At 34.3% G+C, this 144,179-nt stretch overlaps 3 protein-coding genes and 1 non-coding gene across 7 annotated transcripts; all 4 read left to right on the top strand.

The window, feature by feature from the left end:
- Positions 1-49,183: 49,183 nt before the first annotated feature.
- LOC120273857 (beta-galactosidase-like) lies at positions 49,184-71,890 on the top strand. The gene is made up of 18 exons (XM_039280593.1): positions 49,184-49,431; positions 49,611-49,782; positions 50,868-51,107; positions 54,924-55,070; positions 56,208-56,286; positions 57,873-58,056; positions 58,956-59,021; positions 64,567-64,812; positions 65,479-65,685; positions 65,794-66,097; positions 66,164-66,323; positions 66,445-66,553; positions 69,446-69,581; positions 69,709-69,764; positions 69,842-70,141; positions 70,210-70,335; positions 70,664-71,374; positions 71,457-71,890. The coding sequence occupies exons 2-18, from the start codon at positions 49,650-49,652 to the stop codon at positions 71,625-71,627; spliced, it is 3,375 nt and encodes a 1,124-aa protein (XP_039136527.1). The 5' UTR covers positions 49,184-49,431; positions 49,611-49,649; the 3' UTR covers positions 71,628-71,890.
- A 3,285-nt stretch (positions 71,891-75,175) lies between these two features.
- LOC120273822 (beta-galactosidase-like) lies at positions 75,176-120,615 on the top strand. Of its 3 annotated transcripts, XM_039280533.1 has the most exons (17): positions 75,176-75,405; positions 76,442-76,681; positions 81,202-81,348; positions 82,587-82,665; positions 89,323-89,506; positions 92,806-92,871; positions 113,484-113,729; positions 114,391-114,597; positions 114,747-115,050; positions 115,125-115,284; positions 115,404-115,512; positions 118,176-118,311; positions 118,437-118,492; positions 118,570-118,869; positions 118,941-119,063; positions 119,393-120,103; positions 120,196-120,615. In XM_039280533.1, the coding sequence occupies exons 1-17, from the start codon at positions 75,273-75,275 to the stop codon at positions 120,364-120,366; spliced, it is 3,372 nt and encodes a 1,123-aa protein (XP_039136467.1). In that variant the 5' UTR covers positions 75,176-75,272; the 3' UTR covers positions 120,367-120,615. The 3 variants fall into 3 exon arrangements, with proteins under 3 accessions (XP_039136467.1, XP_039136468.1, XP_039136470.1); XM_039280534.1 differs by lacking the exon at positions 113,484-113,729 and having other exon boundaries at positions 75,177-75,405; XM_039280536.1 differs by lacking the exon at positions 75,176-75,405 and having other exon boundaries at positions 76,471-76,685.
- Positions 108,626-112,282, top strand: LOC120273823 (uncharacterized mitochondrial protein AtMg00810-like). Of its 2 annotated transcripts, none has more exons than XM_039280537.1 (3): positions 108,626-108,667; positions 108,977-109,022; positions 111,137-112,282. In XM_039280537.1, exons 1-3 carry the CDS (start codon positions 108,626-108,628, stop codon positions 111,874-111,876), a joined length of 828 nt encoding a protein of 275 aa, XP_039136471.1. In that variant the 3' UTR covers positions 111,877-112,282. The 2 variants fall into 2 exon arrangements, with proteins under 2 accessions (XP_039136471.1, XP_039136472.1); XM_039280538.1 differs by lacking the exon at positions 108,626-108,667 and adding an exon at positions 108,779-108,833.
- Positions 120,616-124,245: 3,630 nt separating the features above from the next.
- LOC120274252 lies at positions 124,246-124,351 on the top strand. The gene has a single exon (XR_005540783.1). It is a non-coding gene; the product is annotated as a small nucleolar RNA R71 (small nucleolar RNA).
- The last annotated feature ends 19,828 nt before the right edge of the window (positions 124,352-144,179 follow it).

Raw genomic sequence — 144,179 nt, 5'->3', positions numbered from 1 at the left:
AGCACTTTCTTTGCTTCATTTTTCTCAAATCTCTTTCGCACACCTTGATTGCATAAAAGAACACAAAATACATGATATTAGTGAAAATATCTGAATAAAGTCATGCACAATGTACATAAACGATGTGTTATGGTATGTATAAACATGACTTATCAAACTCCTCCATATTTAAGCGTTTGCTTGTCCTAAAAAAAACTAGTCAATGCACACAAAAGAAAAGAAAGAAGTGCTTGGTCTCTGGTTCTTGAGAGAATACAAAGTTGAAATTTTAAAATCTAGGAGAGGTCTATTTAACAGCAATTAACACCATAAAATCCGAGAAAATAGGTGATTCAACAAAATGAAATCTAAGACTGTGTTTGTGTGAAAAAACTCTACTCATGTCAACCGTTCTTCCACTACTTTAGGTTTATATTGCAAGAGACTTATTTCTAAACTAATTACAAAGAATCATGAAAAACATAGTTTGTAACTGCACACGTCTTCTAAGTTAGCCATTTCCTTAGTAGCTACTCAAGGGGGTTTTCATGCTTCAAAGGCGGTAGCTCTTTCTACCAGAAATTCTAAAGCGGTGGCTTTTACATGTCCTATAAGATAGTTCTTTCTTTCAGTTGGGCATAATTAGTATTTGACTTTATGAGAGTAGTTACATACTTCACGAGAGGTAGCTCTTTCCGTCTCCTAAACATAGATTTTTTTTTTTCTATCTGAGTTTCTTTTCACTAAACAAGAGTGTCAGAGGGGCCTAATAAGTAAGTGAAGTGCACAAATAGTAATTGGATAAAAAAATTTAAAAATCAATAAAAACTAGAGTAAATATGGCTTCTAGTGTTTGAAGTTCTCCTAAGATAAAGAATTTCACTCTTAACCATAAAGAGAACCATCATAGGCTATTGAGCATGTACAAGAAGGCACATGAAAAATACATGTATGAGTGAGCCCTAATTAAGAACAAGGTTTGTCTACTCACATCTTACAAGAACCCTTTCTAAGAAATTTATGGAAGCTTTAAATGGTCTAGTCAGAGAAGTTTGGGTGCAAACTGATTTACGGAGGCCCATTGAAGGTGATGAACATGTATCACAAGGTGGGAAATCTATCATTCAAATTTAAATTTTGTGATAATTGGAGAAGGGAACTTTCAAGGGTGTAACATAGTTAGCATGAATCAAATTAAGAATTATTTATCATTTTGGTCTTGAAGAGAATTAGCTTTAGAAAGATGTTTGTTATTTTGTTCCTTATTTGGTTTGAATTAGTTTAGGGATTGCATGACTTATATGCCGAAGTAGCATTTTCCTTATTTGCTTTGATTAATTTAGGAGAATAAAGTCTTGTGTTCCGAATTAGTATTTTCCTTATTTGGTTTGGATTTAATTTAGAGATTTCATTTGCTGAAAAGTCATTGACTTTTGTATTTAAGAAGGTTATTTTTACCCGAAATAAGGGAGACCACATTTTACGAGAAAAATTCTGAGATTTTTTAATTCTCTTTGGTTCTTTGAAAACTAATCAAGCTTATTGGAGTTCCGGTAGTACTCAACCATTGACTTATCGAACAGCCTTCCACAACTATTCATGGCGTCTTCTTATACCGAGGTTCTTGCTTTGACATAAGCAACAAATCTATACCTTTAGCAAACAATCAGGGTTAGTTATGTTGTAGGTTTAATCACAAGTTAGTCGTGTTTATATGAATACCTTTATAACTCACACACCAATCATTAGAATTCATGAATCACTAAGGATTAATTCACCATCAGGATAAAAATTATTACTTGCTATTAAAATTTTCTTTGGCCCATAAGCAGCTGCAAGAATTCCCTTTTTTTTTCCTTTCTGATGTAGCACACATGTCTTATTTTTTACTTTTCTCTTTATTCCCTTGTGTATTTTTGCCACTAAAGACAATATTATTAGTTGTGTTCTACATAACCACAATAATTATGTTTATGATCACTAAATTCACAAGGAATAAAGATGTAATTGAGATACAAGGTGTAAGACACTTACTTTATTAACATATTAGGCACCTCTTCTTGTTATGATCTTCAACATGGCAAATTCCACGCATGAGCACTCCACCTTCCCTTGATAGTTTTGTGCTGCTTTTGTTTTGACCTTCCAAGGTTTCTCTCCTCCTTTTTTTTTGTCAGTTGACCAGGTATCCTCTTAGTTATAGGTGCCAATAAGGGGCATTATTCACTTGTTGACCAAAACATCCTACCTTTCATTGAACTAATATTGAACTAGTATACCCTCAACTATGTCTCCTTCTTAATCTATTTAGATATGTAAGTGGATCTGCCCTATGAAATGCAATTGTGGCCATTATGTGATGATAAGGGATGTCACTGTTGTCCTACTTCCCTCAAGAGCACCTATTGTTTGCCAAACTAACAACATAGGTCTCCCTCACTAGCAGAGTATGTTATTCTAGTATACTTCATGTTTTGCAATCCCATTCCAGTCAACTTGCCATTTTACACTTTTACTCCTCTCAATTTCAAGTTTGGAAATAATGTTGGGTTCAAAATCAACCTTTCACTTCCTAACATAGTTTCTTTACACAACAATCTTCTACATCACATATTTTCTTATTTCTTTAAGAATTGTCATAAGGGTTTTACTTCAAGCTTCCAGTATGACTCTATTGAATGTTTCATAGATGTTGTTGTCAATAACATGACACTTGACAACATCATCAAAATATGCTCCACACTATCCACAAAAAGGACATCTCTCTAATAACTCTTCCACATCCCTACCTTATCCCTTCACCTCTCTCATTTTTTGTAAATGTTTCTGCATCTCAAGTTCACTTCTATAACTTGCAGTATTCCTAAATAGAATTTGAAGCTCTGTTCTCATATGTCATTTTCCCCATCTTTTACAAATACACATTGCGCACATCTTGTGCTCAATTAGTGGAAAAAAGAGCATAACTACATGGCTAACATCCTACAAGAAAGAAAAAGAGCATAATCAAAGAAACTCTACTTAGTGTTATTTGTTGCATAGTTTTTGCATGTTGCTAACTATGACCATCAATGGCCATCTTTAATGCCAAGATCTAATTTTACTTGTTGAAAAAGCCATGTCCAACTTTCAGTTGTTCCCTTCTCTATAATTGCTCAAAATATAGGAAACAGTTGATTATTCCCATGCTTCTCAACTACCACCTTTAGATGTCCTTTTGTTAACCCTTTCAAAAAAACATCCATAGGTCATATGAGCCTCCAACAACTGACAATGAAGCCTTCTCTTCTGGAAAATTGGTAATGCATTTGGACTTTACCTTTGAGCTACAACAACCACATTACTGCTAGGATTTTTTGCCATTGAGTCTAGTAAATAATTATTGAGTACCTTCAAATCTTCCATAAATTGTTGCTCAATTTTCTTTAAAACCAAACACCTAGTACTTTTACAAACCTTATTTGTAATAAACACACCTTGCTCTTTCGTAACATATGTGTTTAATCAAATTTTTCCATAACCACATGCGCTAACACTCTTCTATACCTTAAACCCCCAAAAAGACATGAATGTTCTGCCACATAGTGTTTGACCACATATAGCTTCTTTGCATTGCACCATGAAGCTAGAATCAACCAAGTGCAACCTTCTGCAAGCCTCAAATCTTTTCTTGGTAGAAAATTCAACAAGTACATTCCTGAATAATTCCAAATTTGGAAACCTAAGATCTAGGAAAAATTCTTCCAAAGAAACGTTGGGGGTCATAGTTCTTCCTATTTGACTGTGTCCTTGTGCATTATTTACATTAAACCCACTACTAATATCAATACAATTCACGGGGTCTGATGAGCCAATGTAGTCACTCTCACAACCACCAACTTTCTCACCTTCACCCTCAATAGGTGCCCTTTGATTTTTAGTAGGATAGTCTACACTATCAATATGCTCTCTTCCTTTATCTTCTTTGTCACTTTCATCTCTTTCACCCTCATTCCCTTGTATTTTCTTTTTCAACTGGACTTATTTTCTACCTTTAACCCTTTTCTTCTTCCTTGCTTCATTTGTATCTAAGCTATAATTTATTGGGACATCTATCATCCTCTTTTATCATCTACACTCAAATCATTATCATTGACAATCTCTTCAGTTTTTCTTGCATCCAACCCACATCAATTTCAAAACATCCAATAAAGCTTGTGGAATGCTTTTGTCATGCTTAACCCCTAAAAATTGTACATAAATATCTACTATCTAGTGTTTTTGTACTTATTCAACTAAACCTCTAATACCCTCATCATCAGAAATCTGCACCAATGTTCCCCTATCATCTATAAAAAATAAAATTAAAGAATTTGTAATGTCATACACTAACTCCTTTAGATTTCCTCACAAAGCATACTAAAAAAATTTTATCAAGATCAATAATAAATTCAACCGTCGACCCATTGACATATTTAATATCTCCTTCCCTTAGTAATGTCTCCTCATGATGATATTTAACAAAGTACACATCGTAGGATCAAAGAATTTAAAGATTTATTTTAAAAAATAACTATAAGAATAATGTAATATTAGTGTAGAGCCATAATAGTTGAAGGTATATAAACAAAAAGATAAAAACATAACCATACAAACATGATTCTAATACATTGACTCCACAAGAGAAAAAATAAATAAATAAAAAGAGCTCTGATGAACACATATGCATCACCATTACTTATAAACATGTGAGTTATATAACATGTGTTACTAAATATTTAAAAAAAAACACAAACTACTAGCTACAAAGGAAATTAATAAACATGCATTCACTTCCATGCCAATCTAAGAAACCAAACAAATGCAAGAATTTAACTCTTATGCAATCAAGAGTCTCAATCATATCAGAGCATAAGTAGGCATAGCTCAAGCAAAAACATTAAATTAGTGATCATAGCTGGAACATACATTGCCATCACTTGCAAATATGTGTGATTCTAAAATAAGTTACTATCTAAATAAAATTACAAACAATAAAGACAGAGTGATAAATATGCTTTTACTTCCATTCCAATCAAGAGTTCAACTTTTATGCAATCAAGACCCTTGATCATGTTAGAGCAGAAGTAGGCATAGCTCAAGTAAAACCGGTAAATTATTGGTCTTAACAAGAGCAAACATTGCCATCACTTTCAAACATGTGGGATTCTAACCTATGCTACTAAAATTACAAACCATTAAGATAGAGTGGTAAACATGATTTTACTTCCATATCAATTGAAGAAGCCAAACACACAAGCAAGAGCTCAACTATTATGTAATCAAGGTCTCACAAGTAGGCATAGCTCAATAAAGCCATATAACTTTTAATCATATCATTGACATAGATCGTTCCACCCAAAACAAAACATCAAAAAAATCCAACCTCCAAACACAAGATAATAAGCTCAAAAACATGTAAAAAGAGATCAAAACGATGACAACAAGCATCATAGGGTTCATATTACAAAGGAAAATACACACACTAAAAGGCGCGTCACACAGAGGACTAGGATTTTCAAATTTGAAAGAAATATAGGGACTCAAAGGGCCCCTAAAAAAATAATAAAAGGTATCAAAGGAGCCAAAAATATACTAGTTTAGGCATTAAAAGGGTAATTATACAGCATGAAACTTAGAGAGTTAATACTTTATACTGATCACAAGAAATGTATGATTTATTTTGGGCATGTGCTACTGAAGTTCTTGTCCCAAAAACAAAGAAACTATAAATTTTGGAGGAGTTATTTGTGAATTAAGATGCTAAGATATATCATATAAAAAGTGAACAAGATCTTGACAAGAAAGCTTAATGATAAAACTTTTATAGGATGCTTGGGTGGTGGGATTAGGGTGGATTAAACTCCATATTTCTCTTTAAATCTCAAATTTTTGTGGACCTCACCCTTATTAGATCCTTGCATTGATTTTCCCTTTGACCAAACTTTTCTTCATATCTTTTTCAGCAATTGTAAGCCTAGGATTTCAACAACCTCTTACCCGTGATAATTTTATTTTATTATTTTTTAAGAAAACTAAAAAAAATCTCTTAGCCTTCCTCTCCATCCTACCCATAGTAGTATTGGTGGCAAGGATGAGAAGCTCTCTTTGAGCTCTGCTCCCAAGGGAGAACTCAAGTAAGTGTCTTTTAGGTGCATGATTAGTCTATAATCCAAGGTTTTGGTGTGTGGCCCTTTCTTGTGTATCTTTGATTGGTTTTTGTTTGGAAATTCATATTAGAGGCTCTTTGCAAGTTAAGACTTAAAAAGTAACTGGGATGCTTTGATGTTATTGTTTGTTTGATCAAATGGTAGCAAATTATCATGGTTTCGGTTTGGGTATATCTTCACTTCATTTTGTAATGCTTACTTGGTTGAATTAATATTAAATGCATGGAAATTTTTTATTCTTACCTGTTGACATTCTACACTTATTGATAAAGTCCCCACTCATTATCTTTGTTAGCAGAACTAAGAATCTTAATGGTACAAGTTACTTATGTTTTGCATAGCATGCAGCTCATTCATAATCTTTTTACCTTCATGTTAGTCCCACTCTTCAAATAATTCTTATCATGGAATTGTTTGATCATGTATGTATATATAGCTTTTGGACTTAATTTTCTTTTGGGGCATGATTACTTGGATTAATTGTAATATACTGTAGTTGTTTGTAAAAATAGCTTAGAATTAATACATTGAAGTAGGAAATTGTTTGTCTATGATTGATGCAATTTTGGCTATAGAAAATTGCTCGAGATAAAATCTTGCTTTTGATCTATGTATAACCTTTAGATTCCTTGAGCTTTGTGCTTGGATAATAATTTGAATTGTTGAAACTTCACTCTAGAGTTGTTTAGCTTTTGCATCATTTGGGGTGTCCACATGCTTTGGAATGACCTTAATTCTAGCTTAGCAAGTTAAGTTTATGCATGGAAAGTACAGTTGTAAATGGATATTAAATTCAAGAGTTTCATATTTTCTTTTGGTGCTAACTATAATGGTTATTTACTCTCATGTCGTTATAAACTTCTTTAATATGTTAGCCATTTACTGTTGATGCTTACCAAAATCCACATTTAGTGTCACCCTATTGATTATTAACCTTGTTATTTAAGTTGACAATAAATATATTTTGTTGCCCTAGTTGTTTTTGGAAAAAAGGATAAATAAATACTAGAGTCTTTCCTTGATCCTTAGCTCTATATGGTATGTGTTATAAGTCTTTGTAGATGTGATCTTGTTTACATCTCTCTAATTAGGTGATAGCGATATGTCTTAATAGAATGTTAGTAGGATGTGTGTTTTACATGTAACAGGATTTCTACCTAGATATAGGAAATACCATAGAAGTTTGACTTGCTATAGGATTTTGGTGTATGTTAGGTGTTAATCAGGTATGCAAATCCACATATAAATTCCAATGTAAATAAAATTATTATTTTTTGGCACTTTTGAATTTATTTATTATTTGATTATTCTTATTTATTTGTGTGTTTAATTATTTATTTATTAACTTGCTAGTTATTGTTAATTTATTCATTTTAGGTTTATACTTGTTAAATTATTGAATTATTTGCCTATTAGTTACTTTGCTTATAATGATTAATTTTCATTGAAAAATGGAATCATGCAAATGCTAGTTTTTTACTCCAATGAAATTCTATACATTTTTAATTATAATTCTAGTATATAACTCGATTTTCTTAAAAGAAATCATTTCAATAGTAAGGCAATTTTTGCATAAATAACTTTAGTCTCAAAATTAACTAAGAATTAACCTTGTTAATCAGGTCAAACAATGACCATGTTGACATTAAAATTCTGAAAACTAGACTATAGTTAGCACCATTCCATCGATGAACAATAACGACTTTTGAAATTTCTACTCAGGTCACTGATTATAAATAAATGACTTTTGAATTTTTGACTCAGGTCACCAAGTATAAATAAGTGACCTCTAATATTTTGATGGGAACGTAGTTTGGGAGACATGTAATTTTGATAATATGCTAAGTTATGGATAGTTTTTTTTTATTTAGTCACTTTACTATTAAGAATGTATTTTTGATAAATGATGTCCTTTGGTATATGTTATATTCTAAATCTAAATTTCTTGGACTCAATATGATCCCAAATATTTTGTAGTAGTTTACTTACTGGTTGTCAAGTTCATAAGTTTGTTCTTATTTGTTTCAGATCAGGAATAAAGTAGACTGATGGATAGCTTAGTTATGAAATAAAACAAACTACTGGCTCCTTGATTTATAATTCTCTGTTCCTCTTCTGGACCTTGAACTTTGTTATCTTTGACACCTTTTGTACCTCAAACTTTGTGGTACTAATGTATTTGAAGTTTATGGATTTATTAGATTATATAAATTGTTCTACTACAGGTTCTAGGCTTGCCATGCCTACTAGGTTCTGCTTTGTTGGTATGCGGCTTTTTGTCATTGTGCTGGTTTTGAGGCATGACAAAGTTTAGTGGTATCAAAGCTTAAGTCAAATTTTGATGGGTTTATTAAACAAGTTGTTCTCTTATTTTTTTTTTTATAGATTTGATTTCCAAATTAAAATATTTTGTAAACAAGCTTGTGTCCTCATTGTTAGATATGTATATTCGCAGTACATACTTTTATCTCTTATGGTTTATCTCTAAAATTTGTCTCGTATTATGAACTATATAATGTCTTGTTATTTATGACATCCTCCATGAGGATTTATTGAAAGTGGGCGACTTGTTTACTATTGTTTGTGAAATATGGAGTGATGCATTGAAAGAAACATATACCTCATCATTAGTTTTATATGAATTGATAAAAAATATATTTATGAGTAATGCTATTTGTCCCGAGAAAGCTACCTGATTTCATCACCTGAACCACGTGGATGCTTCACGTGATTTTATTTTCTCTCTCCTACTCACTCAATGTAAAAAAAGAAAAGAAAACATTCACCCGTTCAAAGCCCTACCCCATCTTCATCTCCTTACTCACCTTGTCTTTTCCTCCGCTTCGACAAACAAACCTCCATTTTGATGAAGACCACGAAGAAGAAGAAGAAGAAGAAGAAGAAGATGATGATGATGATGATGATGATGATGATGATGATGATGATGATGATGATGAAGGGTAGTATGATCAAGATCGCTCCAGCGAGGCCCACTTCTCTTCCATGGATGGCGCTGACGCCATGGCCGCATCCTTGGCTCAGATTCTCAGCAGGAAGTTAAGCAACACCATGACCCTTGCATCCAAAATACTGCCTAATCATACGCCATCGCCGCATTCTCCACCATCTCAAAGGTCCCCAACCAGACGCTCACACCATTCCTTGCCGGATCCTAATCTCCGCTTCGAATTTCCCCCATGGTCTTTGTCTCACTCCTCCATAGTGTTTCCCCTTCATCAGTATCGATGCCGCTGGCAACACCTCCTCCACCACCGGTTCCAACTCTAACTGCTTGATCTTGACCTCCGACACCACAACACCATCAGGGTCCCATTTATTGCTGAACTCATCATGGAGGAACCCAAGGATAACCATGTGATTGGAGTAGTCGGCATGGAACGGGAGCTCACCCCAATGCTCTCTGATGATGCTACTAAGGCTCGCCGTCTAGTTATAGTCATTCGAGGGAGAGAAATCGAAGGAAGAAGATAGTGAGAATAATAGAGAGATGGGCTTGGTTCTCATCAAGACAATGGTTTTGTTTTCGAGGATCAGTGGTGTAAACTTCTTTTTTTACATTAAGTTAGTAGGAGAGAGAAAATAAGATGACGTAGAGCACCCACGTCATTCGGGCGATGAAATCGCAAAACTTTCTTTGGACGAATAGCATTACTCAATATTAATGGGAAATAAATTTTATAAGGATCCCCAATGGCTAATAAAATCCATTTAGGTGGCATTTGGTTTAAAACAACTATAAATGTACTGGATTTTCAGTTACATTGTAACTATAAATACTTGGATTTAAAATTCAGTAGAGTCAAATCTGGTGATTGGTTAAATGTAAGGCCTATTTTCCTATATAGGCCTCATTTTTATATTGTCACAATGGCCCTAGGGCCATTATTTTTGTCAAAATGGCCCTAGGGCCATCAAATCATGTCCTACTCAGCACCCATTGCTGACTGGGTTGCTGACTAGGCATTTTAGAAATTTGAAAACTGTGATTTTTTGCATTTTGACCCTTTATTTTTAAGATTATTAAAATAGCTTATTTGTGGTTTTTTTAACCAATTTTTTTAAAAAATTATTGATTATTCTAAAATTTATTATCTTTTAAAAACTATTTTGTAAATAATAATAAATTATTAATAAAAACAAAATAGCAAGAATTATTTGAAAAGTAAGGCTATTTCATGTGATTTTTTTTAAAAAATTTCGCTACCACCTTATAACCATGATTTTGCTAGTATGCACAATAAATATTTTAAAATTAAATTAATTATTATTGATCTTATTTTATAAATTGTAAATAGATTAGTTTATTATTATTTTCAATAATTTTTTTATTTTATTTAAATATTTTTATTTGCAAAACTTGCTTGTAGTTTAAAAATAATATAAAACCATGGAGCATAAGTTTAGCTATAAGGGCATATAGCCTACTAAAGAGGGGAGAACACATTTAAATTAAGCATGCTCATTGCATTTACACCACATTATTGAAAATAATAATAATAAACTAATCTATTTACAATTTATAAAATATTATTAAATATTTATGTGTGCATACCAACAAAATTATGGTTATAAGGTGGTAGAGAAATTTAAAAACAAAAAATCACATGAAATAGAAATACTTTTCAAATAATGTTTGCTATTTTAATTTTATTAATAATATATTATTATTTTAAAAAATAGTTTTCAAAAAATAATAAATTTTAGAATAATCAATAAAAAAATTTTAAAAAAAATCAGTTAAAAAAACCACAACTGAGATATTTTAATAATTATAAAAAAATAAATGGTAAAAATTGCAAAAAAAAAAAAAAAGTCACCATTTTTTTATTTTAAAAGTACCTAATTAGTAGCATTGTCAGCACATGGGTGCTCACTAGACCATGATGTGATGGCCACTAGGATTATTTTGACAAATATAATAGCCCTAAGTCATTGTGCCAATAATATAAAAAATGGGGCCTATATAGGGAAATAGCCTTTAAATGTAACTTGGGATCCTATAATATTACATGAGTTTGTGTTTGGTTGAAAGGATTTTCGGTTAATGTATTTGGAGAAATTCACAATTTTTTTATGCAACAAATTTTTTGTTTTCTTATTATATTAATAAATATTATTTTTCTAATTAAAATTATTGTATTAATCAAATTAACTATTAATTTTATTATTAAATGAATAATAGTAATAATTATACTATCTCTTCAAATCTAGTAACACTAAGAACACATATTAATAATAAATTTAATGCTATAGTGTTGAGGACATAAATGCAAGATCATTAGAGTTAAATGATTTAAAAATGAGATAAAAAATAAAGTCCACCACTGTGAACTACAAACATAAATAAATACAATAAACAATGGCAAAGAGACAATAAAAAGCATTGATTGTGATTGTCACGGATCCAAGCAAACCAAGAGAAATATCTGTAGGACAGGTTCTTCATCTCCTTTGTTGTTGTGGCTATGTTGTCAAACCCACCATAAACAAAGTAAACAATGGCCTCCGCTCTAAAAAATCATCTGAATATAGACGAGCAAGTTGAGCAAACCTTTCTTTATCAAAAGCTGAAAATGAGTCCATTGGACTCAAGCATGCAACACAAATAAGTAGCTTGGTGGATACTTCATTAAAATAGTTATTGAGCCCTTAAAGTTGTAAATCTATAATAAAATAAAATATATATCAATCCGATAATTATGCATATTTGTCATCTTTTCTGCATTGCGTCGAGATCGCCTATGAGCAATATATTCACCATCCATGTTGATAACATTTATATCATGTTTTACACAAAATAAGGAGACCTCATTTAACAAAGAACTCCATCCATCTTCTCGTATAAACTGTAATCAATTTTTAGTTATTTTAACCTAATTCATTGCATTCACAATATCTTGATCTTTTCTTTATAGTGCTAGTGATAAATCATCAGTGATTCCCAATATGTTCTTTATCAAAATAACACAAAATACCATATCAAATGATTATATTGAATCTAGCAAACGACTTGCTTCACCTCTTTTTTTCAAAATATGGATTCTCTATGATTACATCAAGTACTTCACAATAGAGGAAAACATTTTCACCAAGCTAATTAAGGTATTATAATGAGAATTCCAACGTGTCGCTAGGTTGTTTGAGAGCACTTTCTTGATTTAGGCCACTACACTCAAAAGCTCACCAGTTTCAAGTATTTCGAAAACTTTGATAGCCTAAGAAAGACTTAAGTTATGCTTGAAAAGCAGGTCTTCAATTACTGCTTTTAGTGACAAAGCGGCAGTATCAGTAACATGAATAATGCCCAAAATACGTTAATCACAAGGCCATCATTGTTCACATACCGTAATACTACACAAATTTGCTCTTTAGTTAACACATCTCATGCCTCATCAACTAAAATTGAAGAAAGAGAATCTTTAAGATTCTGAACAATAATCTTAGTGAGCTCAATTGCACATGCATGAACAATATCCTTTTGGATATCTGATGAAGTCAACTTGAGAATTCTAGGACATTTATCCAATACAACCCTTCTAATATCTTCATTTTGATCATGAAGAAATTTTAAAATTTCCAAGAAGCTCCATTGATTTTTTTGATTCTTCAGATTCATCATGACAATGAACAGCCGAGCTTGTTGTAAAAGAAATCGAATACAATCAATGAAGGCAAGGTAGTCACTTTGAGCTTGATTATTTTACTTGTTCATAATTGTTTGAATGTGTTGTTATTGATTCATCAAGACTTGATGATTATTCAAAGCATTATTGTGTGTACTTTCATGACCACCTATATGCTCTCGCAATTTTTCCTTTTTCTTCAAATCAGTGAAGCCTTCCGTAACAAAAGTATTTTAGCTTCCGACATGTCTCTTGCTATCCATTTTAAATAAATAACGACACAAGCAAGATGATGGTTCTTTAACAATAATATACTCCAACAATGTAGGAAATTCATCAAACCATGAGGGATTAAATCGCCGTATCACATTGATTTGCATGGTTTGCTTAAAACTATGGTTTCGAGGTTGACATGGCCCTTTTTACAAATATGATCTTCGAACTTGATCCCTTATATTAGGATCATATTCAAAAATAGGTTTTTGCAATCAAGGATCTAAAGGAAGATTATCTAAATCTAACTCCATATAAATCCTCTTTGAGTCATGACATTCATGATCCATCGTATTGTCTTCCTTTTATTTTGCTTGAGGCATGTTTACTTTTATTGTTGTTATTTTTTTTCTTTTGGAAATACGTCTCCATCAAATTTCTACGTAAAGATAAAAATCAAGATTAAAAATTACCATATTAATATACCTCTACATAAAGTCCTACACTTTAAATATAACACCATAAATCAACTAATCAAGAGTAGATGAACAACATCAAATATATAATTCCAAATAAGAAGATTTAAAGATTCAATAAAAATTATAACAAAAACCTAAATTTTGAACAAAATTTAGGTAAATGACAACCTTACCCAAATCCAACACAAAATTAAAAAAAAAAAAATAGAAGTGTGCAAAAGAAACAAATCATAAGAATCCTAGTTGATGGTGAAAATACTAATTGACTAATTATAAATTTAATTGGAGAATTGGATATGAAGATGAGAAAGATGGGTACCAAATCTTGGATCTTGTTGATGATCGTGACGGTAAATAATCAGGGGATTTTTAAAAAATAAATAATAAAACCTAAAGAGTATAGGGGTTAATTATCAAATTGATAGGGGGCAATTAGCATGTATTGACTAAATAAAATATGTTAAAACAATAAAATGGAAAGGATAAGGGGGCAATTACCCTCCTTAATCCTTATCTCAAACGTGGCTCCACCACTGCACTTGAGGTGATGAAGGAAAGAACAATAAATTTAGTTTTACAATATTTCATTTTATGCCAATTTAAGCGTAAAACCAACAACACACAAAGAAGGGTTTTCACTTTCATCAGGTTTACAAATACATCTAAACAAACAAAAGATTTCCTAAAACAATTTTAGCTGCAAGTATATTCAAATACTCCGAAACAAACACTACCTTAAACAACCGTAGTTGGGTTTGAAATTTTAAATTGAAACTCAAGCAAGTTTAGAACTAGTTTGGGATTTGATTTGGGTACCTAAGGCCCAATCCCATATAGGCATACAATGTAAAACTTGTAAAGCATGAAACCCGAATAATTTAATTATGTTTATTTATATAGGAATATACATGGAATATTTAATTAATAAATATTATTAATTAAAACTACATAGCCATGTTTTCTGATTTATTTTATTCCCCTTATTTTTATGTTGTTATTTGAAGATCAATTTATTAAAATTTAATTCAAAGAAGTTGGAAACTGAAGATTGTTATAAAAACTAAATGTAAAATTTAAATATGTAATATTAGCCCACTGTAAGGATTCTATCTTACACGTTCGGCAGATGATGGTGCCTTGCCAAGGGAGGATAGCCAATAAAGCGAAGGTTGGCCAAAATCTAAGTCCAAGTGTATATAGTCTGTCTGATCATCCGATACGTGCATTGAAACTGCACATGATTAAGGATTCTAGCTGGGAGTGCCAAGCAAGTGGTATGTAGGTGTGGTGCTGTGAGTTACCAAGGACTTGCCGAGCAGTGAGCGGGGTGTGATACGTGTGGCCGAGGGATCTCAATCAGTTTACTTGGTGATCCTGTGATCATAGGTCATGGGATCAAAAATTGGCTAAGTATGGTTAGTTGTGTCAACATAAGCATAGGTAGTATGGTCGATCATGGACTTGTAAGGTTGGTCAGCTTGATCAGGTAGGCAGAGCAGGGGCTCTTGCTTAGCTGTGAGCCGAGATAGCATGGGAGCACTTGGGTACTACTGAGAGTTATTGAGCAGCTTTACCGAGAGATTAGCAGTGATGGATAATGGACTGGACTGAGAGGGAGCGACCAGGCATAAGGCTGGCGCATTATAGGTGATCAGCACTGTACCAGTGAGTGGTATGTACTGTTCCATGGGATATGGATGAGTACTGTTGAGCAATGTAGCATGGAGAGTGATGGTGTGTATTCTTGGATATGACTATTGACTTAGTGGGAGCCCTTGGATTACGCTAATCCTGGCCATACATGGTATTTGGATGGACTATAAATATCCCTTGTATCCCTTAGTGTCCATCAGGTTAGACTAAGCTCTTGGAGAGTGTTTAGTTCCTCTTCATCCTTAGAGTTGGATGAAGGTCTTAGCTTTGTTATTTAGGCTCATGGTGTAATCTTGACATCATTTATAGAGAGTTTATCTTTTCTCTCTTATTTCTTTGTCTTGTATGTGTGATTGATTATATCTTGCTTGTGTGTTGCCGGTTGTGTTTGGTTCTTGGACCTAGACTAGGTTGGTGCACGTGGACGTAGCCAATCACCGCACGGTGTGACCAAGGGGTTACTTGGAGTGTGACTCCTACCATAGTGGCCAATAATCCACATTCTAATATACTATTAAACATAATCTCTACACTCAATTATTAATTGTACTATGCACAAAACTATAATAAAATTCTCTAGAAAAAAGTTCCAGTGCGTTTAATTAAGAGATAATGATAAATTAGTGATTTATAAAGATTTGTATGAATTTTTTAGAAATTAGTTTCACATATAATACCATTATTATACATTTACGTACCTTATGCTTTAAGAAGAAATCATTCAAAGGACAATGAAAGATGGAATAAAGCTCTAAAGTTAAAGAGAGTGATAAATACCCACTAAAATAAGGTAATTTTGGCAATGGAAGTTTAAAAGTTCAAAAAGGAAAAAAAAATTCATGAAGGCTAATAAATATAGTTATTTGTCTATCGATGAAATGCAACTCACACCCCAAACCCAATAATGGGCTTGAGTACAAGACAAATATCTTGTACTTATAGGGTATACCACATAAGTATATAGGCACAATATCTTGTATAAATCCTTATAGAAACTATGAAACTTTAAATATATACATTCAAGATAAATTCATCCAGAACCTTAGATGACTGTATAATTAATCAAAAATAAAATCCTCATGGTCCTTATAACTTTATTGATAGCGAAACGAAGGTTATTCAACATGCCCATAAAAACTACAAATTTATTAAAAAAAATAGTCAATTGGACAATTAACCTTTCTTACATTCTAATTGTCATTCTTGAACTCCTCTATAATCTCAAGCCTTCATCTAAAATTGATAGTATATGGGATGAGCTACATTAGCTCAGTAAATAACTATCAACATATCTAGTTAGATTAAAGAAGTTTTCAAAATATTTTGATATTCTCATTCAAAGAAGTTCATTTTAAAATCAACCAAAATGACATTTTTAATTTCAAAGAATCAACATGATTTTCAAACTTGCCATTTAACAGACAATGTATGTATACATGTTTTTTGGATCATATGCTAATTCTTGATATATGCATGAAGCAACAAAATTGCCAATCATTTCACAGCCAAATAATCATACACAGTACTCACTAAAATCCTAGTGATGCTAAGTCCACACTATATCTATGTGATAACAAATGATATGCTACATATGCCGATTCACTCAGTGTCGATTCTAATACATAACGCCATTAATGGGGTACCATTTACTAATTATCCCATTAACAAGGTATGAATCATAGCTTGAATATTTGAAAATCACTCAAAATCGATACAACCACAATCAATGGTTTTGGAGGTTAAGAAACCGTTTACTATCTAATCAACACTCTATGCAAGTTATAAGCGAAATTAATGTCAGTAATAAAACACAAAAAATCATCTAAATAATGCAAATTTCAAAATATATATTCATGGTCTAAGGTTTTGTACAAACATAATATAACTTTAGTAAATACCAAAAGGCTTTACGGGATCCATATCTCAATAATTGGTTGTACACCTTGTCACTTCTCTCCCTTTAAATATATTTGAAAGGTACACTGTACAAAAATAGATTAAATCACAATCACAAGTCAGATAACTTTTTGAATATAGTCTCTAATTTAGTAGAAAAAAAAAAGAACAAAAACAAAAACAAAAATAAAAACAAAAACAAAACAAAGCAAAAACAAAAACCTAGAATCTCCAAACTCATATTTCTATTCCAAGAGAAATCAATCCCTCCAAACACTATCAATCCTTACATTACCAATAGATTCTCAAACAACATCATTAAAAGCAAATAAGAACAACACAAGTAGTACAACATAATATATGTAGTTATGGTACAATACAAATGCTTAAATGATCTATGTTTGATACTCAATAGATAATACAACATTTTTTGTGTTGTTCTTCATTATTGCAAAAGTACTAGATAAAAATTGTAAAAATTATTGTGTTACCCCTTGTACTATCTTACGTTTGTTTTGCAATAAAGAATTTCACATAACAATATATTTTGAAGTTTTCTCCTCAGTTTTAGTATTAACCACTTAATTTTTAATAATTAATAAAATTATTAGTACATAATAACATTTTTAATTTTCAAAAGACATTAATTAATAATTACTTACAATAAATATATCATAAATTCCATTAACATGTTCATTAAAAACAATATTGAATTTTGTTGGTCCAATTTTCATCATGGAAAACAAATTCCATACTAGAACATTTCCATATATATATATAAGTCATTTCGAATTTCAGTAATTTTTGTAATTTTTACAAGAATTAGCTTAAGTGAGAATAAACCAAATCCAACAAACAATACATTCATGTTACAAATTAATATCGATAAATTGAAATCACAGCATATGTACACATATAGTTTGTCAACAACTACAAAATATAGGCATTAATCCAACCTAATGATTTAAAACAACTACAACATAAAACATTAAAATTTAGCATGAAATGAAAGCTTTGAATATGCACATCATCTTACAAAATATACACCTATTGATACAAAAAACATCAACCTCACAAAAATTGTAGACCTCTCATACAGTCCAAGTGTTATGGTTACCCCATTCTTTTTTTCACAAAAGTTATCTTTTGGACGCCATTCATCTCCTGAAAGTATTTCTCATACTCAAGCTTATGAGAAAACTTGATTTTTTTAATAAATATCCTCATCATCACTCAAGTCGAGCTTCTTTACCTGTTCACTTAGGTTTTTTACCATATGAGCATCTTACATTTTCATCACAATTAGTGGTACATCAGATCTTACTGCAAACATATTACTTTCCATATAGTCAATGAACTTGTTTGTAACATTGACACACCCCTTTCTTGTCCACAATTACATGGGTAATCTCATAATAAAGTGTACCCAGAGGATTGGTGATAAGTAAATATTTGTGTATCATTTAATATTATTTTCTACACTTATTCAACGTGTATTAGAGTACTCTTGTGGAAGATGATGCTAAACATTGTGAAAATCATATTCACAAATACCGGACAATGCTTAAGGAGGAGAGAGAAAGAGAGCTAAAAGAAACAATTAAGAGCCAAAACAAAGAATATGGAGCTCTCTCGACATCAACAACTAAAGAAGAAGCCAGATAAAACTCCTTACGAGCACCTTACGGTGGTAAGCCTCAGGCAAAGTACCTTGTTGGAATGCTTTTGCCTATAAGGGGAGCATAAGGATCAAACAAATTGACTTACAGGCGGGACTTATGCCTGTAAGCCAGACCGTAAGGTATGTCCAAAGGAACTTATAGGGAGCAACATATGCCTATAAGGGTGGTCGTAAGAGCTATCCAGAAAAAATTATGGCCCAGCGCTTACAGCCATAAGCTGGGTCATAACATTAAGACAGAAGATCTTAAAGATGGAATTTACGATCATAAGTCATCTAGTAAGGCATGCGACCCACCATCTCCAGCTCCTTACGGCCTCATTCTTGTTCATGTAAGCTACCTGTAAGTGGCTAGGTATAAAAGAATCTGACGAGGGTTTGAAGTAATCTTTTGATTGCCAAGCTTTGGGAAAAAAGAGAGTAGAGTTTTCTTCAGATTTCTAAGGGTGATTCATCATGGAGAGGAGGTTCACCCACCTTCAAGGAAGAGGATTGAATCCATCGAGGAGCACCTTGGTGGCTTTCATGGAAGGAAAGGGGGAAGTTCTTCGGAAATCTTAACAGGCATAATAGAAAAGGGGGTTTATGCTTTCAATTATGCTTATTATCTCTTGTGAATTGTTTAATTGTTCTCTCTTGATGGAGAACTAATTTTGTAGGTGTTTGGGTATAGAAGAACTTTAGGGTTAACTTTTAACTGACTTTGGTTGTGGATCTTTCATACTATTACATTGATTTTCAATTGCAATCCTTTTCTTTTGAATTCAATTGCATGTTTCTATTATATTGAATGGTAGTTATAAGTTGAGAGGCCCACCTATCATAGTCGAGCCATGATTGAAGGGGAATCGTGAGTACACCTAGAGATAGGGTACTTTGGAGTCGAGAGTTCTCCTCCCACAAGCCTTCTAAGTGAATTGACAAGTAATTTTGTCATCTATGCAATCGTAGGGAGTAGTTTCCGAGAGATCTCATTTCTACTTTGTACAGGATTAGAGACAATTACTTTGAGAGAAGAATTGACTATATTTTGAATTATTGTCGACTCTTGTCAAGAGTTCATAGAGTGCAATGCAATTATAGGATTGTCTGTATCAGCACCATATTGGATCAATTTACCTTGAGAAAGGGTAGTATACCTTAGGAATTTTCTCTGTTCAATTATAATTGCTATACTTTTACAACCCCAGTCCTGCACTTATAAAACTCTAGAGGGAGTCTATGCCTGAGTACCCTGTTCCCTTGCTTGTTTAGCTAAATTTTATTTAGTGCTTTTGAATTTTGTTTTCTTCTTAGTTGTTTCACATCATACCACTTGATTAGGTTAGTTTTCAAATTAAGGATTAGTACTAGTAGGCTCTATTTTTCCTTTGGATTGATACATTGCTTCTCAACACACTCTATTACAAGATCGGCACGTACACTTGTATCCCAATCAGTCAGGTAGTAGAATCCACAGGGAACAAAAGTACTAGTAATAACGAAGAACCTTGTTATCTAACCTCAAGTAAGAAGTGAGATGATCAATCACACAAGTAAGTAAATAAGAAAAAACAAGCAAGAAACTCGAGTAATAAGAGGAAAATCAATCAAGATGATTGGGTACCCGTACAATGCTCCCCCTAGAATCTTGTGATAAGTGCTAGACTAATATAATGCTTCCTAACTGAGTATAGTTGAGTCATGCGAAATCCAAAGACACACCAGTATCTATCTCTAGCCAACCGTCACTAGTCCCCTACAAGGTCCCGGTAGAGAATTCTCTCGATGCCTCAAACCACATATGACTACTTGGAGTTTTAGACATCCCAAGTAATTAACCAGATTCCTAAGAGTAGATCAAATCCTATATCTAGGCAAAAAATCACTAATCCTATATGAGGTCCAGGTGGAGAGTTCACTTAACGCCTCACACCACATATGATTATATAAAGCTCATGGAATACAAAGATTGGGAAAATCAAATTGAAAGGGAAAGAGGAAACTTTGTTACCTCACGGCTCACTCTCTTAAACCTTATCAATCTTAGTAAATCTAACTCTAGTGGTGATCTCTCTTGTCACTAGAGTGATTAGAACATACAACCAAGCTAGAAATTGATAATAACGATTGCATGGCAATGAAAAAACAAGATTGAACCTCAATATAAAACTCAATTAAAGGAGGCAAAATAAAAGTCTATACAAGATTAGATTCTAAGGTTCACTTTCCCCAATACACAATAGGGGTTTAGCTCTCCATGGAGCAATAAAAAATCCAATCAATGAATAAATAAGAACAAGTGAAATCCATAAAGAAACCTCCTTTTAAGTTTCTGATGATAGCCTTAATGAATAGTTCCAATGTCTTCAAGAATCCCTCTAACGAAGATAGATGCATCATCGTCGGACAAGTCTTTGACAACTCTCTTAATAACTATAATGATGGTGGAACTAATGAAAGTTGTTGATGGAATGCTCCCTTCAATGCAAAGACCTCCTCTCTAAACCCTAGTTGCCCTGTCGTCTCAAACTTATGGAAAACAATATTTAAAAATCATGAAAGTGGCCTTGTAAAAACAAAAATTGGGGGTTCACACGCGTGCGATTTGCCCATGTACACATCTATAGTAACTTTACTACATTGTGCTAGGTGAGACTATCCTAGTGAGGCCACATGGCCATGTGATAGGGTGTGTGGCTTCATGACTCTTGAAATTGCTGAAATCTCTTCTGAAAAGCATACACGAGCTGGTACACTGATGTGTGATTGCCCCAGTTCCCTTCTGGCATGTGAAAATGGCTCTGAAACTTCAAAAAGTTGGCACACACACACACACCCATATGGATATCCTGGTCATGTGTGTTTGTCCCTGTAAGCCATAGAAAAGCTTTTAAAGTGCTCCACAACCCTATCTTTTCTTCATTTCTTTTTGAATCACCTTCACATACCTTGATCGCACAAAAAACACAAAACACACGATATGATGGAAAATACCTGATAAAAATCATGCTTAATGTACATAAAATGATGTGACAAAATATGTATAAATAAGCACTAATCAAGCATCCAATATTTTTTGACCCTTTAGTGGAGATCTAGAAAAATTAGGTCCATTAGACATGATTTTCCATAGGTATAATGGAAGTATGCTCCTTATCAAGATCTAAATCAGCATCGAAAGGCATTACTAGGGCCATTTTTCAATCCTTCCATAACATTTGTAGCTATCTCAGTTCCTTGCCCATTTGCACGATTTTTAAGAAAATTCCTTCCAACCTTTCAAACTTTTTAAATTCCTTGTTTGCATGATTTCCCACCTTTGGATGCTTATAAATCTTTCAAGATAATTATGAATTAGATTATTAGTTGATAAAGAAACATATAAACATTAGCTATTACATAGTAAACACATACTAAGAATAACATAAACAATAATATATTTAATTGTTGATATTCAGTCAAAACTTGCTCATTGTCAACTATGACACACTTTCTTACATCATCCTAACCAGGCCCACTTGTATTTATTGTGTCCATTATTTCATTTAGCTTTATCGACATCTTTTTATTTTGTTAACTACTTCATTAACAATAGTAGTAATGTCAGGGATGCTAGGCTAAATTCTTTTTATGACCTCTTCTTGTATGCCATTCTTGAATGTCCCATTATCTTCCTTGTAGCCAGCTAACACTAATTCTTCCAAAATAGACAACAAGAAATTCTCCTTATTCTCTATCCAATGTTGTTTGCATTTCTTTGATGCATTGTTCAGCTCACTATTACCGATTTCTTCATTCTCCATTTCTGATTATCCTAAAAAATTAATAACTCTTTAAATGAATTTAAAGTAATAAAGATTTTATGACCACATCACAAAACAAAAAATGAATTATTATAAATCAACATAGTTGTGCAATGCCCCAAATCCTAATTACTTCTTTGAACGTCAATATTGGGTGATTATGTTGTTATAGAACATGAGAAAAGAGAAGCATGAAAGTGGAAGAGACCTAGAGAGGAAAGTGATGAATTATTACAAAAATGGACAAACAAACAATGCCCTTGGACTAACCCAAAAAAAGGTCTTTTCTTGAGACTTCCACATGAGAAAATTATATAGTTCACAAGAAATAGGAGGACATCATAATGAACATAAAATTTGACCAATGATGTTTGAGTGATAGTGAATTATTAATTATGTAATTGATAAAATTATCATTAATATTTACTACAAAACTTCCCAACAGATGATGAATAATCAATAACAGTAAACACAACATTCAATTTAATAATAAACATGGAAAATAGTTGACTAGAACTCCATATTATGTAATGAATAAAAATTAAAAAAAAAAAAGCAAGATTATGGATATTGCCAAACAAGTGCAGCTTAAACACATAAAAATGTAGTAACAATTAAGCGACATACAAAGTTATGACATAACAAAAGTGACAATTAATAGCCCACTAATCTCCCACATTATTGTCTACATTCCATATATCTTGAGTAAGGTTATCGCTCTTTTCAATCCAAACATTATATGGCTCAATAATCCGAAATAATGGTTCCTGTCCTATTGGCATCTTGTCTGCAAAGTAGAGCATATTCCTTACAATCTACCACCAAGTTAATACAATTATAGTTGTGTAACAAACATGATAAGCACTTGCTGATTCATATTATTGACATTAATTATCGAAGCATTTTGTTTGATCCTTGATGTTTTTGGTATAGTTTGGTACGTAATTCATTTGTATTTCTTGATCAGATATTCCATTATCAATTTGAAAGTAAATGAAGAGTATTTTAGCAAGTTTCAAGGTGTCTTATTGAAGAATTGAAGATGTTAGAGTAACCACACCTTGAAACCATAACTATGTTTTAAACCACAACCTAATCCAGAGTGATAGTGAGCTTAGAGTGTAACTATGGTGGTGGTCATGGAAACTATGCCCTTGGTTTGTCTTGTAGCCGCCGTGGTATAGAGCCAAGTTTTACTACTAAAGTGATTTTTTAGAGAACTTTCTAGGGATTTGATGACAAACTTGAGAAGCAATTCAAGGTTAGATATTGAGCCTTGAAGTTCTAGATCAAGGGGGAATCAAGCCAGATTCTAGGAGGAAAGCCATTTTCTCAACTTTGTCTTCAAGATTTGAGCAAGTTTTTCATGTTTTCTTTAATCTTACATTGTTTGATTAGATCTTGTATAGATTTTATGACCCTGATTAGCTAAGCATCCTTTGGTGCCTGAATTTAATAAATTTTGGGTAGTAATTTGATTTCTTGACCTTTATTTTCATTCATCTAATTTGATTTGATGTTGAAATTCAATTACAGTAATGCTAATTCAATGAATTTAATTAGCCAATGCCTGAAATAATGTGTATAGTTTTAGTTAGTGAGAGCTCGAGTCTGTGATTGATTATATGAGATTTATTATAATTGAAAGAGCTTGAACTCATTCCTCGTAGATAGAGTGATAAGATCTCCCCAAATTAAGGTCACCAAATAGAGTGGTTCACAAAACACAATGCACTCATAGAGAAAATGTAGGAAATACTTCCCTACTTTATTTATGTGTCATTCACTTAGAAATAAGGGCTAGCATAAGGGCCGTCCATGGTCCAATATTCAAAAGGGTTAGATTCAAGAACCTTATTTCCCCTAATTATTGCATCATGCAATACCCTAGAATCAAAAGCCAATCCTTTCCATTTTGCTGGTACATAGATAAAGAGTATATCTCTAGGATAAACTTCTAAGACATTTGTTGCAAGTCCACCATTCCTTGTTTGATACCTTAGTCTATTAGTTGCATTTGGTGTTATTGCTATATAGATACATATTGTGACAAATAACCAAACTAGCTACACTAGTAATCCGAACTATGTCGTTCCAATATTACTCAAGTATATATTCTATACATGCCTTTAGGGGCATAATAGGATATATCTATAGTATGCATGCTATCAATAGAGTGGATAACCATATCAACCTTATAATTAGCATAAATTATCACCAACAAGATATGTTTTTTATACATTTAATAAATTGTTGAAATAAGCAAGCATATTTTTAGCAATAAGGAAAACTCATCATCTACTCTATATTCTCCAACTTTTTGTTCATAAATTTATTTATTGACAAAAAGTATCACTACTTTATTTCATAATATGCATACATAAAAGTGACTAAAAAAGATCAAGATTATATATTGATTTGATTGAAGAAATTAGACAAGTACCTAAAAGTAATTAAAAAAAAACTCAACAAAATATAGTCTTTATTCAATTTTTTTTTAAGATTGTTTTATCCTAGTTCCTTTTTATCTTCTAAATAAAATCTGCTAAACTTCAAGCAAAGCCAAAAGAACAGCATCAGAGAATGTATGGAAAATCTGGTTAAGAACTTTTCAATAAAAGCTGCTAATAAGTCGAGGGGAAAAGATGGTCATGAAAAAGAACTAGCAAAGATATAATATTAATGATATCATCAACGAAAAAGCTACAAGTGAATCAAAAGAGCTAATGGCTACCTGCCTCAAGTACACCGGTCATCAAGTAATATTTTGTACGTGAACACAAAGATCATATTACGCAGGGTTAAGGATCTACTATTACTACTTCCTCACTGCCTATTATCTAACCTAACTATCTAAAGATGATTCAAGACTGAGCTAAACTAAGAAAACTAGAGATGAAAGCTAAAGGCAGGAACAAGAAACTTAGGATGAAATCAATGAGAGAATATGGCCATGAATATGGATCCCTTTGGGACTATTAATGTCATGAGGATGACAAATTAAAGTCTCCATGGTGGTTTGGACAGAGAGGTTTTTAAAGTAGATTAACCACCAAATCTCTTGATGATTAATTCCTAATCCCATACAAGTGTTGATCAGAATCCCTTCCAAATCAACTAGTTCTATGATTACAATGCACTTAAGGAAACCTCTATATAGGATAATCTAGGTGTAAACCTAAAAGTTGGAGGGCTACCAATACATGAATCCCTCGGCATATTGACACAACCCATTCAGTCTATGTATGATCTAGTACAAGTGAGCATCCTGCATCTTCAAGTATAATTTATAAATCAACTATGAAGGTCTTCATATGTAATTCAAGGTGTCCCAAAGTTCACCAACATCTAGTAGACTTGGGAATTTAGCTCGGCATGAAAGTAAAATCAAGGGGAAACACATAAAAGACCACAAATAAAGCATGATTGACTCTCTTGGTGAATGATGATGACGGGTTATGAAGGATCTCCTCCATAGATTCTTGATGTTTTTGTGCTAGACAACCCTAGATGCAGCTTCTCTTGAATGTGCCCAAGCTTTCAAAGGTTGCCGAGTGATTCTAGCAAAATATCCCCTAAGTCTAGTGTCTCTCTCTTAAGATTAAAGGCCTCGAAATCCTTGAAAACATAGATTTCACCCTAGCCTCATGCTACCATCCAAGGTCTATCCAAAAGTCCCCTTATTTCCCCTAACTTTGGCTATCTATATTTACCTAGGACAAAAGTTCCACATGCGGGATTCATGGAGCATGTGATGGATGTTATAAAGTTTTATCTTAGCCATATTGGCTGCTTACGCACTGTATGGAACTCATAAGGCATTCCACCAAGTTCATGTGGGTTGTATGCTGACCCATGGCTTTCTGGCAACTCCATCACGGAAATATGCAGGTTCCATATTGTGCTACATTATTGCTACAGTTACAAAGGACAAAATAAACATTTAGACAATTACTAAGAACATGATATAAAGAATGCTATAACAATCATCGTGCTCATACCAGAACAATGTGTAATACATACTACTACACTTTAAAAAGGGATCGTAAGGATATTCCTCAAGAAAGTAATTGAACATATTACCCAATGTCAGTGTCGACAAAAGATAAATAACACAAAACACAACTACTAAGGCAATAAGGTTTTCTAGTTCCCATTTACCTATCAAATTATAGGCATGAATTATATCAATAATTCAAAAAAGGATCAATAAAGAAGACATTTCAAGAAACTCATGTAAAAATAAACCCAGTATAGACAACAGATGTACAGCACAAAAAAACAACCACAAGGACACTAGGATTTGCATATTTCCATTGTCCTATAAAACTGCAAACATAAATTATTACCTAGATATAATAATTGTTATTTAATAGAGCATGTTACAACCATTTTTGAATCTAAATTTGGCTCAAAATAAATGAATAAAGATAGGGAAAAAAAGGATTAATTTTGTAAGTAATTAGAAGTTGTTCTCTGACTTAGGTCAATAGAATTCAAGCAAAACCTCATTCTTCCATTATTTGGTTCAATAGCCTCCATTGCATAGAAATCAAACACTAATTTAGAGGAAATGCATCTCTTTCGCATTAAGAGAAATAAGATATTGATTAAATTGAAATGAAAGCACAAAGGAACATTAGGAAAATTGCAAACATAGCAATAGAGTTCTAAATCAGTTGTAAACCTAATTAAATTCTCCAATTATTTAGTAATTGAAAGAACTAGATTGCTAAAAAGCCCTTAATTCTAAGAATTATACTTCTTTTGTGCACATGACCCCTGACCTAGCATCGATATTGGAGTCCTTGGAACCTAGAAATCTTGGTGATGTAAGACCCAAGCATACACGCCGATCAAGTAGTAAAGTGTGTACAAAGACAGGGTATCAATCCACAAGGAAAATCAAGAATAGTAGTACTAATCCTAACTCCAAAAACTAGCCTAACCAATAGTTGTGATGTGTGCAAATATCAAAAGAAGGAAGAGAATAAAACGCAAGAATATGAAAACGAAATTCATCGAGAATCAAGGGAAAATGGGATGCTCAGGTGTAGAATCCCTCTAGGGTTTATTAAGTCTAGGACAAAGGTTGTATAAGTTTAGCAATCCTATTTGAAATGAGAGAAATTCTAAAATATACTAAACCCCTCTTGTAATGGTAAATGGTAACTAATCCAATATAGTGGTGATACAGACACCCCACGATTGCATTGCACTCTATGAAATCTCAAAGTGAATTAATGAGAATTCTGAAAGTAGGTAATCCTTCTTGCAAAGCGATTGCCCCTAATCCCTAATAGAATAGAAATGTGATTCCTCCTAAAAATATATACCCTATGATTGCAAAGAGCATGAAATTACTTGCTAATTCACTCGGGAGGATAGTGGGAGGAGAACTCTCAACTCCAAAGTACCTCATTATTAGGCTAACTCACACCCCCTCCCCACCCCCAATTACGACATGCCTATGCTGTGTGAGTCTTTCGACTCATCTCAAAGCACATCATACAAGAAACTAAGGGTTTTCACCTAGATATCATTTAAGACATTAAAAACATGCAATTAGATTTAAATATTGCGAATTGCAATTAAGGAACAATTAAAGCATAAAGACCCACAATCAATGTCAAAATAAATCAAACCCTAGAGTTCATCTACACCCAAGCATCTACAAAAGTAGCTCTCCATTAAAGGAGAGTAATCATTTAAATAACAAGACGCAACAAGAAACAAAGAAAACATGAAACCCTTCTCAATTGCACCAGAGATGATTGATGCAGAATGCCAAGGACCTTCCACAAACACCGACAAGACAATCCTTAACGTCTCCGATCTCTCTAATCCAAGCTAGGTAGGCTGATTCTCCCTCTTGATTCACTTCCAAAGCCCTAGAAATTGACCCCCTTTTTCTTTCCCCAAGCCTTACCATTTAATAAAGCAAAGGATGTCCTCAAAATCCTCATCAAAAATATTTATACATAGCCACTTACAGGCTGCTTACGAGCGTAAGAACGCGGCCATAAGGAGCTTGGGAAGATGGGTCATAAGTCTTACGAATCACTTACCATCTTAAGTCCCATCCATAAATTCTTTTGTTTAGTGTTACGATCCAGTTTACGGCCGTAAGCATTAGACCGTAAGCTTCTCTGGATAGTCTTAGTGACCACCCTTATAGGAGTATGTTCTACTCATAAGCTCCTCTGGATGGCCATTACGGTATGATTTATGGGCTTAAGCCTAAGCCCTTTTATTTGACCTTATGCCCCCCTTTATGAGCATAAGCATGCCCGTAAGGTCCTCTGGAAGAGGCTTATGGCTATAAGCACAGTCATAAGATGCCCGTAAGTGAGTCCGCCTAACCTGTTCTTCACTAATTAATGCTGAGGAGCTCCACCTTCATCATTTTAGCTCTTTCTCTCTCTCTCTCTCTCTCTCTCTCTCTCTCTCTCTCTCTCTCTCTCTCTTCCTTAAGCATTATCTGAAGCTTGAGAATACAAACTACACCATGTTTAACATCAAATTCAAAAGTATTACTCTAATACACGCTTAATTAGTGTACAAAATGACATTAAATAATGTATAATTGTACACTAATCAAGGGGGGATAAGGCAAGAAGGAGAAAGGAAGGACAAAAGGAGGAGAGTGATTTAAAGAGGGAAAAAAAGGTGGCATGGTAGGGGAAGGCTGCACGACTTTGGGTTGAGGATTTGAGTGTTGGAAGGTGATCTAGCATAGATGTAATGTTTAATTTCAACTGAATATAATCACATATTATGGGTGTTCTATAAATTAATGAAACTTTTGTACTACGGAATTGGTGGTAAAAAAAATTATCAATTTGTATTGTACTCAAACACACTCTTAATCTATTTACAAATCAAATAAAAGACAAAAAAAATTGTGTTGTTCAAAAACTTAAAATTTGATGTATCAAACGGACCTTTCAAATTACCCAGAGATAACAAAATCCCAATGTCTAAAATTCTATTAAATTCTAATAAACATAATTGTTTTGATATTTTTTTTTTCAAAATTTGAAGTTGTCACAAAATGTTAGCAATTTTTGAAATTTCAGAAATTAACTGATTTAAAGAAAATTTAAGACTTAGGAATTTCATTAAATTAGAAATTTCAAATTTTTCTAATTTATATTTTTAATGACTTTCCAATTTACAAATTCATATAAATTCATAATCAAATCTAAAATTTATCTATAGATTTATGATATAAGTCTAGTATTTCTAGTGTTTAGTGTTTCAAATGATTAAAAAATCCATTAATATAAACAATTACCTTTTAACAAAACCCTAGTATAATTCCCAGTGCATAATATATATCATTGGTCACAACTTAGAGTGAAAACAATAAATTAGATGTGCTAAAATCTGTAGAATAATCAATCCTTGTGGTCAATAGTTTTGCTTTTGGTCCCCTCTCTAACTCGTCTCACTAATAAATAACTGCTAAAAGGAAATCATGAGGTATTAACGAAACTTATAGATAGAAATTTCATTAAACCCCTCTAAGAAACCAATAAAATAATGAGGTTCTAAAGTGTAAAAGTTTTAAGAAGGACTAAGGATTGATTTGTAAACAATAAAAATAATTTGATCCTCATTGAGATGTAGTACTACCTTCCCATCTTACACGTTAATCAAAGCTCTTGTGGTCTAAAGATTATTAAAGCTCCCAAAGCCATCTCCATGCCCAACACAATGAATTCTATGAGAAAAAAGAACTTGTTAACCTTTACCAAAACATATTCTACTATACCATTTTGCTTCTTTCAATATTGATCCACAAATTGTAGATAAATATTGGTTTCATTTACTTATCTAAGTTAAATTTCCTCAAAATAGACAAAGGCATCAAGTTAAGGATTGCACCAAGATCATGCAATGTCTTATCAAATTGTAAATTGCCAAGAATACAAGAAATAATAAAACTTTCAAAATCATCCAATTTTTGAGTTATTTATTTTGTATTGTTATACTAAATCTTTCCGTCAATCTTACTTTTGTTAGACAAAATTTGTTTGAGAAATTTAGCATAGCTACGCATTTATTACAAGAATTCAGCAAAAGGTAGTTAATATGTAATTGCTTATAAATTTCCAAAAGTTTACCAAATTGTTGATCCAACCTTTTATTCTCGAACCTTTCAAGATAAGGAAGTTAAGATGCATACTTTTCATTTGTTTGAATCTTTACATGAAATTTTGTTCCTTTATAATAACAATTTTCCTTTGTTATGTTTATTTCCTTCAAGGATGGGACCTTCTTTCAACTTTTCATTGCCTTCTTTCTCCTTTGACTATTCTATTATCATATCACTCTTGAATACAACCACTTGAACTTGTTCTTTTGGATTCACTTTTATGTAGCTTAATAAAGAACCATGATTTCTATTTGATAACATAGTTTTAATTTGCCCAATTTGTACCTCAACATTCTTTCTTGAACCCACTTGGTTCTTTACAAAGGCTCATGATTCTTCACTGTGGCCTCATGGTTTTGAAACCTATTCTTGGTATAGAGGCCATGTCTTCCAAATTTAGCTTCTTCTCACGAGTTGAAATTCTAGGAAAGGATAGTCTTGAAGCATTATTTTCATACCATGAAAAATTTGGGTGATTTCTTGATAAGTTCTCCTTTAAACATATTTTATTATGGTATTTTATGTACATCAAGCATGGTTTTTATCATATATGTGAGGTCATATTATGTGTATTTCATTCTTTTGTGCAGCTAGGGTTTGTGAAGGCCATTTTAGAAGAAAGAAAACAAAGGCAGAGGTGTGAAGCACTTTTGGAATTTTTCTACAAGCCACAGGGCATTCACTTGGGCTCAGGAGATTCACATGGGCATGTGTGCCAACTTATGGGAATTTCAAAGGAATTTTCAGTTAATAGAAGGGCATAGGGGCAATTACACATCTGTGTATAAACCCGTGTAAATTTTTCTGAAGAAAAGTCCAAGATTTTATTATTTAGTATCTTTTAGTGCAAGTTAAGAGTCAAGAAGGCTGCTAGGGTTTAGATAGAGGGTCTTTGCATTGAAAGAGAGGTTACTACATCAATCTTTATCAATTCCATCCTCGTCAAGGTCATCAAGGGAGTTGCTCGGACTAGATTTGAGGTGGCATACCTCTTGAGGGTGAGCTAATCCTTTCAAGCTTGAGGAGGTATTCATCGAGCCAATCACTCGTAGATTTTTGAGAGAGTTTCTTCTATGTATTTTGATTGCATTCATTCATTACTTTGCTTAACATTGTTTTGCTCCATGAAAAGGTAAAACTTTTCCAATACTCGTGCATGTGAACCCTAGGATTTATTCTATGTATGATTTAACTTTTGTTTTCCTTAATTTAAGATTTATGTTGTGTTTCAATGTTATGCAATCAATATTAGCGAAAGCTCGATTGTGTATTTTAATCACACTAGTAACCTATTGAGAGACCCACTAGGGTTAGATTCACAAAGGTTGAGAGAGTCAAGAGAATGAGCTTGGAAGTAGAAGAGTGTCCCATTTCCCTTCCGAATTGATTTTCTCTACCTCAATATTCCATTGAGTGCAATGCAATCATATGAATCTACTGAAGAGTGAGATTACCGTTAGGATTTGTATAGGATTAGGGATTAATTACTTTGAGAAAGGGATTAATTTAATCTAATGAATTGGGTTAATCTATTTAGAATTCCTAGAGCTCCATGCGGTCGTATGTGGTTTAGGCAAAGAGAGAGACCACCTCGGGACCCAACAACTGCCTCGGCAACCTGAGGAGGAATACTCCACCACTCAACCCTCAAGTCACCGCAAGACTAACAAAACCTGAATTCTCACAATCTTGAACAAAAAATTCAGGAATATCCAAAGCTATTGAGTACAAATATACACAGAGGAAACTACACACTCAACAACAAAATAAAAGGAATGTAAAACTTAAATAAGGCATTATATGACCAAGTTTTCCTATAAAGTAGAACATGCAACAATAGTACTGATGGATCTATAAATGTTATACAATGCAAACATGCCCAAAGATACAATTAAATGAGACTATAGAAATGAAAGATGCATAATAGTAGCCATGCCCAGCACTCCACCATGCCGCACCACTTCTAGAACCTGAAATCTAAAATGGGGGAAAGAGCGAGGGCGAACAAGCTAAGTTACTCAATGAGTGGTTTAGCACAATACTAAGAGAATGTACAAAAGTAATCGATAACAACTAACAAGCTAGGCTTTTTCCATAAAAATAAAACATGAGAACATAATGACATACAACAATATACCTAAGCATAATACAACCATAGATAGCATCAAAGAAACCTTTTTCTCAAAAGAATATTTCATCACTCAAAATGCTTGAATAATAATAATACCTGAGTTTCAAACCATAAAACATGATACTCGTCAACAAATCAAATTTTCAAGGAATAAAATTTTGTGAGAGACTGCAACCCTCCAGAGCGATAGCTAGGCTTCGTTCCCTTGTGAGAGACTACCCTCTAAAGAAAGACAGCTAGGCTTGGCCCCCTCATCATAATCCAAGATAACAAGAATCTTTTACAACAAAAAGTTGATTTACATCCCATCAATCAATCAATGGTCTCAAAAACTCTCTAAACTCTAGCCATTGCCACAACTAAGTTCAGAACCGTCAAGGTTCTCATGCCCTTGACATTGACCCATCAGTCCACCTGGTGGTGGCTCCGGCTTCCCATGAACATCCAATAAAGGCTTTTATACTCTCACCTGAACTAGACCAATAACTAATCTGGTCTTCACGCCACCTCAACAGGCTGGCCATGAAGACCGCCTACTGCAACAGGATTTCACCAACAAAAACAATGCAATACATGAGTCCATAAGTAGGACAACATTCAAATAACAAGAATTCAAACCATTCCATAATTACCCATACCAAAAGAATAATAAGATAACCAAAACCCCATATATCAATCCAACAAATACAAAGATACTCATAAACTCTTTCATTCAAATATGAAGATTTTCAGATATGATTGAATAATAAAGAAAATTCATTTCAAAGCCAATCAAAGCATCAATCCAATATGATAAAACCATGGACAACTTTTAACTTAAGTAATATATATATATATATATATATGTAACATTCTAATAGAATTATGCATCTCAAAGCCCACTCACAACTTAGGCGGATTAATTCCCGGACGCGCTACTCCGCCTCGGACTCTTTGCCTCAAGCCAAGCTCTTAACACCTAACCAACCAACACACCCACCCACACAACAACAACAAAAAGAAATTAAACAAAGAAAACACAAGAATAAAACCCTAGGTTTAAGCATGCCATGCAACCCTTATTCGATCCTAGGGTTGGCCCAACTCTAGGTTTCAAGATCACCAATGAATTCCTAGAGGTTAGGGCTTCACTCTAAACCAAAGAACCAAAAGAATTAACCAAGTTTGCCAGATCGAAGGAATACAATGCAACCCGAACACTCCCCTCAAGTTCAAACCACAATAAACAAGAATAATAACAAGAATCAAGCTCCATATCAAACCTACAAAGAAACCCTAGCCCCATTCATCTCCTATGAAGTAGGAAGGAGGGGAAAGAGAGCTTACCTTGAGCAAGGATGGATAGATCAACAAGCACTACAAGCAAGGCCAAAAGATTGACTAAAACAATCCTTTAATCTCCAAAGAATGGCAAGGGATGAGAGGAAGAAAGGATGGGGAAGTTAGGGAAAAGAAACCCAAGAAAATTCATTAAAGCGAGCTTAAAAAGGCACTTTACGTGCATGTGCGGCCTGGTGTGCGGCCTGCACACCTCCCACCCTGGAATGTGCGGCATGGTGTGCAGGCCCGCACACCATGCTGCACAAACCCCAAGTGGGGCTATGCGCCCTATGCACAACCCACACACACTTTATGTAGCCTGTGCACAACCCACACACCTCTAAAACTCTAGAAAACATGCTCTACACACTTTGAAAACTCAATAAACCACATCAAGGTAAAGACGAAAAGAACTCAACTAAAACATTGAGTTACACAGAAGAAAAGGTTGAAATTTTGCACTCTACATAAGAGAGAAAACCGAAATACCACAGTATAGGACTAGTCATTGGTTGTCTTAAGAAAGTGATCGATGTGTTTTAGGATACCCATGACTTAACTTATCTTAATTAGGAAGCACTATCCCCTCCCCGATCCTAAGAAAACAATTGTTAAAAAGTCTGAAAACTGTTGTCTTCTAGTTTAGGATCAACCTAAGCCTTTTGTTGTTGAGTAATCTGGGATACAAAGCTTTCACCATCTAGCATCTTCTTCATCTATATAGATGGTTAACCTTTCTTGTATCTACACAGCCTTATCTACATCTCATTGAACAACACCATGAAGGAGTCATCTTAAAACAGTTTAGAAGCAACAGCAAGATGTGAACTCCATGATCAAAACTATTTTGATTAGCATGTCTTTCAAGGGTAATTTCCACCCCTACCGCTTTAATTTTGTGAGTCCGCTTATCTTCCTCCTTTTATCTTTCTTTAGCCTTTACTTACACTGGGGATAATGTAAATATTAAGCATGAGTGAGTATTTTGCATTTGGATTGCATGTTATCTTGCGTATATGAGCATTACATTGCATTGCACTTTCATTTACCTTTATTGATATCGCATTGTGCATAGCATTTGCATTTCTACATCTGTGGCAAAAAAAAAAAAATCCTTTGCATGATACCTAGAGATATTCCAAGATAGAATAGTTGCTCACACTCTTTAATGATTAGGCTATATACTTGCATTCACAATAGTGTGTCTATGCTAACTCCATTGTTCCTAGTTATGTGTTTCTTAAGTTTTTATATATACACTAAGTGAAATTTTCTGAAATTTCTGACTCTTAGCTAAACCCTTACTTTTATTGAAATACATTTTACATGCGAACAAATGGTAGAGAAATAATATATGCAACGTAGTAGATTAAAAAAAATTAACTTAAAATTGTGTTTTAGGACACACTTATACTGCTATGTGTGGCTGAGTAGCTCAGGGTTCTGGCTCCTAATAAGAGTGTTCTTCTTGCAGAAAATCTACACTTGAGCATGAGCATACAGTTAGGCTCGTAACTAGCATAGCAGTTGGGTGCTCTGGTGCCTAAAATGCATGTGTATCCCTTAGAAAGACGATTTAAAACCTATATTGCCCTAATAAAAAGAAAAGAAAAGTAAAGAAAAAATTGAATAAATGACCTATTGATCTCTCGAATTAGTTTGCTATAGGGTTTGTATTTTTGTATAAAGTCCCAAGAGCTCTTAAGAGTTTATCGATTGGATATATACTAATTTAAGAGTGATGACTGTAGCATGTGGTGGGAATGGGTCACCTTGAGTAGTGTTTATGTATGACTATTCGTTTTGGCATGTTCCATTATTCTATAAATCCTTGTGGATTGTACTTGAGATTGTCTCTTTGTTGTTCATGCCATATTTTTTCTATCACTTGAATTATACCTGAGAAAGGACTCATGCATAAGTATTTTTCATTGCATTGCATATCATAGTTGTTTTGCTTGAGGATAAGCAAATATTCAAGCAAGGGTGAGTTTGTTAAGTGAAAAAACTGATAACATTTTAACATGGGTAGGTTTCATTCATTGATTAATCATGCATCTTGTAAGATATTTTTGGTCGCATAATACCTTTTTGGTTCAAATTACCACTTTGGCATTTTATATGCAAATTGTTGGAATTTGTCATCAATTATGTAACTATTTGAAGCGTTCTAGAAGAAAAGAAACGAAGAGAAGTTGTGGAGATAAAAGAGTGTAAAGCAAAAAAATACATCAAGGAACATGAACCACCAATGTTAGCCACCATAGGCATGGAGCACAATGCAGGATCTTAACTTAGAGAGGTCCATGACCATCCCCTGGTGCACATCACACCCATAGCGCATGGCAGCCAAAGAAAACATTAACTTATTTCATCCTATTTAAGAACATAGAGGGTTTTGAAAAGGTGATCTTTGGATGTTTTGGTTAGAGTTCAAGGTTTAGAAGCATCAAAAGACTGAAGCAAACATCAAAAGACGAAGGAGATCAAGAATTAATTGAAGATCTATTGACTTTCAAGTGTGGAACTCATTGATGAAAATGATTTTTTTAATTTCTTTTTAATTTTATCTATTGATGCTTAGCTTGAACATCATGGGTAGTAATTTGAACATGAGTGAGTAGATCTATCTTTATAGGGTTGGGGATTAGACCCTTCATGAACAGGGATTTTTTTTTTTGTATTGACTTTTCTTTCTACTTCAATGTTTAAATTCGATTTGATTTAATCTTTTGATACTTAATGCTTGCGGTAGTGATGGATCCCATATTTGCATGACATTAGACGCTAAAGGAAGAATTGAAAGATGAACTACGATGTTAAAACCCTAGGATTAAGCCTAAAACCCTATATTTGGATTTCTAGAGGATTAATGGTAGTCACAAAACTTAAAAGATCCAATTACATTCAATTATCATGAAAGTAGTAGTTAATCTAAGTTAATTACCTCTCACTATATTCTAAAAAAAAAGTGATTATTTATGATAACCCACCTTCAAATAATTAAGCATAGTAGAGAAAAAGTCAATACATGATCTCTTGTTCATCATTGCAGTGAAACCCTAACCTAGAAAACTTTGAATTCTGAAGTCTTCCCTCCTTGCCACTAGCCATAGTTTAATAGTTTTAGTTTCAATTACAATTAGTTCTATTCATGTTATTTATTCATATTTGGATTTGTCTAGATAACCCCTAGTTGCAAGAATTATTAATCGACATCACAGTCTTCATATAAATGATAACTTACTACTACATGACTACCCATGCACTTGCGGTTCATATCAGAACTTTCTTGGAGCTTGAAGGAGGTTTTTAGAGCAACTTTCAAGGGAGAATAAGAGGAAGAAATTGGAGATCAAGCAAGCATTGGATGGAGAGTATCAAGCTTGAAGACATTATAGTAAGGGAAACATTCATGAAACTCTTTAGTTTTTGTATTTTGATCATGTATTGCATGATATTTTCATCTATGAGTAGCTAAACATTCTTTTTGGTGCATGGATTTGATAAAACATGGTTGAAATTTTATTTTATTTTATTTTATTTTATTTTTTGCTTCTTCTTCTACTTATCAATCTTGTTTTGATATTGAGATTCAATTATGATAACACTTCATACATAGGTTAAGTTAGCGAGCATAGGTTAAGTTAGCAAGAGCTCAAGTGTATGATTAATTGTATACTAATTTAGCAAGAGCTCGAGTGTGTGAATGATCTTCCATAACTAAAAGAGTTCGAACTCATTTCTTATAGATCGAATGATAAGAACTTTCCAAACTAGGATGACCTAGTAGAGAGGATCACTAATTGAAATGTATTTGTGGAGTGAACATGAGAAATACCTGTCTCGTCAAAACAAATATATTTCCACTTAAAAAGGAAAAATAAAAATTAAACCACAAAATAATTGATTTAAGGTTGCCAAATAAAATAAATTTTTTAAAAAGAATTGACAATATAATTTGAAAAAATAAGGGTGGCAGGTAATTCCACTAATTTTCAGAAATTGTGGACTAAAATAATTTAAAAGCTATTTGGACAGAGGAATAAATGATAATTGATGTTAATTCTTATGATTGTTTATTGATCAATTTTTTTTTCAGACACCCAAAAGTTGGGTAGTTTTTTTATTAGTCACTAAATTATGATCTATTTTTAATTTGGTGCCCAAACTTCAATTAGAATCAAAATAATCACTCACCTTTAATTTGGTTACACTGGTAAGTCAAGCAAGGATTTCCAGCCCTCTTTGATGATGTGGTTACTGGAGAAGCCCACTTAGCACCTTCCTTTGCGGATCTGGTGTGTCCAACTCATTCACTTCCGTCTATGGTTGACAAAGTCCTCCACGTAAATGGAATACATTCCATGTCAATGGTCTTCATCCTTCTTTATTTCAAAGAGACAATAACCATAGAAGAACATGGGATCTCCATGCCATGGCAAGAAAGATCACCAGTGCGAGAGAAGACAAAGTGTTCAGGTATCTAGCACGAGATTACTATAGGGAGGAAGAGTGGTAAGTCCTCAATGGAAGCCTTAACCCTGGCTGGCCTGCGTCAGGTGTTTCGTCCTTTTTTACCCCTTTGGTGGCCTGTATGACTTAAGGAAGGTTGGGTTTCAATAGCTTTAGCTTATGTAAGATAATATGTACTTTTGATTTATGCAAATTTACTTCTTATTTGGGAATTATGTCTTGGTATGATTAAACAAAGTAAGACAAGAAAATTGGTGAAATTTGTTTATTAGATAGCTTTGAGTGTGGCCTACACCTAGTGTTTATTGGAGGATAACTCAATTAAGGTGAACAAATGCAATGCACACCAAAAATAAAGTTATTGAGGCACAACTACATTTTTTATTTCTGCAGACAATAATTTGAAAACAAGTTGTGCCATTTCTAAAAAACTCATAACACAAGTTGGTAAACCATTGATATATACATTCCAATTATAAACTGCATACAATTAATAACCAAGGATTACAAAATTAAGAAAATAGACGAAGGGCAAAAAAAATTGCTCACACACAAGATCAACATATGTACATGACTTACGTCAACATTTGGGAACAGAAAGAGTGTAAGTAAACAAAACAACTACATCTTAATTCAGAACTAGTGAATGTAACAAATACAACATAGCACAGCGCCCTTTTGAAGCCCCAATTCTAGGAAGCTCAACTTACCATAAATACAAAAAATAGTGAATATCAATAAACTTCTTTTTTACACATCTGCAAATAATTACAGAATTTTTGTAACAAAAAAAAAATAGATTCGGCTAAATTGAAAAATTTTCTATGACAAAGCCACATTCAATCCTTCAAGACGGCCTTCCACAAGTGCCACTCATACCAATAGCTCCTATAATTCCTGGATGGACCATCCCTTCCTTTCCTTTGTAGCATACCCATCTTTGATCTTGTCTTCAACTTCTTTATCCTTTCCCTGAGGCTTCTGCACTAGAGGCCTTGCAACATATGGAGCTAATTTTGTTGTCAAATCCTTAACAGGTTGGTTCATATGTGGAGCATTTTTTGTAGCCTTTGAAGCTATGCCTTTGCCTACTTGGATATAAATTTTGGCCTTCTCATTCTAATACCATATCCAAGAGTTGTATGGATGGATTTTTCCTGCTCAGGTGCATTTATAACCTATGGTGTTAATAGTAAAAATAAAATAACAATTAGTTTAAATGAATATGTTTGTATTGTACAAATTTAATTTACCAATAGCTCACCTGTGATGTGGCTACTTCAAAGTTATGAGATTGTAATGTGGATAAGTCATGTTGGTCACCTCTGACCAAGGAATTACCTTTCAATTTCTTGCAACAGAACACAAGTGAGCTTCACATATAATAATTTGACAACTGGTGGGGCTTTTACAAAATCAATCAAGAAACATACCAATATGAAATGCTCTTATAGAACTTGAGAGTTAATGTTAGCCATGGGATTTTCTTGAGTTGCATCAATTGCCTTTCCATGTTGCTATCCATCTTTAGTTTCCCTGTTCCCCCAATATGCACACATGATACATATTTAAAAATTAACCTGTAGTCATGATACACCTATAATTGATGGCACATGACAAATAACATTAATAAAAATTAATTATAAGTGCTTAAGTAGACATATTTTTCTATATGTTTTACATGCATTGAGCATTATTTTTACCATGGTTTATGTCTCATATTGTATATTTAGTGTTCTTTTGTGCAATTAGATTGTGAATGCCTTGAAGAGTCAAAAGGAAGCAAAAATAGGCTATAAAGACACAATGTTGGGAGTTCTTGTTCAATTCATAGACCAGGATACGCGAGGAGTTCATGAACATGGGGATGTGTGCCAACTTCCTAGAAGATTCAAGCCAATTTACTAGTTGGAAGGGCACAAAGGTAGTCACATCTGCATGTTCCTTCTCCTTGTGAAGATTGCAAGACCTTTCAAGGAAGCGTCAATGAAGAAAATTCTTATAGCCTACCATATGGACGTGTGCCCGGCCATGTGGCCTCAAGAGAAGAGTATTTGAATTGCGGTTATGAAGAGCATTGTAGTAAAGTACTATAGCAAAATACTGTAGCATTTTACATACTGTAGCAGAATTACTGTTCACTCGACGAGTGGAAATTCCTGTAGCCCACGCAGGCGCGTGAAGGTACATGGCAACCGCTTTTTGGGACTATAAATTGGTCATTTGCCCTATTCTTTGGAGACTTTTTGCGAGCCTTTTTGAGAGCACTTAGAGGGCAAGGTGGCTAGAGGTCTTTGGCAATATTGGGGGGCCGTTCTTCACCAACTTTGATCAATCTTCTCTCCGTTATAGCAACGAGGGGGCCTTCGGCAACCTATCTTCGGAGGAGGACTCTTCAAGACGTTGACCGACCCATCAAGGCCATCATCACGAATTCAAGGGAGGTTTTCTCTATGGTTTACATTGCTATTCATTGTATTAATCATTGTTTTGTAACTTGGCCCATGGAGGGCTAAACCCTAGTAGGTTTTTGGGTATGTGAACCCTAGGATCTATTCTTTTGTATTGATTTGCTTTATGTTTCAATTAAATCCGAGTTGATTTGAGTTTTAAACTTGTGTTTTCATGGCTTGCATGTTTTATTGATCTTTGTGTTTGATTTATTATGCATGATTTGTTACTTTGATGAGAGAGGTCTCCATTAGAGTTAGAACTTCAAGGTTAAAGAGGGTTGAGAGGGTGAGTCATGAGATAGTGGAGTGTCCCCTTTCTCTTCGGATGAGTGTTTTCTATCTCCGTATTCCCTATACTCTATGCACCCATATTAGGTGTGAGCTGTGAGATTGATAGATTTCTCCACCGAGACCTTGTAGGAGGTAGGGATCTTTCACCCAGAAATAGGGCTAGATCTATCTTTAGGAATCGGTTTCACTCTTAAGTTTCCCTAGAGCTTATTGCGGTCATATGGGGTGTGAGGTGTTGAGATTGAGCGATTTCTCTACTGGAACCTTGTAGGGGACTAGTACCGGTGGCTTGGAGGCAAGGGCCGGTTATTCATGGATTACCTCGACTCATTAGACTCGGTTTAGAAGCATTTAGCAAATCTTGAGCTTCATGTTAGATCTTAGGGGAAGCATTGCCCGGGTACCTCACTTTTATTGATTGAGATCTCCTTTACTTTCTATCATGCACATTTGCTTGCTTATTAATATTCTTGCAATTAGTCCATTTCATCACATTCATTGATTCGACTGGATAACTGAAAATTGGTTACTACTAATACTTCCGTTCCCTATGGATTCGACTACCTACTCACGGGATAATTATTATTTCGACACCTGTACACTTGTAGTTCACACGCAATTCGAATTGTGTCAATTAACATAGGACATTACACAATTACATGCATCCTTCCATGGTATCTCTTGTTATGTCCTGCAGTGCCACAAATATTGTAGGTCATTGTCACTCCTTTTTTTCTAACTTTTCCATTGGTGTAGCCCCTACTTTCTTCACCCAATTCCCTTCTTATGAGCAAGGTTTTTTCGCCCCTTCTCGTATTAACTAGTTCAGGTGGGATCATGGACCCTTGATCACTCTTAGGCCAAGAATTCTTGTTGTGTGTGGGGTTCAAGGTGTCTATAGGTGTCTAGGTAGGTGCTCACCTTGCAACAGTCATCTAGACAGTATTTAGGTTTGCCTTTGTTATAGTAAATAACTGAAATGGCATGACTACATGGAGCTCCAATCAATTTCCACCACCTACATGAACAATTGCCTCCATCTTTGTCAACTATACCTATAAACAAGCAGTCTTATCATCTATAACTCTTCATCACCATATGAAAGCCCTGCATTAGACAAAGACACATAGACAAAAATAAAGTAAAATAAATCAGACAATTGTATCGCACATTAAAACCTAACAATATTTTCACAAACAATCATTGAAATGGATAACTCACCTTAATGCAGTGCACTTAGCCCTACGTGCTTTCAGTCTACTTATGCCAACCTCTTGATTGGTCTTCACTACTTGAATAATACCTGCTATCTTCCATGCAAGGCCTACCCTGAACTGCTCCAAATTAGCTTTTGTTACCTAGTCTAAATTACTATGTCTATTGTTGTGGTCCATTGTGCATTCATGATTTAATTATCCTGATTTTATTTTTTGCTATGCTCCCATCTTTGACCATGGGTGAAGCCCATAGATAAAAAGGACAATATTTCTTACAAATGCTTTGCACCTTTCTTGGAGTTTGGTTTGAAGTTCATCACATATCTGTTTTTAATTGCATAATTTTTTACTACCTCATTGAATTGTTTAAAGCTTCTAAACTTTATTCCAAATTTAAACTAAGGGTTCTTCATGTCACATTCTTCATTAAATTTAGAATACTTGGGTTTATTAGGTATTAATTCGTCCTCATTAGTTGAAGAACATGAGTTCAAATCATTAGATCCTGTATAGTCTGACTCAATTTCAGCACCATTAATACCTACTTTTGTCAAACACAACTACAACAACCCTAGGGATTTCAGCAATGTCTCTACCTTCTTCTTCTAAATCTTGGCGAAAGTTATAATCAAAGTTATGGAAGTCACTATCTTCTTCTCCCTTTTTCTTTTTGTTATGCTTCCCATTCCAAATCATTATCTTCTTCTTGTATTTCTCCTACTTCATCTTCTTCCACCTGTTCATGTTCTACTTTGTCAGTCTTTATTTCACTAACACCCTGATCACTACCATCACCTATATCACCAAATCCACTCCCATGATTAGATTCATAATTGGGAATCTTAACACACACACACACACACACACACACACATAGACCTCCCTATTAGAATCTACATTTTCTACCATTGTCAAAGCATCTAGGTCATTCTTTAATTCTCTCAGACCCTTGCTTTCATTGCTCACATCTAACCACCAAATGCTACAACCATCAACCTCTAGTTTAACCTAACCATACTTTTCAATTTAAGCCTTGACATATGAATTGCACAACACTAATCCACATATCTTGCTAATAATCCTTCTGCACCATCAACTGTATAATGCATCTTTATTGTGAATGAATCAGTAGTGGATGCTATAATGAAAACCAATCTAAAGTTATTATTAAGTCTAGAGGCCAACCACAACCACCTAAAATATCTAGTAAATCAAGGATGAACAATAAATAGATAAATGAATAGATAATGAATAGAGTAGGAAATAAATAACTAAGGCTTGAACACTTTGTAGATCTTCAATGAAACACTAAATGAACAAAATTGCATGCAACCATAAACATTTAAAGTAACAAACATAAGACAAAAGAGGAATGGATAACAATAAGGTCAAAACAAAGGAAGATAAATAAACAAATAAATACAAGATGTTTTTTTAGGCTTCCATTCGGAAAAAAGCCTAAAATCTGCACTTATTTGCCAAATTCACAATTATTGACCAAGTTACATCTAAGTGCATAGCTGTTTATAACAAGGAAAGATAAATGAAGAAGCTTACACAATCTTGAAAATATAAAAGGAGATATCACAAATAAAAAAAAAAGGTCACAGTACACTACAACATCAAATTTTCTAACGGCATGCAATCTAATGGCCTTAATGTAATAACCAACATGCAATTGTCTTTTAATTCCAACATGCAATCTAATGGCCTTAAAAAATCTAATGGCCTTAATGTAATAATCAACATGAACTTAGCTTTTTTAATTACTTTAGTTCAAAACTGAAACAATCATGTAAGTAAATTATTCTAATTTTACTTTCTATGTATGAACTTCGACAGACTATAGTAACGATCAAAGACAAGAACAAATAAACAGTTAGCAACTCAAAATATCGATATAGCATCAAACTTGAGTAGCAAACAATACAAAAAAGGGTAAAAAAAAAAAATATACATCTCAGGTTTTCTTTGTGTAAAAGCATATGTTATCTAATATTTTTTTTGCCTTTTAATTTTTTAAAGTAAAACTAAAACAATCATCAAGGTAATTAATTTATATTCGCTCTCTATTGTCACCTACAGCAACCTAAACTAACAATCAAATTCAACAAGTACATTGTTAGGATAAAGAAACCCATGCATCACCATGTATCACCAAATTATTTAGATTATAAAGAAATTGATTGATTTATAGTGTCAAACTTAATTAACAACAAATACCAAAAAGGGTAAAAAAAAAAATACATCTCAGAATTTCTTTGTGTAGAATCATATGTTATCTAATATTTTTTTGTCTTTTAATTTTTTAAAGTAAAACTGAGATAATCATGCAGGTAATTACTTTGAATTTGCTCTCTTGTCACCAACAACAACCTAAACTAATAATCAAATTCAACAAGTACAATGTCAAGATAAAGAAACCCATGCATCACCATATATCACCAAACTATTTAGATTATAAAGAAATTGATTGTTTATATCATCAAATGTCATCAAACTGGGCAAATAAATCCCTTATGCAACATATTGATCAAGTAAGATGTTCTGGGTAGATGTCATTCACAAATGATTTATTTTTCACATAAAATTTGAACAATCATGCAAACAAATGATTAATGTTTCTCTAAATGTGTCAACTATACCAACCATGTTGTAACAATCAACTTAAATATGTAGTAAACAATCAAAAGGGTAAATGAATCCATGTATCATCAAACTAGAATAACACTGAACATATAAGTACTAGAGGAATGTTTGAAAAGTGTCTTTTTTTCTACATCTCATTTTGCATTAATCCTGCTTGTATTACAAACAATTATGTAAAACCTCCTATTAACTATGGGACAAGTAATTCTAACTAGAAATGTCAAATATTATGCATGCTTGTCTATCATACCCAATCTTAGACTCTAGAAATAATGAGAATAAAAGATGGGAATAAATGTTTCCAAATGACATGACAAACAAAATGGAGTCTAGATTGTGTCATGATGTCTTGATGATTCAATCAAGCCTCAATTTCAAACAAAATATGTGTTTAGTTTTGTAGTCTTCTAGTCACCAAATTACAACTACCAACAAAGTTAAGAGTAAATAAAATTATCATATTGCACATTTTCTAAGTCTACTTTGTAGGGGACCACAATAAAGAAGAACTCCTTTGTGAGAACATGGTAAAAACTAACAATGTACCAGAATCATTATAAAACCAAACAATAAAATAAATATCTCTCATATATAAAAACCCCAAATACATGCACTATTCATTCTTAATGGCAAAACCCTAACTACAAACATAAATCCCCAACTTCACATATGCATACTTGTATTACACTATTAACAATGAAGAAGACCTGAATCACTAGGGTTAGGGTTTCAAAAAGGGGTTACTCTGGTGCTTCACACCCTGTTGCATGTTTCTCCCAATTTATCGTCATCACTTCTGATTGCACTTCCCTTGCTAGCTCTCATCGGCAGATGTAAATCTTTGTCTCTCATTGTTGTTTGGACTGTCTCACTAAAATAGGGAAAAAGGCATTGACAAGAGAAGGAGATGATCTATTCATTTAAGCTTTGTCTTTTTGAAAAAGGATGATGACAGCTGATATGGAAAGTATTCTACTGACGTGGAGGGCCCTGTCCACTATGGAAGGAAGTGAATGAGTTGGGCATGCCAAATTAGTAAAGGGGATGCTGAGTGGGCTTCTCCAACAGCCACATCAGCATAGGGGGGCAGGAAGTATTCTGGTGACCTACCAATCTAATCAAATTAAAGGTGATGACCATTTTGATTCAAATTGAAGTTTGGTCACCGAATTGAAAATAGACCATAGTTTAGTGATCTATAAAAAAAAAAACCCCCAAAAGTCACTTAATCTTTCACATGAAAGCCTTTTTTCTTATAAGAGGGTTGCGTGAGTATTATACCCCCCACCCAATCTTTATTAGCAATATCCACAATGTCAACTATAACGATCAAAGGAGTAATAAGCATGAGATCTCTCACACAAGTCTCCAATAGCAATTACAAAGAGGTCACAATCATATCTTGGAGAGAGAAGGATAAGGCTTCTTACAATAAATTTTTGAATTAGAAGAGAGATATTTGAGTGGATAAGATGATCTTAGATCAACAATTTTAAGTAAAAAAAGTTAGTTTGATGAGATAAGAAGCTCTTATACGGACCAGCCAAGTGGTTTGCAAGAATTATTTTAACTTGTTAGCTTAATTTTGTATAAATAAAGTTATGTGTTTTCATGTAAGGTATTGTTGTTGTTAATTAACATTCGATAAAACATCTAAATTTTTCTCTTGGTATCAGAGACATTCTTGGTGAGCACTAAACCACTTCATTTTCTTTCATCAGGACATTCCTCTAGCTATCAATGAATGTTGGAAATTTTATTACCCTCAAACTCAATCAAACAAATTGCCTTTTGTGAAGTGAACAAACACTGGCCTTAGTAGAAAGTCAAGAAATAGTTGTGCATTTTCTTGAAAAAAATTCAGCACCTCCCAAATATACCAATCCAACTTCAAACACAAATGTAGAAAATGTTAAGCAAACTCTGATATCATAATTCAAGGCTTGGTGTAAATCTAATTGTCTTCTTTGTGAAGTATTAAAGGGACACTTTCAAAAGAAGCTCTCAGGCATGTTGCGGGCTTAAAAATAACATATTTAGTATGAGAAGCTTTAAAGAATTCATATGCACAAGATTCTCAAGAACTAGAATTTACTTTGCGACAACAAGTAACATATCTACGAAAATATGAAAATAAAACCATGGCCAAACACATTCATACATTTAATGGTTTGTGTGACAATTTTTTAACCATTGGGAAACCTGTATCAGACAAAGAAAAGGTGTTTTATCTTCTAAATAGTCTTGGTTCTCAATACCAATCTTTTACAATAACTATGATGAAAATTGGAAGGCCAAGTTACATTGAGTTAATATTACAACTACAAAGTATAAGTCAGGGAAGAACTTGGTTCTCTGGTTACAAAGAAATTACACCAAGATAATTTTCTCCTCAACTAGCATTCTATAGCCAACATCAACATCCTCAACAACGTCCTCACATGATATCATGGAAATTCTCAACAATATATATCCATAAGGCGTGGCTTTCAAGCTCGATAACCCAGAACAACAATAAAAACCAATCAAATAATTTGGCAACTAACGCAAAACCACGTTATCCTACACCACCTGGTAAATATTGTATGGCTCCTGCAAAAAGACAGATGTATTGTGAAGAAAGATACAAATATTTTTGTACAATATGTCATTGCAAAGATATGCTGGTGGGTACTAAAGAATTCAACTCAAAATAAAAGGATCCCTAAGGCTTTTTGTAGCTCTTGAAAGTTCAGTGACATAAATAGTAATATTGAAAAAGTTGAGTGACTATTTAGATAATTTACCCTACTATTTTTATACAAATATATAAATTAAGAGAGAGAGAGAGAGACGTAAAAAAGACTCATTTTGATACTTTTGAAAAAGAAAGTTGAAAACATTAACCCACCCTTCCTCTCCTGTTTCCAAATAATTGTACCACTACCATTGTCTCTCCCCACTCTAATATTCCCAATACTTGTGCTTATGCTTCTCTCTCTTCTCTTATATGCACATACCATTTTATTTGATTAAGTTGAATTCCAATTTATATAAGTGATTTAAATAGAAAATGTGTACTTTGGCATAATAACAATTATTATTTGTTAATTAGTATGTGTTTTCAATCGGATAAAACATGAGATGTTACCCTCCATAGTTTAATTGAGATAAAATCAAATAAAATATATACTCCCTGTCATATTGTAAGAATGATTATAATATTATTATAAAAAATAGTTAACCTAAACATGGAACAATAGTTTTAATGAAAATTTGAAATATAACATCATTCCAGTAATATATTTCTCAATCCTTCAAAAAAAAAAAAACTAGTCTATATTGAATTGAAATATTTTTTTTATGCATCCAACAATTAATTATGTTCTTTAAAAAGATTTCTTGAGATAGTTTTATTTTGTTTTTAAATAATCATATCTTTTATATATATATAACGATTAAAATTTTGTTGAGTACATAATAATGAATACAAATCTATGCTAATGCATTGAATATTTAATTATTGTTTTGGAGAAGATTTATTGAAATAGTTTTGTTTTCCTCGTAATTCTATTTTAGAAACATAAAATAATGGATAAAATTTTCTAAATATATTTAAAAATTTAACAATATACTTCTCATAGTAAAAATGATTTTAAAAAAATAAAAAAAATATATTTGCTTACATCATAAGCACCGGTCTTTATAATACTCCCTTAATTCCAAAATACATGTGAAAATATTTATTCCAATATAGATATTTTTTTATAATATCAAGAAAATATTTATTATTTTTTTCCTAATTTTGTTCATCTTCAATTTTTTAAATTATATAAATAGAGAGAGTAATATTTATAGTCCCAACAAAAATATATAATTTCAACAGAGAAATAATTTAGTAATTTAGTTAATTTTTATATTAAATTTTTAAAAAATCTAATGCTATTATTGATTGTTGTGCATGATGATATGTATTTTGGAACGCATCCTTGGTGCCCTGCATCCATCCTGTCATTTCATCGCACCATCTCTGGTTCTTATCTTTTGAAACGGTGAATCCAGATGAGAGTTTGACTTGAACTTACCAGTGTGGAGGGTGATAACAGAGAGGGAATGAAGCTCCTCTAATCTTCTCCTTCTCTATCTCATCCCCTTCCTCTCTCTCTCTCTCTCTTTCTTGATCTCTTCCAAATCAAGGCTTAGGTCAAGGCATTAGCTCAACAATCTCCCCCGCGGGTAAATCACTCGCATCATTCAACATTTTCTAAATTATTTGTTCACTGATTTGTCCATGAATTTTGTGATTTTTCCTTGATTTTCTGGAGTAAAGCAATGTCTTTTGTTCCATTGATTGGATTAATAGGGTAGAAAGTCTTGACAAATCAATTGTTACTAATTGTATAATTGATATCTAGGGAGACTAGTGCGAACGGAGGATTTGTTCTCTGGCTAGAATGTCGTTTGTTTCTTCAGTTCAGCTTCCATTTTCTTCAAACTCTGGTTATAAGTTTTGGGAGGATCCATCTTTCATCAAGTGGAGGAAACGTGATGCTCATGTGCCTTTGCAGTCGCATGATTCGGTTGAAGGTAATAACTTTTCTTTGTTGAGTATATTTTAGTTCTGTTTCTTTAACTTATTCCTGAATATTTGATATTCACTTCATTGCTAGTTAGGAAACTACTGATCACCTTGATGGAGCTCGTTAGATGACCAATATTGAGCAAAATTTCTTCTTGAAAATTTTTGCTAGTTTCATTTTTTTTAGGGTGTGTAGAGATTTAAGCGAGGAGCAGCGACAGTGACTGTTAAGTCTGCATGCTCTTATGAGATGGAGGAATTCTACATGATCAAGATTTCTTGCATCTGAATTAAGTTAGATGAACCTCTGTACTTTAAGCAATTATGAATCCATGAAGTTGGTCTTCTAAGGCTCACATCCACTGTTGATTTTTTGATTTTGTTTGTGTATTTGTTGTTTTGAGATGGGCATTCTTAACTTGCATTAGTAGGTGATTGCTCCCTAGTTTGAAACTAATGTTAGAAACCCTAGTTTGAAACTAATGTTAGAAATTTTGCAGTGGAAAATGAACATGGATACATCACGATTAGCTAAATTATAATGTTTCCTGTGAGTTAATAGGCGAAGATGTTTGGGGTACATTGGACTAAGTGTAGTGATTTTAAGTTTTCTGACATATTCCTTTACATTAAAGCATCATGTTTGAGGAAGGATGCAAAGGGTGAAAGAAATGGTAATCTGGAAGTGCATGGAAAAAGTAAAGTAAGATGCTTGTTCTTCTTTGTGGAAAATTAAAAGTTAGCATTTTTTTAAACATCTGCACTTTTGATGTATAGGATGTTTTATATGATAGAGGGAATTATGTTGTTCTTATAACTATAAAATATCATCTACCAACTTAAACAGCTTTTCGCCTTAAAACTTGGAGTGGAGATGGAAAGTTTGATTTTACTTGAGCATGAAACTTCTGCTATGTTATTTTATGTTATTTAATTTTTTTTTCATCCTAACTTTTTTATGCATATAAAATTGTTGTTGGACCATGGAGTCTGAACTATTTGATGTTTCCCAGCTTCCTTTTTAAGAAACTTTAGGATTCGGCGGCAAAGTTATTTAATTATTTGATCATATTTTTCATATTATTTTATGCAGGATGTCTTAGATATTGGTATGAGCGCAACAAAGTAGATCATGTTATTTCTAGTTCAGCTGTGTGGAATGATGATGCTGTTTTGGGCGCTCTCAAGAGTGCTGCATCATGGGTTAAGGAGTTGCCTTTTGTGAGGTCTCTAAGCGGCCAGTGGAAATTCCTTTTGGCCTCTTCTCCTGCAAATGTTCCTATCGACTTCTATAGTAACAGTTTTGTTGATTCAGTATGGGAAACATTGCCAGGCAGGTTTTTCCAGTTAACTCACTCCATTGTGATGCTTTGATTTTTTTAGTTTATGTAGTTGTGCTATTTGCACCTTTTCTGTTGCTTATGATACTACTGTTGAAGTTTTGTTCCTTTGCTAATAGCCATTTGCTTTTGTTTGCTATAGAATGGTAACTATGTAATAACAGGACACTGCTGAATATGTTTTCATAACTAATTGATCTACATTTGAAACTAATTGGAGCACATCAGCAGATGAAACTAAGAGGTGCTTAAGTTGGAAACTTCTAAGAGAATTTATTGTAGGAGCAGTTCCTACTAGAAGCACTAGGATTATTGTTTTCATCGATTCTAGAATGAAAATTTCATGATTATTGTTTGATTCTTGACAAATTCTTCTTATCTCTTGAACATCTTTCTGATTTATTTGTCCTGGATTGTAAAAGTTTTCTTCTTTCCAATGAAAATTTTGGGAAGAAAATTACATCTTGGCCACTTTGAAAGGAGACATTATTCACTTTCCAATCATAGGGCAATTTTTAGATTTTTTTTTTTTTTTGGAATCCAAAAGGTGTTTCTCCCTAAGTTGGAAAGCTTTGATTAAGAGACTTAATTAAGTTAAAGCTGCAGAGGCATAAGGGCATTCTTTTCATGTCTTTTTTCCTCCTTTGTTTGTGAATTAATGTTACATAGCTTTAGCAAATGCATACCCTTAATGTACAGGAATATATATGTATAGGAAATGCGGAGTAGGAATTTTTATTGGTTTTGAAGTTAGATATGTTTTTTTACTTTTTTTTAGGTAGACTGTTTTCCATTGTGCTCTAACATAATAAAATATCCAATGTTTTGAATAACTTCATATTTGTTAATGCAATCCTAAACACGCACACAAACTATTGAAGACAAGGATGTAATCTAAGAACTAAAAGAACAGTCTCTCTCCCATACAATTGAGGCACAAGTCTCTTTAAATAAGAGTAGGGATGGGGTTTTCTAACCTTAAAACCAAAGATTTACATTCTAAACTTATATTATTACTCTAATTTTTGTTTGTCTGTTAAAATTCCAGGAGATTTGGATTTTTAACCCATTAAAACTATGTGAGTGTGTTTTTCGATATCTTCCTAATGATAGTTTCTGAAAACTGATACTATCAGTAGAATCTTGATACTTTTGTGTTTTGATGTTTTCAGTCATCCCAGACATAGCCTCTAAAAGGATAAATATCAGTAGGGTTGTCTTTACTTAAGGGTTTATTCAATATCATTCTAGACTTAGCTTTTGAAAAGAGATTCTTGTTTGAATCTTCATGACTAAGTAAACATTTGGAGTGCCTTTAGCATCATCTTAGAGATAGTATCTAAAGAAAGATGCTGTTAATAACATCTTCTAGATTTACAACTCAAGGTTCTTCATTGCAATCCTAAAGCTGGTGTATAGAAAGAGGGTCTATTGATAGGCAGTCCATGATTCTCGTTTCAAGGAGAGGTGTAATCTTACCAGAGTTAGTTTCTGCAAAGTCTAAAACTTGCATCTATTGCCTTTATGTAGCTTCTGTAGCATCTTCGCTAAGTAAAAGCGTCAAGAGTTTATAATTAGGGGTTCAGAAGTTTTCTTATTCTAGCATTGACAAGTATCCAATATAGCTTCTGTAAGGCTTTCATCGAGCTTTTATAGTTTGAATATTGTTCTGTGAGATAATGAAGTATAGATCTTTGCTGGCTTCGACAAACATATTGGACCATCAAACCTTAGTTTAAATAAAAATGAAAATTCCAAGTGTGGGTTCTTACTCACACATAGGATAGACAGATCAGACTATCCTTTTTTGTTTCCTATCCTCATTCTTTCCTTTTTATGTTTCTCTTTACCTCTGTTTCTGCTATTTTTTTAAGATTTGCAGTGAGGGCTCTTTTCAAACTTTTTATGTAGGGCAATAAGAAAGAGAACAAATTATATTTTTTTAATTGTTTATTATCAAAGAAATTATGAAAGGAAAACAAATGCAAGAGAAGAGGCATTGAGGCTTATAATATTCTCATGGGATGTTTTTGAATGAGAAATAAAGTGAGCGGCTGTGTGTACTGAAAAATGCTTTTTTTTTGTTGGGGGTGGGGGGTTTACTAAATTTTGTGCAAACCTGAGACATGCAGCACTTCTTTTTTTTGTCCAAGAGATAATTCTGGGCTTTCTTTATTGGAAAAGTTCTATTGTTGCAACCTGGTCTGTTGCGTCTGTAGCTGCTTGGGCATAGTAACCAGAGTCTGGCCAAGGAATTTGGGCAGCCCTAGATAACGATTTGGATTCATTCCAATAGGATCTCAAATTCAAGAGCCTTGATGAAAATCTGAATAGTTGGTTCGGGAGTAAGGTTTAACCAATTAGGAGTGATCCTTCATTGTAGGATTCTTTGTTAATTTATTGACCAAATTCATGTTGTGCCAGTGTTTTGGGAGGCAGGAGCGTAAACTGAAATCTATATATATATATCTAAGATCAGTTTCTAATCTTCAAATTGAATTGAATTTAAAAATTTGAAAGCAAATGAAAGCAAACCTTGAAGCCATTTTAATTTCATTAATTTTATTATGTTTAAAGAAAAAATTAACTTCAATCTGTTTGTTCTCTGTGATTATAAATTTTAAATTACAGAAATTTAATTAAGCAAAGGTCATTGGAATACTATTCTTATAAAGTAAAAAGAAGTAGCTAGAATATGTAAGATAAATAAATCAAAATAAATAAGTAACAGGTAAAGGTTGTCGGTAAACGAGGGAATATATTTTCTTGTATTTGTATATATGTTTAGGGCCAAATCCTATCCCTTATTCATTGATGCTCTGGAGTCCAAATGGAAAATCAGCATCATTGGTATGATAACTGTACTGTAAAAGATGTATGCATATTGCATACCAAACTGCCTTGAGGTCTTTTTCTTGTTTATTGAATGGACAGAAGGATGGGAAATTAACAGTTTGGATGCAATAATGATGAGATATCGTATGGTAGACTTTGATGGATCTTATGAATGGAAGATCGATAATTCTGATCTTGGTTTATGCATCTTAAAACAAATGGTTTAATGTCCTTTGTTGTGATATATCTAGCATGCAAATTTTCACATTACACAACTCATTACTGTCCATTTGTGAAACGTGTATGGATAAACAAAATATTCAAAATTACATCGACCTTCCATCCTGGTTCAAGCCTTTGTTTGGAAGTCTTGACCAATTAACAATTTTAATTTTTTTTTTATGTGAACTCTAGAACTTCAAAAGAAGAAAAAAAAAAAAAAGGGCCCTCTTGTTTTAGGTCAAATCTTGCTAGTTGTGAAGAAGCTTCAGTATGCATGCAATTCATGATCTTAAATCATAGATTAAATTAATTTGACATGCATTACTTATGACATCTAAAAGATAGAAAAAGCCACATTGTCAAATAAAAAGAATCTATTTAAATCTTAATTTGGTACAAGTTATGGTTGAATTTTAGCTAAAAGCCAATAAAACTTAAAGGACTTTTCATGAACTACAAACTCTCTTACTCTTAAGACCCAAGCGTAGATATAGTTTGTTGATTCAAACTAGAATTTGCTGGAATTGGGTTGCCACTCTTATACTATGTTCAAAGTATTCAAGATTTCGAGGGTTGTATATTTGTTTGTTTCTGAGCCTTTGCATCCAACGTCCTTTATCATTTCCTGAATGTTGTATTATGCCAATGTCTTTTTCTAAATTCTGTTGAAAATAATTGCTTCTTGCTTCATTTTGCTTTTTGTACTGTTGGTGGAATTGTATTTTGACAGGTTTGTGTTTTTGCTAAAACAGTTCCTTCAAATTGGCAGACGCATGGTTTTGATTGTCCAATTTATACAAATGTTGTGTATCCCTTTCCTCTTAAGCCGCCACATGTCCCCTCCGACAATCCAACAGGCTGTTATAGGACATATTTTCATATCCCAAATGAGTGGGAAGGTAGTGTTACTGCAAATGTTTTTGTTCTCTTCGCTTGTAAATCACTTCACATTTCTAACTTGCAATGGATATCATGTTATAATTGTTGATGATGCTAATACTAATTTTATTATAGTTCAAAAGTTAAAACTAACTTGTAACTGAAAGAGTGATTCTTTCATGATTGAAATAAACTCCCTTTGTATCTGCATTACATATCAATAAAAAGTAATGGATTAAAGATCCAGTCTTTTTGTGAGCCAATATCATAACCAAGCTTATTGCCTAAAGTAAACTTGAAAGATACGAATTAGGTAACTGGTTAGGAAAGTAACTAACTGATTCGAACTACCATTGTGTTACTGTTTTAATTATCTATAATATTCAAATGTAGCACATGTTCATCCATTGCCCATTTTGCACAAAATAAAATGATAAATGCCTAGACATGTAGTTTTACCATGTGGAACAACTGATTTTTACATGTGCACTTAATTTTTAATTTTTAATTTAATTTAATTTTTTTTTTATAAATTTTTAGCTTTTGAATTACCTAACGCTTGCCGTTGGAAAAATCTATGATTCTCTTAATGGCAATGTAAAAGAACTGCACATGGTATTTCTCCTTGTCTTATTCATATTCTGTTATCTATTTTTTTAAGTCATCATTATACCTGATAGCTCTGATGTGTCCATAAGAATTGCTTCCTAATGATAGGCCTGAGCAGAATGCCAGGAGATTATGGTACATGATATCTGGGGTAATATGCACAAAGAAGGAAATAGATAATAAAATGCATATGACAGGTATCCTCATTGCAGGGATAGAATACCTCTTTTTAAGAATACTATGTTATATTACCTCTAGCAAAGAGAATATTCTTATGGACAATATATATCCTGAAATTACCATAAATTTATTTGTCGGTACCCAACAGTGATGGTGTGCTCCTAGTTGATCTTCAAAAAAAATACGAACTGTTAGGAGCCACCTATTCAATTGTGTGCACTAGCAATTTTTATGAAAATATTTCCCATATTATTTTTGTGTTTCCTAGTTTCTTCTTGTGCACTTTATCTTGCAACATGACACGTACATGGCATGGGTTTATATCTTATTAGCTTATTAACTGTATTAATTTTTACTAATTCTTATAGGTCGCCGAATCTTGCTTCATTTTGAGGCTGTTGATTCTGCATTTCTTGCATGGGTGAATGGGGTTCTTGTCGGTTATAGGTCTGTATTGTGATGCTTTAAATTCTGAAACATTCTGTTGTATTATCCAGATGTGTTCTATAATCTAATGTCCCAAATTTGCATGCATGTGTTTCTTTCCTTTTTCAATGGTTAGGGCAATTAGTGCCCTATTACTTGCATGTGCTGGCTTATGTACTTCTCTTCTTTGTCATCATCCTAAAGAAGTATCCATCCTCCTATATTATGTAAATTTTAGTTACAAACTGTCTTTTGAAATAATAGCACCCAGACTTAACCTTTTTTTCCTTTAACTTTTAGCATATACAGTAAACCTTATTCTATTTTATTTATTTATTTATTTATTTTTGACAAAATTACATATCAGTCTGGCACAGTGCTGTTTGTGCTTTTTGATGTCTTTGTGTAGCATGCTTTCGACATGAAGTGGTTTCCTTATTTTTTTTGTGACAAATTTCAGCAGCAGTATTACCCATCTTCCCTAGTTAACCTTTAAATTATAGTTAATATGTGATTCAGAATTATTGTAGACTGGATGGCCCTTGGAAACTGTACATACAAATCTGCTCTGTTTCGTTTGATATCTGAAAATTAAATTTGCTATCAGAATACACTTCTTTGCAAGTGATGTAGATGAGTTGATGAGGCATTGCCAGATTTTCACACTTGATCCATAATTTTGATGAACAAGTTATCAAGCTAAGACCAAGAACATATCCCAATTAGAAGCTACTGAAGTATTATTGTTCATTTTGATCATTAGAGAACCCAAGACATAGCATTGCTAGAGATCATAATGTTTCACATGCCAAATCAATGGAGAGTAGAATGCATCTGGTTTAGTTATGATCCAGTTGGTTGTAACTGTTACATAGGGACCCACCACCCTAACTTCTCCATAACTGCAGTTATGGGGAAGGGTTGGCTTAGGGTATATATGAAGCTAGAGAGAATGCGTCTCACAGGCGATGTGGGACTATGGACCAGGTTAACAACTGCGTCCCAATAGTAACAAGACCTATTTGCTGTTAGGCAATGGAAGTCGCTTTGAGGTTATTGTACTCCACCATGCCTCAGCAAAACGGAATCTTCTGATTAAACCAATATGATTTTGGGACTCAATTTTAAGTTCAGCCATATTGAGCTTAATTTGTTTGATTTCCATGACATTTTGTGTGGGATGCCCTGAGCTAAAATAAAATGAAATGCAGATGATATGTCCTGATTGAGCTGAATCTCACCTTAATTAGATTGAAGACAACCATAATGTGGCCTAAATATTGTTCAATCTCCGTAATTAGATTGGACCTATATTACATAACAATTTCTATAAATCATCATGCAGATAGATACATTTATATAATAATTTAAAATACCTATTATTATGTATATTATAAATAAACACATACTAGCATATACTTTTCTGTACTTTACTGGACTGATTGTTATTATTGGTCTTCTTCAAATTTCAAAAATGTCATGAAATCTATGGATAATGAAATATATTTTATAGCTATTATCTCCAACAATGTTCTTCAACACTGTAAATTACAATTTAGAAAACATTTTTACTTCATAAATGTCAAAGATTTACTCTGCTTGTGCAGCCAGGATAGTAGGCTTCCTGCTGAGTTTGAAATCACAGATTGTTGTCATCCATGTGGTTCAGATAAGGAAAATATTCTTGCCGTTCAAGTCTTCAGATGGAGTGGCGGCTCATATTTAGAAGATCAAGACCATTGGTGGTTGTCTGGTATTCACCGAGATGTTCTTCTTCTTGCAAAACAAAAGGTTGGTGAGGCTTATTTTAGCTGTTGTTCTGCTGTTGAATTTACCAAAAAATGCTAGAGAACTGTTTCTTTCTTCCTCATGGCACTTAATATTGAAATCTGATTTTCTACCCTAGAATGCTCTACCTATCTCATTTGTTATAACAGTTTTGCCTATCTGGCTGATATGCTTGGGCTGTATTACCATGCACCAGAGGCTCACTTGTGTCAATGTTCCCATTCCATGCTTTTTTGAGCTTCTTAAATGTCCGTGTATATATGTATACATAAGATCAGTTGTGTGAATTTTCACATGGCATGCTTTTCTGAGCTTTCCAGATGTAAATATAAGAATTGGATTTAACTTAAAAAGTCTCCAAAAGTATTCAAATGGCAATTAGCCAATGGAGTTAGCTACAAATCACGAGGCTGTACTTAGTACTCTTCCTGGGTATCAATCCAGTGGATAGTTACTGGTTATGATATTTTATAAAAATTTCGTCCTTTCTATTGAGCTACAATTAAGTTTTCATGCTTTATTGTAGTCTTTGCTTTCTGTGATAGCATTTATAGCTTTTTTACATTGGAGAATTCCAAATAAACACATACTTATTTGCTTATGGATCTAATTTACTTCTGTTGTGGCTAGACACATGGTCAAAAGCATGACAACCAAAGATTGAGGGATGAGATTGTTTGTGGTTCAAAAGCATGGTTTACTTGGTCTAGATCTTGAATGAAATTGTTTTACTTACCAATGTTGCAAGGCTCTAATATTTGTTCTGTTGTAAATGCTTTGTTTAGCTTCCTCTACTGTTATATATGCCTGTTTGAAAATGTAATTAATACCTTCTTTTAATATGATTTGACATTGTAACAATATGTTTGATCACTCATAAAGGAGATAAATTTATCTTGTAGGTCTTTATCACGGACTATTTTTTTAAATCAAGATTCGCTGAAAATTTTCTTGTTGCTGAACTTGAGGTAATATATAACTTTTTAAACATTGAAATGGCAATGTCTCTGTTGTTATTGCTGCAAAATACAAAATTTATTAAAATAAATTTATAATGCTTTTGATTCATGCTAAATGAATTTTTTATTAATGCTTTTTAACAATTACATTCACATTGTTCACATTGTCTACTTATTTTCTGTTAATATTAGATGGAGTCTTGTAATATTTTTGTAGCATTAACTCAAAGGATTATGTTATTTTGTAGACAGCTATTTCTGTTAATTTCTGGTGTATATTAGAGACACTTGCATTTGCATATGCTTTGGTTAAAAGAAAATAAATTTGTTGATGAATTTTTAAACAAAATTTACTTGATTGCTTTAGTGGGTCTCACCTTACTGAGAGGCATGTGTATATTAAAGTGTATACCATCTGTGAGAGTAGAATATGGTGACCAACAGTGTAGGAATTCAAAATACAAGAATCTGTAGGCATCTGAATACTGTTAACTAGCATATTAAGGAGGAAAGCTATTGTCTTTTAGCCAGCATTTGGTCGAGAAATGGGACAATAAGGATAAATAATATATGGCAAGATTGGACTAGCGTGACCCTTTTATGGTTCTTTTATTATGATTGGTAGTTATGCAAATTTTAACCCAGATCTTGCAAGTATTTAGATTCCCAGCCGTCATGATAATGCTATAGCTTCAATCTGGTTGATTCTTGACTGCCGAGGTGTGAATGAGTTATAAATATATTAGGTAAAAGGGACTAAATAGGTTAAGATTGGTTTGAAATCCCCTAAATGGAGGGATAGAACCAATTTTTTAAATAGAGGGATTTTGTTAAGTTAGTCTTGTGGCTCTTAATGGAAGATTGGTTTAGGAATGAGTTAGTTTTCTATTGTTCCTCTTGTGGCTTACTATATAATACTGTGTAGTAACAATCCATATGAAATAAAAGAATTTAGAATTCTCATCTCATATTTTTGCTTAATTTCCTCCTGTAGCTTACTATATAATACTGTGTAGTATCAATTCATGTGAAATAAAGAATTCAGAATTCTCTTCTCATCTCATATTTTTGCTTAATTTTAGTACAGTAACATATTAGTATTTGCAAATTTTGACGGTGTAGATTTTAAAAAAAATGTAGATTATTAAAAACGAAAAATGGTCAAATTGGTTGATTATTTGATTTGGGAGAATTGCATAGAATTATTGGACCGGTTACTATTGCTGAATTCTTTAAAAGAGAAATGAAAAAAAAAGTACTCAAAATAATGATCTTATGTGGTTACCTGGAAATAATCTATTGTTTATCATTAAAGTAGGTGAGTTCATTAAGACATGGTTGAATCAAAATAATATCTTCTGTTTTCTGAAGTTAGAGTTCCACCAGAGGACAATATCAATGATATACCATGTTCTATTAAAACACCCGAAGGATTATACAGTATATTGAGTGTAGAAGTAGGGCAACATTTATATTAGCAAAAGAGGCTTTAGAAATCCATGCACAAGTACATATCAACAAAAAGTTATAGTTGTTTGCTATAAACATGCAACTAACCTATGAATTAAATAATTTCAGCAGATGTTAAATGCTAAATAATTGTAAATTTATTATGATTGTTTTCTGGCCAAAGTAAAATTTTTATGTTATTTTAATGGATGTGGTTTATGCACCATTTCAAAAAATAAAAAATAAAAATAAAAATAAAAATTTGTATGTTAAGACTTTTTTTTATTAGAGTGGTAGATGCAATTTCAAATTCTATAGGGGCATATATGCATAATGCCCTATGTATAAGTGTATATATGCAAAAATGTGCTCTTCTAGGGGCATACTTTCTAGTAAAAAATGCATATATGTGAGAGATTGTGTAAAAAAATGTTCTTTTATAGGGGCATATACTACAAAGCGATACATATATGTACGAATATTTGTGAAAAAAAATGTGTTACTTTAACGTATATGTGCAGAAACAAATTATACATGTATGTGTGTTGAGAGAGAGAGAGAGAATCCGGAAAGATGCCCCAGTTATTTTTTCCCACAGAATTGGATAAACTAAAATTTTTTTCCCTGAATCTTCTTGTAGGTGCGACAAATGCATCACGATGTATTTGTTTGGTCCTCAGTGTTTGCGCCGCATGTACCAAACAGTCCCTTAATCTCAACCTTTCTTATCAGTTAGATCCTCTTTGTAAATGAACTAATATTCTTTATAACATGCAGTGTTGCATAAGTTTGAATTTTTGAATAATTGAATGAATTGCAAGTCTTAACAATTTTTTTAGTACTGTCCTTGAGCAAATAAATGAGACTCTTTCTATATCATATACTCATATAATTTGTTGAATCACTGCCATCTCAAATTATTAGAACTTCAAAAACTCTTCTACTCCATGCACAATCTGTGATCTATATACTAGACCAACCATAAAGAACATTGCCATTGATCAATGGGGACATGCATACCCCAATTATCAATAACAAGCCTTGCTTCCTTCTTTCTAAAATCTTTTCTTTGTACTATGATGAAGAATGTATTGATTTAAATTGCATCCTTGATGATGAAGACTATATTCATTTAAATTGCAATATCAAAATTTTATAGTCCTCGAGCATCAAAACTAGTAATTGCTAGATGCATACTGAACCAAGCAAATCAAATTAGATGGGAACCAAAGAATTTATTCATAGATCTTCAAACTCAAAATAGTCCTCTTAAATGCAGACTAAAGGTCTTCATACTCTTACAATGAGAATAGGAAAATTAGGGTTATCAGCATAACTCTAAAATTCATTCTTACCCTTTTAAACCAAATTAGCATAAATATGTAACAAAAGACAAACCTGTAAATAACCATATTTAATATTACTTTAACTATTCTCCTTAAATTTTTGATGTGGTGAACATCTAGAGTTTGCCTAAAAGAATCTTGAATCGAGCTATAAAGTGATGCCTTGCTTGAAATGTTATCTAATAAGTTGACAATCAATCTCAATATTTGGTCCACTTAAGAAAAATTGAGTTATACATAATCATTATAGTACCTTTACTATTGCAAAAAAAAGTGTAGCCTCAAACTGGGGGAAGCCCCAACCCAAGCATTTAAAAGCCAATGAATCCATATATTTCAGCTCTGGTAGGTTCCATAGAATGATACTCAGCCTCAGTAGAAGATTTAGAAACATCTTGTATCTTGCTTTTCAAAGATACCAAAGTATTCCCCATATCAATATATCAACTGGTAGTGGTATAAAGATTTGTGATCATTCTAGCTCAATTGCTTCAGAAAAGTATGTAAGACCAAAGATAAAGGTAAGGAAATAATAATCCATTATAATAAGTATCAAAGAATATGAGTGCAAACAGTTGAATTAGTAGTGTATGGAGCAGAGCTAAACTAATTAACAATATTTATAACAAATTGTATATTATGACAAGCCACTAATTGAGCCACAAATCAATCCTGAGAGAAGCCTTTAATAATAAATCAAGCTTTATAGTGTTCATGAGATCCATCTACTGTTGTCTTCATCTTATATATCCACCTACAAGCACTAATATTTTCACAAAGGGGTAATTAGGCAAGATCCCATGTGCGAGTTTTGTGTAAAGCATCAAGGTTTTCTGATATAGTTTCCTGCCAAAGGGAATGAAAAGAGGCTTCTTTGAAAGATGAAGGTTTAGTAAGATATTGTATGGAAGATAAAATGAGAAATATTCAGATGAATAGATAGCAAATAAAATAGTCAATAAAGTATATCTACTAGGAAATCGACTAGCATGAGGTGGTTGGACACGAATGAGATGGTGAATTAGGAGCAAGATCAGTAGACATAGAAAGAGATGACAAACTTGTAGAGTTATATTGACCAGATGAAGGATCATCTTCAGAACCTTGTGTTAGGGCTTTAGGGCAACAAGTGTATACTTGTGAAATTAGAGAACACTAACAAGGAGTCAAGATGTGAAGAAGGCATAACTACTTTGTTATTCAAATTATATCAATTAAGACTATACCAAGAGATCAAGAACAAGAAGAATTACTAGATGAAGAATTAAATAGAACTTTTTCTAGGAAATCTACTTGTTTAAAAATGCATAATTGATTTGTAATAGGATTAAACATTTTGATTAATTCAATAATCAAGAAAATTAGACATGCATGGCGTAGCAGCAGATAATTTTGCATGTTCATGAATAAGCAATAAGACGAAGCAAATATGCGCAAAACTCATAAAAAGGAATAATAAAGTGGAAAACTATACAATGCATTAAAAGGAGGAAGACCAAGACTATGAGCAGAAGGAACATGAATAATATAATATGGGGCACTTAACACTGCTTCACCCCGAAATGCAACAGCATTTTTTTGTAGAGAGTAATAATGATCGAACAGTGCCTACAATATGATTTTGCAAGCTCCATTTCGTAAAGAGGTCTAATGATCTCTACCATTCCTATGTTGGAGGCATTTAATATGAACTAGACTGTAGGAAGTGTTCTACTTACCTTACACTGAAAAATACAAAAACTGTAAAATAACAGTTGTTAGCTGTGGTCTTGGTCTTTTACTTAATGTGACAGTTTCGACAGTGAAGATGTGATGAAATCTTACTTCCGGTGCAAATCATGTTGGAAATCCCAGATTTGTAGGAATTAATTTCTCGATTAATGTGAATTAATTTTGTGCAATTGTTTTTTTTCTTTTTTCCTTTTGTAATTATTTTCCTATTTTATGATCAATTTATGTATATGAATAGGAGCTAAAGAGATTTAAATTTCGGGAAATAATACAAAAAATTCTCTCAAAACTTTTTTCAAGATAGGAATGATCCATCCGTTTCAGACTAGCTGTAACCTTGCTGTCTTTATCATGACATGTAAATTATTATTAATGTGAAAATAAAATTGATTCCTAGTCAGACTTGTCAACATTCTTGAATTGAATTTTATTATATTGATCTCATAAACTTGTACTAAATATTTTTCCAACCCCTCCATCTATATTCTAGATTGTGTAAACATCAAGTTTGAATATAATTTGATAGTTGTCTTTGTACATTATTTATCTTAGTTGCTAAAAGCATTTGTATATCCTTCTTCTTTCAATTTAATATTTTCATTGTACATTTATATTAATAAGACAATGAATTTTTCTTTTTACATTGGCAAAGCTACTATAAAGTTCAATTTGCCTCAATTCTCAAAACTCTACAATGACCTTTTGCATTAAATTAATTTCCTTATCACATTCTTCCAAATGATAATCATATATCTTCATTATTATTGAGCTCTTTGATTTTACTCAATATGTCCTGTTAAGTGAAGAGCAATTGGATCATTTGTTTGTAGCTAAGATATCAATTATCTCTTTATTTCACAACGGTTAATATCTTTTGGTTTATCCTATAATTCCAAGTGCAATGAACCAGGTTCTAAACTAAAGGCTTCTTGATGGCTTAGGACACTCAAATGTGATAGCGACCAGGTTTAATTCGTATATCTAAGAATTTATCTACGGTTAATCTCTTTCATATGCTGCTTATCCAGGTTGAAGTAAAGTTTGATATGATCCATGTGGATTCTGAAGATGTTGACATTTCTAGGTTTGCCATTGAAGCAGCATTATATGACAATGCAGAGTTGCCTGGCTACAGCAAAAATGAAGGTGTTGCTGATTCTAGTTCTTATAGCCCAGTGCTTCTAAAGCCAAAGTCACTGTGGAGTGGTTTTGGTTTTCCTGGTTATCACCTTTTTGGGAAACTAGAAATGCCAAAGCTATGGTCCTGTGAAAACGTGAGAAACTATATTATGAAAATTATAATTTGCAAGCAATTTGAGTACTTACCTGTCTGTCTACTTGGACTTCATATGATACCCCCTATTTTTAATTCCGTCACTCAGTTACTGCAAGAATATTTTCCTAGTAGGGATTTTGGTAAGCTGTAACTCAATGATAAATATATTTTAGAGAAAATTAATTTGACTTTTCTGAAGGAATTTCTTCTTTTGCCAGATATATTAATGAATCTAATGTAAAATAACAACAATGTTGATGTATCCATTCTTTGTCACTGATGCTTGCATATAACTATTAAAAACGATAACCATCTCTAGCAAGTTAATGCTATGTTCTTATCAACACATATAATTATCTACACTCATCCATTTTTTGGTGTTCCAAAACTGCTGAAAGTTCATTATTGATTTTATTAAAATCTTTTCATTTTTCCAAGAGGACAATAATATATAGATTTTTTTTTTTTTAATTGTGGAATCTGAAGTATTTTCAAGTCACATTTTCTCAGCATTTTTGGAAGCATATGTGCATCATGTCTTGTTTTATTTATTGTTTCAATGATCAATTAACAAATAGTTTATTTAGTAGTTTCTTCTTCATAGCTTGTGGGTGAAATTTTGTTACCTTAAAGGTTTTGTTTTTCCAAATTCTTCCATGAACAGCCAAACTTATACACTCTGGTTCTCACCCTCAAAGATGAATCTGGAAAACTACTAGACTGTGAATCATGCCAGGTAGGTATGAGGGAAATATCTCGGTCTCATAAGCAGATACTTGTTAATGGACAGCCAGTGGTCATTCGAGGTGTCAATAGACATGAACATCATCCATGTACAGGCAAGACCAATTTGGAAGCCTGCATGATTAAGGTGAATTTTCGATGGCACTTAAGATAGAGAGTTTATGTACTTGTAAAACTATTACAAGCCTGCTATGTTGTTTTCCTTACAGTCTCCTGTATATATATTTACTTGTAGGATTTGGTTTTAATGAAACAAAATAATATCAACGCTGTGAGGAATAGCCATTATCCTCAACACCCTAGGTGGTACGAGTTGTGTGATCTTTTTGGAGTTTATATGATTGATGAAGCCAATATAGAGACACATGGGTTTTCTCTTTCTTCTCAATTTAAGCATCCAACATCAGAACCAAGCTGGGCAACCTCTATGCTGGATCGTGTTATTGGCATGGTGGAGAGGGACAAAAACCATGCCTGCATTATTTCGTGGTCATTAGGAAATGAATCTGACTATGGACCTAACCATTCTGCTCTTGCTGGTATTAACTTTTTCTCAATTAAAAGCTATCCTTTTGCTGTTTTAAAATTTGAAAATCAATTTGTAGGTTGGATTCGAGGGAAGGACCCTTCTAGGCTTTTGCATTATGAAGGGGGTGGATCTAAAACATCATCAACCGATATTGTATGCCCCATGTATATGCGTGTGTGGGACATGGTAAAAATTGCTAATGATCCAAGTGAAACTAGACCTCTGATTCTGTGCGAGTATGCCTTCCATTGTGCACTAAGTTTTCTTCTTATGTATTTTCAGCTGCTATATTTCTTCTAACATTGTGGAGATTAATGTTGAAATAGTTCTCTCAAAATGCTTGTATTACTCCTTCAGGTACTCACATGCAATGGGGAATAGTAGTGGAAATATTCATGAATATTGGGAAGCTATTGATCACACATTTGGATTGCAAGGGGGCTTTATTTGGGAGTGGGTTGATCAGGTGGGTAAAGCTTCAGTTAAAATGTATTTATACACCTCTCTATTTATAATATAATCTTACTTGTCAAGTTATGACAAAATAATATTGGAAATTGGTCAGTTCAGGCAATGAAAAAGTGTAATACTTATTAGTAAATTTTGACTACTTATGAAAAAGTCCAATAATATTATTATGCTTTTTGAAATCACAACTGTGTTATTTGTAATAGAACTTCTAGAATGTTTGTAAAATTGGTTTGATCTGTGACAAAAGAAAGCTCAAAAATATCTAGAACTATTCTTGGTAATACCTATGCAAAGTCTATGAAATTTTGTTTCCACTTTTCGATACTAAGAAACCGAGGAACGAATTTATTCAACATAGATTAAGAGTGTCACCTATCACTGGTAAGTTGATAGAGAGTCAATTTAAATGGTATAAGCATGTCCTTAGACGACCTATAGATGCTCCTATAAAAAAGACGGAAGCTCTCCAAGTGGAAGGTCATAGAATAGGGAAAGGTAGACCTAAAAACTTTACATAATGATGTAGTAGAGTTTAGTTTATCTTGTCTTTTTGTCCTGATTAGAGCTATGTGGAAGGAAGGATTCATGTAGCCAACTCCAATTAGTTGGGACTAACGGCTTCTTGTTGATATTAAGAAGCAAAGGATTTATTTTATTGTTTAGTGCATTGCCTAAAATAATTCTTTTACAAGTGTGTTTATTTATTTTGTATGACACTGTCAAAGGATTCTGTGATTATCAGGTGCACAGTTTGATTCTGTGACTATCAGATTCACAGTTTTAGTTACCAGAATTATATTAACAAAGTATTGGTGATTAGTAGAGGTCACATGCTCATTTAGTTGAAATCTATTTTTCGGGATTTTTTTTTTACAAGCTTGAAATTATTTCCTCATAAGAAATTTAATATAAATTAGCATGTTAGATTTTATATTTTGGTACTAGTGGGCCCTATATGTGGGCTCTATATGGGCTTAGGGGTCTTACACAAAAAGTTCTCAAGACTTAGTGGCTCAACCCCTATACCTATATATAAACCCATTACACTTCTATCACACAACCGATGTGGTACTATATTTCCAACACCCTCCCTCAAGTTCAACTCGGTCGAACTTGCTTTAGACTTGTACACCAGAGGTCTGTTTATTAGGACTTGTACACTACTTTGTGTCTCAGAGGTCCTACACACATGGAGGTCATATGCACATGGACTTGTACCACATCGGTGGCTCCACTATATTTCTCTGATACCTTGTTAGATTTTATATTTTTGGTACTAGTGGGCCCTATATGTGGGCTTTATATGGGCTTAGGGGTCTTACACCAAAAAGTCTCAAGACTTAGTGGCTCAACCCCTATACCTATATATAAATCCATTACACTTCTATCACACAACCAATGTGGTACTATATTTCCAACATAGCAAAATCTCATTTATATGCAAATAAGTATGTAATTACATTCTCTTTTTTTCCTAAATTCATATTTAATTGTTTCCCTTGTTTTTTTCACCTAATTGCAGAAATGTGGTAATACTTTTCTGGCTTGTACCATTTGGATTGTTCAGAAGTAATTGTGACACCTTTCTTGCTCTCTCTTCTTAAACTGCATCATTGAAACCTCCTTGCCTTCTGTAAATATTTTTTTTGAGAAAAGTAATCTACTTTCAGAATAATAAATTTTGTCTACTATCAAGCGCATGCTGCAGGTACTGATGGTGTTGACTGCATGGTTTTTTGACATCAGAGGATGGAAAACTTCTTTTGAAACCTCAAATAATTTTTAGTTACATAATGTTGAGTTTCCATAATTGAATCTCATTCTTGGCTCATTGTCTACCTTTACCATGATAACCACCCAAATAATACCTTTGACCTCAATATGAGTTAAGACATCCTTTTGCCTTGTGAATTGCCTGCATGAGGTTCAGTTGATATGTACTAGTAACAGATTATAAATGCGCCTGATTTATTTAAGAGCTTCAGTCATAGTTTTTCCTCAACAAATGCGTTTTCCTTCACATGGCAATGGAAATTGGTTTCTATGCTTCATCTGTAAAACCTCTTGAACCGTTAATTGTTGTTCCTTGCAACCTAGTACCCAAAGGTAAACATTTTATTGGATAGACAAGATCAACAGTATCTTGTGTTAGATGATCTTTTTTATCATGGGGGCATGTTTTGACATTACAAAGAAAGAAGCAACTAAATTTGTGCACCGGTCACCAATGAGATTTCTACAATCTAGTGAGATAAATGAAGATAGCGAACTATGTTTTGTCAGATAAAGATGACTTGATGTTGAGACAAATATACATTTGCCCTCTGAATCATTCATCTGTTTGTGTCAGTGACAATGATATTGAGTTTTATACATCTGCCTTATGACCATGCATGCTTAATTCTCTACAAGTTCACTTTACAAACACTGAATTCCCACCCTTAAATATTTTAAGAACTTTAAAGTTTCCGAGTCATTGGAAAAAGTTCAAACTTACATGTTTAAATTTTCATCATTCCTAGCATTGTGATCACCTAAGATATTAGTATGACATCCAAATGTGAAAATCTTGCACTATTAGAATTTCAAGTGCATGTGTACAAATACAAAGTCTGTAGTTAAGGTTTTTTTTTAATATTTATTTAGAATCATATAATTTAGAGTCACATATGCACATGCATTTTTAATGGCTCGCTGCAACTGGGAAACTTCTTTCACCTAATTGAGTAATATCTCCATTTCTTTTCAAAAGTTTTGTATCCTTCATAATCATTTCATGGTTTCTTAATGTTCAGACTTTTCTTGAATTTTAATTAGCTAGCGTTTAATCAAGCAGAAACACGATTTTTTATTTTTGTGATATGCTCTTGACTGTTTCCCCATGCAGGCTTTATTGAAGGAGGGTACAGATGGATATAAATACTGGGCCTATGGTGGTCACTTTGGAGATACACCTAATGACTCAAACTTTTGTTTAAATGGCCTTACCTGGCCAGATCGAACTCCTCATCCTGCCTTACATGGTCACAAGAGAATAATCATTTTTATCTTAATTACCAAATTATATATGAACAAGCGGATGACAATGATTACATTTTCACTTCTTATTTTTTGTACAGCATTTCTCATAATGTTCTATTACTTTTTCAGAAGTTAAGTACGTCTATCAACCAATAAAGACAACTTTAATCGAAAGCAGGATAAAGGTACTTGGCTTCCTTAGCCAAATATTATTCTTTGCCACTGAGAAAAGCCAGTACATTGTAAACCTTTCTTGTTGCAGATAACAAATGCACTATTTTTCGAATCAACAAAAGGATTGGAGTTTCGTTGGCATCTTATGGGAGATGGATGCAACCTGGGATCTGGGGTGCTCAATGTTCCAGTAATAGAACCACAAAGTAGTTATGATATTGAGTTGGATTCATGTCCCTGGATTTCTCTTTGGGCATCATCTTCTGCAATAGAAATATTCGTAACAATAATTGCAAAGATGAATCATTCAACTCGTTGGGTGAAGGATGGCCATATAATTGCTTCTTCTCAGCTGTGCTTGCCTTCCAGAAGAAATCCTGGACCTCATGTATATTCTCTATAACACTTCTCAGTTCTGACTAAATGTCTCATGGTTGACCAGCCCATGATTTTCAGGTTATTAAAATAGGAGACTGTCGGGGTTTAACTTCTGAGAATATCTCTGGCATTCTCACTATTAACAAGGAGAACAACTGGCAAATCAAGGTCAACAACAATACGGGAACTATTGAGAGTTGGGAGGTAAAAAATTCTGTTGACTTTAACTGTTTATAATTTTTGTGTGCTTCATTTATTTACACTAATTGATTAATATTCCCACTTCCTGTTTATTTTATGGAAAGACATGGTTGATTTACAGCTGATATAGCATGCTACTGCATAATCATTTTGCATGCATTTTGATTGGTGTCTTGGTTCCTAACTACCTTGGTTACTGTCGACATCTTTATTGAATGTCTAAGGAAAAAGGATCTTTGGTATTTTATTTGTCTAATCCTCAGGTTTTACTTTTTATTTATTTATTTTATTTAATACACTACAAGTTCTAAAAGCTATGGGTTGGCTGCAGGTTGAAGGACATTTGTTGACTTGCAAAGGTATACTTCCCTGCTTTTGGCGAGCTCCTACTGATAATGATAAAGGGGGGGAGTCAAATAGTTATGCAAGTAAATGGCGGGCATGCCATCTTGATAAGATGTCAGTTCATACTACTCATTGCTCCATCGAACAACAGACAGATCATGTTGTGCAAGTGAAAACTGTTTATTTCATTGTTACTGAAGATCAAAATTTCCTGTCTAAAGATAAAGACACCATTGATGAAACAGAGACAAGAAGTACAGTCTTCTTCAGGGTCGAGGTGTGCTACTGGTTCTATGATTCTGGCGATGTGATTGCTGAATACAATGTTAATCCTAACAGTGATCTCCCTCCTCTACCACGGATTGGGGTTGTGTTCCATGTTGAAGAATCCTTTGATAAGGTGACATGGTATGGGAAAGGCCCCTTTGAGTGCTATCCGGATAGGAAAGAAGCTGCCCATGTTGGCGTATATGAAAGCAGTGTAGCAGATATGCATGTACCATACATTGTTCCTGGTGAATCTTCTGGCCGAGCAGATGTAAGATGGGTAGCATTTCAAGACAATGATGGATATGGCCTGTTTGCTTCTGTTTATGGTTCATCACCACCAATGCAGATGAGCGCAAGCTATTATAGCACTTCCGAGCTGGACAGGGCAACTCACAACAAAGACTTGGTCAAAGGAAATGACATTGAGGTACCAGTTTCACAGGAGTGGGATTATCATAACTATTAATTAAACTTAATTGAAAATATCATTTACTGATATTTTGTTGCAGGTGCATCTTGATCACAAGCATATGGGCTTGGGCGGAGATGACAGCTGGAGTCCGTGTGTTCATGATCAATACCTGGTGCCTCCGGTTCCCTACTCCTTTTCCATAAGATTGTCCCCGACCCGTCCTTCGCTGTCCTGTCAGGATATTTACATTTCTCAGCTCCCGCCATGATGATCACCCTTTGTGTTGAATTTTCAGAACAATGTCTTGTGAATAGAAATTTAAGGACAATTTGTATGCTGTGTTGATGCATGGTGTCGAAACTATTTATTTGAACAGCAAAGAGATGTGTTTCAGTTATGCAAGGATGATTGGTTGTTGTGATGGGCTCAAAATTGAGAGCAAGTTCTTGGACTGTTTTTCGTATTTATTGTAATGGAACACTGATTATGTTAAATTTGTATGGAGCTGCTAAATTCAATCCCTTGGTGAAATTTGACAACAGGACGTCATTTTTTGATTGGATTGAAGAAAATGGACTTACGAGAAAAGTGTGGGAAAAAACTTGTGCCTAATTCTTTTCACTCGCTTTGCCTTTCGCCCATCCAATCCAAGCGGCCTAGTTCTTTTTATTTATTTGTTTTACCTTCAATGATCTTCATAATTTTTATTTTTTATTTTTTTCTCCCAGATAGTCTAACTCAATTGTTACTTTAATCATCTTCATAATAAACCAGGCAGTTCAGGAAATCAAAGCTACATTAGATGACGCTAACCAGAGTCATCTGGTTTTTTTCTGCTTTTGATTGAGAGCTTCAAAAGTACCTTTTTGCTTTAAAGATAATATCCAGAATACGGAGTTGGTAACATACTTTCCTTGTCAGCTAAATGTCAAACTTCATGTTTATATCAAAGTATTTTGTCTAAATTTTAATTAAAAAAATAAACTTTCAAGATGGCAATAAATTTCTATGTGAAAGTGATTTTTCTAATTTAATTAATATTAAATAAATAAAAATTACTCTAATCCATGGGTAAAGTGCCAAAAGAAAAAAAAAACTTTGTGGTTTTTTATTTTTGCGAAATAAGGACAATGTTTTTTTCCTCGATTTTATGACATGTGATTTCTCATATTTGCAAAAAGAGGAAAATTTGTTACCAGTGTTAACTCACATGGGCAAAATCGCCATTTTAGTTAAAAATCAATTTAAATGACATAAAAAATATATATTTTTTTAAGTTCGTTCTAAAATTTTGCTAAAAAAAAAACTTAAATTCTAAAAATCAAATAAAATTATAATGAAAAATCATTTTTTTTATGCCACGAGGTTTTTTTCACATGAATAGATGATTTTGCCCTTACTAAAAAAGAAAAAATTAGCACCTTTAACGGTTTTCCCTTTTTCGCAAATTTAAGAAATCACATATCATGGAATCCGAAAAAAAAACTTGTCTTTATTTTGCAAAAATTGAAAATCACAGTTTCTTTTGTACTTTTACTTCAATCTTTCAACTAAACACATTAGTTTTTGGAAAGAAATGGTTTTTAGAAACATTAAGAAGTTTTAAAAAACAATAACAATTTTTAAAAAAGTTAGTGCTAAAAACTAAAAATAAGTTATTTTATCAATTATTAAAAAAAACTAAAAAAACATGTTTTGTTTTTTTAAGGGCAATCGTGCTTTATGTGCTGACAAGGTATTGATATTATGGCTTCAATTTATCTTAATGAATAAAATGACTATATGTCAAAAAAAGAGCTAAGTTAGAAAAAAGCCCTCAAAAATCACTAAAGGGTAGAGTTAGTATTATACCCCCACGGAGTCTTAGATTATTTTTTACTTTCTTTTTTATTCTATGCTATTAATTACATACCTTTATGAAATTAATTAATTAAATTTCAATAATTTACTTAATTTTCTTATATATATTGATATAGATATTATATTATATACACACGCGTGTATATACTACAAAATCTCTATAAAATAATAGTTTTAGAATAAAAAAGAATTATCATTTCACAGAGGTTATTTATTTATTGATAAGTGAATAATTTATTAATTTATTGATAAAATGAATATCTATTAATTTAAAGGAATGTTAAATAACTTTTGAAGTATTTTAGGGAAAATAATAATTTGATGGAATCATTTATAAATGAAGAGATTATTCAATAGGTAATTGATACGCCAATTGATAATGATCAAGATCTAGATAATAGTTGTGTTTTTCTAAATGTTTTTTTTTTTTTTAAGTTTTTCTAACAATCGAAACTTTAAACCTAAGGAAAATATACCAAATATGGTATGTTTTTTTGCAAAAAAAAAAATATGGTTGAGATTGAATTTAGTTCACTAAAAATACAAATGACTTTAGATGTATATTTTATAAAATAGTAAAATTTAAAAACAGAAGTAGTTTAGAAAAACTTTAATTCTGTGAATTTTGCATGGTACTTCTTCATTATTAATTTATGTTTCCATTGGATCCTAAATAGTTTTAAAAAAATTATTATCTTATGTATTTAGTGAAATTATTAATTTAATTAGTATGTTGGTCGGGGTCGGGAACGGAAAAATATTATTTAATCGATGTTATTGATTTATCGAGGGTTTAATGTATGTGCGTATATATATATATATGTATGTATTGTATAGTATATATATATATATTTATGTATGAAGATATATGCATGTGCAAAGTAGATGCATCATGTGTATAGTTTTATAAGGTTTTTTATAGAATATTATTATTTTAATTTAATTACCAATGTGTAGTTTTTTTAATATTAAAATTTGATTTTTGTTAAAAAACGGGAGACTCACTAGCATTTTTAAATAAAAAAAATAGTTTTACATTCAAATCCTTATAATTTCATAATATTTTCTTATAACTTGTTTTTTAATAATTGTACACTCCTATTTCTACTTTTACTAATTTTTAGATTATTAATAATTTAAATAATTTAATATTTTATCATAATAACAAAATATTAAACATCCAAAAATTTTAATAGCCAAAATTTTAACATGTAAAAATTACTCCTCGCAATTAAGACAAACTCACTTCTTCAACAAGTCATCCATTCAACCATCTAGAACAAGTAGGAGGAGAAGATGGTGGAGAAATTTCTCAAGCAAGCCACCAAAACTACCAAAATATGCCTATCCATAACTTGGTATGATCGAGCAGGTGAATTCCCTGCAAAGCAAGGACACATTCTCTCCAAACAAAAAGCCAGTTTCTGGTTTTTCAAAAAATATGGATGAGCATAACAAGAGATATGCAATGGTACAAAACTTAAAAAGCAAGGTCTGATTAATATTACAAAGTGTCAGACAGACTACTTGGGATATTTAAAAGTATCAGGGATTAATAAATAATTTTATTTATAAATAATATCAATAATATGTAATGATCACCAAAAGGGATAATCTTAGTGAAGGCATACCCATGAAAATTATTTAATGATGATGATGATAATAGTAAGAGCCTATATCATAATTATTATAAATAATATCAATAATATGTAATGATCACCAAAAGGGATAATCTTAGTGAAGGCATACCCATGAAAATTATTTAATGATGATGATGATAATAGTGAGAGCCTATATCATAATTATAATAAATTAATAATTACATATCCACCCACATGGATTGAAGTCCAATTAAAATGAAAAATATCACTCATAGCCAATAAACATCCTTGACACTCCTTCCTTTCATTTTCACTCTTTTGCCACATTCTCAAGGCTCTTATCTTTTGGTACAGTGAATTCAAACAAGAATGTCGTTTGATTTGAAGTCATCTCTTTATTTCTGTGTGTGTGCGTGCGTACGCGCGACCGAAGGATTTGTTCTCTGGCTAGAATGTCGTTTGTTCCTGCAGTTCAACTTCCATTTTCTTCAAACTCTGGTTATAAGGTTTGGGAGGATCCATCTTTCATCAAGTGGAGGAAGCGTGATGCTCATGTGCCTTTGCAGTCGCATGATTCGGTTGAAGGTAATAACCTTTTTGAGTATGTTTTGTTTCTGTTTCTTTAACTTGTTCTTGAATATTTGATATTGACTTCATTGTTAATTAGAAAACGACTGATCATCTTGATTCAGCTCGTTAGGTGACCAAAATAGAGCAAAATTTATTGTTAAAAATATAAATTTTTGCCAGTTTCATTCTTAGGTTTGTAGAGATTTTAGCTAGTAGCAGCCACAATGACTGTTAAGTGTTAAGTCTGCATGCTCTTATGAGGTGGAGGAATCCTACATGATCAAGATCTCTTGCAACTGAATTAAGTTAGATGAATCTCTATTCTTTAACCAATTATGAATCCATGAAATTGGTCTGCTGCAGATCACATCCATTGATGATCTTTTGATTTCTGTTTGTGTATTTGTTGTTTTGAGATGGCCATTCTTAACTTGCATTAGTAGGTAATTGCCCCTAGTTTGAATCTAATGTTAGAAACATCATGATTAGGTAAATTATAATGTTTTCTGTAAGTTAATAGGTGAATATGTTTGGGGTACACTGGACCAAATGTAGTGAATTCAAGTTTTCTGATGAATCGCTTACCATTAAAGCATCATATTTGAGGAAGGATGCAAAGGGCAAAAGAAATTTTAATCTGGAAGTTCATGGGAAAAGCAAAGTAAGATGTTTGGGCTTCTTTGCGGAAAATTAAAATTTAGCATAGTTTTAAATATTTGCACTTTTGATGGATAGGATGATTATACGATAGAGGAAATTATATCGTTCTTATAACTATAAAAATATCATCTACCAACTTAAACAGCTTTTGGCCTTAAAACTTTGAGTGGAGATGGAAAGTTTGATTTTACTTCAGCATGAAACTTCTGCTATTTTATTTTGTGTTATTTAATTTGTTTTTTCCTCCTAACTTTTTATGCATATAAAAATGTTGTTGGACTATGGAGTCTGAACTATTTGATGTTTCCCAGCTTCTTTTTTACGAAACTTTAGGATTCAGCAACCAAGTTATTCAATTATTCAATCATATTTTTCATATTATTTTATGCAGGATGTCTTAGATATTGGTATGAACGCAACAAGGTAGATTATGTGATTTCTAGTTCAGCTGTCTGGAATGATGATGCTGTTTTGGGTGCTCTTGAGAGTGCTGCATCATTGGTTAAGGATTTGCATTTTGTGAGGTCTTTAAGTGGCCAGTGGAAATTCCTTTTGGCCTCTTCTCCTGCAAATGTTCCTATTGACTTCTATAGTAACAATTTTGACGATTCAGTATGGGAAACATTGCCAGGCAGGTTTTTCCAGCTAACTCACTCCATTGTGATGCTTTGATTTTTTTAGCTTATGTGGTTGTACTATTTGCACCTTTTCTGTTGCTCATGCTATTACTGTTGAAGTTTTGTTCCTTTGCTAATAATCATTTGCTTATGTTTGCTATAGAATGGTAACTATGTAATAGCAAGACACTGCTGAATATGTCTTCATAACTAATGATGTTAGAGAAAAGAAGAAAGATCACTGCAAAATTACTGAAACATTGCTCCTGAATATTAGCAGAGCTTCATCTTCATATTTCTCAATCTTTTTCTTACAGATGACTAGCATAGAGTTAAAAAAACATAGAAGCTGGAACCGTGGAGAATTTAGGGATATTTTGATGATCTAGGAACTTGATAAAGCACTAGATTGGAGGCTTCCCAAGAAATGTGAGAGTTCCAAGAAGTCTCACTAACTTACAAATTACTTCTCACAATGGATGTACATTTGAAACTAATGGGAGCACATCAGCAAATGAAACTATTAGGCAGTACTGCTATTAGGTGCTTAAGTTGGAAACTTCTAAGAGAATTTATTGTTTGAGATGTTCCACCTAGAATCACTAGGATTATTGTTTTCATTGATTCTGGAATGAAAATTGCAGGATTACTGATTGATTCTTAACAAATTCTTCTTAAGTGTTGAATATCTTTCTAATTTATTTGTCTTGGATTGTGAAAGTTTTCTTCTTTCCAAAGAAAATTTTGGGAGAAATTACCTATTGGCCACTTTGAAAGGAGACATTATTCACTTTCCAATCATAGAGCAATTTTTAGATTTATTTTTTTTTTTAAATCCTAAAGTTATTATTTCCCTAAGATGGAAAACTTTGATTAAGAGACTTAAGCAAGTAAAATTGCAGAGGCATAAGGTCATTCTTTCCATGTCTTTTTCCTCCTTTGTTTGTGAATTAATGTTACATAGCTTTAGCAAATGCATGCCCTGTTTTACATGAATATAGGTATAAGAAATGTGAAATTGAAACTTTTACGGGTTTTGAAGTTATATATGTTTGTTTACTCACAATTTTTTAGGTAGACTGTTTTCCATTGTGCGCTACGATAAAAAAATATCCAATGTTTTGAATAACTTCATATTTGTTAATGCAATCCAAAACAGCACAAACTATTGAAGAAAAGGATGTAGTCTAAGAAATAAAAGAATAGTCTTTCTTTCCCATGCAATTGGGACACAACTCTCTTTAAATAAGAGTCAGAATAGGCTATACTAAACTTAACCCAGAAGATATTATTACCTTATATTCTAAACATATATTATTACTCTAACAATATTTTTGTTTCTGTTAAAGGTCCAGGAGATTTGGATTTTTAATCCATTAAAATTATGTGTGTGTGTGTGTGTGTTTGCGTGCGCGTGTGTGTTTGGGGTACCATCCTAAGGATAGTTTCTGAAAATTGATACTGTCAGTTGAATCTTGATACTTCTGTATATTGATGGAGGTAGCCTTGAAAAGAGTAGGGCTGTCTTTACTTAAATATTTAGTGTTTATTCAATATCATTATAGACTTAGCTTTTGAAAATTTTGTTCTTGTTTAAATCTTTATGACTTACTAAACATCTGGAGTTTCTTTAGTATCATCTTTGAGATAGTATCTGGAGTAAGATGCTGTTAATAACATCTTCTAGATTTATAACTTAAGGCTTTTCAGTGCCATCCTAAATATGGCGTATAGAAAGAGGTTCTACTGGTAGGCACTTCATGATTCTCATTTTGAGGAAAGGCATATACTTACCGGAGCTAGTTTCTGCAAAGTCTAAAAACTTGCACGGAGGTAGCTAGTTCTAGCCTTTATGTAGCTTCTGGAGCATCTTCACTAAAACAAAATGTTAAGAGTTCATAATTAGGGGCTCAGAGATTTTCTTGTTGGAGCACTGACAAAATCCAATATAGCTTTTGTAAGGCTTTCATGAAGCGTCTATAATTCAACTATTATCCTGTGAGATAATGAAGTATAGTTCTTTGCTGGCTTTGACGAACATATTGGACCATCAGACCTTAGTTTATCTGTTGATGAAAATTGCTAGTGAGGGTTCTTACTCACATAGGTTACAAAGATCAGACCGTTCTTTTTATGTTATGCTTTACCTCTGTTTCTGCTAGCTTTTTTAGATTTGGACTGAGGGCTTTTTTCAAATGTTTTATGTAGAAAATAAGAAAGAGAACAAATTATGTTTTTAATTGTTTATTGCGATAGAAATTATGAAAGAAAAACAATGCAAGAGGAGAGGCATTGATGCTTATAATTCTTATGAGATGTTTTTTTTAAATGAGATTATTATTAAGAGGCTGTGTCTACTTAAGAAGGCTGGGAGGGTACTAAATCTGGTGCAAACCTGAGACATGCTGCACTTGTTTTTTGCTATAGACATAATTGTGGGCTTTCTTTCTTGGATAACTTCTAGTGTTACAAACCGGTCTGTGTTAGGCTTGAATGATATGGGCCTGTGGCTCCTTGGGTATTATTTATGCTTGGGATGGCTTGGCAAGCAACCAGGGTCTGGCTGACACGATTTGACCAACCCTTGGTGATGATTCGAGTTCATTCTAGTGGATCTTAAATTTAAGAGCCTTGAAGATATGCTGAATAGTTGGTTCGGGAGGAAGGTTTAACCAATTAGGAGCTAGAATCGGATCCTTGGTTGTAGGATTCTTTGTTAATTTATTCACCAAATTTGTGTTGTAGCAGTGTTCTGGGTGCTTAAATTGGAACTTATATATACAGATATCTATATATACAAAATATATATATATATATATATTTGATCAGTTTCTAATCTTCAAAATGAACTGAATTTAAAAAACCTTAACTTCAAAGCAAACGGTAAAGCCATTTTAATAACATTAATTTTATGAACAAGTAAAGAAACAAATTAACTTCAACCTGTTAGTTTTCTGTATTTATAAATTTAAAATTGTAGAAATTCAATTAGGCAAACTTCATTGGAGTACTATTCTTATAAAATAAAAAGAAATAAGTAGCTAGAATAAATGTGATAAATAAACCAAATAAATAAGTATTAAGGTAAGGGTTATTCGTAAACAAGGGACTATAGTTTTCTTGTATTTGTATATATATATATAGGGCCAAATCCTATCCATTATTCATTGATGTTCTGAAGTCCAAAATGAAATCAGCACTATTGGTATGATGACTGTACTGTAAAATATATATGAGATGTATGCATGCTGAACTGCTTTGAGGTCTTTTTTGTGTTTATTGAATGGACAAATAGATGGGAAATAAACAATTTGAATGCAATAATGATGAGATGTATATGGTAGACTTTGGTGGATCATCTGAATAGAAAAATCCATAATTCTGATCTTGGTTTATGAATCTTAAAACAAATGGTTTAGTGTCCTTTATTTTGGTAGGTCTAGCATGCAATTTTTCACGTTACACCACTCATTAGTGTCCTTTTGTGAAAGTGAATGGATAGGCAAAACATTCAAAAATATATCCATCTTCCATCTTGGTTTAAGTCATTTTTCAGTAGTCTTGAGCAATGAACAGTGTTAATTTTTAATGTGAACTCTATGACTTCAAAAGGAAAAGGAAAAAAAAATCCCCCTTGTTTTGGGTCAAATCCTGCTAGTTGTGAAGAAACTTCAGTATGCATGCAATTTATGTTCTTAAATCATAGATTAAATTAATTTGACATACATTATTTATAACATCGAAAAAACAAATCACAGAAACATCATATTATTATGGTTGCAATAAAAAACCTATTAAGAGACCTTAACTTGGTACAATTTATGGTTGATTTGAATGTTGTGCTAAAGTTGTGTTCCTTTGGTGAATAAAGGTGTGTTTAAGGGATTTGTTTTTCTGAAAATTGCCCAGGTGAGAAAACTTTATGAGTTAACTACATTGAGTCACTTAATATTTGTCAAACCTTAAATATTTCAAAAACTATTTTTTAATTAGTGACAGATATTTATTAATATTAATTTTAAAAGTTAATTACTAGATGTATTTATTTAAATAATTAAATCTTATAAAACTGGGTCGGTGGAATAAGTTAGCAGGGTTTCATTAGAGAAAGTGCGTAACTCACGAGCCAAATATCCTCTAAAAGTTGTCCAAGTTTGGGTTGTTTTGGTTTTCGGAAAGATTGAATTTAGCCGAGTGCCAGAGAGAACTCGACGGTATATTCACAAACTACAAACTGTCTTACTCTTAGTACCCCAGTGTAGATCTAGATTGGTGATTCAAACTAGAATTTGCTGGAATTGGGGTTGCCACTCTTAAACTATGCTCAATTATTCAAGATTTAGAGGATTGTATATTTGTGTGTTTCTTAGCCTGTGCGGTCAACATCCTTGATCCTTTTCATAAATGCTGTATAATGTCAATATTTTATTCTGAATTCTGTTGAAAAATAATTGCGCATAGCTTCATTTTGCCTTTTTATTTTATGCTGCTGGTGAAATTATATTCTGACATGTTTGTGTTTTTTCTCAAGCAGTTCCTTCAAATTGGCAGATGCATGGTTTTGACTATCCACATTATACAAATATCGTGTATCCCTTTCCTCTTAATCCGCCACATGTCCCCTCCAACAATCCAACAGGCTGTTATAGGACATATTTTTGTATTCCAAATGAATGGGAAGGTAGTGTTACTGGAAATTTTTCTATTCTCATGGCTTGTAAATCATTTCACATTTCTAACTTGCAGTGTCATGTTATAATTGTTGATGATGCTAATGATAATTTTGTTGTACTTCAAAAGTTAAAATTAACTTGTAACTGAAAGACTGATTTTCATGATTGAAATAAAATGTAAGAGTGAGTTTTTCATGATTGAAATATTTTCCCTTTGTATCTGCATTACATACATATCAATGGAAAGTAGTGGATTAAAGATCGATTCTTTTTGTGAGCCAATATCATAACCAAGCATATCACCTAAAGTGTAAAATTGAAAGATGGGGATTAGGCAATGGGAAAGCAACTAATTGATTTGAACTATCATTTTTTTACTGTTTGAACTTTGAACTATCTTTAATCTTCAAATCTTAGCAGAGGTTCATCCATTGCCCATTTTGCACAAACATAATAAATGCCTAGACATGTAGACATGTAGTTTTACTATGTGAAACAGCTGAGTTTAAAAATTTGCACTTAATTTGAAAAAAAAAAATATTCTAGCTCTTTGAATTAACTAATGCTTGCCACTGGAAAAATCTACAATTCTCTTAATTAGATTGTGACAGGCAATGTAAAAGAAACTTGCATGATGCTTCTCCTTTTCTTAATATTATGCTCTTATCTATTTTATCAGTTGAATCAATATTTGAACAATGATTCATTAGTTGCAATCACAAGATGGCCACAAATTTTTCATCATACCTGATAGCTTTGATGTGTCCATAAAAATTGTGTCCTGGTGATAGGCCTGAGCAGAATGCCAGGAGAGTTGTTACATGATACCTGAGGCAATAAGCAGAAAGAAGTAGGATATAGATAATAGAAAGCATGTGACAGGTATCCTTATCACAGGGATAGAATACCTCTATGTACAAAAACTATGTTATGTTACCTCCAGCGAAGAGAATATACTTATGGACAATATCCATCCTGAAAGTGCTAGACATATAGTTTTAGAGGTACCTAACAGTGATGGTGTCCTCCTAGTTGATCATATCAAAAAATGTGAATTGTTAGGAGCTACCCTATTCATTTTTGTGATTTTTTATCAAAATATAACATGACATTTATCTTATTTCTCATATTATTTGTGTTTCCTAGCTTCTTCTTGTGCACATTATCTTGTGGCATGACATTTATGTGGCATTGCTTTTTTTCTTATTAGCTCAATAACTGTATTATTTTTCATTAATTCTTATAGGTCGCCGAATCTTGCTTCATTTTGAGGCTGTTGATTCTGCATTTCTTGCTTGGGTGAATGGGGTTCTTGTCGGTTATAGGTCTGTATAGTGATGCTTTAAATTCTGAAACAATATTTTGCATTATTTAGATGTGTTCTATAAACTAATGTTCTAAATTTGCATACATGTGTTTCTTTCTTTTCTCAATGGTTAGGACATTACTGTTCTATTACTTACATGAGCTGACTTATGTACTTCTCATCTTTGTCATCATCCTAAAGAAATACCCATCCACCTATATTATGTAAATTTTAATTACAAACTGTCTTTTAAAAAATAGCACTTGGACTTAATTTTTTTTTTTTAAATAACTTTTAGCATATGCATATACCTTATTTTGTTTGACAAAATGACATATCAGTCTGGCACAGTGCTATTTTTGTTATTCTTGATGTCTGTTGTATAGTATGCTTTCAACATCTTATTTGTTGTGTTAACTTTCAGCAGCAGTCTAATACATCTTCCTTGCTTAGCCTTTAAATTATGGGTAATATGTTGTTGGAAATATAGTCCCGCATCGGTTGTATGATAGAAGTGTAATGAGTTTATATATAGGTATAGGGGTTGAGCCACTAAGTCTTGAGACTTTTTGGTGTAAAACCCCTAAGCTTATGTAGTACCCATATAGGGCCCACTAGTACAAAATATAAAATCTTAACATGGTATCAGGGAAATAAAGTGGAGCCCAATATATATATATTAAAAAAAAGACCTCTGAAACACAAGTGGTGTACAAGTCCATCTGAGTAGGACCTATGACACAAAGTTGTGTACAAGTCCATGTGAGTAGGACCTTTGAGACACAAGTATTGTACAAGTCCATGTGTGTAGGACCATTAAAACACAGTAGTGTACAAGTCCTGATAAAAAAACAGACCTCTGGTATACAAGTCTGAGCAAGTTCAAACTTACAAAAAAAAATGACCCAGTTGAACTTGAGGGAGGGTGTTGGAAATATAGTCCCACGTTGGTTGTGTGATGGAAGTGTAATGGGTTTATATATAGGTATAGGGGTTGAGCCACTAAGTCTTGAGACTTTTTGGTGTAAGAACCCTAACCTTATGCAGTACCCATATAGGGTTCACTAGTACAAAATATAAAATCTTAACATATGTGATTTAAAATTATTGAAAACTGGATGGTACTCAAAAACTGTCACATACAAATGTGTTGTGTTTTGTTTGATAGCTGAAAAATAAGTTTGTTATTGGAGTACGCTTCTTTGCAAGTGATGTTAAAGAGTTCATGAGGTATAGCTAGATTTTCACACTTGATCCATGATTCTGATAAGCTATGATCAAGAGCATGTCCCAATTCTTTCCATACAAACTACTGAAGTATTATTCTCCATTTTGGTTATTAGAGAAACAAAGACTTGATATTGTTGTAGATTATAATGTTTTGCATATCAAATCAATCGATAGTGATATGCATTTGATTTAGTTATGATTGAGTTAGTCGGATGCACCAAGACCTATTTGTTATTAGGCTATGGAAGTTGCTTTGAGGTTATTGTACTCCACTATGCGTTAGCAAAAGTGAATCTTTCTGATTAAACCAATATGAGTTTGGAGCCCAATTTCAAGTTTAGCCTATGAGCTTAATTTGTTTGATCTTAATAACATTATCTAAAATCTAATGAATGAAGGTGATATGTCCTGATTGAGAGAATCTCACCTCAATTAGATTGAAGACAACAATAATTTAGTGTTAGAATCTCGAGATCTTCTTCTAGAATTATGCTATCATCCTTATTTAACTCTATTCTTTATTTATCTTTATTAACAACCTGGAAAAGTTAATTGTGTATTTAGTGATCAGATTTTCCTTTTATGCTATAATTTAGTTTCCTATTCTCTATGAACAACTATGTATGTATTTGTACTTCATAACTTGATGAGAAATATACATAATTTACTCAAAACTTTTTCATGGTATCAGAGTTACTAGACCTTGAGACTGATCTTTGCCTCTAGGGTACCTTGGCCTGCATTGCCATCTTCTTTTCTTGGCCTTCATTGTCACCCTTTTTTATTTTCATTGCCTATGTTACTCTTCTAGCCTTAAATCACCATAAACTCTAATCTTTAGTTGCCTTTTAGTCATAAATATTTTTAGACAACTACTTCTATATAATTCCTCCTTGTTTAGTTCCAATTGTTGTAGTGGTCTTTTTCTATCTCAAACAAGATGTAGAAAGGTTCTAAAAAAATCAAGCATTCATCACTTAAGACTCAATTGCCAATTTCTTCAATTAAGGTCTCGAAACTCTCCAATAAGCTACCTGTCGTTTACATGGTAGCAGCTATCTGTGATGGTGACAATTGATGTGGACTTTCTTAAAAGGGCATGGGATGATTAATCTCCAGACAGAACCTACTCCAAAAGAAAAGATCCAAAGTTTCATGCTTGGAATGAAAAATAGTTGATGTTCATGTCTTAGCTATGAAACTCTATACAACCATTAGTTAGCAAGAACCTTATGTTCCTTCCAACAACCCATTATATATGGGAATTAGCTCGAAAGATATACTTAAAGATGAAAGAAGGAGCTATCCCTTATGAAATAGAGACCAAGATTGCCAACAGCAAATAGGGATCACTCTTAATGATGGAGTACTATAACCTAATGGATGGTGTATGGCTGGAACTAGATCATTATCAAGGCTTGACAATGAAATGCAGTGATGACACGCAAGCTCCCTTGGCTTTATTAGAATAAGGAAGGGTTTACCAGTTTTCAGCATGATTGAATATAGAATTGATTAGGGTCGTGTATAGCAACTAGGAAAAGAGGAGACACCTATTCTTGAAGAGGTCTATTTTGCTACCTAGGTTGAAGAAAATCGAAGGGTTGTCATGTTAGAACTGATAAACTTTGATTAACTCGAGAAAACTTTGGAGAAAAATGGTGTGTCATTTCTTGGTGGAGAACTCCACTTATATACAAATTACAAATTAATTCTGTTCACATTGTAATTATGGAAAGTATAATTTACAACACAAAATCTGTTGGTTATAAATGGCTAATTGCAATGCCTAATATCCTGCATGCCTAAAATCAGCAATCAATCAGAAATCAGCCAAATCTGCTAATAGACATAAAATCAGCAATCAATCAGAAATCAGCCAATTCTGCTAACATCCCCCCTCAAATTGATGCGGGTAAGTCTACAAGCATCAATTTGCCAACGAGGAAATTATGTCGCTGACGTGTCAAGGATTTCGTGAAGATATCCGCCAGTTGTAGAGTGGTCGAGACATGAGCAAGGTGATAACCTGGTGGTCATAAGCCTCTCGGATGGAGTGACAATCAATTTCTATGTGCTTCGTGCGCTCATGGAAGACAGGATTGGCAGTAATTTGAATAGCACTGATGTTATCAGCATGTAATGGAGTTGGTTGATTTTGTGGAAAACCAAGTTCTGTGAGAAGACCGCGTAGCCAAATGATCTCAGAGCATGCAGTAGACATGGCACGATATTCTGCCTCAGTGGATGACTTGGATACATAGTTTTGTTTCTTGCATTTCCAAGATATAAGAGCATCACTAAGGAACATACACCAGCCAGTAGTAGATTTCCTAGTGTCAGGGCAATCTGCCTAATCAGCATCACTATAAGCTTGTAGTTGAAGTGAAGAACCAGTAGGAAAAAATAGACCACGATTAGGTGTACCAAGGATGTATCGAATAATCCGATGCAGTGCACATAAATGGAGATGCCGAGGAGATTGCATGAACTTGCTAACAATGTGCACTGCATAAGAGATATCTGGGCATGTGATAGTTAAATAAATAAGACTACCAACCAATTTCCGATATAAAGTACGATCCGGAAGAGGCTCTCCTTCATTACTTCGATACTTTACATTCATTTCCATTGGAGTTTCAGTTGAAGTGGCACGTGCTAGTCTAGCTAAGTGAACTAGATCCTAAATATACTTCCATTGATTTAAGAAAATACCTTGAGGCCGATGATGCACTTCTAACCCCAAGAAATAGGTGAGTTGACCAAGATCTTTCATGTGAAAATTGGAGTGCAACAATTTTTGAAAATTGGAGATACCCTCTTCATCAGAACCAGTGATGACAATATCATTCACATAAACAAAGAGGACAACTATGCCTTTGCTTGTGTGTTGAAGAAACAGAGATGAGTCATATTGACTCTGAGTAAAAGAAGACCCAAGGAGAGTAGATCGAAACTTTTCAAACCATACGCGTGGTGCTTGTTTCAAGCCATATAAAGAACGTTTTAGTTAGCAAACAACACCAGGAGAATACGTAGACATACCATACGGAAGTTTTATGTAAACTTCTTCTTTGAGATCACCATGCAAAAACGCATTCTTGACATCCATTTGAAGTAAAGTCCAAGATTGAGATGCAGCAAGTGCTAGGATGGTTCGGACACAGGTCATTTTGGCCACCGGTGCAAAGGTTTCTTCATAGTCTAGACCATATTGTTGCTTATTTCTAAGAACCACCAACCGAGCCTTGTAACGCTCTATAGATCCATCGGATCGAAGCTTGATAGAGAACACAAATTTACTGCCTAGAGGTTTCACAGATGGAGGAAGTGATACAACCTCCCAAGTCTGATTCTCTTCAAGTGCAAGAAGTTCTGCTTCAATAGCTTTCCGCCAACACTCATGCTCCATTGCCTGTTTGTAAGATGAGGGAATAGGTGTAGAAGACAAGGTGGCTGTCAAGGCTGTGGGATTTGAGAAACCATACCTATCTGGAGGTTTACTAACCCGAGAGCTATGTCTAAGTGGAGCAGGTGCAGTTGTTGTAGTAGAATCAACAATAAGGGAATGATCTTTAGGAGGCTTTGGAGTCGGACGTCTTTGATAAACCAAAAGTGGTTTAGAAGATTTGGGATCTGCTGGAGAGACAGTAAACAAAGGTAGCACAGAAAATGAAGGAGAAAGAGGATCTTGATGAGAGAGAAAAAAATATTGAATCCAGCTACCATGACAAACTTTGATTAACTCAAAAAAACTTTGGAGAAAAATGGTGTCCTTTCTTGGTGGAGAACTCCACTTATATACAAATTGCAAATTGAATCCAGCTATATACAGATTCTGATCACATTGTAATTATGGAAAGTATAATTTACAACAGAAAATCTGCTGGTTATAAATGGCTAATTGCAATGTCTAATATCATGCATGCTTAAAATCAAGTATAAAATCAGCAATCAATAAAAAAATCAGCCAATTTTGCTAACAAGCATAAAATCAACAATCAATCAGAAATCAACCAATTTTGCTAACATGAAGACATCCATTCATTGGCTTAAGGGGGAGTGTCTCGAGATCTTCTTATAGAATTGTGCTATCATCTTGATTTTACTCTATTCCTAATTTATCTCTATTAACAGCATAAACAGTCAATTGTGCATTTAATGATTTGGTTTTCCTTTTTTGTTATGATGTTGTTTCCTATTTTAGGGGCAACTTTCTATATTTCTAGACGTCACAGCCTGACGAGGAATGTACATAATTTACTCAAAAATTCTTCATTTATCCTAAATAGTGTTCAATCTTCCCTAATTAGGTTGAATCTACCAATCAAGTATTGGTACCCTTTTTAGATTGGGCATAACAATTTCTATAAATCATCATGAAGATAGATACATTTATATAATAATTTAAAATATATGTTGTTGGAAATATAGTACCACATCAGTTGTGTGATAGAAGTGTAATGGGTTTATATAAAGGTATAGGGGTTAAGCCACTAAGTCTTGAGACTTTTTGGTGTAAGACCCCTAAGCCCCTAGAGCCCATATAGGGTCCACTAGTACCAAAAATATAAAATCTAACATGGTATCAGAGAAATATAGTGGAGCCCAATATATATTTACACAAGTGGTGTACAAGTCTATGTGTGTAGGACCTCTGAGACACAAGTAGTGTATAAGTCCATGTGTGTAGGACCTTTGAGACACAAAGTAGTGTACAAGTCCTGATAAACAGACCTCTGGTGTACAAGTCTAAGCAAGTTCGACCGAGTTGAACTTGAGGGAGGGTGTTGGAAATGTAGTACTACATCGGTTGTGTGATAGAAGTGTAATGGGTTTATATATAGGTATAGGGGTTGAGCCACTAAGTCTTGAGACTTTTTGGTGTAAGACCTTTAAGCCCATATAGAGCCCATATTGGGCCCACTAATACCAAAATATAAAATCTAACATCTGTCATTATATATATTATAAATAAACATATATTAACTGTATTACTGGATTGGACTGATTGTTATTAGTGGTTTTCTTCAAATTTCCAAAAAAGTTGTCAAATCTATAAATAATTAAAGTCTTATTTCATTTTGTTTTTTAATTTACCCTTTATTTGTAATTTATTTCCACACTTTCCAGTATTTTTTGAAAATCGTAAAGCACCATTTTGAGAGAGGGAATCAAAAGTATAATTAAAATAGAGAGAAATTAATGGAATATTGATGGGCTTTTAAATAAGGGTAATTTTAGAAAATTCTTATATTTTTTTATAAATTCTAGACTACCACCTAATTTTAACAAACTTTCTTAATTGGCGTAAATTGGTTAAAGTGGTCATATAAATAGGACTGGAGGGAGTTTATTTCTAACAGTTCAAAACTGTAAGTAGCATTATAAACTTTTAGAAAACTTCTTCACTTAAAAATGTCAAAGATTTGCTCTGCTTGTGCAGCCAGGATAGTAGGCTTCCTGCTGAGTTTGAAATCACAGATTGTTGTCATCCATGTGGTTCAAATAAGGAAAATATTCTTGCCGTTCAAGTCTTCAGATGGAGTGATGGTTCATACTTAGAAGATCAAGACCATTGGTGGTTGTCTGGTATTCACCGAGATGTTCTTCTTCTTGCAAAACCCAAGGTTGGTGAGCCTTATTCTAGGTGTTGGTCTACTGCTGAATTTAGCAAATCATGCTGTAGAACTTTTTCTTTCTTCCTTCCTCATAGCACTTGATGTTGAAAACTGATTTTCTACCATGGAAAGCTCTACCTATCTCATGTTATAACAGTTTTGCCTATCTGGTTGATATGCTTGGGCTGTATTAGCATGCACCAGAAGATCACAAATGTGCTCGCGCGCGCGTGCGCGCACACACACACAGAGACAGATATATGTAAAAACACTTATGTGATTGTTCACATGTCGTGCTTTTCTGAGCTTTCCAAATGTATATATAAGAATTGGTTTAACTTAGAAGTGTCCAAAACTATTCAAATGGCAATCAGCTAATGGACTCAGCTACAAATCACATGGGCTGTTCTCAGTACTTTTCATGGGCATCAATCAAATGAATAGTTACTTGTTTTGGTGTTTTATAAAGATTTCATCTTTTTCCTTTATTGAGCTACTAGTAAGTTTTCGTTCTTTAAGTGTAATCTGTGCTGTCTGTAGGTATTGCATCCTATTGAAGAAATTGTATTATTTTGACTGATAAGTAGAGTTACGCAATGTTTCCTCTACCTCGTGAAATATGGATCTTTGCACAAGGCAAAATTGTTTTTAATTACAATTTGTTGAAAAAAGTTGAACTTATTTCTCGACCAAAAATTGCTCCAGAGTTTTTCCAGCAAGCTTGTGCAAGACTAATAACTGTTTATTTTCGAATCCTCCTTTTTTTTTTTTAACTTGCTTCTTTCTATTCAAATAAAATCAATCGTAAGAAACTTGTTCCAGTTCTCCATATTCTTTTTATTTATGCCAAAATCTTCATACCTGCAGATGATCAGCCTGGTTTGCATTTGGCATTTCTGTAAATCTGAACTCCTAACTAGGATTGAACTCTCATTCCCTTTCCAGTTCTTAGATGTGTTGAACATAAATCTACTTAAGTTGTCAAAGCTTCTTTCACTTTTACCTTATGTCACTGTATATTGTATTCATAGTTGCTGTTAGGTAGGCCCAAACCTAAAGCTGCTGCCAGAGTAATTACAATTTCTATTTTCTTACACCTGGTGCATTTTGAGGTCAAAATATTTTTTTTGCTTCAATCCTAAAATTCATGGTAGAATTGGTTACTGCATTGTTTGAGTTTTGATTGTTATACAACTTGTAATAATATGGTACGCTAATTTATGTTTGACCAATTCATGATAGATTGTCCAGATAGATGCCTCTACATTCCCATATGGAAAGGTGAATAATGAGTTTTAAGTAATCAGTCCATGACCTTGTGCAAAGAGGAATAGTGTAGATGATTTGTGTGAGTTAGGGGATGATGGTTCTGTGTCAATGGTATGGGATGTTGACCATGCTGAGCATGATGCTTGCAGTTGTAGAAACTCACACATGTTTCGAAGTAATTATTGATGGAGTTAGTTGTTTGAATGTTGTCTCCAAAAAATGTCATGAAGAGATTGATGACTTCAGACCCTCACCATCAACCCATATTAATCTTTAATAGGGATTTGCATAGGAATTTGTTTGGGATTTGCATATGTAATTATAATATAATTATTTCTATATTTTCATTGTTAGGAATTGGATCCTATAGGGCGGGGAGTGCTCTCGCTATCCTTGGACCTCTACTAGTTTGGGTGCTTAAGGACCCTGGTTTAAGGTCAAGTTTAGTGACTACTTGTGTTCAAGGGCTGTTATCTACTTAACTAAGTATCCTTATTGCATTACCAGAATGATGCAGTCTCCCTGATGAACAATACATATTGAAAAATGGTATCAAAATTTTCTTTTATGGAATCGTATGACATCTATGCTGTATGGCTTTCACCTATATTTGAGTCATTTCTTCCAATGCCCTAGAAAAATCCTTCAAAGTCCTAATTAATTATTACAGGAAAACTTTCAGCTAAGAAGTTTTAACAAGAGAGATATACCACTTATATTTTGATAACAGCACATTCCAATACTAATTAAGGTTGGTAATTACACCCAATTTTCTATATACTTCATTGAGGACTAACCATCAAACTACTTGGCAGATCTAGGGATGAAAAGTTGAATTGGCCAATTGATAGTACAAATTCACTTTAAGTTGTAGATTATAGTGCCTAAAGGCCGACACACTTGGTTCTCAAAGCTGCAGTCAAATCTAAAACCAGTAGTGAACGCAAACTTATCAGTGAAGGTCCCTTTTCATCTCCTATGACATGATTGATGGCATTATTATGGGTAGCTATGTTGAAGGATAATGATTGACTGTGTTTAGGACCTGAATCACAAACTCGGCTTCTTGATTGGAAACCTCCCAACTCATCCTTTTCGACTATTGATTTCCTTTTCATTTTGCAAGTTCTCACCTAACTCATGTATATATTTTGTGGAAATTATACTGTTCCCCGTGCTTTTGTTTGACAGTATTATATTAGAGCACTTCTAGGACAGTTTTGTAATAGAGCGATTATAAAAATTCAATGGAACAGAATCTTCTTGTTTTAGGCATCACATGCCCAAATTTCAATCTGTACTAACTGCCATCTATTTGCTTCCTACATGACAAGTTGCCCTCAACAACATTGGCATTTATTTGTTGCATGGAGAAGCCTTGAAACCTGAATTTTTCCTTTATTCTTTCACATCTGTTCCTACTTGCTCAACACAGGTGGTGAGCACTTGGATTTTACTAAATAATTTAGAGGGAAAAAGGAATTGCAACTTTGATGAAAAAGAGAAGGCATTGAATCAATCTTAAAAAAAATGCTTGATAATGTTGATTTCCAAAGTGAAACAAAAGATATCTAAGGACAGCATTTAGTGGCACACAAGGAGATCAAAATGCTGTTACATATGGGACTAGCTATAAACATGCGTGAAGAAGAGTCATCAACCTATGTTCAAAGCATCGTTGGCTCGTGGGGGTATAAACTGCCAGAAAAGACCTTATTTCCTTTTTCACTGACAATTAAAATTTGGTCAGTTTTCTCAGAAGAAATAAATTGAGTTTTATTTCTGGAGAACATGCAAATAAAAACCTTGGAACTTGCAAAATTGCGCATAGTTTAGTTGGTCCAGATCTTATATGAAATTGTTGTTCTTACCAATGTTGCAAGCCTATATATTTGTTGTTGTCTTGCAAATGCTCTGTTTAGCTTCATCTATTGTTATATATGCATGTTTGAACATGTAATTAATACCTGCTTTTAATATGACTTTACATTTCAACAGTGTGTTTGATCCCTCATAAAGGACATAAATTTATCTTGTAGGTCTTCATCATGGACTATTTTTTTAAATCGAGCTTCACCGACAATTTTCATCTTGCAAAACTTGAGGTAATGTATAATTTTTTTTGTTAAAATGTGAAGATGGAAATATCTATGTTATCGCTGGAAAACTCGAGATGAATTAAAACAGATTTATTGTGCTTTTGGTTCATGTTACCTGAATTTTGTAAAAATGTATTTTAACAATTGCACTCACATCATTCACATTGTCTATTTATCTTCTTTTTATATATTAGATGGAATTCTTGTAATGTGTTTGTAGCATTGACTTACAGGATTCTGTTATTTTGTAGAATGTCCTTCATTTTGTGGTAGATTAGAGAGACTTGCATTTGCATATGCTTTGGTTAAAAATAAATAAATATGATAATGAATTTTTATACAAATTTGTCATGATTGCTTAAGTGACTCTCACCTTATTTTTTATTTTTTTGAAGATGAGGAGCTCTAAAGCTTTTAGTAGGAAGAAAACTAGGACTGAAATTACAAAGCGAAAGCTAAAAGAAATAAGAACAAAAGACCAAATCTTTAAATTCTAACAGGACCTAAACACACAACAAGCAAACAAACTGAAAACTGAACACAAGAAAGTTAAAGAGAAACTTCAATCCTTAAGAAATTCTTCATGACCCAGTGGGGGAGTTCTTTGCCTTGATGTTACAAAGTTAATTCATGTAAACTTGCTCCATGAATCTCCAAGCCGATTTCAGTCTTTGCCCAGCTTCTTGGGATATAATGAAGAGGAACATCCCCCATTATCCTCATGAGATTATCAATAATTGCAATCAAAGGATTAACTCTCCAGACCTGGTGATGGAAGCCATTCTTGATAGCCATAACAAGCTCTTCATTGGCAATGAAAACATGCCTAACTGTCAAATTGTTTTGCTGAATATATTGAACTGTTAACCTCATCGCCTTTGCCTTTGCTTCCATTGCAGTATCAGCTTGGAAACTATTGTAGCCTGTAAACAAAATTTTGGCATTAGAGTCAAAGATATAAAAGCCAGCCCTAGAGTTAGAATGCTCTTTATTCTACATTGCAGCAATGATAAGAAAAGGGCTATTTTTTGCATTGAAATTGTCCAGGGTAAGGTTTCTCCCGGGCTAAATAACATCAGAGTTGAAATACTCCCTGGCATGAGCAACGGACTTGGAAGCCAATGATCCGGATTTTCATTTCTAAATATCTTGTTGCATCTCACCTTCCATATATGCCAAGCAATAGCGGCAATTACAGATTGAGTAAAGATATCCCTACCAGCCTTTGAAGGACTAAGACAATTCCCAGAAGTGAAACCATCCACAAAATTAAATGCTACCACTTGCATCCAACTGCCTTTTTCCTGGATGGTAGTGATACTACCATGTGTGATCTTTGTCAAGAGCCCTTAGTTCTTCCTGCATAGCTGCCTTCCACTTTGGGTCCTCTTTTGCTACCTGCCAACACTTGGATATAGAGACAATGTCCAAAGATGCAATGAATGCTCCATATGATAGATTAGAGTTTTGAACAGACTGGCCAATATTATGTGGAAACCCAAAACGATAAGGAGGATATCACGAATTGCTGCGAGAAGTCCTCCTCAATGTCACGGGAGAAAAAGAGAGGAATCATATCACCTAGGTTTGTGGTGGATGATGTAGGTGTCTCAAGAGTTGGAGAAGGCCGAGACAAGGAACTTGGCACGAGTGGTACTGTAGGCATAGGTACATTCACCTTTCTCCTCCTTTGGTACACTCTCAGCTTCCCATGAGCCTGTTTTTCTCTTCTTTCTTCTCTTGCCACCTCTATTTCAGCCTCTTCTTCCAGCTCATCCTCAGTCGATTCTTCCCTCAAAACAAGACCCGATCCCATCTCTAACTGAATCAGCTTTTCTCCCTCACTTTTCTCCCACTCGCCTTATTTCTCCACTATCTGGCGAGTCACCAAAGGGTGAGGTTACTCTCAAGAGGTAGAATGGCTCAGACTCGTGAAAAATCACATCCATACTTAAAAACAATCGCCTTTCTCCTGGGCTCCAACACACATACCCTTTTTGAGTGGTTGAGTAGCCTACGAAAACACATTTGATTGCTCTAGGATCTAACTTCCCCACTGTTGGTATGTTGTCTCTTACAAAGCACACATCCAAACATTTTCAATGGAAGAACTCCTCCATTATCATCCTTCAACATCTCACAAGGAGACTTCCAATCCAATATTCTCGAGGGCATCCTGTTGATCAGCTGAGCAGCTGTCAAGACCGCTTGCCCCCATAGATAATTTGGGATATTCATCGATATCATCATACACCGGGCTACCTCTAGAAGGTGTCTGTTCTTCCGTTCTGCTACCCCATTCTGTGCCGGTGTATATGGACAAGTAGTCTGATGATGTATCCCCTGGTAGACAAGTACTCCCCAAATGCCTGGTTAGTGTACTCTGTCCCATTATCGGATCTCAATACCTTAACCACGGCGCCATATTGAGTTTGTATTGCCTTGTGAAAGTCTTTGAAACAAGCAAGTACATCATTCTTATTTTTCCATCAAATACAACCAAGTAACACGAGAAAAACAATCAATAAAAGTCACAAAATATCTATAACCATTGATTGTATTTGCCGGACAAGGCCCCCACACATCAAAGTGAATAAGATCAATAACCCTAGAACTCTTATTCCTAGAGCTATGATGAGAGCTTTTGGTATGTTTTCCTAACTCACAAGCATCACAAACTAACTTTTCTTTATTTGCCCTTTCATATAATGAAGTGTACAACCGACTCAAAACAGGCTATGCAATGTGTCCCATACGCCGATGATGCAGTAGAAACACCTCTTCTGCAGTCATCCCAGACACTCCTACTTCTGCCCTCTCTACCAAAGATGTCAACGCTGAATCCATCCCCTCTCTGTCCATGTACCACAATCCTCTATGCCACGTGCCAGCCCCAAGTCTCTGACCTGTCCCCTTCTCTGTGAAGTTCACCTTGGGAATATCAAAAGAAACAACACAATTTAGTTGGAGGATAATAGCAATAATAGACAATAGATTTACTGGAAATGAAAGAGCATACAATACATTGGACAAAGTCACTAAATCGGTACATTTAACCGTACTCTTACCAACCACAGCTGGCTGTGCCATCCGCTGTTTGGATGCTTTCTAGAGGGGTCAAGTGAGTGAAAGAAGTGAACTCACTAGACGCCCCTGTCACATGTCGAGATGCACCATAATCTATGATCCATTCTAGTGATCTAGAGTGAGATATGTAGGCAAAAGCATGTGCAATACTTGTGGCAGAATGAGCAAAAGTAGAAAGATTACCCCTGGAATCAGATGTGGATATCTCATCTGTCATGCTCTTCTTTCCCCCATGTTTTGCCATTCTCTGCTTCCTATTTAGCATCTCGAAGAGCTCATGCTCCTCCTCAGTAAGACTTGACTTCTCCTTTACTTGTGGATCTATCATCAGATGTGCTTGGTAACCTCCATCTCTGCCTCCTCTATGGCCTCCACATCCACGACCACGACCTCCAGATTGTCCTCGCCCACTGGTCTTTCTCTCCTTAGGTGGCTTTGGACAAGCTTTACTCAGGTGGCCCACTTCTCCACAGTTGTAGCACTTGCGGATCTCCCCTTGCGCACCTGTGATACATGAGCTCAAGGTAGCCAAAGCTGATCGAACACCTGGAAGTCCACTCGACTCAGAGTGTAGCCTCATGTGACTTTCTTCCTGTATGATAGCAAAGACAGCCTCATCCAATGAAGGGATCTTTGTTTGGGCTAGAGGGACTGATCTCCTCTGATCAAAGGCCGGGTTTAGATGAGCCAAGAACTGGATAGTCCTCATTTGTGCATTGAACTCTTTGCTCTTGCACCCTGGATCACTGCAGCTCGATATAGGTGAGAAATGATCAAGATCTTGCCACAGCTGTTCCAGCTCCATGGAGTACTCCTGAATAGATCTATCACCCTGCACCACCGCCTCTATGTCGCGCTGGATCTGGAACACCCTCATGTGGTTCTCAACCCCAGCATAGGTCCTCTTCAGCTTCACCCAAATATCCTCTACCTTTCGAATACCATCCACTGATAAAGCAACCTTTGGAACCATTGAGTTCAATAGTCAGGTGTAAAGTAAGGCGTGTGTGGTCCTCCACTCATCCTCCTCGGCGCTTCCACTTGTTGGCTCAGCCTTGACTCCTGTCAGGTATCCATCTAGCCTCTTCCCCACTAGAGCAGCCTCAATCCGACGTGACCAACTCAGATACGTGGCTGGTCCATCAAGCTTCAGATCTACAGGAGGGAGATCTAGCCTCATAAGCTGTGGATATACCGGTGTCGATCCCTCCCCTTGCCGACCCAACACCAGAAGCACGGTTTTGAGCTCCGTTTCATTCAGTTTTTTCATAATATCCTCCATCGAACAATCTCAAGTATCAAAGTCTAGATCACACAAATCTCACGTGACTTTCTCTTCTTAACTTGACCCAGTCTCGATCTTCTTTACCCACAAGATCAAGATCCCTTTCATTCAACCTTTCTTGCGTTTCTTGACACATTCTTGGTCCTTCACGACATCAATATCTAGATCAAACCCATCTCAACCCCTTCTTCGGGATCGGTGGGGTATCGGCCCCCCCACTTGGGCAAACTTCAATTGACGGAAAAAGAGAAAGGTAGTGGCCGAGTAGAGAAAAGATGGCCGGTGGTACTGTAGCGACGGCGGTACTATTAGGGTTTTGCTAGATTTCTCTCTGATACCATATTGTTTTTAATTTGGTTCATTTTCATTGATAAATTTTTGGGCATATAGAGCTTTACACCTCACTCTTATAAAAACAACCCTGGACTATTTCATAGTTACCTATTTGTCCATAGGCCCCTGAAAAATCTGAAAATATATAAACATATAATAAATCTCAACAGATACTTTAAGACCAACTTCAGTTAAGAGGTGATATATCCACATTATTTCACACACCGGTTGTGCCATAGCTCTATACTCTAATTATGCACTAGAATAGGATACAACATTTTGTTTGCACTAGACCAAGATGCAACATTTTATTTCTTACTATTGCGTGAAACCAAATTTCCTCCAACAAAAGCGCAATAGCTTCTTGTGGATTTTGAGGCAATCTTGAATCTTACCCGATTTGTATTTGAAAATAACTCTATCCAAGTGTGACCATGACTCTTATGCTATAAAACTTGTCTGAGGGCTCCCTTAAGATAACAAAAGATATATTCTTAAGAGGCCCAATGATGAATAGTTGGAGAAGGGCCGGAGAAGACATGACTTGACTTGCAATCACCTAACTAGTTTTATACTTCTTGGGATCTTCAAACAAGTCTCTCTCATATGTGAATTGTAGATTAGATGGCATTGGAGCACTACATGGTTTAACCCCTAACTTTCCTATCTCGGTCAACAAAGCAAGCACATATTTTCTTTGCTATATACACTAATCAAGGATTATGACTAATACTATATCGGAAAGGAAGATTTGGTGGAGTCATATGGTTTGTGGCACTTGAATCTATTAACCAAGTGGTACGAACATCACATGAAGGCTGATGAGGACTTAAATTAGTATTTTATTTAGATTGTAAAGGATGCAAACCTTTAGATAAACATCATTGAAATAATTGATTAGACCAAAAAAAGAAACACGATTTCTTCTTAAAATAACCAAATAAGCACGACATAAGATGATTGGTGGATAATTCAGATGAGATCCTAAGAGGAAAAACTAGTTCTTCTCCACAACATTCATGTCATTACTTAACAGAAGATCATAATTGAGATTTACATGGATGACAACATCCACGCTATCATAATAAGGCTATAGTGTCAAATAGTTAGCATACAAAAGAAAAATGAATTTTCTACTCCGGTTACAATATTATGGCCAAGATATTTTTCCCTTCATCATAACTTAGTTCTTAATTCCATGTTAGGGGCAAGCCACATCGAGGAAATCAAAGAAGATAATAATCAAAGAATTTATTCATTGATCTCCATACTTAAAAATTATATTCTCAGATACAAACTAAAGGTTTCCATACTCTTATAAAGAGAACAGGAGAATTAGGTCTATCAGCATACCCATAAAATGCATTATTACCTTTTTAAACCAAGTTAGGATAAACACATAATAAAAGAAAACACACATAAATAACCATAGCATTAAATAATACTATGATGCTACTTTAAGAGTATTATTGAAATATAGTCCTACATTGGTTGTGTGATAAAAGTGTAATGGGTTTATATATAGGTATAGGGGTTGAGCCACTAAGTCTTGATACTTTTTGGTGTAAGGCCCTAAGCTTATGTAGCACCCATATAGAGCCCACTAGTATAAAATATAAAATCTAACATGGTATCAGAAAAATATAGTGGAGCCCAATATATATATATATATATTAAAAAAAGGATATACGACCTCTGAGACACAAGTAGTGTACAAGTTCATGTGAGTAAGACCTCTGAGACACAAGTAGTGTACAAGTCCATGTGTGTAGGACCTCTAAGACACAGTAGTATACAAGTTCTGGTAAAAACAGACCTCTGATGTACAAGTCTGATCAAGTTCAAACTGATAAAAAAAAAAAAAAGAAATGACCCAGTTGAACTTGAGGGAGGGTGTTGGAAATATAGTCCCACATCGGTTGTGTGATAGAACTGTAATGGGTTTTATATATGTATAGGTGTATAGGGGTTGAGCCACTAAGTCTTGTCTTTAACTCAAAAATCTGCGAAGAATTTTCGAGATCTGAGTATATCTCTCGGACCGCATCCCACACATTTTTTGCGGGTGAAAGAAACAAATATATTTTGCCAATTGAAGCCTCCATAGAGTTGATCAACCAAACTGTGACGAGAGAATTTTCTGACTTCCAAGTCGGCCATGTTGAATCTGCTTGTTCTGGTTTCTTTGTCTGGCCAGTGAGATAGCCGAGTTTGCCCTTGCCGTCGACCACCAACTTAACAGATCGCGCCCACTCCAAATAATTTTTACCATTCAACTTGTGAACAGTTAACTGGATAGGAAAATTCTCGACTCCGTTGGGGTTTATGGACCCTGACGATAGCACTCCTGCGCTTACTCCAGAAGATGTCGCAGTAGACCCAGACATGGCTGTTTGTGCCATTATAACAAAAAAAAATGGAGAAAAAATCTAGCTACTTAACCTCTCTCTGATACCATATAAACTAAAGCAAAATGGAGACAAGAAGATTGTTTTCTTGGTTTCTCAAAAACTATCTTGAACACAAGGAACAAGGCTTCTGTTTATAGGGCTGTACGTTCCTAATTTACCTGCCTAATTTTGGAAGTAATACAAATTAAAACAACTATACAAATCAACAATAATATGGAAATCAATCAATGATAATTACACAAATCAATCAATGATAGCTAATCAATTATCTAAATCTTTTCATATTTTCTACAAGTATGCTAGCAAGTGAACTATTTGTGTCAAGTAATTTAGAGATGAGTAGGCTGTTGAATTCCATAAGGTCCATGGTGTTCAAAGTTGCCAAATAAAGCTATTTGTAGTGTTATTTGGGAGATCATTTTGATGTGTTCTGCAAAGAAAGTAAAATTCAAAAAATTCAAATTAAAAGAAATGAAGAAATATGCAAAGGCTTTGTAAAGAATAACTCCTATATGGAATGAACGTTGAATTTTCAAGTTAAGAGTTGTCATAATTCTCTTGAAAGGAAATTCAATGGAGTCATATTGAAGCTAAGACATCAACTTAAACTTATTCTTAGACCTTCCTGCAACCAAGCCACTCCCATGTCTGGACAACTCTTATTTGGGTCTAATGCACTCCATTAACTCTTGGATTCACTTTCTAGATTACTCCCATATCTAGGCAACTTCATTCATCAAGGCATCGATTCTACTCCCCTTTATCCCTCTTTCATGAGTGTTAATTCCTATTACCGAACAACTCCCATCTTCGGGCAACTCCCTTATGTAATCTATAGCCCTAAAAAGGTGTGCAATTGAAAAGAAGCTATCGTAAATGTAAACTCTCATATCTAAAAGTTTTTAGTAGAAAAAATTTCTGCATATTTCCCCTTTGACAATACACCCTATACATATAGGGATAAAATACAACAAGCAACTTACAAGTAAGGAAAAAATAATCATCTCCCAACATAAGATCTCAAAATCATGAATAGCCTGAAATCTGTCTAATTAAATCTTCCAAAAATAGAAATCTTCCAACACTCCCCTCAAGTTGGAACATATATGTTTATCATGCCCATCTAGCCAATTAGACCATTAAATGAAGGTTTATGTAGACCCTTGGTAAGGACATCAACCGTTTGCTCTCTAGTGGGCACTTATGTCATACAGACTCTTCCCTCATCAATTTTCTCCTTGATGGAGTGCCGATCTATCTCCACATGTTTTGTTCTGTCATGGTGGATGGGATTCTGAGCAATATTTATAGCAGTTTTGTTATCACAGTACAATTTCATAGGATAGTGATTGATCATCTTTAGCTCTGTAAGTATCCTTTCAAATCATATACCTTCACATATTCCCTGAGCTAAAGCACAGACTCAGCCTCAACACTACTCCGAGCAACAATCGATTGCTTCTTGCTTCTCCAAGTCACTAGATTACCCCATACATACGAACAATAACCTAAAGTAGACCTTCTGTCACGTGAAGAACCTGCCCAATCTGCATCCGTATAAAGTTCCACCATCGTTGCATCATTCTTCTTGGAAAAACAGTCCTTTGCCTGGTGTTCCTTTTAAATATCTCAAGACCCTATAAATTTCTTCAAGATGTTTCTCCTTTGGTGAGTGCATAAATTGACTAATCATACTCACGGCAAATGCCATGTAGGGTCATGTATATGACAGATAAATTAGCCTTCCCACTAGCCGTTGGTACTGTTCTCGGTCAACCTCTTTCTTTCTTCAACACTTAGCTTTGTGTTTGGTTCCCTGGTAGACTGCTTCAATCCATAGAGAGACTTCTTTAATCTACAAACATGATTTTTTCCATTTTCAAAACCAAGTGGTACATCCATATAGACTTCTTCATGCAAGTCCCCATTCAAAAATGCATTTTTAACATCTAATTGTTGTAGTGGCCAATCGAGGTTAGATGCTAAAGAAAGATTTTTATCTGACAGTATTCAACTTCGTCACCGGAGCAAATGTCTCTTGATAATCCACTCCATAGATTTGAGTTAAACCTTTTGCAACAAGCCTAGCTTTATACCTGCATGTACTTCCATCAGCATTGAACTTTATGGTGAAGACCCACTTTCAACCTACTGTTTTCTCTCCTTTTGGTAATTCAACCATCTCCCAATTTCCATTTCTTTCCAAAGCATTAATTTCTTCTTGAACTGCCATCTTCCATTTCGAATCAGCTAAAGCTTCTTCAATGTTCTTTGGAACCTCCGTCTTGGTTAATCGAGTAGAAAAAACCTGGAAACTTGGAGACAGTTTGTCATAAGATACAAATTTAGCTATTGGATGTTGAGTATAGGATCTTATTCCTTTTCTCAAGGCAATAGGAAAATCTTGACCATCATCAGTTGGTTGAACTGAATTATTAAGAAGTTGTCGTTCACCCTTTTTAGCTTCAGACTCATGTTCAGTACTGAGGTTCAAATCTGATTCATGGTCATGTAGAGTGCTGGCTTCACTACTTTTCTGATTCAATTTCCTGGGTGAGTAAACAAGTAACTTAGGTGACTTACAATTAACTCCCCTTGTCTCCAAATCTGATTTCTGCTCTTATGGCAATGATTGCAGATCTGTGTGAATAATAGGTGAAGTAAACATGGAAGGATGATTGAATCAAATAAAGGTTCATCCCAAGATAATTTATTTTCCATCAACATCTCCCCCTGAAAATAAGTAGGCTGAAAAAAGGTTATGACTCGATGAAAGAAATATCCATGTACACGAAAACATGACGAAAAGTAGGGGAGTAACACTTATATCCACGTTGAGTTGGTGAATATCCAATGAACACACATTTGATTGATTTTGGATCATGCTTAGAACGATATTGTGGTTGAACATGGACAAAAGAAGTACAACCAAAGACCTTTAGAGGAATATATGACATGGATCGAAAAGTTGGGTACATTTGAAGAACCAGTGGTTAGTACAGCTTCGCCCCACAGATATTTAGGAACATTCATAGCAAACCTTAGGGCTCTAGCAACTTCAAGAAGATGGTGATTTTTCCGTTCAGCAATACCATTTTGTTGTGGTGTGTTGGGACATGAACTTTGATGGATTATGCCATTGGTCTCAAGGTAATTGCCAAGAACTGAGTTTGAATATTCCTTGCCATTATCAGTTCGGAAGACTTTACAGAGTTATTGAACTGATTTTTTATCATCAAGTGGAAAATTTTAAAGGTGTTTCCAACATCAGATTTGTCTTTTTTAAAAAAACCCAACAAACTCTAGTGTGATCATCAATAAACGTAATAAACCATAGCACTCCTGAAATATTTTGGACACCAGAAGGGCCCCATATGTCACTATGAATGAGAGAAAAAGGTTCAGATTTTGTATATGGTAGGTTCGGGAAGTTAGAACATGTGTGTTTGGCAAATTGACACGCTTCACAGATATATGAATTTGGATCTTTATTCATGAAAGATGTGGTAACAAACATTTGAGGTAATGAAAATTTGGGTGTCCTAACCTGAGATGGCACATCATTATTACATCAGATTTAGAGACAAAAAAAGCTTTACTTTCAGCCACAAAAGCTTGGTTATTCACGCATTCATCATCTTCAAAATAGTAGAGTCCACCTACCTCCCTAGCACATCCAATCATCTTCCCCGATCCCAGTTCCTGAATTTTACAACATGTTGGAGAAAAATCAGCAGTGCAACTCAATTCAAGGGTCAACTTGCCAATAGAAATCAGATTGCAAGTTAGGTTTGGAACGTGCAAAACTAAATGAATATTGATAGAATTTCAAAGACAAATTGACGCCTTTCCAACAACAAAAGAATAGCTACCATCAGCAACATTAACTTTGAAATTTTCATGACATGGAGTGTAGGGAAGGAAGATGGATCGATTACCTGTCATATGATCTGATGCTCCTGAGTCGAGCATCCAAGGAATCGAATGAAAAAACAGTACCTTCTGAGCGAAGTTTCTAATTGTTCCACCAGAACTGCTTCGTACAGCATTTGAATTACTCCCTTTTGGTTGGTTTAAGAGATTCTAGAGTTGCTCGATCAAGGACTTATTCAGAATTACTCCATCATTATCTCGATTCTCCTCCATCTTCCTTTCTACAGAAGCTTTGAAAACTTTTGCTTGGTTTGTTTCTCTTGCTCCCTTTGGCTTCCAATTAGTTGGTTTACCGTGAATATCCCATCAAGTATCACGGGTGTGACCATTTCTATCGCAGTGATTACACCATGGTCGTCTTCCTGTTCTTTAATCTTCATTAGATTGATATGGAGCACTTCTAACAGCAAGGGCTGAAGTCTCAATGGGTCGATCACCACTCACGGTTATAGGAGCAACATCTTTCTTTTCACCAAGCATGACTCATTTTCTGCTAGCCTCTCTACGGACTTCTGCAAAAGCTTCATCAATAGGTGATAAAGGTCTGCGACCAAGGATCTTACCTCTCACTTCATCAAGATCTCGGTTCAGACACGTTAGGAACTCATATAAGCATTCTTTCTCCAAGTGTCTTCTAAATTTCAGACTTTATTCGAGGTCTCCCCAGTCGATTTCGTAGTGTGGACGCCAAAGAATCTGCAATTTATTGTAGTACACTGTTACATCCATGGCTCCTTGACGTAACTCCTTTAGTTAATTCTTGATCTTAAAAACTTGAGATGCATTCTCAAGATCAGAATAATTTCTATTGACAACATCCCAAATTGCTTTTGCAATGCATAGAAACAAGTACATGCAACTTATTTGTGGTTCCATTGAATTGATTAGCCACGCCATGACGATTGAGTTGGTGAGCTCCCAATTCACATATGACAAATCATTGACTTTTGGCCATTGCACCTCCCCATTGAGATACCTAATCTTTCCTCGTCCACAAATCACCAAGAGAACCGAGCGAGACCATTGTCGAAAATTTTTACCATCTTGTTCGTGGCTAGTAATTTGCAACGATGACAAAGAACCTTCCCCAAATGACTGCGACAACCATCGGTAGTTGGACAGATTCAATGATGGTTGATGAAGACATCTCATTTGCAGGTGTTCCCTTCATAGAACTCATGATTTTAATTGCAGACATGAATAGTTCAAAGACTGCAGCAAATTAGTATGCACTGTGTTGTATGAACGGTGGACAGGCTGTTTTGGAAAGTAGGGTTGGCTCTGGTACCATAAAAGTTTTAAGAAGAAAAAATTTCTGCATATTTTCCCTTTGACAATACACCCTATATATAGGGATAAAATACAACAAGCAACTCTACAAGTAAGGAAAGAATAATCTACAAGGAAGGAAGAAAATAATCATCTCCCAAAATATGATCAGAAAATTAGGAATAGCCTGAAATCTCTCTAATTAAATTTTCCAGAAATAGAAATCTTCCAACAATATCTGAGTAAAGTAAGCTAGAATAATTAGATGTTATGGTTCTTCAATCATTCATTTTTATGTAATTCTAATCCTAGGAATCCATCATTGGGCATCTTCCTTATTATATTCCTAATTCAAATTCTCTGACTCTCACCTTAGCATACTCATGTCTGAGCAATCTAGATGAGAATTGGAGAAATCTTGAAAATTCTCTAGAATGAATTCAAATTTGTATTTGAAATCCAAGATTGGAATACTGTATCTTAATCCCTTATGATCTAGCATTCCCACAAACCAAATCATAATAAAATTCTCAAGAAAAAAGGACATTGCATCCCTATGGGTTCATGGGACTGAAATTCAATCAAGTAATGAATCGTTTCACAACCTAAAATTTTATGAATTCAAAAAAATTGAGTAGATTGATCCATTCACCATCACAAGTTCATTCAACCATGAAATTCAAATTCACAAAGTCAAAATTCATTCTTTCAAACTTGATAATCCTAGAAAGTTTAGTCCAAAGGGCTCAAACCCTAACTAAAATATTTCTACTCCATCATATATACAAGATACAAACAATTCATGGATTCAAAATACAAGTTCTTCATAGAAAAGAGACAAAATGATAAAACTCTAGGGTTTGAAGAGGTTTCTTGGTCTTCATCCCTCTTTCCAAGCTTAATCTTCATCCATGGTTTCTCCAAGCCTCCTCTTCTTTGAAAACCTCGCAAAAAATTCATCAAAGATCCCGAAAAAAAAAACCCCTAAATCTTGTTCTAAACCTAGATATAGCCCTTGATTCTAGAATAATCCCAACATTCAAATTTGCCCGCTATTTTAACTTGTTAAGCCATTGGTTAAGTGGTCACATGCCGGCCAGCTGTGATTTAACAACCCTTCAACACCTGGGCCAGTTTGGGCCCAGTTCGGCCCATCAGTAAGGGTCAAATTCATCTTCTGTTTTTTCAGCTTCTAGCTGAAATTAGAGGAAGTGTTGAATAGGAAAGTTCTAGGGCTTGAAGTCCCCTTTCCAACAAGCATAATTTCATGCCAAGCTGATTAGAATTGGAGGAGATATGCTTGATTTGCTGAAGCTACGCAATTCCTCCTGGCTTGATAGTGTTCACAATTTCATTATTGACTTTCACTTGAATTCTTTTCGGATCTAATCCTCGTTTTTGCCCTGAAAACATATAAAAGCACATTAAAAGCACTCATCCTTTAAAAATATGCATTTTGGACAAAAGTCCGTGATTTATGTACTCAAAGGATTATAAAAACTATGAAAAACAATAGTAAAACACTACAATTTCTCCACTCATCATACTACTTTAATGGTAATAACATCAGTAAAACATTCAGAATCATGCTTTTGCAAAACGTAAATAATTTATGCATATACCTCCTATTAAATTCACATTATATGAAAAATAATAGGAAGCCCCATGAGTCCACTAAACTTGATGGCCAATTCATAGTTTGAGCATCTACTCCATGTATGTTGAAGACATTTCATATGTAATAGAGTGTAGGCAAGAATTCTGCTTACCTTACGGTCTGAAGGATACCAAAGACACATAAATCATTATCATTGGTATTTATTATCTTTCCAATAAGGTAGATAGAGATGTCTTGCTTTAGTTGCATCTCTATATCCCCCAAATCAAAAGTGTAAAATAACAGTTGTCAGCTTTGGTCTTGCTTTTTTACTTAATGTGATAGTTTGGACCATGAAGAGGTGATGAAAGCTTCCCTCTGTTGCAATCATTGTACATGCATGATCAATAATGTTTGGAAAAGGATGGACAAAATAGGCTCTTGGAAATCACAGATTTGTGGGAATTGATTTCTTGATTACTATGTGTGGAAAACTATTCAAGATCAGATTTATGTACAGAGAATCACTGGTTTTCAGGGAACTGCTACCTGTTTTTCAGGAATTATGTTGGCTGATTTCATGAATCAAACAACCATGAGTTGTGCCTGATTTTCTGGGTTAGATTAACAGCTATATATATTATATAGATGTGACATCTTTTAATAGCTGTAAAGTTATTTCTTCACTTGTGTGTCTATAAAAGAATGTATATTTCCTTCTTCTAAGTATACAATTGAAAAATTATCCTTTCTTCTCTTAAAGAATTTCAGCATGGTATCAGAGAGGGATTCTTAAACCCTAGATCTATTCACTATGTCAACTGACACTCAGAGCACAGATGCTCTTGAAGTGGCATCCAACCATGAAAATCCCATTCTTGAAACTCTAGTTGCTAGTCATGGCTCCTCAGAAAATTCACCTCATCCCATTACAGGGCATAAACTGAATGGGAACAATTATCTCCAATGGTCTCAATCAGTCATGATGTATATTTGTGGCAAAGGAAAAGATGAGTACCTGACTGGTGAGATAGCTCCTCCACAACCTGAAGATTCTAGGTTCAGAACCTGGAAAATACAGAATAATATGGTGATGTCTTGGTTGATTAGTTCTATGACTAATGAAATTGGAGAAAACTTTCTGCTTTATAGCACGGCTCATGAGATATGGGAGGCAGGCAAGGAATTCCATTCCAGCAAAGAGAACACTTCTGAAATGTTTGAGTTGGAAACAACTCTTCATGATCTTAGGCAAGGAGATTTTTCGGTCACACAGTATTACAACCAGATCTCACGCCAATGGCAAAGGTTGGATGTATTTGAAGAACAACATTGGAAGTGTCCTGAAGATGCAAAAATCTTCAGGGAATTTGTTGAGAAGAAGAGAATATTTAAATTTTTGATGGGTCTCAATAAGAACCTTGATGAAGTTCGGGGAAGAATTTTAGCAACAAAACCCTTGTCGGGTTTACGAGAAGCTTTTTCAGAGGTATGAAGGGAAGAAAGCAGGAAGAAAGTGATGCTCGGAGAACTGTCTACTATAACAGTTTCCCAAACCTCTGCACTAATGGCACAGCCTTCATCACGAGGAACTTATTTCACCAATGAAAACCGCCAAAGAAAAGGGAAATTATGGTGTGATCACTGCAAAAAATCTGGTCATTCTCGTGAGACATGTTGGAAAATCCATGGGAAACCTATAGATTGGAAGCCATCCAGATTTGTTGGGGATAAAGACACTAAAGGGAATCATGCAGCTATTGAAGGAAAGTCCAATGTTGATTCAAACCCATTCACTAAGGAGCATCTTGAAGTGCTGCAGAAATTCTTTACAAATCAGAAAAAATGCAGCCACAACTCCTGCTACTGGTTCATTGGCTCATAAAGGTACTTACTTACATGCTCTAAGTGTTATTTCAAAAAGCTTAAACCCCTGGATTGTGAATTCCGGGGCATCTGATCATATGACAGGAAATGCTACATGTCTCCAGAATTAAACAAAATTTTACAGTTAAAATAGCTGATGGATCCTTGTCTAAGGTGGCGGGAACAGGTTCAGTGACTATTTCAAAAGATCTAACCCTACACACTGTTCTTTATGTCCCAAACCTTAACTGTAATTTACTTTCTGTTAGCAAGCTCACACAAAATCTACAATGTGTTGCTAAATTTTATCCTGATCTTTGTGAATTTTAGGATTTGAGTTCGGGGAGGACGATTGGCAATGCTAAGGAACATGCAGGTCTGTTTCTCATGGAAGTTGATTCCCCACTTGTTAAAGACAAATTCCATACTGCTTGCATTACCTCAGCCCATTGTTCAAAAGATAAACTTATTTCTCCTAAAAATGATCCAATTATGTTATGGCACTATCGCCTAGGCCATCCTAATTTTTTGTACCTACGTAGGATGTTTCCATCATTGTTAAAGAATAAAAGCCCAGTATCCTTTCAATGTGAAGTGTGTCAATTCTCAAAGCATACTCGTAATTCTTTTTCTAGTCTCACATATAAATCCTCTTGTCCTTTTTCCATGATTCATAGTGATATCTGGGGGCCATCAAAAGATAAAAATGTTACTGGGACTCGATGGTTTGTATCTTTTGTAGATGATCATACTAGAATCACTTGGTTATTCCTTATGAAATAAAAATCAGAAGTTGGAAATATCTTCAAACAATTCCACATCATGATACAAACCCAATTTCATACAAAAATTCAAGTCCTTAAAACCAATAATGCCAAAGAGTACTTTGCATCTTCCCTAGGAAATTATTTAAAAGAGCAAGGAATAGTTCATGTAAGTTCATGTGTTGATACACCCCAACAAAATGGGATAGCTGAAAGGAAAAATAGACATCTTCTTGAAGTTGCTCGTTCTTTGATGTTCACCACTCATGTTCCTAAATTTCTTTGGGGGGAAGCAATTCTAACCGCTGCCTACTTAATCAATAGAATGCCATCTAGAGTTCTGAATTTCCAAACACCCTATGAACTTCTACTTAAATCATATCCTCATACTCACTTTATCATTACTTTACCTGCCAAAGTTTTTGGGTGTACTGCCTTTGTCCACATTTCCTCACAAAGCAAAAGTAAACTTGATCCAAAAGCTCTCAAATGTATCTTTATTGGTTATTCCTCACATCAAAAAGGGTATAAGTGTTATTCACCTATTAATCGAAAATTCTATAACACCATGGATGTTACATTCTTTGAAGAACAACCCTATTACCACAACATTAATAGTCAAGGGGAGACACAAAGAAACGAATATAAGCTTTGGGACATTGACACACTAGAATCAACCTATGCTCCTACTATTGAACTTGCTGAACAGACTATCGAAACCACCATAAAACCAGCTGAAAAGACCACTCGAAAACAACTGAAGAACTCATAGAACAGCCCACGGAGACACACCATATTGCTACTTTCCAATACCACAAAAAATCCAGCCCTATCCAATCTGCGAGAACCTTCAAACTTCCAAGTCTACACAAGGAGGAATAAACAACCAATGAGAGAAGACTTGCAACAGCTCGAATAAGGCCTTGGGTCCAATCCTCGACTCAAATTCCTCACATTCACGGTAATGATGCTTGTGATATGCTTGATGATAGACCCTATTGCCTTAAGAAAAGGGTGAAGGACATGTACAAATCATCCCTATGCATAATTTTTCTTTCTTACAAAGGGTTGTCTCCTAATCATCATGCTTTTTGTGAGTAACTTGGATAATATCGGATACCAAGCTCCATGGTGAAGCCCTTAAAGTTCCAGAATGGCGGACAGCAGTGCAAGAAGAAATCCAAGCCTTAGAAAAGAATCGAACATGGATAATGGCAGATCTACCAGCAGGAAAAAAATCCAGTTAGGGTGTAAATGGGTCTTCACTGTCAAGCATAATGCAGATGGGAGTGTTAATAGATTCAAAGCAAGATTGGTGGCAAAGGGATTCAGTCAATCATATGGAATTGATTATTTTGAAACATTTGCTCCGGTGGCCAAGTTGAATACTATCCGTGTATTGTTTTCACTCGTATCCAATCTAGACTGGCCACTTTATCAATTGGATGTGAAAAATGCCTTCCTCAACGGGGACTTAGAAGAGGAAGTCTACATGGAGATACCACCTGGTTTGGAAACCTCATCAACAAAAAATCAAGTGTGTAAGCTCAAGAAATCCTTATATGGGCTGAAACAATCTCCGAAGGCATGGTTTGACAAATTTACTAAGGTTGTCAAGGCATTTGGGTATACACAATGTCAGACAGATCATACAATATTTGTCAATTTTTCACCTGCAGGTAGCGGAGCATCCTGATAGTCTATGTTGATGACATTATCTTAACAGGGGATGACTATGATGAAATCCAGAAGCTTAAAGATTTCTTGGCGAAAGAATTTGAAATCAAAGATCTAGGAAAACTCAAGTACTTCCTTGGAATGGAAGTTGCTAGATCAAGGAAAGATATCTCAATCTCTCAAAGAAAATATGTATTAGACCTTCTCAAGGATACAGGAATGTCAGGCTGCAAACCTGCCGATACTCCCATGGATCCTAATTCTAAGTTGGGAAGCAGAGAAGATTGTGCTCCCGTTGATAAAGCAAGATATCAACGATTAGTAGGAAAACTTATTTATTTATCCCACACAAGACCAGATATATGTTTTGCTGTTAGTCTGGTTAGCCAGTTTATGAATAATCCTACAGAAGAACACTTGGATGCAGTCTACAGAATTCTAAGATACCTCAAAATGTCACCTGGTCAAGGATTGTTGTTCGAAAAAACAGCAAATAGAGCAGTCTCTGTTTGTACTGATGCAGATTGGGCTGGGTCTATAACTGATAGAAGATCTACATCAGGATACTGCACCTTTGTTTGGGGAAATTTGGTCACTTGGAGAAGTAAGAAACAGTCAGTGGTGGCTCGGAGTAGTGCAGAAGCTGAATTCAGAGCCTTGGCATTAGGGATCTGTGAAGGGATGTGGCTAAAAAGAATAATATCTGAGCTGGGATTTCAAGATTTACAATCAATAAACACCTTGTGTGACAATCAGTCAGCTATTAGCATTGCCAAAAACCCAGTGTAACATGACAGAACAAAACATGTTGAAATTGATCGACACTTTATTAAGGAAAAGATTGAATCTGGGTTAATATCACTAAATTTTGTTCGCACAAGTCATCAGATTGCAAATATCTTAACTAAGGCAGTTCCACGGAAATTGTTTGATGAATTAAAATCCAAGCTTGGTATGTTTGATATCTACAACCTAGCTTGAGGAGGAGTGTGGAAAACTATTCAAGATCAGATTTATGTACAGAGAATCACTGGTTTTCAGGGAACTGCTACCTGTTTTTCAGGAATTATGTTGGTTGATTTCATGAATCAAACAACCATGAGTTGTGCCTGATTTTCTGGGTTAGATTGACAGCTATATATATTATATAGATGTGACATCTTTTAATAGCTGTAAAGTTATTTCTTCACTTGTGTGTGTCTATAAAAGAATGTATATTTCCTTCTTCTAAGTATACAATTGAAAAATTATCCTTTCTTCTCTTAAAGAATTTCAACACTATGAATTAATTTTGTACAATTGTTTTTCGCTTTAGCAATTAGTTTCCTATTCTATGATTAATTTATGTATATAAATAGGAGCTTATTGAGAGATCTATGATTCGGAAAATAATACAAAAGGTTCTCTCAAAAACAGTTTTCAAGATAGGCATCATCCATCCAAATTCTGGCCAGCTGTAAGCTTTTGCTGTGTTTATCGTGGCAAATGTTAAAGAGCCCATTACTATATAGCCCATTTTAGCCTTTTACTTCTTGTGTCTATATATACTTGTATACATCACTACATGAATATCACTCTTCATATCATTCTTTCACTCTTCATATCATTCTTCCTCTCTTCATTCTCTCTATATTCCATATAGCCTTATTCTAACAGCAAACAGAAATTGTTTTTGATATGAACATAGAATTTATTCCTAGTCAGACTTGTCAACATTCTTGAATTGAACTTTATTTATGCTTCCCTAGAATATTGATTCCATAAATTCGAATTAAATATTTATCCAACCCCTCCATCTATATTCTAGATTTTGTTGAACCTGCAATGCTAGAAAGTTGTCAGCATTTTCTGAAAAATTCTGCCAAAAATTTAGTTTGAATATAATTTGTACATTGTCTTTATTTTTTTATATTTGGCTTTGTCATTTGTATGTTCTTCTTCTTTCGATTTGATATTTTTCATTGTAAATTCATATTAATATGTCAATAAATATTTCTACTTTTATTGACAAAGCTACTGTAAAAGTCAATGCGCTTCAATTCTCAAAACTCTACAATGAACTTCTGCATTAAATTAATTTCCTTGTCGCATTCTACCATATGATAATGGTATGTCTTCATTATTATTGAGCTATGAGATTTTACTTTATATATCCTGTTAAGTGCTTGACAAAGAGCAGTTTGATCATTTGTTTGAAGCTAAGATATCAATTATCTCCCTATTTCATATTGGTTAATATCTTTCAGTTTATCCTATTATTCCAAGTGGAATGAACAAGGCTATAAACTGAAGTCTTCTTGATAGCTTAGGATACTTGAATATGATAGTGGCCAGGGTTAATTCATATCCATAAGAATTGATTTACAGTTAATCTCTTTCATATGCTGTTTATTCAGGTTGAGGTAAAGTTTGATATGATTAGTGTGCAGTCTGAAGAGGTTGACATTTCTAGCTTTACCGTGGAAGCAGTGTTATATGACAATGCAGAGTTGTCCAGCTATGGAAGGAGTGAAGATGTTGCTGATTCAAGTTCTTATAGCCCAGTGCGTCTAAAGCCAGAGTCAATGTCTAATGGTTTTGGTTTTCCTGGTTATCACCTCGTGGGGAAACTAGAGATGCCAAAGCTTTGGTCCTGTGAAAATGTGAGAAATTTAGTCATGAAAATTATAATTTGCAAGCAAGTTATAGGGTGGAGAACTTATCTTAGTCTACTTGATCCTTAATGATACCCAAACCCTATTTTTAATTATTTTACTATGGTACTGCAAGAATATTTTCCTATCAGGAAACTCGGAAAGCTGTAACCTGATGATAAATATATTTGACAAAAAATAAATTTTGACTTTTCTGAAGGAACATCTTCTTTTGCCAAAGATACTAATGAAGGTAATGTAAAATAACAATAATGTTGATGTATCCATTCCTTTTCGCTGATGCTTGTATATAGCTATCAAAGACAATAACTATCTTTAGCTGGTTAATGCTATCAACACATATGATTATCTTACTCTCATCCATATTTTGGTGTTCAAAATCTGCTGAAAATCCATGGTTGATTTTATTAAAATCTGTTCATTTTGTTAAGGGCACAATAATATTTGATTTTTGTTATTAATGGAATCTGAAGTATTTTCAAGTCACACTTTCTCAACCTTTTCGAAGCACTTGTGCATCATGTGTTGTTTTATTTGTTGTTTCATTGACCAATCAGCAAATAGTTGATGCAGTAGTTTGCTCTTCATAACATGTGGATGGAATTTAGTTACCTAATGGTTTTGTTTTTCCAAATTCTTCTGTAAACAGCCAAACTTGTACACTCTGGTTCTCATCCTTAAAGATGAATCTGGAAGACTGCTAGACTGTGAATCATGCCAAGTGGGTATGAGAGAAATATCTCGATCTCATAAACAGATACTTGTTAATGGACAACCAGTGGTCTTTCGAGGTGTCAATAGACATGAACACCATCCACGTACAGGCAAGACAAACTTGGAAGCCTGCATGATTAAGGTGAATTTTCAATGGCTCTTGTTACTAAACTAGAGAGATTGTGTATTTGTAACACTATTGCAAGCCTGCTATGCTGTTTTCCTTACTAATAGTCACCTCTGTGCGTGTGCGTGCATGTGTGTGTATCTGTCTGTGTGTTGTACTTGTAGGATTTGGTTTTAATGAAACAAAATAACATCAACGCTGTGAGGAATAGCCATTATCCTCAACACCCTAGGTGGTACGAGTTGTGTGATCTTTTTGGAGTTTATATGATTGATGAAGCGAATATAGAAACGCATGGGTTTTCTCTTTCTACTCAATTTAAGCATCCAACTTCAGAACCAAGCTGGGCAGCCTCGATGCTGGATCGTGCTATTGGCATGGTGGAGAGGGACAAAAACCATGCCTGCATTATTTTCTGGTCATTGGGAAATGAATCTGACTATGGACCTAACCATTCTTCTCTTGCTGGTATTAAACTTTTTTTTTTTATTAAAAGTCCTTTTGCTGTTTTAATTCTTTATAACTAGAAAATCAATTTGTAGGTTGGATTCGAGAAAAGGACCCTTCTAGGCTTTTGCATTATGAAGGGGGTGGATCTAGAACATCATCAACTGATATCGTATGCCCTATGTATATGCGTGTATGGGACATGGTAACAATTGCTAATGATCCAAGTGAAACAAGACCTTTGATTCTGTGCGAGTATGCCTTCCATTATACACTACGATTTCTTCTAACTTTCAGCTGCTATATTTCTTCTCGCATTGTTGATATTAATGTGAAAATGGTTTTCTCTCGAAATTCTTTTAATGCCCCTATAGGTACTCACATGCGATGGGGAATAGTTGTGGAAATATTCATGAATATTGGAAAGCTATTGATAGTACATTTGGACTGCAAGGAGGCCTTATTTGGGAGTGGGTTGATCAGGTCGGTAAAGCGTCAGTTAAAATGCATTAATACACCTCTGTATTTATAATATAATCTTTCTTGTCATGTTATATGCTGCTGTCCTATTTGTTATTGTTACTAAATGCATTTGGCTGTCATTTGATGTGGCATGTAATGGAAGTGAAAAAGTACAATAGGTTGTATTTTGTTGGGTTCTTCAACAAGATATATCCATTTCATTTCACCATTTCCATTGGCATTGTATATACATATTACGATATTTGGGAAGCTGCATTTTGGGAGAATCCTTTCAGAGAGTGACAAATAATATTGGAATTTTGTTAGTTTAAGCATTGAAAAAATGTAATTCATATCAGTAAATTTCAACCAAGTAGGAAAACATCCAATAATATTATTATGCTATTTGAAATCATAACTGTGTTATTTATAATAGAACTGTTGCAAGCCTTGGATTGTGATCTAGTCACAGGACGATTCTGCTAGGTTTTTTGTGGGAGAGAGAGAGAGAGTGAGTGAGTTGCCTATCTCAAATGAACAAACTTTTTTGCTTGCCTTCATTCATAAGGTTCAGTCTTTAGATACTAAGGTTAAGCTGCTATTTTAAGTAGTACATAACAATAGGGATTCCAACCCCTTTATTATAGGACTTACCTAGATAATCAGATTGTAGAGAACAATTCTTTAGCATGATTAATTAATATCATCTTTATTTGCTTCCTCAATTTGTATTCTCTTGATTACAGCCATGATTCTCATTATCCTTGTCTTGATATTGTTTGCTTATGCCATCTTTTTGAGCTTAATTTGACTTAATCTGCCTTCTCCCATAATGTTTGCCCTAAAAAGCATCTGTAATGAGAACTTTTAGGATGCATTTAATTGGTTTGATTATTGATTTAAAAGAAAGCTCAACAATATCTAGAACTACTCTAGGTAATACCTATGCAGAGTCCATTATAAAATGCTTTCATGGAATACTTTCTAGTCTTTGTATTTTGTTGCCTTTTACAAAAAGTGATTTACACTATGAATTTTTTTCCCGGATTTTTTTTCCAAAGCTTGAAATTATTTTTCTTAGAATGAATCTAATATTTTTCAGCAAAATCTCATTTAGATGCAGAGAAATATGTAATTACATTCTCTTCTTTCCTAGACTAATGTTTTGACATTCCTTGTATCTTCTTCTAATTGTAGAAATGTGGTTATTTTTTTTTATTTTATGGTTTGTACCATTTGGAATTTTTAGAAGTAGTTGTGACACCTTTCTTGCTTTTTTTCTTCTTAAACCGCATCATTGAAACCACCATGCATTCTGCAAATATTTTTTGAAAAAAGTGATCTACTTTCCAGAATAATAAATTATGTCCACTATCCAGCACATGCAGCAGGTACTGAGTTTGGGATTGACTGCATGGTTTTTTGACATCTGAACATGGAATCTTGTTTTTGAAACTCAAATAAATTTTAGTTACGTAATGCTGAATGTCCATAATTGAGCATCTTATTCTTGGCTCATTGTCCACCTTTACCATGAAAAGTTATACCTTTGACCTCAATATGAATTAAAATATCCTTTTTACCTTGGTAATTGCATGAGGCTCGTTTGATATGTACTAATAGCAAGTCATAAATGCACCTTATTCATTAAAGACCTTCAGTTATACTTTTTCCCAACCCAACAAATGCATATGCCTCCACTTGGCCATGGAAATTGGTTGCTATGCTTTATCACCTCTTGAACCATTACCTTGGTACCCAAAGGTAAGCATTTTATTGGATTTACAGGATCAATAGCGCCTTGTGTTCTACGATGATAGGAGAAATAGTTTGTATATGTGAGTTAGGAAAAGAGTACAAGGGTGTATATAGAGAAATATTAGGGGTTTGTGGTATGGGCCCAATATGGCCCATTAACCAATCTAAACTATAACATAACTCAAACATGTACAATGAACTTTTTTATCATGGGAGTTGATTTTTCATTACAAAGAAGGAAGTAACTAAAATTTTGCACTATTGACCAATTAAATTTCCACAATCTACTGATATAAATAAAGATAAGTGAAATATGGTTTGCCTGATAAAGATAGTACTTGGTCTTGAGACAAATATACATCTGTACTACAAATTATACATCTGTTTGCATCGTTGACAACGATCGTGAGTTTTATACATCTGCCTTATGATCATGCACACTTAATCCTCTACAAGTTCACTTTACAAACACTGGAATTCCACCCTTCAATGTTTGAATAACTCCAGGCTCCTGAGTCAATGGAGAAAGTTCAAACTTACATGTCTAAATTTTCATCTTTCCCAGCATCGTGACTGCCTAAGATCTTAGTGTAGCATCCAAATGTGAAAATCTGGCATTATTAGAGTCTTTGAGTTCATGTATACAAACACATATTCAGTAATCATTTATTTTTTTATATATTTAGAATCACATAATCTAGAGGTACATATGCACATGCATTTTTAAAGGCTTATTGCGATTGGAAAATTTCTTTCACCTAATTGGCTGATATGTCCATATCTTTTTAAAGGTATTGAATCCTCGTTGACCATTTCATGGCTTCTTAATTTTCTGCCTTTTCTGGGATTTTAATTTGCTAGCTATTAATTATACAGAAGTACAATTTTTAATTTTGTGAGATGCTCTTGACCATTTCCCCAAGCAGGCTTTATTGAAGGAGGGTACAGATGGATGTAAATACTGGGCCTATGGTGGTCACTTTGGAGATGCACCAAATGACTCAAACTTTTGTTGTCATGGCCTTAACTGGCCAGATCGAACTCCTCATCCTGCCTTGCAAGGTCACCAGAAAACAATCATTTTTATCTTAATTACCAAATTATATGTGAACTAGTGGGGAACTATGATTACATTTTCGCTTATTCTTTGTACAGCATTTCTCATTATGTTATTTTCTCCTTTTCAGAAGTTAAGTATGTCTATCAACCAATAAAGACTACTTTAATGGATAGCAGGATGAAGGTACCTTTCATCCTTAGCTAAATATTATTCTTTGCCACAGCGAAAAGCCGGCACATTGTAAATTTGTCTTGTTGCAGATAACAAATGCATTATTTTTTGAGTCAACACAAGGATTGGAGTTTAGCTGGCATCTTATGGGAGATGGATGCAGCCTGGGATCTGGGATGCTCAATATTCCACTAATAGAACCCCAAAGTAGTTATGATATTGAGTTGGATTCATCTCCATGGGATTCCCTTTGTGCATCATCTTCTGCAATGGAAATTTTTGTAACAATTACTGCAAAGATGAGGCATTCAACTCGTTGGGTGAAGGACGGCCATATCATTGCTTCTACTCAGCTGTGCTTACCTTCCAAAAGAAATCCTGGACCTCATGTATATTCTCTAGAACAACACTTCTCAGTTCTGACTAAATGTTTCGTGCTTGACCAGCCCATGATTTTCAGGTCATTAAAATAGTAGACTGCGGTGGTTTAACCTCTGAAAATGTCTCTGGCATTCTCACTACTAAGAATAACAACTGGCAAATTAAGGTCAACACAAATACAGGAACTATTGAGAGTTGGGAGGTAAATCTTTCTGTGGACTTTAACTGTCTATAATTTTTGTGTATTCCATGTGCACTAAATGGTTAATATTCCCTCTTCTTCTTTATTTTCTTGGGAGATATGTTTGATTTACAACTGATATAGGTGCTACTGCATTATTATTTTCCATGTATTGTGAATTGGTCTGCTAAGTTTTAACTACCTCGGTTACAATCAATTTTTTTTTTTGGGTTGAAGTTTAAGGAAAAAAGATCTTTAGTGTTTTATTTGTCTAATCCTCAGGTTTTGTGTTTTACTTTTTTTGGTTAATTAATACACTAGCGGTTCTAAAATCTATGGGTGAGCTGCAGGTTGAAGGACATTTGCTAACTTGCAAAGGTATACTTCCCTGCTTTTGGCGAGCTCCTACTGATAACGATAAAGGTGGGGAATTAAATAGTTATGCAAGTAAGTGGTGGGCTTGCCATCTTGATAAGATGTCAGTTCATACTGCTCATTGTTCCATTGAACGACAGACAGATCTCGTTGTGCAAGTCAAAACTGTTTATTTCATTGTTCCTGAGGATCAAGATTCCCTGTTTAAAAATAAAGATGCCGTTGATGAATTAGAGACAAGGAGTTCAATCTCCTTCAAGGTCGAGGTGTGCTACTGGTTCTATGATACTGGCGATGTGATTGCCGAATACAATGTTAACCCTAACAGTGATCTCCCTCCTATACCACGGATTGGGGTTGTGTTTTATGTCGAAAAATCCTTTGACAAGGTCACATGGTATGGGAAAGGCCCCTTTGAGTGCTATCCTGATCGGAAAGAAGCTGCCCATGTTGGCATATATGAAAGTAGTGTAGCAGATATGCATGTACCATATATTGTTCCTGGTGAATCCTCTGGCCGAGCAGATATAAGATGGGTAGCATTTCAAGACAATGACGGATATGGCCTATTCGCTTCAGTTTATGGTTCATCACCACCAATGCAGATGAGCGCAAGCTATTATAGTACTTCCGAGCTTGACAGGGCAACTCACAACAAAGACTTGATCAAAGGAAATGACATTGAGGTACCAATTTCACAAGAGTGGGATTATAGGGATTATCATAACTATTGATTAAACTTCTGTTAGAAACATCATTTACTGATATTTTGTTGCAGGTGCATCTTGATCACAAGCATATGGGTTTGGGCGGAGATGACAGCTGGAGTCCGGCTGTCCATGATCAATACTTGGTGCCTCCAGTTCCCTACTCTTTCTCCATAAGATTGTGCCCGATTCGTCCTTCGCTTTCCTGTCAGGATATTTACATTTCTCAGCTCCCACCGTGATGATCATCCTTGTGTTGAATTTTCAGGACAATGTCTTGTGAATAGAAACTGTAGGACAATTTATATGTTGTGTAAATGCATGGTGTCGCAACTATTTATTAACGGCAAATAGAAGTGTTTCAGTTATGTAAAGATGCTTAGTAGTTGTGATGGCCTCAAAATTGTGGAGCAATATTCTTGGACTGTTTTTCGTATTTATTGTAATGGAAAACTAATCATGTTAAATTTGCAGAGACCTGTTAAATTTAATCTCTTGGTGAAATTTGACTTCAGGATGGCATCTTTTATTTGGATTGAGGAAAATATATTTAAGAAGTTTTTTTTTAAAAAAAAAAAAGAGGGTGTGAAAAAAGCTGCGTTCGCTTGGATGAAAAAAATAAGTTTTGTAAGCAAGTTAAGGGAAAACAGGATTTCTCTTTTTCATCCTTCACAGGCATTGTCCTTCACCTTTTCGTTTCTTTGCTGTTCTCCCATCCAGTCCAAACAGCCTAATTCAATTTTTTTTCCCTTTAATTATTATTATTTTTTTTTTTGAAAAAGCCCTTTAATTATTTCCACAATTCTTTTTCCGCAAATGGTCTTAACTTAATTTTTTTTTTAAATTATCTTTACAATTTTGTTAAAATATTGTGCAAATCAGGCTGTTTAGGTAATTAAAGCTATGTTTGATTAGACTAACGGATATCTTTAGTTTTTGCTTCTTTTGATTGAGTTCAAAGGTACACTTTCTTGCTTTTAGGATAATTTCCAGTATGGGGAAGTTGGGTGAATAATCTATCGGCTAAAAACTCTAAGCATGTTTATATCAAAGTAGTTTATCTAAATTTTAATTAAAAAATTCTCAAGAATGCAATGCAGGTTTATGTCAAAGTGGTTTTTTCTAATTTTCTCATCAATTAGTAAATAAATAAATAAAAATTATTGTTTGTGCCTTGCTTGTACATTGCACAAGGGATAAGAAGAACAATAATTATTAATTAATTTATGACAAGGAGAGGCCTAGTGCAGAAGGTATTCATCAAAGCATTACAAAATTTTTAAAATTCTGTGATATATCATGAAAGAGAAACATGGATACTACCTGGAGAATCAAACCAGATGATTTGATGTTAAGGGGATGAATCCAATAATGTCATAAATATTTCCATTCAGCAGAATTAACCAAGAACAATAAAGTTAATTTAAAAAGAATATTGTGGAGAGATCCAAATGATGAAATTAGTGGATGACTTGTTTTGCAATTCATATTACCATCTCATAATTTTGGCGGTGATAGATTGAACTTTGCTATTGTCTCATCCAACAATCAACATCAATCAAAACCATACATTGGTTATATCTATCACTTTATCAAACAACTGTTTTATATATAAATAAATTAAATTTGCTTCTATCCCTCAGCAAAAGTGTATATTTAGATGTATATCCTACTAATAGAGATGCTCCTTTCGTGTCCATTTGCACACATTTTAGTTTATTTCTTTATTTATTTTATTATTATTATTAAAAAAATTAATTAATTATAAGTTTCAAGATGTTTCCAAACTTCTCTGACAGACTCTTGGACATTTAAATATACCAAATGGTCTCTCCCTTTTCCTTCCTTTTTTGATACATTTACTTTTTTAGTTTATTTAATTTTTGGTCTTTCAGTCTCACACCATCGGTTAATTTTTACTGGATTCCCATTTTTTGTCATGTGATTGGTGGGAAAAAGCCCGCCCAGTCACCTCCACCTTTGAAGTTGTTGTATGGGAGCCCAATCACTTCATCAACTTTTGTTACCTTTTCATTTAGCTTTTGTACGATTTGTGATAAGGCTCTTGCGTATCCGCAAGTGCACGAATCACACAAGTAATATAATGTGCTAGATAGGTCGGGTAGTCAAATCTTCAGGGACTAGTAAGCTCTCAATACTTCTTAAATTTCTAATATATAGCTAGTTCAAACAGGGTTGTGAGACTTGAATCTAAGGAAAATAAAAGAAGAGAAGAAAAAAGAGAAACCGAACATTGTTTAGATGGGTAGAAAGATCAATGGGAAATACAGCGCCTCGGCTGTTCCCCTTGACAAAATATCAACTCTAGCAATGACTACACAGTAAATCTCTTTGGACTGCGGGAAAAACCCTAGACGGAGGGTTCATCACTGTACACCCTATCTCTAGGCACATACTCAAATCCTTTCCCTTATGTGTGCCCTAGCTAGATGGATTTCTCAATCATCATCTAGACACCCAGGATACAACTATGGTAGATATACTCAAGTATGCAATTACAACTACAGTAGATAATGTACATCAAGTTTTGCTAACGCAACTAATGGCAATCCATACACCGAGTTTTGTAACATGCAACCATGGCAATCAACACAAGAAGTTTTGCATATCAAGATAAAACAAAAGGGAAATCACAAAGAACTCCATAATCAAATAAAAAAAAAGTCAATACATCAAGTGTCAAGGTTCATAACCCGGGGCACAGAATGACGGTTAGCCTCTCATGGTTCTACAAGATAGATAAGGAGAAAGGAAAGAACATGAAAGAAAATCCATAAACTCATTGCTTGCTTCACAATCCATGTTGGTTAGCACCCAATGATGTTCTTGTCGGCTTCGCTCCGCTTCCACGGCGATCTCTCAACCCAGGTCTAGTCCCAAACGATGCCAAGATCGGTCCTAGTCGTTATACAAAAAGAAATGAGGAAGAAGATCCCCTCCTCCTCTCCAAAACAAAAAAGGGGTTAAAAATAGCAGTTTTCGAGGTAAGCACGGCCGTGCTTCTAGCTGTGCTCTTAACCATGTTCTTTCCAGGACGTCTTGGGATTTGTTTTCAGCGTGAACTATAGCTTTTTAATAAAGTGTATGGGCAGAAGCACGGGCATGCTTCCTGCACATCCTTTAAAAGCATGGATGTGCTATGGGCTCCTCTGCCGTGCTCTTCTTCTGATGAAAAGTCCAGTAAAGTGCATGGGCAGAATTACATGTGCGCTTACTACCCGTGCTTCTAGAGCACGATCGTGCTTCGGGCCTTGCTGTCATGCTCTTCCTTTGATGCTTTTTTTCATAAAATGCACTGGTATACTTCCTACCCATGCTCCCTCAGCACGAGTATGCTTCATCAATTCAGCTGAAATTTGCTAAGTCCAGGGATTTACACAGTTAGAAGCACGAGCATGCTTCCCGACCATGCTTCCCCTATTTCATTGCAGTTTAGCTGCTTTTGTAATGAAATCATTCCAAAACTCATTCTTTCATCGCAAGACCTATTTACGTGCACAATTAAGAGCAAATACCCAAAGTAGCATCGATTTACACCAAAATATAAGCTAAAAGACAAATGAACCATATAAAAGGGTGTGTAAAATATCGATATAAAATGTACTCATCAAATACTCACACACTTGAACACTTGCTTGCCCTCAAGTAAAAACAATTAAATCCAAAGATAAAGAAGATGAGATGCTCCATGTCCTCTAACCTCCTCCGATGTAATCAACCTATTCCATAGGAGCTACTGCTGAACTTACAATCGAACACTGAGATGCTCCATGTCCTCCTCTATTATACTGACAAAACAAAATGACCTGCAATTCAAGCTGACACCCTAACCATTGCTCACGAGTAGATCCAACTTTCATGTGAGCGCGTCTACTTTCGCCGCCTAAGCGGTACCCGCGTATATCTCATGCAACCCACCCACCTTTTACTATCTCCCTCTTGAACTCCAGTATGATTTATTGTTAGCTATGTCTTTGAATAACTGTTCTACTTTTTCAGGACACTTGTTACTCAGAGATCCTCCTGCTGTGGCATCAATAATATGCCTAGTCTGGTAGTTTAATCCGTTGTACAAAATCTGCAATCTCATCCATGAACTGAATCCATGATGTGGGTACCACCTAAGAAGGTCTTTAAATCATTCATGTGCCTCAAATAGAGTTCAAATTCTCCTTGTTTAAATACCGAGATCTCATGTCTGATCTTCACTGCTTTGTTTGGTGGAAATTATCATCCATGGAACTTCTTCACTAAGTCGTTCTAGTCTTGATCGAGCCCGGTTCTAGGGAAATAAGACAATAGTATGCCTAACCTCTCAAACTGAAAACAAAGAGTCGCAATCTTATTGTATCATCTGTTACTATGCTCATCTTTAAGGTCAAACAGATTTGCAAATATTTAGAGAGATGGGCATTTGGGTCTTCATCTGCTAGGCCATCAAATTGACAAGAGTTTTGAATCATCCCAGTAGTGCTAGCTTTGATTTCAAAGTTGTTAGCTACTATTGTTGGGGCTTGCATACTGAATTCTTCCCCTATAAATTGCAGCCTCTCAAACTCCAACAGTGTTCTTCTTGATTCAGTCATGGTTGCAGATTCTGCGCTGTCACTATCGCTATCCGCTTCCACCACTGGCTTCTTCCGGAGTCTCCTCAACAATGCTAGGGTTCTCTCTGATTCACTATTTCTTTCTATTAAATCCGTGGGATTAGCTCTAGTCATGAACATTCACCTATAGAAAAGAGTAGAAACAATACATCTTCAATGTTGTATGAATATAACAATAACATAGTAATAAAAATAATTGGTTAAAACACTAAGCTACAATTTTTCCTAAAATCTCTCAACTAAGCACACCCGGGCAATGCCGCCTAAAACTTGACGGACTCCTTATGGGTGTATAAATTAAGCAAATATATACACATGAAAGTATGCAAGTAATACTACAATTGGTTTATAATATTGCAAGTGTACGGGTCGTCAAGTAATACCTCGTTTGTAAGCACGAGGTTGTATTTCCGCAAGAACGGCGAGAGACTCTTATTACTTTCTTTTCACTTAATCAATAACCTAATCATTTATGCTCTTTCTTTAGTTTACTTGTACAACATTATTAAACAATACAATTGGAGACGTCGTTAAGCACACTTGGAAGGAGTTGTGAGTATGTACTTATCTTGAGTATTAATTACGATAGTCGTTAAGTGTCAATTGAGTTCTAGGATCGAACAGGGGGATTCAAAGGCCTACTAGCCCAAAAAAACCCATGGTGACTAGTTCTAAATCGCTAGAACCTTAAGATGGAATCTCTTTTACCCCAGCCACCTAGGTCAAAAGAAAGTGGCTTGGGTGAGATAAAGAAACGCAACCATGCCCGCCGGTGGTCGTGCTATAAAAAGAAAAACTTGGAAAATGAACAATCACGCGAGAGCATGCCCAAAGAGCATAGGAGTGCTCCGCGACCGTGCTTCTACCCTAAAATAGGGAAAGAACTACTTGGGAAGTACGGAAGTGCTTCGGGCCATGCTTGTGGCCATGCAGTTTACTGGAAAAACTCACAAACACTAGAAAATAAATTGCACGACCGTGCTAAGGGTAGAAAACCCGTGCTTTTGGAAGCACACGCAGAAGCACAGACATGCTCTTTGCCCATGCCTCCCCCTTTCTAAAATTTCACCAACCCTCGTTAAATACAAGGCCGTAAGCATGTTCGTGCTTCATCTGGAAAAACTCAAGGGAGTGTCAGAGTCTCAAATTTTCTTACTTTTACAACTCTAAACTAAGGTGTGAAGTTCTAGCAACTTGTTAATGAATATAAAGAATAGAATCTAGCCAAAACAACAAGGATTAAAAAGTAAAATGGAAGAAAGCAACACCAGTAGGAAAACAAAAACAAAAAACAAAAATGACTACATGAATGGAAAAACAACAAAAACAAAAGCCAACAATACTTGGGTTCTCTCCCAAGGAGCAATTGCTTAACGTCACTAGCTTTACGTACCTATTCTTAAATCATGGAGGATCATAGGTTTGATTCCACTCGAAATTTCCTGCGATATGAACAAACGAGTATGGGGATAGAGTTTCAATTAAGAAAATCTCAACCTCACTCAATTACACAGTACCTCTTGTGTGAAAACTAACCAAAATAGGGGGCAATTTAGTCATTTGGACCCTTTTCCTTTTATTCTTCTAATATGAGGGAAAATTGGTCTTTTAAAAAAAAGAGAGAAAAGAAAAGAAAAGTTAAAAGCTTACATTGGTTCCCATTTTCTCCTCCTTTCTTGTCTTTCCTTTTCTTTCCTTCTGTCTAACCTTGCTTTTCCCTTAGAATTCCTCCGGTGACCTTTTCACGTGAATCAAAACATCCATTCTCTTCCTCACTTACTCTTGAGTATGGTAGGAGCTTTAATACAAGTTTCATTCCATTTTTTACTCGTATTTCATAGTTTTCATTCTTTAAAAAACTTATGTCTAACGCTTAGATTATATATGTTGTGTTGTTGATTATAGGTTCAAATTGAAGCCATTGTTCTTGTTATTCATTTTTGTGCATGTTTGTAAAAATATTTCTTAGTTAGACGATGTAATCGAGAGAAAACCATTATATTAGGGCTAGTTTTATTGTATCACCTCTTGGGCACTGTAGAAATCTGATTTTACTGTATCACCGGAAATTTTCAAACATTTATTGTATTTCTTTGGTCCAAATTGAAACCATTCTTACTTGAAATTCATTGGAATTAGAGTTACTCAAGCTTGGGGTTGTTGGGGCCAAAAACAACGTCTTTTTTCCCTAAAATCCTAGTGTTTCATGTTCTACATGAAACATTGCATTCGCATACATTTTAGTATTTCATTCTTGTGTTCATTGGGTTTTTCAGACTCCCTTCTCATGTCTAGGTGGCGAAGCATCCTCCAAGGGGAAGGAAATCGTCGACCCATGAGTGCGTCTTGAGGCGAGACGACTGTTTCTGTGAGTGGATAACAGTATTTGCATAGTAGCATTAGATTTTAAAATTCATTCGTGAATTCATGCATGCTCTTTATTGATAATTTATGGTTATGATGCTAATCATCCTTTCTAATAAGGGTTTGAATATTTTACTGATATTTTGGTATGTTAAAAGGCCAAATATGAATTATTGCTTTATTTAAAAATGTTTGGACATGGTTTCATGCGTTTATTGGGATTTTAAGGCTGATTTGTATTTGCATTCCAAAGGGTATATAGTTTGATGTGCATTTATTTTTTTTGACCATTGTATCTCATATTTCTTGATATTGGAAATTAGAAATACCTATATTTATATTTTTGACTTTGATGGTGACTACAGACTACGGTCTGACCCGAGCTTCGATTCAACACTGTAGTGTGGGATTCCACGGTCCGACCTAATGAGAGGCAGCGTGGTCAACCCTGAGTTTGCCACTGGTCAAGAGATGCGTAAAGCCATTAATAGGGTTCATTTATGTGAGAAACCCGGGGTCACCACACGGGGATCTTAGTGGCCAACACCAAGGTAGAGCTTTTGTTAAAGAATGTATGAAAACCTTGGTGGGTCAGCTTCATATTTTATGATCCAAAATTTTTATTAATTGATAAAACCATTGGCGGAACCATACGAAGAGTCGCTGATCAATGTTGGTTTGGTCAGCTTCATGTTTTATGTTTTTGTGTGCTTTAAAACTATATTTTAATTAAACTTGGTTGCATTATCTTGGAATATTTTTATATCATTCGCATATCAGTATTTTGGAAGTTTTATTGCTGCACAAAAAATGGAGATGTCTACATTTTTTATCAAATTACTTTAATTTATTATTATTCCTATTATTATTATTATTATTATTATTATTATTATTATTATTATTATTTTTGTTGTTGTTGTTATTGTTATTGCCACCATTACTTGGATATTGAGCATTGATGTTACTATTCTTCTATGACTTTATTAATTTGATGTGTTGTGCATTTGTCCCTTATAGATCTATTTTTATTGCCATAATTTTTTATTGCCTTCTTGACCTTTTTAAAGCTCCTAAATATCATTGTAATTTTAAAATGGGGTTTTCATGTCACATTTCTCATTAAATTTAGCATAATTGGGCTTATTAGGGATCGGTTCATCCTCATCAATTGAAGAACATGAGTTTAAATTATCAAATCCTACATAATCTGACTCAATTTCACCATCACTTCCTAATCTCAAAGGTTCTCTACCCACAACTACAACCACACTAGGGATTTTAGTTGTGTTTATGCCTTCTTCATCTGAGTCCTAGCTAAAGCTTTAGTGAGATTCATGGAAGTCATAATCTTCATCTCCCTTTTTCTTCTTACTATCTTTCCAATCCCAATTAATGTTCCTTTCAAATCATTGTCTTCTTCATGCATTTCTTCTACTTCCTTTTCTTCTTCATGTTCATTTCCTACTTTGTCGGACCTTGTTTCTCCAACACTATTATCACTGCTACCACCAATATCATGAAATCCAACTCCATGATCACCCCTAGAATTGGCAATCCTAACACACACAAATACCTTCTTGCTAGAATCTACATTTTCTACCATTGTTAGAGCATCTAGGTCATTCTTCATTACTCTCAAGCCTTTGCTTTCACTTCTCACATCTAACCACCAAATATTGCAACAATCAACCTCCAGTTCAAACTTCCTAGCCATGCTTATCAATTCAAGTCTTGACATCTGATTTGCACAAAAATAATCTCCATATCCTACTAATTTTTCCAGACCCCCATTGGTGTAATGTATCCTTATTGTGAACAAATCACCATTGGGTACTAAAATGAAAGTCAATCTATGGTTATTTATATGTGTAGATGTCAACTACAACCACCTAAAATAAATAGCAAATCAAGGATGGATAATAGTTGCTAGGGTAATCAGGTAAAATAGCAAATAATTGATAACTAGTATACCCATTTCCCTTATTCTGAAACCATAAATGATGAAAACTACATACAACCACAACCATCTAATGTAACAAACTGAACATGTATAACAATAGAATAACAAGTGCATTAGAATAAATGAAGATAACTAAACAAATAAATAACATAGTTTGTATTAGGCTTCAAAAAAAAAAATAAAAGGATACATGAACTATTGATGCATATCTCAAGCACACAGATCGTTCAAGTAGTAAATACAATATCGTTTCCACGAGAACTTTGCTGCTAACTACCAATTTCTTACAATTAGGGTTATTTAGATGAATCAATATGTATGCGAATTGTAGAAATAATTAGTAATGAAAAGTAAAGCTAACAAAACCAAGGCTACTAATGGATTTGGTGATTAATTGAGATGAAAAGGGCTTCTAGGATTAAGGTTCACCACAACGATAGATAAAAGACTTTGTATTGACTCTTTTTTTTATTAAGTTAAATTGCTTTGAAGGTGAAATATCATTGGATGCTCACTATTTTCTTTAAGAATATAGCAAGGTATTAAACTTAAAATAACTCCTGCTTTCGTGGTAATTGAATCTAATTAGATCCTTTAAATTCTATGCCATCCAGTAATTCTCAAGAAATCATAATATAGGATTTCAGGTTCAATTTTAGGGTTTCTAACACCTTAGTTCACCTTTCAATCCTTTAGTGTCTAAAATCATACAAATATGAGGGGCCCAACTCATTCACAAGAATTAAGTACCATAAAATTGAATCAAAAGAAAATAAACATTAATAAGAAAATATAAGTCTACACATTGTTAATTATCTAAATATTAGGCTAATCCCAATCCTAGAACAAAAGATATACTCGCTCATGTTTAATTTATAAGGTAAAATGTTCATATCAATTATAGATCAAAACATGGAGTAAATCAAAGAAAAAAAAAAAGAGACTCTTGATCCTCCACTCGTGATGTTCTTGTAGATAAATGAATCTCTCCCTTGATCTTTGTCCTCTTTCTCGTCTTTGATAGCTTTAGATGATCCCCATCTTTTAGAGAAATTGTATCCTTATTCTCATAGCCAAAAGATCCTTGAAAATTGTTTTTCTTGGTCTTATATAGAGGAGGGTTAAATTAGGGTTGTGATGGGGGCAAAGATCCATGGCTATGTTAGCTAGGTGGGTTGTGCTTTTTCTAGGGTTTGAGTCTTTTGAATTTTTGCACCATGATCCATGGTTGTAGTAGCTACTACAGGTCACTCGCATTTCAAATAAATACTGAACTCTACTTATCTACATGAAAAATGATGAAGAGCAGTAACTTAAACAAAAAGAGTGAAATTCAATTAAAAATATGGGGAAAGATGCATGACCAACTAAGAAATAAAACCTAAGTCTATTGAAATATGCTATAATTTAGTACTTATCAACTATGTAGTTATTTACCAAGGCTATTGTAATTGCATGGCATTACAAAAGAAAGGGACATAAATGAATAAGGTTACACAGTCTTGAAGATATAAATACAAATATCACAAGTAATAAAAAAATTAGGAAATAATAAATAATAAAGTCTTGAACACTTTGTAGAATATTAATGACTATTACATATACCATGTTTACTTGGTGTGAAACCATAAATGGTCAAAATTACATACAACCATAACCATTTAAAGTAACCAGCTAAACATGAAAAAGCAATAGAATAACAAACATATCAAAGCAAATAAAAATAACTAAACAAATAAATAACAGACATTGTAATAGCCTTCAAAACACAAAAAGATATATAAAGTGTGCAGTTATTTACCAAACTCACAATTATTTACCAAGTCTGATCTAAAATCATGTCTTTGAAGAACAAAAAATAAATGAATGAGGTTACACAGTATTACAACTGGAGCTCTATAATTAGTATTATTTGATATGTATAGAAGATGATGTGGCAATGACGATAACATGGCAAGCTAAGTGACATGGCAAGATGACTTAGAAATGATGATAATGTGGCTTGAAGACTAGAAAACCATGGTTACTGCTATATTTGGAGGATCTCTCAAGAAATTATGTCGAGCTATCCTTAGTAAGAGCTTATATTTGGAGGATCTTTCTCAAGGAACCAAGTGGAGAAAATTTATTATCGCTATTTTTGGTAAAAGCATTAACCTCGGAAGATCTCTCTTGAAGAGAAAACAAAAGACATGTGGAAAACATCTACACAACTATCTTTAGAAATGAGATCTATTTGAAAACACAAGGATATCTATGGTCACAAATAATTGAGGAGACAAAGCTATTTATGACCATAGTTATTTCAAGACTCAAGCTATTCAAGGAAAAATCTAATTGAAGGCACAAATATATTTGGAGATAATTGAAGCCCAAGCTTGGATGAATGAAGATTATGCTTGGAAGATATTGAAGATCTAAACTTGGATGAAAGGAGATCAAGTTTAGTAAGAAGAATATTGAAGACCAAACTTGGATGAATGAAGATCATGTTTAAAGATTGTGAAGACCAAACTTGGATGAATAGAGATTAAGTTTGGAAAAAAGATTTTGAAGATCTTTGAAGACCATCTTTGGTGAGATGGAGATACACCTTGGTAGGTGCGACCCTCAAGAGAGGGACATGCTAATATAATGTGAAGAGGCAAGCTAGTTGCTAGCAGGGAGAGTGCGAGAGAAGTTGATTACATTGACTTAGACTGGTACAACTGGATGGGTTGGAGGCTTCACAAGGTCATGCTACAATGAAAGCTAGAGCTCAGTCAGGATTAGCAAGTGGGCCACTTTGCAAGCTCGGTTACAACAAGATTTGGAATGTCTAACTTTAGAAGATGTTTAAGTTAGGATACCACAGAGATTTAAAAAAAAAGCCACTATATTTGGAACATTGAGACATCTATATAAGAGACCTTGCTCTGAGATTTAGGATGTGGCACCGAAGAGAGTCCCTTGGGTAAGGGTGAGTGAGTGTGGACATCGGGCAATCTAGAGAGTATTATTCTTTATCTTTGTGAGGATGAGTGTGAGAGTTGTACTCATTGTTTTCACCTCTTTTGGTGGATTGTTGATCTTTGGGCTCGGCCCTCCAAACTTGGGCAAGTTGTGTTGAACTAGGTAACCAATTCATGCGTCTCCTTTCTCTTCAATGTTTGATTTTACATTGAATGTGTATGTGCTTACATTACATGATAGATTGAGTGAAAATCACCACAAGAGTAACCTTCCGGAACTAACACACAATCTCAAAAATTTAAAAGGAAATATCAACAATAATAAACATGATAAACAAATTAGGAAATAAATAAATAAGTATAGCTTAAATAGTTTGCAAGGAATCATTAGATCACATTTATGAACCCTTAATGAACAAAATTACATACCCTAATAACCTTACTGTCCTAACCATGTTGTGATAACCAGCATGCATCCTTAAAATAACTTTTAGGTCACAATACACTAGAAACTCAAGTGTTATAATGACATGCAAAGTAATGTCCATCATGGGTTCTAATGACGTGCAATGTAATGACCACATTGTAATAACCAACATGGATATGTCATCTTCTTTTTTTTGGCTTTTTAATTTTTTAATAAAACTGAGACAACCAAGTAAGTTAATCATTTTAATTTTTCTCACTATGTATCAACTACATCATTCTATATCAACAATCAAAGTCAAGAATAGTTAAACAGTCAACATCCTAAAAACAATACATATATCCTCGAACTAGAATAACAATCAAAGAAAAAAAGGAAAACCATATCTCATGTTTTCTCACTGTAAAGTCATATGCTATCTACTCTTTTTTTTGTTTAAATTTTTTAAGCAAAACTGAAATAATTGTGCAAGTGATTAATTTAATTTTGTATCTTTCTATCAACTACAATAACCTATACTAACATTCCAAATTTAACAAGTACACTTGTAGGGTAAATAAATCAACACATCACCAAACTAGATAGATCATCAAACTACGTAGATTATAAACAAATTAATTAATTTATATCATCAAACTAGGCAAAGAAATCCCTTGTGCAACAAATTCAACAAATAAAATGTTCTAGGTAGATGTTTGTAACACATAGAGAGCAAAATTACATTAATTGATTTAGTTTTCACATTAAACTGAAACAATTATGAAAATAAATGATTTAAATTTTTTCTCTTAATGTGCCAACACATAGAGAGGAACAATGGACACACCAATAACAGCTAAATGCTTGGGGAGAAAATTTTCTATCATCAGCAAACAACTATGCAAAGCCTGTTAACTATGAGACATTTATTTCTACAAAGAATTGCCAAACATTACTCTAGTGTCAAACATTCCCACTTTGAATATGAACTTCTTTTCTATGTTATTGTTAAATAAAAACTTCTTTCATTAATCTTTAATGTGACCAAGCCTTGATGTCATCTGCCTATTTATTACCTTAATTACATCTAATTTGTATGACACAATTTTCTCTACTTGACAAAAGTATATGCAGTGGCATTTGTGTTTAGTTTTGTAGCCTTTCGATCACCAAATTACAACTATTAATAGAATCAAGAAAAAATAAAATTCTTATTACACATTTTCTGAGTCTGGTCTATAGGGGACCACAATAAAAGAGACAACTCCTTTGTCAGCACATATTTAAACCAGCCAATACATCATCATTGGAAAACCAAACAATAAAATAAACAATCTCCTATATATAAAAAAACCCAAATGGAAACACCAATCATTCTCTATTTCAAATTTCTAACTTCAATTGTAAACCCTAACTTGACATATACCTACTTGCAATACAATGTTAGAAACAAAGAAGGTCTAGTCTCTTTTGTTTGGAAAAAGGGTCTTACTATACTCTAGTGCTTCATCTCTTGCAACCCTTTTATCTGAACTCGCCGCCATTATTAGTGATCGTACTTCCCTTACTCACTCTGGGCGGTGGATGCAAAACTTCGGTATCTTATTCCTTATCCACACATTCTCTTGGGAATGAAGAAGGTGATTCTAATAAGACAAGGAGATGACCCACTCTAAAGCATTGCTCTCTCCTCTCGAGAAAAAAGACTTAGTGACATGGAAGGATTTTTCAATGACGTGGTAGCTCCTGTCCAACATGGATTAAATTGAATAATGTGAACACACCAAATAAGCACGATGAAGTATCACTGGAGTGTTGAACGCTCAGATGATCTACCGATGGCATAAAATTAAAGGTGAATGACCATTTTGATTCAAATTGAAGTTCGGTAATCATAGTGAAAACTGAAGATAGTTTAGTGACCTACAAAAAAAAATTACCCATTTTCTCTTCACCTACTATCTTGTAGATAAGTTGAGAAGATTATTCTTTATAGTGCTTCTATGTTTGTTATTTTTTTATCTTCAAATGCTATTATTTCTTCTGCTTTTGAAAAAACACCACGACTCCATCACAGCAGAGGTCAAGGATGAGAGCAACATCTTTAGGCCAGAAGATCAACATGGTCTACATCACAAGAGTTTACACTATTAAAACTAAGTAATATTTTCTGTCGATAAGTTTGGCTGTCATAATTGCGTTACTTACAACAAAAGCAAGGAATTATGCAAGATTCGATCACACTTAAATGGAAACCAATGTGAATAAACAAACATAAGCATTGTATTTTAAATAGATAATGATTTCTTTGAGCTATAAATATCATTATTAAAGAGAAAATGATGTTCATTAATAAAACATAAGGTATGTGTGTACACCACTTACACAACCAATTTTTTCTCAAGGCCCAAACAAACTAGAATAATCTACAGTGAATGGGAGGCATGTGTACAACATGTAATCAATAAACCCGACCTCATTAAAAAAAAAAGATAAATTCAAATACTCACATGAATGTGATTGTAGGATATGCTTCTTTTGACAATATACAAACACTGTGGATAAAAAACATAGAAAACATTCACATAAAAATACAAATCAAAGCACCAAAACAAACCATAAGGGGATGCTTCAACACCATATTTTGATTGATAACTACAAACACATAATCCACAATACACAAAAACCTGAATCCCTAATTCCATGATAGTAAGTTCCAACACCTAAGCAACCCAAAATCGCTCACAAATCTGTAAAATATTTCATCACAAATGCATACAACACAAGGAAAAAAAGAAGTAACATTACAAATCCCAATCTTTTTCGACGGTTCCTTGAGCTTGCTTTCCTATCTTAAGGCTGCGGCTTTCGTTGCTTTACTCTTTCAAGGCACTTTTACCCTTGATCTCGGGGAAACAACAATGCACGGTAGGAAGCATTTGGCAAATTGGTGGACATAAGGGCTTGAGGAGTGACGAGATGATGTTAATGGTGTGAAAAGATTGGAGAAAGGCCTTTGTGATCTTGCTTGGTGAGAAGATAAATAGGTGAATAGATGGAGAATGGACACACTGAACGATTGCATTATGCCTCCTTGAGATTGTAACCACCCCAATTGCCACTTCCCAATGACTGATGGCACCAAAGTTGATAGAGAGTGAAACTTTGGCTTCATTCCCAAAGCAAGGCATTTACGTCCATTCAAATAAATGTTAACTCCATTAGAAGATAGAAGAATGAAAAAGTAAATAATACAAACAAATAAACCAAAAAACAAAAACAACATTTTAGGAATATCAAACTTTGGTGGACCATGTGTGGATTTCTAAAATTGGGAGGGATTTTTTTTTGTTCAATTTTTATTTAATTATTTCTTCATATATGCCTCTATCCATATGAATCTTGATTCTTGTTGATAAGCGTCTAAATATACTATATTTTATTGTATATTTTGTACATTTTCATGCATTTTTCGTAACATTGATGCCCTTTTATGCACTTTTTGCATTAATTTTATTGCAGGACATCAAAAGAGCATTTGGAGCTTGGAGAATTACTTTTAAAGTGTGTTGGAGGACAAATCATTTATGTTTGAAGCTCATTCAAGTCATACAACACTTGGTGGAAAGACCAAAAGAAATTGTAGCACCCACCTTAGCCAAACGACCCCCCTCTCTCCCCCCTCCCCCTTCCCCAAAGCATGGTTGTGAGATCCTTGTGTGCCCGCATAGCGACTACATAGCCTAGGCAGAGGCTCATGCGACCCTATACGGCCGCACGACCGCAAAGCACACCCAGTTCATGATTTTGAGTCTCAATTCAAGTCCCGTGCTAGCTCCGTGTGGATGCACGCCTGTCTGCACACTTGGGAAAGTATAAAAGGCAAACTTAAGGTTTTTGGAAGTGATCTTGGCTGGGACGAGATTCCACACACTCAAAACACCCAAACTCATTTGAGAAGGTGGATTCAAGCAAGAATCAAAAGAAGAAGACAGTGGAACTTAAGGAAATTATCAAATTGCTTGACAGCGCAAATCCGAAGAGATCTCATCACTATCATTAGTCAATGAATACGAAATTTACTATACATTTTCATTGACTTAGCTTGTATTTTGTATTCTTTCCTTATTTGATGTCAAACTAAACTCCCAAGGCCACTAAGCTTTGATAAGTTCTTAAGTATACATATTTTGTCATATATTTTACATGCATTGAGTATCAATTTTATCAGGTTTTATTGCTCATAAAGTGTATTTGGTGTTCTTTTGTGCAAACAGGGTTGTGAAAGCATAAAGTGAGAAAAAAAAGCAAAGATAGGTCATGGAGGCACATTTTGGGATTCTTTTGCATGATAGAAGGATCAAGACACAAGTTGTGTTCACATCCATGGGAGTGTGTGCCAACTTGCTAAGATTTTAAAGTCAATTCAAGAGTTTTCCCAGCATTTTCATCGGGGCGTAAAGGTAGTCACATGCTTATGTCCCAACTTGTGTGAAGATTTTAAGAGTTTTCCCAGCATTTTCATTGGGACAGAAACCCACATGACCTACCACATAGCCATGTGTCTGCCCTTGTGGCCTTAGATAAAAGATTTCTGGAAGTTACTGTAGCGAAACTACTGTAAATTTGTTACTAAAGCAAAGTACTGTTCACTGACATGTGGAATTTCCATATAGCCGTGATAGACATGGCCATGTGGGCCCTTGATTTTAGTCTTTAAAAGGCCACTTTACCTAATTTTAGGTTATCTTTTTCCACATATTTTGGCAAAGGTTGGCTAGGATTTTCTAGAGGAGGTTTTTGTACTCAAGAGAGTGCTTCTTCACAAGTTTTCATTGATTCCTTTGTTATTATAGCCATCAGGGGAGCCGCCGACGACTTGATTTAGAGGGGTTTTCCCTAGCTTCGTCGGAGGAAGTCTTGTAGAAGTTGAAGCATCCTTTGAAGACCATCAGTAGGGATCAAAAGGGGGTTATCTTTATGGTTTTTATGTGTTTTCATTCATTGGTTGATTGCATAATATATTGCTCTATGGAGAGCTAAACCCTAGTAGTTACTTGGACATGTAAATCCTAGAATTCAATCTTTCATTAACTTTTCTTGTGTTTCTTTTAATTGAGAATTTAATTTGAGTTTCAATATTGTGTGCTTGTTGATTTGCTTTCCCTTAGAGTGACACGTAGGTTGAGAGCTAAACCTGATTATCATAGTGACGAGTGACTATCACCACTAGGATTAGATTTACCAAGATTGAAGAGGGTTGAGAGGGTGAGTCTTGCAGTACCGGAGCATCCCCTTTCCCTTCCGGTTTGATTTACCCTACCTCTATATTCCAAGAACTCTTAGCAATCGTATATGGTGTGAGGCTTCCAGAGAACTCTCCGTTGGGACCTTGTATGGGATTAGGGATCTTTCTCTTGAACGAAATGGTTTGATATATTTCTAGGAATAGGGTTTATCACTTAGGATCCTTATAACTCTAAGTAGTCATATATGGTGTTAGGCATTAAAATAGGTCTCCCCCGATACCTCCTAGGAGAGTAGTCACCGGTTGTCCTATGTTAGGGATCAGTGTGTATTTGGATTTCCACCACTCAATCATTCTCATTAAGCAAATAAAATTTTAGTTCAGTACCTACCATAAAATCCTAAGGGGAACATTGTCTAGGTACCCCATCTATCTTGACTGATTCATTTCTATTCTCCTATTTTCCTACTTCTCTTTCCTCGCATTACTTGTTTGTGAAATTGATCATTCACACACTCATTCCATTGATTAGGATGGATTATGAGATATATAGTCATTACTAGCACTTCTGTTCCCTGTGGATTCAACTACCCTACCCTTTGGGTACACTTTATTACTTGAATGACCCGTGAACTTGCGGACACACGCAATGGATGTGTTATGCTCCTATGAACCTAGGCAAATAGCTTGTATGGATGATTTCTTGATTTTATATTGATTGCTTGCTTGAAATTTCTTTGGCTTTAATCTATTGATCTTCACATTCAACCTATAATAGATGGATTCCATAGATTTGATTTTGAATGATATGTGTAGAGTGGAATGTTTGCATGTATTAGATCTGACACACCCTTGCATGTCCGTAAGTGCACGAGTCACCTAGTAAAAAGTATATCCAACAAGTCGGGTAGTCGAACCCTCAAGGAATGGGAATACTAGTAGTAACTATATACCTCATTATCTAGCCTAAATAATAGAGTGAGATAATCAAATTTGCAAGCAAGTAAACAAGAAAAGAGAAGCAACCAAATAAAAGGGTAAAGAGGAATCAGTAGAGATAAAAGGGGTACCTAGACAATGTTCCCCCTAGGATCTTATGATCAGTGCTAGACTAATATTGTGCTTCCTAAATGAGTATAGTTGAGTTGTGGGAATCCAAAGACATACCGGTCCCTAAACCTAGGCAACCGATGACTAGTCCTCTATAAGTTCTTGGTAGAGAGTTCTCTTGACGTCGTACTTCGCATATGATTGCTTGGAGTTCTAGGAATCCCAAGTGATAAACCTTATTTATAAAAATAGATCAAACCTTAGACCTAGATGAAAGATCCCTAATCTCATATGACGTCCCAGTGGAAAGTTCTCTTGACGCCTCACACCACATACGATTGCAAAAAATTCTTGGAATACAAAGGTAGGATAAATCACATCGGAAGGGAAAGGGGATGCTCCGCTACCTCATGGCTCACCTTCTCAACCCTCTTTAATCTCAGTGAATCTAACCCTAGCAGTAATTTCTCTTATCACTAAGGTGATTAGAACATACACTCAACCTAAGTACAACAAATATGGATTGCATGGCAATAAGAACACGAGATTGAAACTCAACATGAAAACTTAGTTAAAGGAAACACAATAAAAGTCGATACAAGTAGGGATGGCAATAATATCCAAACCCGACCCTACCCGACCCGACCAGACCCGAGTTTGATGGCCCGATTTGACCGGGTTTTGGGTCGGGTTCGGGTAAAACCCGACTTGTATGAAACTGGTGCGGGTATGGGAATTCTAATACCCGACCCGTACCCGAACTCGTACCCGACCTGAAATTAAAATTACTAAAATATTTATATAATATATATACATATATATATATATATACATACTAATATGTTCTACAACTTATCAATTTAGGGTTTTTTATTTTTCCTCTTTGTTTAGTCTTGTAATTTTACAATTATTTTATTTTATTTTATAAAAAAATTATAATTACTTTTGAGTTATTTTTCTATAAAAAAATATATTTTTTATTAATTTTTTTAATATGGTGGCGGGGGCGGGTATACCCGCGGGTACCCAATTACCCGTCGGGTGAAGGTGTGGGTTGGGGTTTTTAAAACCTGTCGAGTTTGGGTTCAGGTTCGGGTTCGGGTATACTAGCGGGGTAGCAGGTATGGGTATGGTAAAACTCGCACCTGACCCGACCCGTTGCCATCCCTAGATACAAGATAAAATCCTAGAGTCCAATTACCTACTAGTGGTTTATCTCTTCATAGAGCAATATAATATCCAATAAATCAATGAATGGAAACACATGAAATGAATGAAGAAAACCCCTTTTTGATCGGTGATGTTAGTCTTTAAGAGCCACTTCAACATGTTCAAGAATCCGTCCGACGAAGCTAGGGTATACCAGCTCCGAATCAAGTCATCACCAACTCCTCCAATAGCTATGACAAAGGAGGAATTGATGAAAGTTGGTCAAGAAATGCTCGCTTGAGTGCAAAGATCTCCTCTCCAAACCCTATCCGCTTTCTCATTTCAAACTTTGCTACATTGCTACAATGTACTACGTGTGGCTACCTATGTGAGGCTACACTGCTGTGTGGAGGGATGTATGGCTTCCTAGCGATCCATACAGCTGAAATAGTTCTAAAAATTGTGCACAGACTGGTACACAAATGTATAACTGCCCTTGTGTCCTCCTGATGTGTTAAATGGCTTTAGAAATCTCAAAAATGGCACATATGCACATGTACATGTTCATCCCATGTGTTTGCTCTTGTGGCTTATGGAAACATCTCAGAAAATGAATCCACAGTCCTTTCTTTACATTCTTTTTCACAAACTTTCTTCACATGCCCTGATTGCATAAAAGAATACAAAATACATGATATCAGTGAAAATATCTAAATTAAACTATGTTCAATGTATAAGTAACTTATCAAGATCGTACTTAGATTAGAGAGGGATCCAGTGTATCTTTACACCGAAGGTCTCCAATGTTAATAGCCTCCTGCATTAGGGTTTAGTCCTAGATTGAGACTCCTTGTACCCAAAGACATTGTAGGAGTATCTGAAGGGCAGAACCTATATGGGATTAGGGTCCATAGATTCCTAAGTAGTCGACTTTAGAGTCTCGCAGACCAAAGCCTAACCAACATCATACCTTATTCTCAATTCATTGTTACTTTACTATTCTCCAAAGGGGATCTTTTCTTGAGCCCTTTCTTATCCTCTGTGTTTACACATCTTTTTAATTTGTGTGGTGCCTTTTACATTTGTTTCTTTATTTTTTACTTGCAATTAAACAATCATCTCTATTTGGTAGACTAGATAGTGTTGTCAAAGAGGAAGTAATAGTACTTCTAGGGACCCCAAGGAATATGACCCTCTAGTACTCATGCACGAAAGGTTTATTACTTGACCAACTATGCACTTGAAGCCAAGGAGCAGTGTAATACCTGGTATTTGAAATGTTAGGCCTCACATTTCTATAGATTTAGCCCAGCTCGTTACTATTGTACTCTAACTAATATTATTGCAGCAATTACTATAGCAATTTACTGTAGCACATCAGGATTAACCTTTAAAACCCCTATTTTCCCATCTTTTTCCCCTTATCCTCATCTAAGAAAGAGGAGAGTGCTAGGAGTGGGAAAAGCAGGTATCTCCTTGAATTGTTTTCAATTTTCCTAGTAGAAACTCCTCCATGTTTAGCTAATTATTTGGAGTTTATTTGGGTTCCTTAGATCTTCAATATTTTTAAATTTAAACAAGTTTTAATCTCTTGAACTCCATGTCCGGAAGCTCATTGAGTTAATGTTTAATTTTGGCTAGAATGTCGAAATGTTGTGGTGGAGTTATTGTAGAGATCTAAGTTATATACCTTATTTGAGCTAAATTCATGCTTCTAAGGTTAGAATTCTCTAATTTTTATCTCTGGTACTGTCTCACTGGTTTTGGTAAATCTTGGAGAGTGCAATGTGAGGTTCGATCATCATTGACTCTTGTTTATTATTTTGCTTGGAAGATAGAGTGGAATGGTGATTTGGAAAGGATAGGGGAAGAGTACATTGGACCTTAGGAAAAGGTTGAATGTGTATACATTATACATATATTTAGAGCTTAAAACTTGAAATGAGGATGTAGCTACAATTATGTTTGACTTAATTGTGACTATTGAGTTTTCCTTGAAGGCTTAATGGAGGATTACTTAGGTTCTTGTTGAATGCCTATGACTTGTTTATCAAAATGTCTATGAGAAGTAAAAACCAACTTCAAGAGACTTTAATCATCAAGTTGATGTTAATGAGGTTTATGTCGATGGATAGGGACCAAATTCATTTTGTTGAAGAATTTGGGGATTATTCCGAACTCGAATACCTATAGTTTTAACAAATGTTTTCTATAAGTGAGCTAAACTCAAATGTTAGCAAGAAAGATTGAGATTAATTATGACTACTTTGAAATTTTAAGATCCCATGTGATGTTTCTCTCTAACAATTTATAGAGTACTTAATGTGAAGACAAAATGGAAGAGTTATTATATGATTACATTTACAAGTTTTCATAGAAGCTAGATGAGTTAAAAATTGAGTAGTTCTTTAAGTTATTTCCATATCGATGATGCTTAATAAAATTGTTTTGGAGGTGAAGATGAAATGGTCATAAGTATGGATTGGGTTGTAGTGGTTGGAAGCCTAATAGTGATTATATGCTAGGTTCAGGGTAGAGTTACTATAGATTCTACTGTAGTGCCAAAATTTTGTAAGTGTTGTTTGATCTAGTTTAGCTTAAGGAATCTTAGTCCAACTTGAGCTTGTTTTCCTTTAGTGGGTTGTAGTCTAAATTTCTTAACCAAGGTTATTGAAGAATATTGGTTGATTGAACTTTTTAAGATAAAATTTCAACTAACTATAAGTTCATAGCCCTTCATGCATTGCATTTAAAGCTTAGATGCATGATATACTTGCTATTCGGGATAAATTATTAAGTCTCACATTTATTTAATTTTTTTTTAGGTGGCGAGGCCCCTAGAAAAGGCAAGGCACTCGTGGAGGAATAAAAGATTTCTTCTATTTTTCTAGCCGAAAGCTTGTAAGTGGATTGTGTTTTCTTTTATCGTACTCACAACTTATGGTTTGTTACGACTTTATTATATATACACCTATATAGCTATATATGCGAGTTCTTATGCTGAGTTGCTTAAAATGCTATTTAGGTTCAAGTGAGTACATTGTGGCAATTTAAATCTGCTTTGTTGAACATTATCAACCTTAATAAGGGTTAACTTATTTTGTTATCTTGAAATATTTTATTTTATATGATGGTTACTTGATGGTATGGTTTCAATTTGGATATGGGAATGTGTGAGTGGGTGTGTATATGGTACTAGGATTCATGTTTCAAATTAATTCTTTTGTGCACATAAAATGTTTGTGATTACATGATGATTTCATTGAGGATAGGAGCCTAGAGCATCGCTTACTACAGTAGGGGCCCTCATGGTCCGGCCTATCAAGAGGCGGAGTGGGTGACCTATATATTTGAACCCATATAGGAGGCGAGGAGAAAAACTAATGTGGAATACTGGTGCGTACCTCCAGTAAAACAAAGAAGGCATGATTCACCACATGTGTGGTCTCAGTGGCCAAGGCCAAGGGTAGTAGCCCTGGTAGGCCCGGACTTAGCTACGACCACGGCTAGTTTCAGGTTAAATTTTCTGGCAAATCCTTAGAATTTGAATATAATTTCTCTTAGTTGTTCATGTCTCTTTATAGTATTTGAGATTTAAAAAATATGTTTTTCTAGTTTTCCTTGTTTATAAGAAATTGTTTATTTTGTTACTTGCTTATCCACTCACTTAGTAACTTTGTTACTCATAATATCTCCTTTTGATAATTTTCAAGCTTGACTTCTTAGCTTATTGTGTAATTGTTGTAAGTTCTTCAACATTCCGTTTCACCAGCGTTGTAGGTTCACTTTTGTTTGGTATTGTAGTAGGGGACCTACAAGGGTGAATTGGATAATTGTATTTTTATTTTCGCAGTGTGAACTTATGTAATTTATATACTTGAACTTATTTCATGTATAAACCTTTGATGGCCTGATGGTTTAAGAAAATCCCTATATTGTGCATTTTCTATTGTTTTATAAAAAACATGTTCACAAGATATCAGTAGCCTAGCTTTGTCTTAAATTGATGAATTTGTTCATCGTATATTTCAGGATATCGTAGTAGTTACCACATGCCTGATTTTGGGTAGAGGTGTGACAAATGGTGTAGTCACCCTTCCACGAAACACACGCACACCATTAAATCAATGAATGCAAATAAACATTGTTATAGGGTGGAATGTCAAATTTGATCCCATTAATTTTTAATGTTTGATGGATGCAATCATATAAAATGACATGGATTTTGGATGGGTATAGACATTAATCCAAATGGGTTCCTTTTAGGCTATCTTCATTTACAGCTGACTACTTAGTCTT

Source organism: Dioscorea cayenensis, chromosome 12 (genome assembly GCF_009730915.1).
Source record: "Dioscorea cayenensis subsp. rotundata cultivar TDr96_F1 chromosome 12, TDr96_F1_v2_PseudoChromosome.rev07_lg8_w22 25.fasta, whole genome shotgun sequence".
Lineage (NCBI taxonomy): Eukaryota > Viridiplantae > Streptophyta > Magnoliopsida > Dioscoreales > Dioscoreaceae > Dioscorea > Dioscorea cayenensis.
Note: the sequence above shows the minus strand (reverse complement) of the source record. Positions and strands in the feature narration are given on the sequence as shown.

Excerpts from the sequence above, each read along its gene's own strand:
- LOC120273857 (XM_039280593.1), top strand. The coding sequence starts at position 49,650 with ATGTCGTTTGTTTCTTCAGTTCAGCTTCCATTTTCTTCAAACTCTGGT. Across the intron at positions 69,582-69,708 it reads TCCTCATCCTGCCTTACATG|AAGTTAAGTACGTCTATCAA; the intron begins GTCACAAGAGAA and ends TTACTTTTTCAG. Across the intron at positions 71,375-71,456 it reads TCAAAGGAAATGACATTGAG|GTGCATCTTGATCACAAGCA; the intron begins GTACCAGTTTCA and ends ATTTTGTTGCAG.
- LOC120273822 (XM_039280533.1), top strand. The coding sequence starts at position 75,273 with ATGTCGTTTGTTCCTGCAGTTCAACTTCCATTTTCTTCAAACTCTGGT. Across the intron at positions 114,598-114,746 it reads TGGAAGCCTGCATGATTAAG|GATTTGGTTTTAATGAAACA; the intron begins GTGAATTTTCAA and ends TTGTACTTGTAG. Across the intron at positions 119,064-119,392 it reads GAACTATTGAGAGTTGGGAG|GTTGAAGGACATTTGCTAAC; the intron begins GTAAATCTTTCT and ends GGTGAGCTGCAG.
- LOC120273823 (XM_039280537.1), top strand. The coding sequence starts at position 108,626 with ATGCAGCCACAACTCCTGCTACTGGTTCATTGGCTCATAAAG. Across the intron at positions 108,668-108,976 it reads TGGTTCATTGGCTCATAAAG|GATTTGAGTTCGGGGAGGAC; the intron begins GTACTTACTTAC and ends TGTGAATTTTAG. Across the intron at positions 109,023-111,136 it reads CAATGCTAAGGAACATGCAG|GGGATGACTATGATGAAATC; the intron begins GTCTGTTTCTCA and ends TTATCTTAACAG.